General features: G+C 40.8%; 4 protein-coding genes across 6 annotated transcripts; 2 read left to right on the top strand and 2 right to left on the bottom strand.

Moving 5' to 3' along the window:
- Positions 1-11,387: 11,387 nt before the first annotated feature.
- On the bottom strand, positions 11,388-15,611 carry CEP20 (centrosomal protein 20; the record flags this gene model as incomplete). 2 transcript variants are annotated; one of them, XM_079542900.1, is made up of 5 exons in its annotated part: positions 11,388-11,464; positions 13,184-13,326; positions 14,170-14,254; positions 15,004-15,201; positions 15,584-15,611. In XM_079542900.1, the coding sequence occupies 5 exons, from the start codon at positions 15,609-15,611 to the stop codon at positions 11,388-11,390; spliced, it is 531 nt and encodes a 176-aa protein (XP_079399026.1). The 2 variants fall into 2 exon arrangements, with proteins under 2 accessions (XP_079399026.1, XP_079399027.1); XM_079542901.1 differs by having other exon boundaries at positions 13,184-13,323.
- Positions 15,612-19,322: 3,711 nt separating this feature from the next.
- LOC306952074 (multidrug resistance-associated protein 1) lies at positions 19,323-65,654 on the top strand (the record flags this gene model as incomplete). Of its 2 annotated transcripts, XM_079542713.1 has the most annotated exons (32): positions 19,323-19,370; positions 30,140-30,316; positions 30,849-30,974; positions 31,895-32,032; positions 33,144-33,269; positions 34,839-34,900; positions 37,321-37,452; positions 38,847-39,074; positions 39,757-39,934; positions 40,663-40,824; positions 41,024-41,116; positions 41,822-42,025; positions 44,377-44,523; positions 44,890-44,977; positions 46,624-46,693; positions 47,389-47,515; positions 48,546-48,722; positions 49,745-49,912; positions 50,315-50,492; positions 53,884-53,928; positions 55,296-55,380; positions 55,886-56,024; positions 56,896-57,103; positions 57,666-57,976; positions 58,842-59,041; positions 59,523-59,649; positions 59,791-59,892; positions 61,162-61,308; positions 62,243-62,401; positions 63,210-63,376; positions 64,138-64,332; positions 65,546-65,654. In XM_079542713.1, 32 exons carry the CDS (start codon positions 19,323-19,325, stop codon positions 65,652-65,654), a joined length of 4,623 nt encoding a protein of 1,540 aa, XP_079398839.1. The 2 variants fall into 2 exon arrangements, with proteins under 2 accessions (XP_079398839.1, XP_079398840.1); XM_079542714.1 differs by lacking the exon at positions 53,884-53,928.
- A 5,527-nt stretch (positions 65,655-71,181) lies between these two features.
- Positions 71,182-94,891, bottom strand: ABCC6 (ATP binding cassette subfamily C member 6; the record flags this gene model as incomplete). The annotated part of the gene is made up of 31 exons (XM_079542831.1): positions 71,182-71,290; positions 71,621-71,815; positions 72,244-72,410; positions 72,645-72,803; positions 73,329-73,475; positions 74,194-74,295; positions 74,831-74,957; positions 75,616-75,815; positions 76,546-76,856; positions 77,400-77,607; positions 78,690-78,810; positions 79,479-79,542; positions 79,983-80,166; positions 81,327-81,494; positions 81,923-82,099; positions 82,566-82,692; positions 83,343-83,402; positions 83,678-83,775; positions 84,613-84,759; positions 85,377-85,580; positions 86,130-86,222; positions 87,823-87,984; positions 88,384-88,561; positions 89,417-89,626; positions 90,370-90,501; positions 91,303-91,364; positions 91,908-92,033; positions 92,811-92,948; positions 93,564-93,689; positions 94,047-94,223; positions 94,850-94,891. The coding sequence occupies 31 exons, from the start codon at positions 94,889-94,891 to the stop codon at positions 71,182-71,184; spliced, it is 4,521 nt and encodes a 1,506-aa protein (XP_079398957.1).
- Positions 94,892-95,320: 429 nt separating this feature from the next.
- LOC306952211 (BOS complex subunit NOMO1) lies at positions 95,321-118,117 on the top strand (the record flags this gene model as incomplete). The annotated part of the gene is made up of 31 exons (XM_079542873.1): positions 95,321-95,449; positions 95,848-95,937; positions 97,044-97,089; positions 97,508-97,608; positions 97,721-97,827; positions 98,007-98,079; positions 98,604-98,756; positions 99,888-100,025; positions 100,782-100,871; positions 101,485-101,590; positions 102,034-102,184; positions 102,717-102,894; positions 103,645-103,786; positions 104,445-104,576; positions 104,898-105,034; positions 105,310-105,397; positions 106,167-106,230; positions 107,342-107,437; positions 109,683-109,892; positions 110,179-110,261; positions 111,031-111,190; positions 111,318-111,444; positions 111,987-112,100; positions 112,744-112,871; positions 113,461-113,602; positions 114,180-114,263; positions 115,167-115,277; positions 115,858-115,959; positions 116,180-116,299; positions 117,251-117,343; positions 117,986-118,117. The coding sequence occupies 31 exons, from the start codon at positions 95,321-95,323 to the stop codon at positions 118,115-118,117; spliced, it is 3,627 nt and encodes a 1,208-aa protein (XP_079398999.1).
- Positions 118,118-124,098: the final 5,981 nt, after the last annotated feature.

Below are 124,098 nucleotides of genomic sequence, written 5' to 3'. Positions count from 1 at the left end.
CATTTGGAGAAGAAACAAGATCAAGAGAAGATCAAAAGAAAAAACTTGAAAGCAAACTCAAGAAAAAAATGCCACTGTAATCAGTAGTGCTGGTGAAAGAGAAGTAAGTTAGAGTTATTCTCTTTCTGTAGCTCATACAGTGAGAGCTGATCATTTATGAAGGGTTAATATCCACAACTTAAGAAATGGAGAAAATAAAACAAGTTCTGAAGTTACGTCAATTATTAGATACCCTGAACTGTGATGCTCAGATTGGAAGGATGATGCATCTGTGTCGTGCAGTTGCATGTAGCATTGTGCACATGGATAAGTTGCTGGATGTGTCTGCTCTGAAGGTGGGAGCAATGGGAGGGTTTTGGCTGTTTTGCACTGTGTTCGGGAGGGAGGAGGCAGCAGCTTTTTTCTTTTTTTTTTTTCCCATTGGAAATCAAGATGTAGCTGCAGCAGCTGGGCTGATTAATGCTGGAGCATTCCTAAGTACTCAATGAGAAAAGGAGTAAACAGAAGTCTTGTAGTTTGCTACAGAGTAGGAAAAAAGTGGTGCTAGTCAGGAAACCTGCTGTGCAGCAGAGCAGGGAAGGCAGCTCTAGGGAGTGGGGAAGAGCGTGGCTGAGAAAAACATCTCCAGGAGACGGAGGCTGTTTCATTTCCTTATTGAGAGTGAATTTAACATTTACAATATTCAAACAAACACAAGTCTTGAGGGACTTTGGAGAACTGACTGCTAAAGATGTCAGCAATGAGCCCATAAGCAGAATATTTGCAAAGCTCTGTGTACGAGGCCAAATGGACGCCCTGTACTCTGGGAGTATCAGAGAGTGGTTTCCAAATATTTGTCCCCAAAACCTTCCCACAGATTAAAATTGTTTTGCAAGGCCAAAGTGTGTGAGAGGTCTGAGAGAGAAGTATGGATCATGCAGAAGGTGGCCTAAAGCCTTAAAAACAAATCTAGGATTCTAGAAGTGCTGAAATAATTTAGGTGATACCTCAGTGAAATGCAGTGGAAATAAGATGCCCTGCCTCTTTAAACTCCCTTGAAAAGGCTCACATCTAAAGAAAAAACAGCTTTCCTCTAAATGTACACGTTCTAGTGACACCTAACCTGGAAAAACTCCAGCAGGAAAGTTCACCCAAATCACTTGTGAGCGCTCAATGCACGCGGTGAGGTGGGTAAGTGGGATGAGAACTGAACAGGCTTGGTTCTGTGCATCGCCACTCGCCATGCATGGTGTTCCTTGCCCTGAGTCCCTGCGAGGAAGCTCTGTAGGATGTAGCCCTTTGCTGGCTCCCAGGGGATTTTTGGAAGAGAGCTGCAAGAGGAAACTATTTGACCTCTGTGCGGATTAAAGCAGAAAATGTTCCCTTGCTGCCAAGAGGGCTGGTAGAGCTGCACAGTTCCAATAATGGAGATGGTATTCTCTCCAGCAGAGCTTTCCAGCTGGCATCTGCAGGGTGAAGGCAGCTGGATGGAGGAACCATCCTCAGGGCTGCAGAAGCAGGGTTAGGGGAGCAGCAGAGGTGCCGTAGCCTCTGTTCCTGCTGCAGTAGCAGAGACACCCTATTGCCCCAGTAGCATGGAAGGAGATGCTGTGGAGAGGTGAGAGGATTTTGGTTAGACCCAGAGAAGAGAGCTAGGGAATTGCCCCAAAAGGTTGGATTGAGATGTCCTTGGGTAAGCTCCAAGTAGCAGCACATCCATATTGAATTTGATATTGCCATCAGAAACACCAGAAAATTACACTGAATTGCAGAGCTGAGTTTCATGGGATCAAATCCTGCTACTTGGAGGCTGCCCAAAAGTGATGATGGTGGAAACTGTCCTGACCATTCACCTAAAAAACTCAACCAAAGACAAAACAGCCGGCCTGCTACAAAGCATGCCATCAGTGGGGATGACTCAACTGCTCTTTGCTTTTCTTCTTGCTCAGGGACCAAGGGAAGCTCTTTCCTGGTAACACAGAGTTTTCTGTGACAAAAACGTTTTGTACCTTGCATTTAAATTTCATCTTTCTGAAAATTAGGTGAGGTTGTAAGGTCTAAGAGATGGAATGAACTGCAAATCTTGGGAATATGAGTTTTTGTTCAGATCTAAGTACTATACTTGACTGTTCATAGTCAAGATATTAGTCAAGGATATTAGTTTAAACACGGTGAGAATAAACTCTCTACAAGAAATAGGGAATATTTAGTCTGAACCAAGGAAGAAACACTGATTTGACTAAAAAGATTTCATGAATGATGATCTGGAATCTGAGAATGAAGCTTGAGTAGTTGCTGAGTACAGCTGCAGTATAAAGGAAATTCTGTTATAGATTAATAAGCATAGTAACGACGTAAAGTTTTCTAAATAGAAAGTGCATAAGATGAGCACCACTGGCAGATTTGTCCTAATGAGGTGCTGAAGCTTTCTGAATCAAAACTGGCAGTAAGCCTGCAGGTCCATCTTTGATCCATACTGTACTGCACTGGTCCAGCATGACTGATGCTGGGAAACTGGGTAACAGAGGAAGACTGGCTATTGAGAATGCTCCCTGAGAAGGCAAAACTGAGCCGGCCCCTTTGGCCAGCCCCTGAGTTTCATCCATAGAGCTGGCTAAGAGAAAAGGAAATTAAACATCAGTGCAAACTCGGCATGAGGTTCTCATCTGTTCTTTCAGGAGGATGATAGCACAGATCTTCAGGGCAAGAGCAAAGCCTGTTCTGTACCCAGAAGTGAGCTATCCTGAGGAAAGGAGAAGGAAAAGCAGTGATAAAAAATATTACTTACATAAAGGTTTTTTGCCTCAGAAAAATGCCAAATTACACCAAGAGCTGGATGAATCTGCTATGCTTGTTCAAACTCCTAACATGCACGAACACAGGGGCATGCACGCTTCCATAACTTATTTTCTATTCCTCCTTCTTCTGCCCTGCTGCTGATTTTCAGTGTTCTTTCCCTTATGATGTCGGTGATGGAATTTGAATGCTGTTTTTACAATTAGTTTATCCTGAGTATATTATTCCAAGGACAAAGTATAAATATTTCCAGGAAGTGCTCTTTAATTAAAAGGTTATTGGCTAAGCAGAATTGCCTCCTGGGTCAGAGCTTAAAGGGACTGCTGTTATCCTAATGAGATGATAAGGGGCACTTCTCCCTTCCTCTGCAGGACGTGAATGTCAGTATAAAAGCTTATCATGGCTGTTCAGGGAAAAATGATCCAAACAGTGGATTCACACATGTGAATTATTTTCAGAAAACAAGTCGTGCTCTCATAGTGGTTTCTGATGGAAGGATGTAGCCATAACCTGCTTCTTGACTCACAATGCACCTCCTGCGGTACAGTCACTCTGTGGAAGTCTTTTCAGGTTGCCTTTCATTTTTCCAGTACTTGACTGAATCACCCAGCTGAGCATAGCTAAGCTATGGGGAGAAATAATGAAAAAATAAAAATAATCCAGGGGTGAATCCTGATCAACTGATGTTCATTTTGGACCGGCGCCCCAGAGTTTAGCTTTATGGCAGGCACTGTGAGGCATCCCTCCTCTGGATGGCCTTCTGCCTTTCCTTGGTCACTGGGGCCATCCCTCAAATGCTCACTCTCATCACAGACAATTTGATCTAACACGGGGTTATCATCAGTACATTTAAAGTTACTCAACAGCAGAAGTCTGTATTTTTAAGGGAGAGCATTTTCAGTAATTTCACAGGACTGGTTTTAATGCACTATGCATGTCTGAAAGTGACTTGCCCTCCTGTCAGGTGTGCTCGCCTCCCTTAATGCAAGTCAATACATAACTGATGGGACACTTGACAGCTCTTCTGCTGCTCTGGAGAAATTGGGCCAGGTTATTTGTGTTATAAACTGGAGAGAAGGGGGGCAGAAAGGAAAAAAGACTTGAATTCCAGTATGTGGGGATAGATTCCCTCATAGGGAAAATACCAGCGACTTCCAGTAGCCCCAGATATCACTCTATGAAGTAAATCAGATTCTGCATCAGAGTTCATAAATAATCGCTATGTTAACCAGGCTGTGCACAAGTTGGAAAGCTACCTCTCATTCTTTGCTTCTTCTAAAATTAACATACGAAAAGAAAAGCCAACAGATTTGCAACTATTAATTCTGAGTGAGTTATAAAGAGTTTGGATCCCTGCATACGTCCATGCACGCTACCATATAAGGCGATGTTCTCCTCAATACTCACTGTTCCACAAAAATGTAATGATAACAAATTCAAAACAAATACCTTTTAGGGACTAGCATGTCAATTGCAAATGAGATAATAAAAATCATTGTTTACATCTAAGCGAATATAGCCAGAGGAGTACCATGCAGTAATGAAGTGATTGCTTAGGCAAGTGCTCTGCCCTCTGAGGCTTTGTCCTTTTGGTTTCTGTGTTAGTGGGAAACGAGAGCTTTGGGGGCTTGGGAAGCCAGACCAGGCTCTGCATCATCCTGCAAGCTGCCTGCCAGGGCCAAACCTTGAGGGGAAGAGCTGGGCTTGCCTTCATACAATTGTACTTTAGGAAAGGTTTCGTTGAGAGATATATACTAGATAATAATGGAAAACTTCTGATTTTCCTTATATTTAAAATATCTCAAATTGCTTCTTCCTTATAAACACATGTACACCTCTCCCATATCTACACAAATATATATATTTATATGCATACACACGTATATATATGTATGTGAAAGAAGCCAGATAACTTCTCAGATGACAGTGATGCCATCTACTGTCGTCTTAACTTACTGACAGTATTTTGTTGAAGTTTGTTTCTTTATTATTCCTTTAAAAAAAAAAAAAGGTGTGAAAGTTGCATTTGAAATTACTTAAATTAGTCTATCAGATAAGCTTCACTTCACGTTGATTTCCAGCATATTAAAAATGCACATATTCAATAGCAAGGTACTTCTGCAAAAATGTTTTGATTTCCTCTCCTAGTCTTTAAGTGTTTTTTTCTTGTTTAAAGAACCAGCTGACAGGTGAATGATACTATCTGGTAATATGTTCATTGAGCAGCTTAGGAATTGCACTGCAAAAGTTTATCTGGTGGGTGTCTTCCATACCCAGTGCTCCACTGCAGTATAACAAGGTGCAACCCGGCACCTTGCTGCAGGCTCAGTGCAGCCAGTGCTCGGTTTGGCAGTGGCAGTGCTAGAAGTAACTAAGGACCAAGCTTGGTCTGTGCACGCTTACAAACCGTCATTGCTCTAGCATATTTTAAGCAGAACCCAATTAGCAGCACTCAGCTCAGGAGCAGCCATTTGAGCATAGGTAGGTCTGCTTCTCTTTCTGCTTTGTGTGCTACCTGCAGGGTTATTCACTGCAACTCGTGTCAAAGTAGCACCGTGCTCAGCTCAGCGCCCCGCTCCATTCCAGCGTGGCAGCACCCAGCCCCGACCCAGCAGGGTGTGCTGCCCCCTCCTCCCCCCCTCCCCATACTCACAGTTGTCCGAGTAGGGCAGCAGGGAGGGAACTGGAGAGTCAGGAACCTGTACAGCCACCAGCCGGGACAGTCCGAGTCCTCGCAGCCTTCACTGCCTCCCTATATAGAGGAGGAGAATCTTGTCAGTGGGGAGGGGCCCTGCAAACCACGTCCTGCTGGAAAATCCTCCCAGTACCTGGGTTAAAACACCCGGTCTCAGACAAGGAGCTCATTGCCAACAGGGCCCAGCCCAGGACCACTACCCTTGCCCCCATCTGCCCTTCAGCAAAGCAAACTGGGTCTGAAATCCCTTGCTTTTGGGAAGGCCTCGAGGGGTGCCTCAGGTTCAGAGCTTTTGCTTGTTCTTGGAGGTGCAACTCTTTGGCCAAGCAAATGGACCTTTTAACTCCTTCCTGCCTTGGCAGCATGCTTACCTCTCCACCCTGCTGAGGGTAAAGGACAGGCCCTGGTCTTGTGGGGCACAGGGAATTCCTACCTACCTCAGTGCCTTTTCTTGGAGCTGAGTGGAGGGGCAGCTTGGTGTGTATGGGGGGGACATTCCTGATGTGGCAAGGGTGGCTCTGGGGTCTCCACGTGTTTGCGTGACACTGGGCACCAGGGGCTGGTGTCAGCCTCCCTGGCCCCTGGGGTATACAAGAGATGTTTCCCAGTTTCCCAGCAGATTTGCCAAAGTTTCTTTTGCCAGCCAGCATGCAGCAAAGTTTCCGAGAAAGCACCGTAAATACATTTTCATATATGAGGAATACCTCCCTCTGTCCATAAATGGAAGAAGAGAAGTGATAAATAGCTGAGGGGGAACAGCCATGGGGATGTGGTGGAAAGAGTGGGCAGCAGCACTGTGTGAGGGGGGAGAGGAGGACAGGGAGTGTGAAACCAGCCTTGGGGCTGGGGAGGGATCTGCTCCTCGTCAAACCTCCCTCACAACCCTGAAACTTTCAGTCCCTGGCTGTCCCCCCTCCTCCTGCCACGAGTAGCCAACAGCCTTGTGCAGAGAGACCTGGGGATGGAGACATCCCAAAAAGGGAAAGTAGGATCCTCTAGGAATTCCCATCAACATGCCAAACACAAAATACCGAAACATCCCCCTCTCAGCAACAGACTAAATATGGTGTATACCCAAAGGATCAGAGCACGGTCCTGGCTGAAATAATTTCTCTTGACAACAGTCGTGTCTAAAAAATATGCTCTGCTGGGGAAAATGGATGAGACTCATATTGGTCTTGGCATCCTAGGAAAATACCTACGTGGGGAGGCTGGGCTGAAAACTCCAGTGTAAGCACCAGTGCCTGCAGGTGTGATGGACCATATGCACCATCAGACCCTGTTTCCAACACTGGACAGTGATGAGCAAATCTGGGCAAACAGGAGAGAGTGGAAGAGTATCAGGGCTCCTTCCCCACCACGTCGCAGAAATTCCAGCTGTATTGTAAGAAGCGGGTGAACGCTCCATTTGCTCATGCAGTTACATGGTTTCAGCCTTTGCATAAAACCGGAGGGTCTGCCTCAGGAGGTGGGGTCTGCACTGCACTGCAGTCCAGCAAAGCCGTGTCCAGATGAGACTCATGTGTGTTTGACTGGGTTGGAATGAAGCCAGGAGAAATGATATCCAGATGTCAATCGAAGAAGCTCGCCCTTCTTAGCAGAAAGCTCCTCACTGTGAGTTTACCCTATTCATTTTGCAGTTTCTCTGTTGCAAGCATAGCTTTTACATAGGAACGTAATGAACAGAAAATACTGAAATGCAAGGGCATCCTCTGAAAAGCATGATCTTTTTGGCATTCATCACAGTTATCCTAAGAAGCTCCTTGTAAACCTACCCAGCTGTTTCACAAAACCAGATGCATTTTAATAGTAGCTTAAAAAGGAGTGGAAATTATTCCTGCTGGTTCGCAAACCACTGCATGTGCACATGCAGGCTTGGTGCCCAAGTAGTGTGTTTAAAGAGGCAGCGGTGGAGGGTGATGTATGATGTGACATTAAACCGAGCTGGAAAGTTTAAAAAAATATTCCTGCTGTGCCTGGAACAGTTGCACTTTTGAGCTGTGTGGGGTAGGAAGTGATAAGTGTAAGCCTGGTTTCAACCTTCTTTTACAAGTCAGCATAAGAATACACACACTAATAAAATACCCCGGTTGGAGTTTCCCTGTCGCTGCGGTACTTCTTAAACTGAAGGTGCATCAGACTGAATGCTGTGGAGTCCCAGTGGACAGTGTCTTTGTCATACAAAGACAAGCTTTCTAAAAAAACAAAGCTTTTTAAAATTTACTTTTCTAGAAATAATAAAGCCCATCCTTTAACTGTCTCCTGAATCTGCACAGTAAATGTTGTGCTTGGAAAAAAAGAGGGCCTCAGAGGGAAATAAATGAGCTTTCAGCTGCCTCACCATGTGTAACCTGAATCGCAGACAGGAGGAATACATCATGGTGATAAGTTAGGTTCTTAACTAATGTTAATAAAGCAAATTGTTTGTTTAGAAATGATTTCACTTAAAAATCGACTATATTTCTTTGAGCTGGCGTGCAGTGGGAAGCAGAGTGGTGGTTTTGCAGCAGGAGAGGCAGTCTGCATCCAAACCAGAACAGTTAATGACATGAGGAGTCTGACATGGCAAAGGAGTCAGGAACTGCTCAGGGTAAACGTGCTTAGTACTGGACTCAGGTCAAGTGAAGTGTGTGAGGCAGAGATGTCAGTTCTTCATCGGCTGCTACTGAAAGGGCATCTTTTCAAGAGTGAGCAAATATTTTTGGGTTTTTTTCTTCCTAAACATGATCACCAACTGGTAATCACTCCTCCGGAAAACCATTCTACTAATACCAAAATTCAGCTTGATACAGAGCGTGCTCAGGAAGGAAAGTGCAACTGAATCCTTGGGGCTTGTTGATAAAGCTTACAGAAAAAGTTCTGCCATGCACAACAGAAACAAATCCCTCCAAAACAGCACTGTGGAGTATGCACACAGTTTCCTCTAAATTTAGGGGAGAGCAAATATTTGGTATTAAAGAATCTTTTTGAAACTCATGGATCAAGTTCTTCCAAAGTGCTTTCCAGATCTGATATTCACACCAAACCATGCTGGCTCCTTGTCACCTCCACTTTTGATATCACATGCAGACGAAGAACAGCCTCTTTTGATGTAACCCCCACGCATAACAGTCTCACTTACATTGTTCTAACTCTGATAAAATTCAGAAATGCATTCAGCTCACCAAAAACGTGGAACTTCTAAATCCTTGTACCTTTTTCTCATTTTCTGGTATCAGTAGAAAGAATTAGGGCACTCAGTGCAAGATGTTACAGTCTGTAATTTAGCAAGACAGAACTTCTTAAGTTGTTTGAGAAATTTTTTTTCCTTGCTCACCTAGAAGTAAATTGCGTCTAAAATCTGAAGTTGCAACTGTGAATTACTTTCATCTAAATACTGGCCTCGCTTACTTGAAACTTCTAAGGAATGTTTTGTACATTTTGTACAGAATCCATTTTGTACAGAATTTGCACCTCCTCTTCTAAGCAAGTAAAGGCAGTCCAGCACTCATAGAACTCACTGCATGTCCACATCTTGAAAGATCAGATTCCAGGTTCTCTCAGGACAAGTGATAGACATTAATATTAATAATTAGGCCAGTATATTTTCACAGACATATTTCAAAGCTTTGTTATACAAATAAATGCCATGGACAATACACTTTAATTTGATTTTAATTTGCTTGTACAATTACTGTACTTTCAAATAAGATTATTCTCCAAAACTCCAAATCTGCAATGTGTTGGTATTAAGGCAATTAGGTGAAATGCACGTTGCACAACAAAGCAGACGTACCAACTCCAGCTCCTGTACCAGCACAGCATCTTGACAAGGACAGAAGCTGCAGTTCCTGAAGAAAATGGTTTTCAGTTTTCTGTTTTAAACAAATTTCTACTCTGATTTCAGATATACACCTTTACCTCAAAGCTTACTGAAGCACACCCTTGTAACAACCTCTGCTTTCATGGCTGTGGAGACAAGGAGGACGCTGAGCTGTGTTACTGGGGAAGGTCAAGTACCAAACTTCCCCTTATCTTCTTTCACGAGAACAAAGATTGTATCTAATTTCAGCAGCTAAAATTCCAGGCAGCTCCATGGCACCTGAGCAGCTTCTGTACAATCTATGGTGGGAAGATAGAAAGCAGACACAATGGCTTTGGTTGCCCTGGCAGATTTGCATAGCATAGAAGGTTGTGGCTTCTGTTTTTCAGCAGAGCCTTTTCCTTGCCCTTGAAAAGACAATTCAAATTCCAAATACACTTCGACCCACTATGTTATGAGAAACAGAAAAATAGGTTATGGACAAACAACCTCTGGAAAACCAAAGTTCAAAATTCAGGAGTTTCTGTGGCTAGAGCAATCATATCCATGCTCTTTAAAAGTTCATTTCCGCAAGTCTCCACAGAGGCACTTCCAGCTTATTCCAAAATGAAAGTCATTCATAAATAACTTAAAAGACTATTTTTCTGCTGTAATATTAAACACAAGAATGAAGACAGAAAACTGATTTGTACCAGTGTGGCAGGAAAGAGCCCCAGCAGCAAGGCAGCACACCATGTAGGTTTTATACAGATGGCTCTCCATCTAAGTGGTTGGATGTGTTAGTGGTGGTGGTGGTAACATAGCAAACATTGAGGGCATACATGAATTTGCTGGTTTCACCCAAGTGTCAGTTATAATTGATGCAAAGCTACCAAAGATTGAAAGATTTGATCAAGATAAATTTGCACACGTCTTCTCCTCTTGGAAACAGTCCTGAGAGACGTACTTATAAATAAGCAAATGTGGAGCCATCAGCATTGCCAGTCACACACAGGGGAGCAGCTCACTCCCGAGCCTTGAAACGGATGAAAGTAGCTTCTCCTTTAAAGCTGTAGCTGTTCTCTGCAGTTTCACATTAAAGTAGAGCCTAGGCTACTTATCAAAATAAAAAAATACCTACAATGCTAATTGGGTGAAATAAAGACTAAGGGAAAACATAAAGACTGCACAACTCCGGGTCCTTTCAGTAACATTTGCAAACTTACGTTAACTTCCTTCTTTTTTCCCCCAAATGTTTGCTGTACCATTTATTTAACAATTACACAAAACTACTCTCAGTACCACTGGAAACACTAACATGCATGAATTTGTTAAAAAATAGATTACGTGGTATTTTTATGTACCACTACAAGGTCTACTTCTATCAGAAAAAGCATCCAAATATCTCAGCTAAAAAAAACTCCTGGGAATCAGTAATTAACCATCAACTTCATTTTTAACTCTTCCTGCCTTCACTTTCATGTCATTTGGGAAAAAAACAAAAGTTCCTCCCCCGTCCCATGTATTTAGTGTTACACTGTACAATTTATAGCAACTCCAGATGGAAAAGAGTTACCCTTGTTTGTTTGCTGGCATAAAGATAAATATAGTCCTTGTTTCCAGAGAACTTCAAACAACTATTCCTCCATAGGACTGCAATTTTCTTTTCAAACTTATTTTCCCATACTTATCTAAGAGTAGCAGGTGCTTCTTCTTACAGAAAAATCATTCCAAAATTATTTCAAATACCAACACAATAAAACTGACCAAAAATATTCAGACACCAGAAAAGGTACATGAAGACATAAAAATAAAAGGGCAGAAATTATAAATATCTAGTAAATTTTTATTTTAAAATATAAGAGAAATATTTTTTAGGCCTAATTCTAGACACAGGCTTGACTAATCTGATTTTATATACAGTTTTCCTTGTATCTTCTGGAGGAAGAATGCCTTTTAGCTAATATTTTTTCACTGGCAGGAATAATGACTTGGTCTTCCTGTCTCGTGGGGAGCTCTAACAAATGCAAATGGTCCCACTGGACACAATGGAAAAATTTACATAATGAAGAATTTCATAAATTAACTCTCCAAGAGCTTTGCAGGGTAAGTGAACATATAAAAGACATCATCACATCATCTCTTCATGCTTTGCAGAACAAGAGGCTCTTCACTGCTCGTGCCAGCCATCCTTCCTGGTTCTGGAATTCCACCTGAAAATGAAAAATAAGCACACATGTTTTCACACGTTTGGAGAGCCAGAGATGCAACTGTTAATAAGAACTTTGATGAGGAATATCATCATAGCAAGCTCAATTTTACAACTGTGTTTTTTCATCCAACTGCAAGACCAAAGACTGGATCTCAGATTGCTTCAACCCAGCTCTAATGAAGTCAGCTGACAGGAAGGTCTGACTGCAACTTGTATCGACATCCCCGTTCTGTGTACCAGTTTATTTGAATATTCATTCAACAACATAAGCAAGAAGGACAATTTCTAATAGGAAAAGCAAGACAGATGTTAAATATGAGACTGTGAAGGCTGAGTATATGAATGCACTTGATTACCTTGATTTCTGATAGGAATAAGAATCTTCTAACAAGAAAGATTAGTTATAGCAGCTTTGGCACTGACATTTTATGTCTTCAGCCCCCTCTACTGGCAGAAGAGCAACTACATCATCTTCATCAATTCAGTATTAAGGAAAGGTGCTTATTCAGTTCTTCCCTTATGCTTTTTAGATACTGCAATAATATCTTAGACTTCAAAATTTTTCAAATTTCTGGATACAAAAGGAACAGGTGGTAGTACTATGCTGATAATATTAAATAGTGCAAAATCCCACAGAGCAGAAGGTGAAGCAATATGTCAAACAGGCTCCTTGAAAGGGAAAATAAAAGACCAACAATCCCTTTCGTTTTGTAGCTTAGGCAGTATTAACAGCAACCAGGCAGAGAGCACGAAGGGAAATAAGATTCAGCAGTGCCCTATGGATCAGTGAAGTTGGAGCTTAAGTTTCTGCAGTCGGTGGGATGCGAATTAGATCCTCAGAAAGATTTATTCCTGTACACAGAACTGGCAGCTCAAATATTATGAATGTTCTATAGAAATTATTAGGAGAGATGAGAATATTCCACTATTTAATTTATCTTACTAAGAATTTGTGTCAAAATTTCTGTTTTAAATCACCAGTGTACCAAGACTGCCTCTAGCTGACCCATTCCAGATCTGTAGTTGTGTAAGGAAGTACAGTTTGGCCAGTTTAATGAAAATGGGAAAACAATTTGTTAGGTCCAAATTTAAATGAGTTTTCAGTTTTTCACAGTCCAAAAGAATTAAAAGAATAAAGCTAAACAATTTGGATTTCTCTGCTTCCCTTCACTATAATAGACAGCTGCAGCTACCACACAGTAACAAGAGCTTCGCAGTACCTTTTATGCTGCAAAAAATTATACACATTTTGCTATCCCTGATTTTTAAGAATGCCTGCTTTCTAAATAAAATAGCCATTCCAATAAAATATCTTTCCATTTGTGAGGGCAATCAGATTTGTACACATTACATAGCATTAACATACAAACAGAAGAGAAGCAGACTTGAGAAGCTGTCTAAGTTGGGCACTTATTTAAATAAAGGAACATAAAGAGGTCATTTTAGAAATCAGAAGTTAGATCTAGTAGAGCTATTCTTAAATGAATATATGGGCAAGAGGGATGGACAGGTCAGATGGCTTAATGGTATTCTGGCACACGAACGATGTCCTACTGAAGAATTTTTTCTATAAAAAAGGTTTCTGTACAAAACATTCCTTGTACAGAGAAGGAAGTACCCTGTGTCCACTCGTGTTTATGCAGTTATCAGCAAATCTAGCTCACAGAAAACCCAGTCGCAAATAAAACTTCTGTGAAGATGACCCTATACTCAGACCCACCTGTTTGATTCCTCTCAGTAGATGGTTTGGCAAGGTTCTGCCTTGGATAACTCAGCAAAGACACCTTTGGAAGAGTACTCTGGGTACTTTCTTCTTCACCATGGTGTAAGAAATGCGATATAATTCCATATAAGAGAGGTCTGCTCAAGGCAAAAATCACAAAAGCCATCTATGAAACATATTAACTACTGAGCACTTAAACAATCAAACAGCTTCTCCTCAGAAGTTCTTACACCTTAATGTTCACTTCTAAGAATGTTCACATGTCTTCAGAGTAATTATTTAAAATTCATTATGGTAAGTGCAATTATATAAGAACAGGCATACGCCATCCCTGAAGACAACCCCTCTCCCATAGCTTGCACTAAAGGATGTTCTCAACTGAACTCTAGATCACTTGTAAGCAAAGAATCAGAGTACAAAGCACAAGTACAGAGCCATGTTGCCATACAAATTAAACGTGTGACCAGTGGGCTACTGGCTTGAGCACCACCATGTATCCCAAACTAGATTTTCACTAAGCATGAGTCAGATTCTGTGGGCCCAAGCTACAGGGCACCACTAAACATGTTTAAATGTGCTTCTGTACCCTTGTTATCAAACCTAGTTGCATCAGAACGCTGTGAATTTATATCTTATCTCACAGTGCAATAATCTTTTTACTGCTTTGAGTATCAACTCGGTAATGTGTAAAGAATATGTTTTCTTCTTCTGACTAAAAAGAAGACTGAAGTGGTAAGAGACTCAGGCATGAGATTAAACAGCTTGTGAACATATTCTGTAGGATTCACAGAATTTAATGCTAGCTGAGAGTATGATTGAAAATGGCTCCATGTTTGACGCTGTGCACTTGAATCCCACATGTTTAGAGCAGTTGTGTGATCTAGTGGTATTGGGCTGGTGACAGAACGTTTATATGTGATTTATACAAACATTGTGAAGACATACTTGCAGAGTATATTGTGCGTTCCAAAATCAATGCTTACACTGATTTTCCATTTGCATCTTCAATGATGTTCAGCTCCTTGACAAGAAACTGTCTATCCAAGGGCACTTCAGGCTGGCCAGCTTCTGGAAAATAGATCATACACTCATACAGCAAACGTAATTACCACATCTAAGGACAATTACAGAACTTTAGATTTTAAATACAGATTAGAGCTACCAGTTAAATGCTTTAGCTCTCAAATATCAGCATTTTAGCACATCCAATGACGATTAATTGCAGTTGTTAAAAAATGCGGGCCTTCTTCATGTCCTTGTTTGTATCTAAGCTGAGGACTGATAATCACACCTCTGACAGCTGACGTGCCTGAACTGCTGTAAATCAGACTATCAACTACTTTAATACATTAGTTTAAATTATTCCTCAAATTTGTTGATTTGTGTGATTTCCATTTTTTAAAATTTTGCTCAAAAGCCAATCAGAAATTGCAACATACGTTTTATATGTAAATTATTATTATTTTTATGTACATTTTTAAAATACACATTTTTCAAAACAAAAGCACGTGTCTGGCAAGGTGTTTTGGTTGAGTAGGCTGCCAGCAAACTTATTTGCTCTTGCATTAACTGATCTGTCAATGTAAATGCTGTTTACTTCAAGGATAAGCAACAAAGAACACATTTTCTTAAAAACTAATGGTATAATTTGGCGTAACGCTGCAAATAATGAGGAGGGTGTTTGTATCTTATTTGTTTCCAGGGTCAGCCAAGATTGCACGGATTGCACACTTTGTTCCCACTGTTTCAGGAGTTACTCAACCAGGCAGTGAATACCAATTACAGCGGCAGTGACACCACAAACTCGGCCCCAGTACCTGCAGTGAGCACAGACGCTGCGTATTTGTACTTGTTGAATTCCAGGTATTCACGGATCAGCTCATTGATCAGGAGGTTCTCGTGAGACAGCGGCGGCCGCGGTTCGCTCTGGTCATCCAACGCATTGAACACCTCAGCTCTGATCCTCGCTTTTATTTGCCCCAAGGCTCCTCTTTTTTCCAGTGTGTCCTTTAAAACTGTTACCATAAAAACTCAGTTAATATAAACCCAAACGTGCTCGAGCAGCATTCATCGCCCGCAATACAAGCACAATTCCCGGACAGTCGTGGTGAAATTAAGACATCCACACCCGTGGATGATCACAGGGTGACACAGCGGCACTCTTAGGTATGACAGGTACCGCCTACAGATGGAGGCGTTAAGGAAACGTGGGGGAATGTTTCCAAACGAACGACGGAGCGCGTGAGGCTCAGGGCGGTCCCTTACTCCCAACGCCCGGCGTGAGGCGAGCAGCCAGCAGCCCCGTTAGCGCTCGGGGCGATCGGCGGCCGCCCGCAGCCCAAGGAGCGTCCGCAGCCCCTCAGCGCTCCCGCCCGCTCGGCGTCCCGCGGCCGCCACCTGCTTTCAGCTCTGCTATCGTCGCCATCGCACAACCGCCGCGACGCTGACCCGGATACGACAAACGGCCGCTGCCCGTCGGACACTGCGCAGGCGCAGAGGGCAACGACGGGCGCCCGCTGTCCCCGCCTCTCAGCGCCCACCGACCAATCGCGCTGCGCGGCGGGCGCTGAGTGACGTGAGAGGGGAGACGGAGTGCTGGGGCGCGGTGCTTGAGGAGCTGCCGCCGAGGCAGCTGAGGGCACGGGAGGGCTGAGGGCGGGGCGCTGCTGCACGGGGAGCGGCTCCCAGCGCCGGGCGGCGCCCTGTGCTGCCGGGATGTCCGCCGGCAAGGGCAAACCGGGATAAACAGTACGCGGTGCACACGTGTGCGCGGAATTACTCTCAGGTATTTTGTGCGTGCGAGCGGAGGCTGAGGAAGGACGTTCTGGCATTGCTGTAGTGTTTTCCGCTCTAATTTAAAGGGCGTTAGTCTGAAAAAAGAGTGAAGAAAGTCCCTCCCTGGAGAGTTTTGCTCGAGGTCTCTCAAAGATGAACTTTCCATGCATCAAAAACCAGATTCTGGTTAGAAGGACTTGGCTGCAGCCATGCAGTAGGGTTTGTGAGGCTCTGGTGTGGGTTTGGTGCCGGCCTCGCCTTGCTCTGATGAGCTGACAGTGTTTGCTTTTGGATGATGAAGTGTTTTCCAGAGGAAGTGCAGTCAGTACGGATGAACAAGTGGATGTGTCATGGTCTGGAAGGAGCACAGCAGCCCGCTGGCCTGGAGTAACGTGGGCGTCCTCTCAAGCATGGAGCCACTTAGTAACCTAGCAAAAGTGGTTGTTGCTTTTTTTTTTCCCCCAAACATTCCTCTCAAAGCAAACATTTATATTCAGAGTTTTCAAGGAATAGCTAAAAGGGAGCAATGCATACAATTCAGAGAGGAGAAAAAAGAATTCTCCAGAAGCGTGGCTGCAGTGTCCGCTCCTCTCACGCAGTGTGACTCAGCAGCACAGCACTGCCTGCTCCCTGCATTCCCCTCAGTGCGATCGCTGACCTTCTGCATGTGCCATCCATCCCCACAGGCAAACGTTTCTCTCCACATCCTCCCAAATTTCTCCATGACCTCATGGGTCATGGCTTTCTTACACGTAATTTCCAATTGATAAGCAGATGTTGTTTTCCATCCCGTATTTCCTGCCCCAGGCTTAATTTCAAGGCAAAGTTCAGGATCTGGAACAGAATTTCAGGTGCATTATTTTTGAGATTACAAGGAAAACAGCTTTAAAACAAGACTTTAATGTTTATGTAAGCATTAATCTCTGTTTCAGAAGATGCAGTTATAACAATGGTTTGTGAAACCCATGTTCAGAGGCTTTATGGCAACGTGGGATCTTACCCCTGTAATACTTCAATGGTTTGTCTTTGTGTCAGCTCTATTTTTTTCTTCACAACAAATATTTTGAGTCTTACTTTTTCTGAACTCTTCTGCTCCAGTTTCTTCTCAGGAGCACTGTTTGGGCACTGGCACTGCTGCCCTGGGAAGTGGTGCTGTCATCATCCCTGGAGGTGTTCAAGAGCTGTGGAGATGTGGCTCTGAGGGACGTGGTCAGGGATGAGCTGACATTTGGAGTAGATGTTCGTAGAGATCTTTTCCAACCTTAATGATTCTTTGACCCTATGATTCTTTGCATTAAATTATTTCGTCTGCATTTTGGTGGCACTTCAGTTAAAATCTTGGCTGTTGATTTTGTTGGAATTTCTAATAGAGATGGAACTAATTGGAAGATAATTTATTTGAGGTGCAAATCCAGGTATTTTTAGATATAAGAACCATCATTCACCTGGTGCATGAACCATACAGGGTCTTCCCATGGCTGAAAAACATTTTGGAGTCCTTGGAAAGCTGAAATCCTAAAAGTGTAACTTAAATGTTATTGCTCTGTCAGCATGCAGTAGTATCTAGAGAAAAACAAGTGGGTAGAAATGTGTTCTTCTTGGCCCTCCTTTCATTTCATGCTTACTTTTCTACATATGTTCTCCATATTCTAAATATTTTTCTGCTGTATCATTTCAAGTACAGGCTTGTATTCTGTTAACTCACACACAGTATGCATAGAAGAGTAAGCTCTTAGAGGCTGTGTTATCTATTCAGCAGTTTTTTTCCTGGCTTCTCTTATCAACAGTGCTATAAAAAATTATTCCACCTTACCTACTGGAACTGGTAACTTTTAGTGATAGTGAGAGCTATCAACTTTATATGCGCTGCAGGTTAAACTGGAGGAAAAGGCAGTGCTTAGAGCCACGGGGCAGCAGGATAACACCACTGGAGCTACGTCAACTTTTTCAACAGGTGTTGTAGTGAGCATCAAGTAACAAAAGCCAACCCACCGTGTCTCTAGCAGGATTTTAAGATGAATTTAGAGAGTGTACAAAACAGGGCAGAAACTCAATAAAAATAAATCTGGGGAATCAACAGGAGGGCAGCACCGTGAAGATTTTAACAAGGTATCGCTTAGGCTGACGCACTAAGTGTAACTTCTGAAACCCAAATAGTTTTGGCTTTCCTATGATAATTCCGTTCTGTTCATCAAGGAATGCACGCACGCAGTGCAGGCTGAGCGCTGCTGCTTGGCTGTTGCACCGGGCTTCCCGGGAACGCTGTGCCGCCCTGCCCAGACACGCCGCAGTGGGACGGGCTGCTGGCTGCAGCTGGCTATGAGCAGCGCGGCCGTGAGACCTCCGGCAAGCTGTGCGCCTGAGTCAAGAGGCAATTTGTGACATGCTTGTTTTGTACGCGCGTTGCTTTTTACTTGAGTGTTCAGCAAACGAGACCCGGTGTTTGTTCGAACAACCTTTTCATTTCAGCAGGCGCTCTGGATGCAAAAGAACATTTTATAAGCGGGGTTCTGTCTCTAACTTCCAAGTCGAAGCCTTGACATGCTGCTGCAGCTCAGGGCAGCACGTGAGCAGCCGCCGCTTCCCGCAGCCGTTCGTACCGCCCGCACCGCCGCGGGGCCGCTCCGCCGTTTCGAGTCAGCTCGGCGCGCCGCTGCCCTGCAGGTTGAACTGATGCACTGAAATTCGGAGCGAGAGACAATCGAGTACCACCGCGGGGCGGCGAGTTACTTCACTAGCACGTATTTTACTGCAAACTGCGAGTGAAGCTATTTTGGTTCAGTTTCTGTTCCCGCTAGCAACAATTAGAATTAGTTCAGGGTTTTGAAACCAGTTTAACTGGTTCACGCTGGGAAGTGAAACACATGAAAGCGAGACGAGACTCTTTCCCCGGACGGCGCCGGGGCTCTCCGGCTCGGTGTCGACGCGGCCTCCCGAGGGGCAGCGCGGATCCCGGGGCCGCGGGGCGTTCGGAGCGGCGCGCCTTCGGCGCCGCGGGAGCCGGGGCGGGCGGCGCGATCCGCAGGTGCGCGGGCGGAAGACGAGGCGGGGGCGCCGGTTTCGCCGAGCGGGAGCCGAGGCCGTTCCTACTCCGACCGCCCACCGCCCCAGAGCGCGGAGGCGCCGGGCGGCCCCAGGCCGACTCCGGGCGGCCCCGCGTGCCACACCGCCTGCCTCCGCCCACGCCGAGGCGGGGCCGCGCGGCGCGGGCGGCGGCGCCGTCGGGGCCCGCATCCCCGTGACCGCGGAGCCAATCAGGGCGCTGCGCCGGCGCCGCCGGCCGCCGCCGCCCGGGCACGGAGAGGTGCGGAGGGGGAAGCGCAGCGCTGCCGCGGCGGTCCGCGGGTCGCCTCGACGCCACATGGGGATCGAAAGCCTCTGTAGCGCGGACGCCTCCGAGCCCTTTTGGGTGAGCGCGGGACGGAGCCGCGGGGCGCGGTGGCTCCGGTGGGGCGGTCGGCAAGTCCGTGCCGGGGAAAGCGAGGGGAGAGGTGCGGCCTGAGGGCGGGAAGCGAGGGGCGAGCTCCGTGTGCTGCGGCAACAATAACGGCGGCTGGCTGCCTCCGCGCTGGCGGCACGAAGCGGAACGGCGTGCTGCCCGTGAGGAGGCCGAAGACCCGCCGCCGCAGGGTAGCGGTCGTGTCACGTTTGCGTAGCGCCGCTTTGGCTCTTCCTTAACGATCGGCAGTGAGTTTGCGGCCCGCTGTGGGTGAACGGCCGTCCTACGGCACACCGAGCTGGGCTGAGGGATGTGGCGGCGATGCAGCGCGGTGCCGTTCGGTCCGGGGAGGCTCCCGAGTGCCGGAGCAGCGGGGGGCAGGATGGTGGTGGATTTGCTTTGTGGAGTGGAGCGGTCGTTGAGTGAGGTGATGCGGGGATAGGAGGAAAACACGTGGGTGTTCATTGGCTGTTAAAAGAACTTGCCGCTGTTCCTCGGATGTTTGCCGAATAGTTCTGAGCTAATGAGCTGCCTTCACCAGTTCAGAAAAGATGAGATAATCTCGGCAGATACCATTGTGCACTTATCTCAAGAACCGTTGAAATATTACTTAGCAAATACTATAAAACCATTAGCACTTGGAGGTGTTTGCCTTTTCTGGCTGATTGAAAGCAACCTGCTCTTACATTGCTGATGTTAATATCTTTTTCCAGTTGATTTTCAGGTTTCTCAAAACTGGCTGAACTGTGAGCACCCATCAGCTGTTCTGGTTTTTCTGTTTTCCCTGGAACCAGGCCTTTGTACATGAAGAGTTTTAGATGCTACGTTTCAAATTTCTGTCTATGGAAGAACTTAACTGAGAGTAACAGATTCGTGAATAACTGAGGCCTCAGTGCGTGGAACTGGGGAGCTGAAACATCAGGTAGCAGCAGGAACTGGGCTGCCGTGTTTGCAACAGCTCTTTTGCGTAGGCTTTCTGATGACACTGTCTCTTACATAAATAGGTTTTTTTTTTGTGCGTGTAATATGGTTATTTATGAAGCTTTTGTCATGTTGTAATTAGTAAATGTTTTGGGTTTTTTTTTTCACTAGCTGCTCTGGTTCCCAAAAATTTAGACAGTTTTGTGATTTGTTATCCTTCTCCAAGCCACGTGGTGATGGCCTTTAATTTATTGAGTAAAAGTTCCTCTGGGTGTGGTTGTTTGGTTTCTGGATTCTCCTAATCCTGCAGAAGAACAATTATGAATTGCCACTGATGCAAGATGTGTCTGGGAAAGTATTCTCCTTTACTGAACTTATCCTATGTATCTGCCTTGGTATGTTGTTCCCAGTGGTAGGAAGGGTAGAAATGCTGGCATTGTTGGCTTTGGCTACTCGGGGTACATTTTATGATATTTCCATAGTTGCTACAGTTGTTTGAAGCTGAAGCTGTAATGGATTTCCAGAAAATGCCCACGTGTAAGCTGCGTTTTACTGGCCTTCCAGATACTGCTTGTATGCGTGCTGCGGACTTTCCTGTCTTGTGCAGTGCGTGCTTCCTCTTCCCAGGACTGGTTTGCATTTACAATACGGGTGTATTTGCATTCTTGTGGTAAGCTGTGGTCACATCAGATGTTCTGGTTGGTGCTGGCAAACCCCGCTGCAGTGAGATGTGCTTTCTTTCAAGCCTGGTGTTGAATTTGGGACAACTCAGTTTTAAATTCTAGGGGAAGCTTTATTGGTTGGAAGGACCCAGTGCACCTTTAGAAACTGTGTGCTAATCTTCTTAAACCTTGCTGGCCAAGTTGTACACTGAAGGAATGTTATTGTTGAAAGTCCTTGTTTGAGAATTAACAGATTGATTTTATTTAATACCCGCTCTGAGAAGCCAGCAGCCCCATTTGCTATCTTCTTCACCCTTTTCTTCCTCTCCCTGTTCAACCTGTCTCTGGTGCCCAGCATGAGAACTTTCACTGCAGTCAGATCTGTATGTGGAACTTAACTGTTTCTTGTCATTCTTTGAATCACAGTTCCTTTTTGGAAGGGTGCTTTGTCATACTTGTTCTCCTTCTATCATCATAAAGTATCTCACTGAGTGTTTCATCCATAATATCAGGTTGCAGCTGTATAAGATGTTGATAATACTAAGAGCTTTTTTTAAAAAAAGAGAAGATGAAAACTTATGGGTCAGGGGAAACATTCTGCAGTACCTGCATTTCAATTTATTGTCTGTTTGAATTGAAAAAGTAGTCTGTGATCTGAAGTGCTGAGGTAGTTTTGCCTTGAATATCACAACAATGCGAATGCAGAGTCTGCTATGAAAAAGGAGTGCGAGATGTGAAAAAGCAGACTCAAGCAGTTTCATTCGGTCCCTTTCTAGCAGCTCTGCCAGCCTTATGTGCAATCTGTTATTCATTAGAAGATGTTTGTTAGTCAGGTAGAATCTGAAATGTTGGGGTTTTTGCTTATACCTGCAGATAACTTCCTGAGAGTTTTGAAGGAAAAAACAGCTTTTTAATGTAAGGGATGGTTTCACAATCTGAGTTCTGTGTCTCATGCTGTCATGTATTAGCTAAATGGTAAATCTCTTTATCTCTTGAATCCCAGAGCTTTTTGCAGTGCCTTTGGAGCATATACCGAAGCATAAAATAATTTAGGAAATAACTCTGGGCAGGTAAGATGATTATTTTGTAATGTATCAGTAAGATATTTTTGTAAGCAGCGGCAGCTCACAGTAACAGCAAGTGTGCCATAGGAGGGTGCTGGTGGGGCTATTGAAAGTGAGATGGCTGCGTTTTGAATGTAAAGCTGGGCAGATAGACAGAGATGGTAGGGAGCCCGGATGCAGGTGTGTGTGAGATTCATACTTAACAGGTTTCATTCGCTTTTAATTTGTGTGTTTGTTCTCTTCTTCCAGGCTTATCTGAGCGGGAGGTCTGCGATATCTAAGTGGTAAACAAAAGACAGAAGAATAAGGAAGCTCAGTACAAATAATAGATAACATAAAGCAGTATGATAGATGCATATCACACACACAAGTCTTAAATTATTCACAAAGACAATCAATGTGTGATTTGGAAAAATAGGGAGAAGAAAAAGTGATGTTCTTGCAGAGATATGTAGTCTTAAGTTTTAGAAGATGGGAGGTTGGTGCTTGACTGGAGGCTGAGGTTTTACCTAGTTTAGGTTAGTAATAAGACTTGGTTTTCAGATCCCTCTTCACATTGGCAATTTCTACATGGGTTTCCCTAGTGACTTTGGAAGGCACAGTTGTATCTTGTAGTAATGACTGTCTGGATGTTGCTGTAGTTGGATTGTTCTTCTTCAGAGTGTTTGTGGCAGAGCGAGGAAGGCAGCTGAGGGTGGTGCTGGTGTGTGCTTGGTACAAAGTTGTGAGTTTAAGTTTTCCTTTAAATATTGGTTTACAAGCAATCAATTTTATGGATGTGTTTCTGAAAACCTCGGTGTGAGGAATTTACATGAGTACTTGCATTTCCTAACCTGGAAAGGTCATGTGTGGGCAGGATTTGCGACAGAGGAGGAGCAGAAGGTTAAAGCCTTTACACAAGATGGTGCCTTTATTATAATTAGCAGCTAATTGTCAGGCTCTCACTGCTCGGTTGTGGTTTCATTCAGCGATGAAAGCCAGATGCAGTTTCTCAGCTCTCACGTTTAAGCCTGTAAAAATGAATCTTGCTGGTGGTTGCTTTCACAGAATTAATATGACCTCTGTTGATTCGGGGTTGGTTGGCTTAGGGCAGGTACAGCAAAATGAAGCCTGATGCTGTATTTTAGATAGAAATTTCCTTAACAGATTGTCATTTTATGGCTGTCATTTAGTGCGACTGTTTCAAGGTTGCTCAAAGCATTTAAACCCCAGGGTAAGTTATGCCATTCCCTGCAGTTACGGTGCAGTTTGCAGGGAAGCACTGTGCTATACTCAGACTGAGGGGAGGTTAACTGGGGCTGCACTGAAGTCATTCTGGGTCACATCTCTAAAAAGCTGTCTGCAGGGGACTGACCTTTCCCTTACTTCTAATAGAGTTAGAATTCCTTGCATTACTTTTTTTCTCACTGTTTACATCTGTGGGAGCTTCAGATGCAGCTTATTCAACAGCAACAAAAGGGGATAATAACAGGATTTTTTCCTGTTCCTATTAACTGATTTCATTTTGGAAATTTATGGATAGATAAATGCTGTCCTTTTGATTCTGAAACTGTCAATGGTAAACAATATTTTATTGTCATGTGGTCGAATGCTGTTTAATGGCACACAAGCAGCACTACATCTAGAGAAGTATTTTAAATTTCCAGCTGCTGCTGCTGAAATTTGTGATATGTTTGTCCAACCCACAGAAATAATGCCATGTTCCAGAGGCTTTTTTGGCTTGAAAATTCCACAAGTGCAGTTGCTCCCTTTTCTAGCAAGTTGTTGGCACCAGCTGCTTTTAGCCAAAAGAGAAACAAAGGGAAAACATGCTGTTTTTCTGCCATTGTATATGGAGTTTCAGCGGATGCAGTGCTATATATTACAAAGGATTTCAACTCATTGTTAACAATAGGAAATGCTATTTTTTGAGATTTGGAGAAAGAGCTGCAGGCACCAGGACTGGAAGGTAGAAGCTTTTTCTTGACCACATTGGTAAATCGGATCTGTGTGATGCGAGCCATTGCTGCTGAGAACTTATTCCTGCTAAAATCTTTTGTAATAGATAATGTTATGAGAAACTGAGGGAATGAGTGAATGAAGGTGGAGATCTGGAATTGATTTTAGAACCACGGGATCCACTAGTGCAAGCAGTACTTTGTACAGAATAATTTGGTTGTACATAGTATTTTTAAAGGACTTGTAAATAGAAGGAAGTTTGTGATGGTTTCTTGTAGTGTCATGTTAGTGTTGTTATTTTTTTTTTGTTGCTGTTAAGACCATTCCTGTGAATTTTGCTGGGCATACAGGAGAGCTGCAGCTGCAATGTCACTGACACTTGTGGGTCTATCTGCTGCTTTTTGTGGGAGTTCTGGAGTAAATTTTTTTTGTATCAATAATCGTTGCTTGTTTTTTTACCAATCTGTCACCTTGTTCACCTCCTGTGAGTTAATCTGAGCAGTTAGCACAGGACAGTGAATGTTATGCTGGTGAAGGTCACGTGTACTTATTTGTGCTTGTAGGCTCTAGTCTAAATATGCTGACTTAAAGAAGTGTTGAGGTTTGGTCCGCACTTCGTTATCTGACAGTGGAATGTAAATGACAGAATAAAGATAATGCATTTAGAGTACATTTAGAGAACATTCTTTCAGTGCTTTGTAACTTCCAAGGCTGAAATTAGTGGAAGTTACTTGACAAACTGAATAACTTCAAAGAGCTTTTTAGTTTGTGACTAGAGAACAGACCTTGTAATTTATTGCAAAATCTGGATCACTTCAGTTGTTGGTTTTCCTTATTTTTTTTAGCATAGCCAAGTGTTGCCACGTTTGCTGTTTGTTTTGATGAAGAATGGTCATATCAGATACCTTCAGAACAAGTTCAGGGTTCCTTCTAAAGCTGCTTGAAAGGCAGATATCCTTTTTTTTCCACCATTGGTCTGCTCCTGGTGGCTCTTCTGATGCTTCTGCATGCTTAGTCAGGTCAAGAAACCCTTCAATGTGGGAAGAGGCAGGCAGGGAATCTGCTGTTTGATATTAAGATTCCAGTGTAGTTTTGTAATCTTGTTTTTTACATATGTGCATAGAAAAGTTTATTTTTCAGTTGCTGCTGGTTGGTACAGGTGATATTAAGTGTGGCTGGCAGCCTGCACCTGTGCACAGCAGGCATGAAACTGAGCAATTTTGGTCTCTGTATTTCTGCTAATGAGAATTTTAAAATGTGCTGGGGGTCAAACAGGATTATTGATGTGAGAACAGGTGGGTGGCTGCTCAGTTAGCAGCCTTTCCTGGCTGCCAGGAGGGAGACTGCCAGGCACAAGGTCCTGGCAAGCGTCAAACTTTCACTCTTGAGTCTGGGCATGCTGGGGGCACAGCTCTCCTCCTCCCCCAGCAGCAGAATAACTGATCCTTTGTGTTACAGCTTGATCCTACAGTCCTACCGGCAATGTTTCTAACTGGCCTGATCCTGACATTTTAGATGGGAATTAATATAACATGTACTTTATTTTCCTTGGGATTATGCAACATTAGATAAGCGTTTTACCTCTGAATAGATCCATGTGATTGCAGGAAACGTGAGATAGAGGATTTCACTTGAAATATAATATGAAACCATTCTGTGCTATAGGAGAAAATGCATTTTTTGGCACAAAAAAAAAAAAGGCCATGGCCTGGTATTTTTTTTCAGCCACGGTGCTCATGATGGAAATGACAACTTTCTAAAATGAAAACTGAGAAATAGGTCAGAGGATTTAAAAAATACCCATTTGCTCCTCTGGTAAACTTTAAATTTGCTAAGGGACTTTAAACAGAAAAGAACCAATGAAACTACAACACCTGGGATGTGGGTTTCATGGAGCAGACTGAAAGTGAGCCCATAGCTGATGTTCTCTCACAGCATCCACCAAGAAACTAGCAGGAACAGCTCTGTGACTTCTGTGAGAGCCCGAGGTCATGGTTCAATGGAAAGTAGCTTCCAAATTATACAACATAGTAACTGTAGAACTAAACAGCTTTTTTTCTTCTTCCTACTGCATTATAGGAGGCTGCTGGTTTGTGTAGAGTTTTCAGTGCATGCTTGGATCCCTGTCATTTGCTCTCTTCAAAACAGAAGTGTTAAATCATTGATCAGAGTGAAAAATAGTAAGAAATGAAAATGGACAACTTATTGCTTGAATAGGACCTGCTAAAATCGCTTCTAATAGTTCAGTCACAGAAAAACATCAATTTTAGCTAATTCAGTTCTCTTAAGTGCTACAAAGGTCTGCATCATTGTATTTTACTACCTAGATTTTTCACAGAATTTTGTCTTGTGCTGAAAGGAAAACAGCTTGTAAACTTGGCTTCTGTAAAACAAAAGAGAATCAGCAGTGTGAAGTAGCAGGACCAGTTGAGGCTTGTGTACCCGTAACTGATTGCTGTAATTTGTGTACCTCATGTACATGTGGGCCTCATGATGGGAGGCAGTGTGCCTTCCAGCTTGGATTGAATGTCCCAGCTCTGTGGTATCCTCCATGCAGAATTTACAATATGCTTTTCTTTTGACAGGAAAGGCGGGAGAAGCCTGTGGGTATATATATATAAGGGCAGGGAGATCACTCACTCATTGCCATCATGGGCAAAACATTCTCAGTGTAAAGGATATTAATATAATGTACCACCAATTGCTAATAGGCTGAAGTGAATTAAAACTGCCTCCCTGTCCATCCCATCCCACCTCCTCCCTGAGCGGTACAGGGGAATGGAGGTCAGTCTGTAACACTTTCTGTGCTGCTTCTCCATGGTCGCTCAGGCCCTGCTCTGCGTGGGTCCTTCTCCCCTTCCAATAGAAGCTGTCCTTCCCGAGCTGATCCCATGTGGGCTTCTAGAACTGCCCCAACATGGGTCTGTACCATGGGGAGCCCATCTTTCAGAAGCTGCTCCAACAGTTTCCCATGGGCGGCAGTTCCTCCAGACGTCCTGCTCCATCTTGGGCTCCTCCATCACTGCACGTGGAGACCTGCTCAGTGCAGCGCCCGCGGGCTGTGTGGGGACAGCCTGCTCCACTGTAGGCCTCTCCTATGCTGCAGGGAGCTTCTGCTTCAGGCCTGGAGTATCTCTTGTCCTCCTGCTCTGACCCTGGGGGCTGCAGGGATGCTTCTCTCACTGCTCTCACCCAGCTGCTGGTCCACAATAGATTTCCCTTTCTTAAATCTGCTCTTTCAGAGGCACAACCAGCCTGTCTTGTGGCTGGGCTGTGGACAGTGGTGTGTCTCCAGACAAGAGTTGATTGCAGCTGGCTCTTATCTGCCTTGCTGCAGCTTGTGGGCTTTTCTCACAGAGGCCGCACCTTCAGCTTCCCAGCTGCCAGAACCTTGCTATGTAAACCCAAACAAATGGACTCTCAAATACAAATCGAGAAATCCTTCAGAGCATCTCAGTTCAGCCTTGGAAGTCTGTTTCAGGAATGGTCTCCTGACGGTCTCCATTCTGGAGGTGGGCAGTGCAGTCTGCCTTCGGAGAAGCCCTCAGCTTGTCTTGGTGAATCTGTATGGTATTTGATGTGCGTAGTAGGTCCTCAGGAGAAAGTGTTTGACGTATAGGTCTTTTCCTGTTTGTGCGACTACATTGTAAGAGAGTTGCTTCTAGAGAACCAGCAGAGGAAGATAGTTCTGTGCGTCTCTTCCTGAATGATTTCCTCACCTTTTGTTAGCTGAAATGTGTGTTGAATTGAAGGAGTTCTGTACCTCACCTGTGTATAGACAGCTCAAGTATGCTATAGCATACAAAAGAGTATAGTGTATTTAAGCTAAGCAAGCTCCCATTGGATATCCACAGCCTCTGGATAAAATCTTGAAAGAGTGTAAAGAATTTACATTGAAGTTGCCGTAGCTGTTAAGTTCTAGCAGTATTCTTAGCCCAGTCTGCTTAGTCATCCCAACTTTGTGTTAATCCTGAGATACCATTGCATCTCACCCTCTTGTCTGTCAGACAGAAATGCTTCAATTGCAAACATAAATGTCCAATGAACTGAAGACTGACTGGAGGATATTTAAAAATATAAATATCCAACATGCGTGGTAGTTATGTGTACACGTCTTTCTTTCGCTTAGCCAAATGGCAGAGATGTGTTGCACTCACTGCTCTGTCCTTTCTGGTAGATGTCTGGTAGATGTCTCATTACAGCAGGAATTAGAAAGCACAAGAAAAAGAAGTAGTTGCTTTTTAAAAGAGCACGTAGATCTTAAAAATAACAACAACAATATTAATAAAATAAAGAATATGTCAAGTGTCTTTTTTTTGTTGTTGTAAAGCTGATCAGTGTTCTTGTATAATCTTATTAAGTGTGTTAATTTGTGAGTTGTAAACTGTCCTTGCAGAGTCACGAGACGTTTTTTTCTTGCCTATTAAGCTGAGCAGACAGGATTTAGGAAGCTGAAAAACGGTTTGTGCCGTGGCTAAAAGTAAGGATGACTCAGCTGAAATTTCTAATGATGGTTTGCAGCTGGGGGACTTAATAAGCCTGTGACTCAGCCACAGCCTTTACAGCTGCAGCCCTTGTATGAATGGCTTACGTGACCACAAACTAAAACATAGTTGGGTGTTTTTATGTTGTACCAGTGTTAATTTCTGAGAACTGCCTGTATTTAGGTTGGACGTGGTTCGTTCGTTTTTTTGTTTGTTTGTTTGTTTGTTTGTTTTAAACTGAAAGGAGCGATAAGAAATGAAAAGATTGCAGGGAAAAAATAGCAGCTGTGTATGTTGTGTGTTGTATCCAGCCAAGGAAGGAGTCCTAGATTCTGACAGAAATAGGAGGAAGATAGAGAAGGAAAATATTTTTGTTTCAATGTTTTTGGAATATGTTTATGAAGGGGGGAAAAAAGGGTAGAAAATATCACTACATAGAAAATGGTTGCAGTTAAGGGAAAACCTACTTGAAAATTTTACATTTTATATCTTCTTTTTCTCTTTAGTTCTGTTTTCCTCTATTTTTAATTGTTTAACCAGCTAGGGACAGATAAAGGTGGGTGATTCTGAGCAGTGGGATGTTCTCAGCTTTGACGTTGGAGCAGAGTGGGCAGGCACCACAGCTCCTTTTGGCTCTGTTTCTTATCTGTAAACTGTAGACGGTAGCATTTGTTTTTGTGACGTGCTCAGGCTTTTACAGATGAGATTACTGCTGTTAGGTCCCAGCAGTGGTGCTTGGTGCAGTTGCAAGGCATGCAGTGGTCGGAAAAAATGCTGAGGAGGAGACTTTTGTTAAGGAGCCTTTGGACACTCGCCTACTTGTCCAGGATGTGTTGCTTTCAAACAGGGGCCTGTAAGGTGTGCTTTGCCTGCTGAATACTGCACTGCTGGAAGATGCCAATAATAAACACACTGTCAAAGGTGAATTTGCTGCCTTCATAAATAGCCCTTGTGTCAATAATGGAACAGTGGTCACATTCTCATTAATTTAGTTTTGCTTTGATCATATGGAGGTTTTTCTTGTTTTCAAGAATCACGTTGAGAGAAGTAGGGAAGTGGTGAATTATACTGATGTACATCTTGTTGTTGCTGGATGGTAAATATGCTCCAAGGTGAGCCTGCTGCTTCTCTCTACATGCTGTTCTTATGAATCACCAGAAACTCGCAAGTGGATTTGCTGCATACAACTTTGAATTTGTGAGGCTGTTCTGCAAATAGTGATGTTATCTCATTCTATTTATTCCTACTTTGTGCCAGATAATACTTCCACAACTACATTTGGTCATTTGTGCATAATGGTTACAGTGGGAGACGGCTAGCATTGTCACCTTATTTTTCTGCAATCATAATGTGGAAATCCTGGTAAATGCTGTTAAAGATCCTAGTTACTACATTTGAGTGTTGTCTGTTATAGTAGCTTTGTATAGCCAACAAAAATGAAACTGGTGTTATCTTGTAAAGATTTTAAATTTCTGAGCTGTGAGAGGTTCAATAAAATTGGATGTGTCTCAGTACAGAGCTAGTCTATTACAGGTATAAATAAGCATGCAATAAGTTACAGAATAAGACAGCTGTATACATTTTTTTTCTCATGCTTTTTTTTTAATAAAGGAGTTCTGTGATTGCTTTTTCTTAACTGTTTCCTTTTTTTTTTTTTTTTTCCTCCTCAGGATTGGAATCTGACATGGCACACAGAAAATCCAGACTTCACCCAGTGCTTTCAGAACACAGTCTTGATCTGGGTCCCTTGTATTTACTTGTGGGTCTGCTTCCCAGTGTACTTTCTATATCTTCGTTGTCATGACAGGGGTTACATCCAAATGTCAATTCTCAACAAAGCCAAAACGGTATGTGACTTCTTAAAATCATTACTTATCAGGCTGGGTGGGTTGAATCGAATGACCTCCAGAGATCCCTTCCAATCTTAACCATTCTGTGATTCTGTTTCTCTTGATTCAGTTTTGATTATTTATTTTTAGATGTAGCACAACCGGTTTTGTTGGACGTCAGTCTCTGCCTGTGTGTGCAATTCAACTGTAATTTACTTCTACTTAGGCTTGATTTCCAAGTGTTGTGTTTTTCTATTGCTTTCTGAAACTGATGTATTAAAAAAGCTGTTTAAATAGTTTGTAAGGCCAGTTAAAGCAAACTATTTTGAGGCAACTCAAATATATGGTACTGAAAGTTAATGAACTCCTTTCTTGTTAGAGGGATTCAGTAGGTAAAACCAAATTATTCTTTCATGCGTGTTGTTGCTTAGAAGGATTGTCCAAAAGAGGTGATCTCATAGTGGCTCCTCTTCCATTAGCCCATTGCGTGCAGCGTTCGTGCTACCTGATCTGTGTGACCTCGTGTGTAAAACACACTTCTATATTGCAGGCTTTGGGCTTAATACTGTGGATAGTCTGCTGGGCAGACCTTTTCTACTCTTTCTGGGAAAGAAGTCAAAATATTTTTCGAGCTCCGTTTTTTCTCATTAGCCCTACTGTTCTGGGTATAACTATGGTAAGTTCTTCTGTTACATCCTTTGGTGGCACAGAGGCTTAATCACTAATGTGCATCTTACTCTTCTGCAGTGTTTTAACTCTTTAAGTTACAGTTTTATATGTATATATACATATATCTATATATGTATATATATATATATGTTTTATATATATATATAATATATTAAGCAATTAAGCTGTCAATTAAGTCTGTATATATATATATAATATATTTAATATTTAATAATAATATATATATATATATATACAGACTTAATTGACAGCTTAATTGTGAAGTGTTGAACCTGAAGTGTGTGCTTTCTTCTGGGGTGGGGGGAAACAACAAAACAAAACCAAAAACTATCCTAGCTTTGTTTGGTGTGTTACCTGTTGACATGCAAGCCAGTGCTAGTTATCCTGCTTTATTTTAGTAGGCTTGAGCTACTCTTCATTTAATAACTTGATTCAGGTGTAGGGTGAAAGAATCAAATTATGAGGAAATCTAGATAACACAATTTTCAATGCACTTCAAAAAAGATTGTTGAAGATGTTACAAACTTTCTTTGTGTGGCATTTAGTGCCTCTTAGGTTTGATGGTGTGGTCCGAAGTCTTAAAATGCCACGCAAGGCATGCAGGTGTCATCTTCAACCTCTTTCTATCCTTGCTAAGTATTGTCTTCTTTCACTGCAGTATCTCTACAATGTCAGTTTCAAGGGAAATGCCCTGCTATTTGTTTATTAGCGGTTGTCTGACGTTTATCACAGGCATAGAATGGTAGTGATTACACCTGCTATTTTTGGGGAGAGAACAATAAAAACCTGGAAGAGATTGGACATGAAATGTTAAATGAATACATTCTAGCATTCTACTTTGCATATGTGTGTAATGTGTTGTTTTAAAACCTCTCTTACAAATACATGTATCTTGTTTGTCGACAGTTGCTTGCCACGTTTTTGATACAACATGAAAGAATGAAAGGAGTACAGTCTTCAGGCGTGATGATGATTTTCTGGCTCATCTCATTGCTATGTGCCACAGTAATTTTTAGATCCAAAATTATGCTTGCCTTAAATACAGTAAGTGATTGCTAGCCTCGTTCAGTTGAAAATAATCTTGAAAACTGCAGTAGTAGAGTAGTTGCTTGCTAGTTATGCCAGTCAAGTAGTTAATGATCCATTCAGTGTGCTTTCATTCCTCGGGTTATGAAAATAAAACAAGCAAGACTTAATGGCCTTGCTTTTCTGGTTTTGAAATGTTAGAGAAATTCACTGATCTTACTACAGTGACAGTTGTTAAGAACATTCTGCTAGCTGCTCCAGAGAGGGGTCCTCTATGCTTGAATGCAGTAAGTGTGTGTAACGTTTGATTTGAAAGTGCTGAGAGTTTACATCTTCCTGTTGATTATACAGCAGATTTCCTGAAACACTTAGTTTGGTTGTAATGTGCTCTCATGGCTGTGGAGACAAAATAAGATTGTTCAAGTGAAACACTTTTCTGTCAGTCTGCTTCTCAGCTAAACCACTTCAAATGGCAGATGAATTGTGGAGCTGCCTGCAAACAGCATTATCACTTTTCTTTCTTGAAACCCTTAAGCCATATTTTGTGAATTTTGAGAACTTTCAGCTAATTTTTTCTAGTTTTTTGTGAATGGGTTTTGTCTTTATCTATGTGTCCCTCCCTCCTTATTCTTTGTTTTCTTGGTTGTGTACTCTAGGTATCAGTCCCATCACAAACTGTGATGTAAATAGTGCTGCTCTGATTATTATTGTTGTTATTAATCATTATTTGATTTATGCTCACCATTTTTCTTTGGAAACTCTGCTCTATCCAATGCATAAGTGCCTTGCTCTTCTGCAAATACTTTGGTGTCAAATTGGGGCATGTTGTGTTGATACAACACAAGTGTTAAGGAGCACTTCTCTACAGAAGTTTGTGCTGGTGTATTTATGGCACTGACTGAGTGAAAACAGAAAGCTTGTGAGGTTTCTGTATATGATAACCTTCGTCTTCTCCTCTGTTTTTACCTTCCCTTTACCAAAACAGATGTTGACTTTAATTTGCAGGGGTGGGTTCTAGTATAACATTTATGTGGTTAGCAGAGTTTACTGTAATGATGTAATTTATGTTGAAATGTTGTTTTAAGGAAATCCCTCAGCCTTTTAATTACAGAATTACCTTCCTTTGTAGGACATTGAAGTGGATGCGTTTCGTTACGTCACTTTCTGCACCTACTTCATCCTGTTACTTGTACAGCTCATACTGTCTTGTTTCCCAGAAAAACCACCTTTGTTTTCCGAGGCAGTAAATGATCCTGTAAGTGTTAAGTCTATGCTGACTATTCTAAGAGAAATTGTAAGTGATGCTGTATGTTGCCACTGGTGGGCAATGCAGTCTGCGTAACTATGCCTGGAGAAAAGGGTGTGCTATTGAGTCTTTGGATCTGCTTCATCTTTGAGTTCTTTTCATCTCAACTAGGGGTAAAAAGTAATTGACTAGATTTATTATCAAAATATTCAAGCCTTCTTTGCTTTGATCATGATTACAGTAATTACAGGGTGCTTTGAAAACAGTTATTTGTTTTTGTTTTCTGATTTGTTTTTGTTTTCTGAGTACTTCTGAGAGTATCTCTGTGGAAGTAGCTCAGGCTGAGTATCTCCTCATTTCCTTTGATTTCTTAACTTGTCTGAGTTACAACAAAATTTTGAGTTGCTATAAATTTAGATTTTTACAAAGTTCTATAAAATATTTACTGACTTGTAGGGTGTTGGATTTGCTTGGAGTCATTTTGCTGCAAGTACATAAGAATTCAATATTTCTATAGTACTTATCTACTTTCAAGAATAATTAACTGTCTTGTAGTATCACTTTTCCCTACAAGGTTGAAAAACAAATTGTCACGTGAGGAGGAGAGGAAATGCAGAAGTCTGTTTTGCATTGCAATCAGGCAGTACACTTTAATATAGAGCTTAATGGAGAAACCAAGTTGTACAAACTTAAGTTGAAAAGTGCAAATCTTGGGGAAAAACTTGGCTCTCCTGTTTTAATTGTAGCTTTGTAATGATGTCTGGTGAGTTTATAGATGGATACACTATAGTTGCTCCAATTATTGCTGATTAAAACTGTAGTGGATTGTGTGCCAAAGGAATGGCTGTTTTTAGCATCGTGTAGGCAGTGTTCAGGGTAGTGAAGAAGGGTCTCCACTGGAATTTGTGTAGTAAATCACTTTGTGCTTTTTGAGATTCTTCTGGATTCTCTATTATTTTAATCCAACCAGATTAAGAGAGGATATTAACCAGAAGAGTTTAAAGGCAGCCATTGATCTGGATGCAGGACATGAGCTGGCTGTGTGCACCTGTAGGTCTGGATATGTTGTTTCCCATATGTGTTGGTGAATGAGATGCAGGGCTTTTGGGGGTTTGTTTTGGGATGTTTGATTACTCTTTGTTTTGCTTTTCAGTTATTACTTGTGTGTTTGTTTTGATGGAATCTTAGCCCTTATGTACCAGAACAGTGCAGTTGAGCTCTTCTTTAGTGACACTAATTGTAACCAAATAACACATTCATGCTTTCATGATAACATTCCCTGCATTAATATAGATAAACTTACGCTGTTTTATAACATTCCATCAACTATTTATGGCTTATCGATAGGGTGCACTCCTATTTTTGTGAAATCCACAAAGCTAGACTTCCCTGTTTGGTTTTTTTTTTCTTTTTTTTTTTTTTTTTTAATTAAACAAGTTCTAAACAGCATAAATGACAAATTTAATACTTTTGGAAGGAAAGCAGTAATTCAGAAGTATCTTTTCTGGTTGATTTGTTTCTGATGTCTCTGTATCAGTTACGTTTATATGTGGATTGGTTTCTTTTTCTCTCCTTTAGAAACCATGTCCAGAGTTCAGTGCATCTTTCCTGTCAAGAATCACCTTCTGGTGGATCACTGGGTAAGTCCAACATAGTACACAAAGCATCAGTTAGAATTATATGATATCTTAGAATTCTGCTTTCTCAGTTAATTTGACAATAGTCATGTAATGCTTATTTTGGCTATTTTGTCTGGCTGTTTTGTAAACAGATTAAATTGATATGTTTTTCAAACTTTTTTTTTCTTCCAAATCATGCTGTAGAATGCCTTGTTACTTTTTGCATCTTTTGCCAGGTTCAGTTCCATCTGTGCCTTTGCTTTCCTGATCTCAGTTTTACATGTCTGAGCTGCATCCCAGGCCACATTGCCTGTGCATTTCCTTCTTTTCCCTCAGTTTGACCATTAGGCTGTGATCACTACAGCCCAGGCTGTCTCCAGTCTTAACCTCTTTCATGATCTTCACTGGTGAGCACCAAGGCCAGTCATCCTTCTCCTCTGGCTGATCTTATCCTTAACAATCTCCTGGATTGTTTATAGCCCACTGTGTTGTATTCCCAGAGCCATCCAGGTGGTTTAAATTCTCCCATCAGGAAGAAAACCTGCAAGTGTAATTCTTCTTGTAGCTAAAACAGGAAGGCATCATCAACAGGCTTCTCCTTGATTAGGAGTTCTCTAGTAGACCCTTACCACCAGATGTCCTGTATTGATCTGATCCCTAATTTTTACTCATGAGCTCTCAACCTGATCATGGCTGTTTTTCAGTGGCAGCTCTTTGCAATCTCTCTACTTAATAACATAGAGGACAACTCTCCCATCCCTCTTTCTCTGCCCATTTCTTCTAAAAAGCTTTCCTGTTGTGTGATTTGTTCCATGGTGTTTTCATGATAGCAATTAAGTCCTAGTTCTCAAATTGCATTGTGGTTTCCAACTCCTCCTACTTATTTCCCCTTCTGTATGCATTGGTGTAGAGGCGCTTCAGCTGGGCTATCAGCTGTGTTACCTTCCTAGAGGTGGCATCCTTAATTCCTTTGGAACAGTTCGGAGGTTTTCCCCTAATATTTCCTAAAGTGTCAGTGTTCTCTGGCTCTTTTCAGTCACTCAGAACTACATCCTTCTCCCCAATCACACCTAGTTTAAAGCTCTGCTGATGAGTCCAGCCAGCTTGCTGCCCAGAGTATTCTTGACTCGCCTGGTCAACTGTGTCCCATCCAATGTCCCCATCTTCAGTTTCTTGAAGGTGTGACAGAGAACTCAAACCACTGAGCATGGCACCTTCCACACAGCCAGTCATTTACTTCATTTGTTCTCCTCCTTCTACCTGGGTCTCGGTCTCCAACTGAGGGGATAGAGAAGAGTATTGCCCATGCTCCAGATTCCTTCAGCATCTTTCCAAGGGACATAAAGTCTCTTCTGATGTTTCGTAGTCTCCTCATTACAGCCTCATGTGACCTGACTTGAAACAGCAGGAATGGTATTAGTTTTCTGGCTTTATTAGACGTGCTAGAAGTTCTTCATGTAACAAATGCAGGCTCCCTGTAGTCGGCAGAACTCTCTAAAGAGATTGTGACAAATGGATGCCTCAGTGCCTCTGATTGAGGAGTCCTCAATTACTAATAACTCTCCACCTGTTTTTGGTGGTTCTAATACGGATGCTTCATTGGATCAGCTTAATGTCATCGTCCCTTCTTGAGTCTTGACTGTTACCCATGCCCTCTCCTTTTTCCAGACCCAGAGCCTCACATCTGTTGCTTAGGAACTCTTTATAAGTTAGGGGGAGACTCCTCCAGCTTTGAGCTGAAATGAGAGTCCGGTCTCCTGCATTTTATTGTGGTATGAATGCTTAGGATTGAAAACTAGCTTAGCTCCTTCTCCTTGCAAGGACTTCCACTGGGGTTGTTGGTCAGCTCGTGTCAATTCACAACACCATGCAGCAGCCTCTCAAATTTCCAGGTACTATGCTGTGCGCTGCTGGTGGTTTCTTGCAGCCCGGTTACTTGCTCAGAAATTTAATTGAGCTGGAAACAATTGAACCCACAACATCCACCTCTGCCCTAATGTTTTTGTGTGTTTAAACACAGAAAGATGGTAAATATTATTTGTGTATATTTGTGGTTGGCTCTTGGCCAGAGTTGAAAATAATTTGGCCAGATGAAAATAATTGCTTCATAAAATGAAAAGCTAATAAAGATTTTGCAACTTAGTAGGCATGAGAATATTAGTCAGTGGCTGATTTTCAAGATACCACTTAATCCTTTTATTTTCTTTTCCCTGAAATTTGTATTTGACATATCCTGAATCCTTAGCTCTTTTGGTGCCTATTTCTCAGTAAAGATCAGAAGATTGTATGCAACTAAATTCCTTCTTAACATCAGGACCTGTGTTGCTGCAGATAACAATTCTTACAAACAGAGCTGGCTTTGTTTTTGGGCAGAATCTTGTCTTGTGATATGTATGACACTAATATTCTCAAATATATAGTGTTAATTCTTTCTCCTGCAGATTGATGATTCAGGGTTATCGGAGACCTCTGGAAGCTAAGGATTTGTGGTCATTAAACAAAGAGGATACGTCTGAGCAGATAGTGCCAGGTTTGGCAAGAAACTGGGCAAAAGAATGGGCAAAGACCAAGAGGTGAGTTAACTATCCTATTACTGATAGAGCTCTCATTAAGAAATGAAAACTAATTGGTTGAGAACCACTTTGTTAAAATATTTGTGGATTCTCTGTGCATTTCTAAAATGCTAAGAAGGAGGAAATAACTGTGTGGATGTACCTGCTGGAGAATACTAGGGAAGGTAAGGCATACTGGTGCTCAAACCATGCTGGAAGGATCTGAGTGTTGCTGTAGTAGGGAGGCCATCCAGGGTCTAGGATAGATGAGTGTTATGAAGGATATGATAGTTCCTCTGAGATGTAAGGGTTCAGAAACTCAAGTTACTTGGCACTTGCTTAGAAGTGTTTGTCACGTATTACTGAATCTGCTTCGGCAAGGCTCAAAGTGACAACTCCGTATTTGTCCTTAAATGCATGTAGGATAGAAAACAAATTGGATTGTGTTTCTTTTTCAAGAGGAGTTGCACCAAGTTTTGCATGAGATCTTCATGTTCTAAAGCTGATTACTGTAAGTTTTAATGTATAGGAGTTTTTCATCCCCCTGGGAGGGAATGTTTTCTCACAAACTTCAACCATGTAATACAGGAGCTTGAGCTCCCTCTATAGTTAGTGAAGCCTCAGGAGTTCAGGGTGTAAACTGAGAAGCTGCTTTCTTTCCTTTGACCATATAGGGAGCTTGAGCACCTAAACAAGATGTCTAAAATTAGAAAGACTGCATGCCTGTAGTTTCCATTCTACTTTCATCATCTCTTACTTCATCAAATAGAAGTACCTTTTCATTGAAGGAAGAATACTTGCTTGTTTCCATAGTGTATTTGTACATATAGCTTGTCCTCAGAAGTTCGGAAGTATGTAGTTTAACATAAGCCAGGTGTTTGGAATGGGTGTATTCAGCTCACTGGGGATGACGACATAAATCTGACTGCAGAATTTTAACCCCTGTGGTACAATGAGGCCTTGATTTTGATGAAAGTTCAGTATACTGAATTCTAGAATAATAATAACACTTTTTTTTTTAATGAGTTTAATGCAGATTACAGCCCTGTTCCTCATATATAGTACTATAGGAAAGATTGACCAGGAATGTTATCTACCCATATGAGGAATATCATTTCTGAATGCCTGTTCATCTAGCTATGGCAATGTAATTAAAAAGGTGGTTGATTGGCAATAAAACCTGGTTACACTATTAAGAACTGTGGTATATGGCTGTGTGTGTTGCTGGACACTTGCTGTTGCTAAAATGAAGAATGATGCAAGAGGCACAGGCCTGTGAGTTGGCTAGGATCAGAAGCTAAACAGCCTAGCTGAAATAAATGTCTCATTTGTATACTGTGTGTTTTTCCATTTGGCTTTATACTTGTATAAAGGTTGCATTGTGTACCTTCAATATGTTATAACTCTTATTTCAGGCAACCTTTGAACATGCTATACTCATCCAAAAAGCAACAAAAATCAAGTGATTCCAATGGTGAAGTGACGGAGGAGGCTGAAGCTTTGATTATAAAACCATCTCAAAGGAGCTCTGAGGCATCTTTATCCAAGGTGTTATATAAAACTTTTGGACCATATTTTCTCATGAGCTTCCTGTTTAAAGCAGCGCATGATCTCTTGATGTTTGCAGGCCCAGAGATTTTGAAGTAAGACCTGTTTACTTTATTATTGAATTAAAAGTAAGCAGACAGGTTTCTGAGTACGCTGATATTTCAGTCAGTTACCAAACTGTTTTGCCTGTAGCTGGATCAGTCGGGTGCAGCTATCATCCAAATTATCATGCACACAGATTACTTTGATCCATTGGTTTTCAAATTATAACATCACGTATCAAATGTTTGATGTTATTTGATTCCACCATGAAGAAAGTGTGGCAAAAGCATAACCAGCAATTACAGGAGATTGTATTTGTTTCTTACCAGTGATGACTGTGGAAGTCAGAAGTCTAAAGGTTTTTATAACCACAAGTCACAAAATGTGTTGCAACACTGGGCAAAAGCAGTAGGAGAGATTGTATTACTTTGAGGTGAGAAGTAGTAAAACAACTTTAGGTAGCTGCATGTTTGCTGGAGGAAATATAAAACTTTTCACTCAGGGAACGCTGTACATGTAAGATGTGAAGTTTTAGTTTTAAAGGAGTACATTGTTAGCAGTGAGTACTAGTATAAAATTGTGTCCTGTTGCTGAGAAGTTAGCTTAAGTGTTTTATTTAAGTTTTGCACTTTGGGTACTTGCATGGCCCACAGAATGTTTGGAATAATTGTATTGTAACCTTGAAACTTCCTTTTGAGTTGCATAAGTCAAGAATGCTAATTCCTCTCTCCACAGATTGCTAATCAATTTCGTAAATAACAAAAGCGCCCCAAACTGGCAAGGCTACTTTTATACAGGGCTGCTGTTTGTTTGTTCGTGTCTTCAGACATTGATTCTTCATCAGTATTTTCATATTTGTTTTGTAACTGGAATGAGGCTGAAAACAGCTATTGTTGGGGTAATCTATCGAAAGGTAGGTGCTTCCTCTCAGTATCTATCTCCAGTGACTTTGTGAGTGCACTGTTTAAGTCTGAGTAACTCAAGTAGTTTGGAATCAGCCCAGCAGAATCTCCTAACTCTTAATAGAAGTAAAAGAGTATCTGACTTGCAAATACAAAGATTGGAAATGAAATAATTTTGAGAATAATTAGTTGAAGTTCTGGTGCCCTTTTCTTCCCACCGGCAAAGAAGAAACTTTGTCACATTTAAATTGGGGGTGAAACTGCTTCAGCTTGTGCAAAAATTAAGATACATCCACATTCTATGATTTTGTGATTTACACTTTCATCTGTGAATTAACAGACAGCACTACCTCATCTTGGAGTAAGCTGGAACGTTTTAGAAGGCTCTGGATTGGTTGCTCTATGTGAGAAAAATGTGTGACAAGAAGCGAGGGTTCCACTTTTTAGAGTTAAAAAGGGAAGCAAGCAACCTTCCTGCCCCTACAAGCAATAAAAACACCAACCAACCCTAACCACAAATACCTGCTTGCTATTTTTAATTTAACCCAAATGCTTCCATCAACTTGCATTGGACGTACAAAGTAGAATATTGAAGCATGAAAAGAATTGCTTGTAATTATACAGTTAGTTGCTTTGTAAAGCAGTTACGTTTTAGAGGACAAAAAGCAAATAAGTAGACCTTTTTTCATGATGTATGATTTTTATTTTTATTTTCTTTATTTTAAAAATCTGCACCCAGGCTCTTGTTATCACAAATTCTGCCAGAAAGACTTCTACTGTGGGTGAAATTGTGAATCTAATGTCTGTGGATGCTCAGAGATTCATGGACTTGGCTACATATATAAACATGATCTGGTCTGCACCTCTTCAGGTGATACTAGCACTGTACTTACTGTGGCAGGTGAGCATTGTGTTTCTTGTTTCCTGCATGACTGCAGAGAGCTGTTGCTCAGGCCAGTGGAGCATTTAAAGCAAAATAGAGCAAATGCTGTTCAGAAAACTTTCAGAGCTAGATTTGTCACTGTCAATAAGTGTTTGACTCAAGATCTTAAATACTTATTGAAAACTCTTTTGTTACAATCAGATGTTTTTCTCTTCAGAATTTAGGTCCTTCTGTACTGGCAGGTGTTGCTGTCATGATTCTTCTGGTTCCCGTGAATGCTGTGATGGCAATGAAAACAAAAACGTATCAGGTAAGAAACTTCTGTGTATGTGACAATGATTTTAAGAAACATGTACTACTGTGACTTGTTTCTACAAATCTACTATGTTCTTTCTGATAAAAACTTCATTATTGAGTTAAATACATTTCCCTCAACTGTTGGTAATTTATTTGAATGAAACCTTTTAGCTCTGGGTGTCCAATGAAATATCCTGCAGCATTTGGTTCCTGCATGGGACAAGTAGGAGTACACAGCCATGCTGTCACGGGTAATAGCTGTCTAGGATAACAGTCTTGGTGGAAGCCTGCAAACTGCGCTGGGTGCTGAGTCAGAACATTGGTTCAGGTTTCGCTCAGCCCTTGTTAAAATGTTTTCTTTGCAGATCTTATTCTCCTAATGTTCTGTCGTCTTACTGCTGAATAGAAAGCTTTTTGACTTAGTACGCCATGAGAAAGTCACTGATAGTGCTGCAAATAAAGCAAAAACAAGTTTGGGCTGAGGTTAGATGCAAAGTAGACTTTCAGTTGTGTGAAGAATTCTTTTAATTGGTGTAAAACATTGCGGTGATTCTGCATACTTGCTTGTTAAGATCGTGTCTCAGATTTCTTGCTTGGAAGTTCGTAAGCTTTTGATGATAATGAGGCAAATTTCATCATTGCAAAATAGAAGTTAAAACCTTTGTGGTTCTGCCAAGTACTGTGCTTTGCTAATTATTCATTGCACTGTTGTTTTCAGGTGGCACAGATGAAGAGCAAAGACAACAGAATTAAGCTGATGAATGAAATTCTTAATGGGATTAAAGTTCTAAAACTTTATGCTTGGGAATTAGCCTTTAGAGAAAAGGTACTGGAGATCAGACAGAAGGAGCTCAAGGTCCTAAAAAAATCTGCTTACCTTGCTGCAGTGGGTACCTTCACTTGGGTTTGTGCTCCTTTTTTGGTAAGTGAAACAAATTTGTAGGCCTGTTCTTCTCTTTTGGGTCATATTTTCCAAAACAGTGTTTGAGAACTTTTTTTTTTTTATGAATGGAAAAGTGGGAATTACCTCTGCAGCAGTGGGAAACTGGACACTTTTGTCTTCAGTTCCCTGGGAAAAGGCGTTCTGTTTTACGTGGGTCTTAATAACGTGCATGTTGAACGCATCTAGAAGTTGATGACGGTTATTTAAAAATAAAAACCTCTTGTCTTCCCTTACCGTTTTTAATGCTATAGTCAAGGGACCTAAGACTAAAAGTACTGTCAGATTAAGAAGATTACTGTGTGCACAGCACCCTCCAGCTGGTAGTTGTGGCTGACAGCAGAGAGAAACTTCCTTATTTCAGTATGTTTCTGGAAGCAGCAGGTCCTTGGTCAATTGGAACAATGCACAAGAAGCATGCCTCTGGCCTGGGTTCTCCCCACATCTATTTAAGAGCAATGTGGAGAGGTAAAGCTATTGCAAAGCCTAGGACTGCATTGAATTCTTATTATTAAAAATATTCTCGGTATGTGAAACATCTCTGCTGTGTCTGTGGTTAGCTTACATTCAAACTAATGAACGGGAGAGAGGAGTGAGATCACATCAAAATTGCTTCAGACCCTATTAGAACAATGGGGCATTGCTCTTCTGCATAGAGGCAAATAGAAGCCATTACTACATTAGGATAAAATATGTGCTGTTCCAGTTGAAGGTGTTTAAATGTACTTTCCAGTCTCAAATTCCTTCCCTTCAAGCATTTAGTGTTTATATTATTTTCTGGGCATGATGAAAGGCAGAAGAAGCAGTGCCCTGGATAGGAAACATAAGCTGCATTCTTTAGCAAATGCTTTCCTATAACAAGTCTGAGATGGTTTTAATATAAATATATTATTAAATGAAGTTTCTAAATAAAACTATGCAGGTGGACTCCTTCATGCTGCTCTGCAGAATCTGGGAAAACAAATTCCCCTGATGAGCAGCTTTGTTTCAGTACATGTTGTGTTTGTGGCAATAGGCCTGAACCTCAAGGGTTTGCCACTGTTGCAAGGCTGCTGTTTAGTGTGCTGTTTCCTAGATCTTTATTGGTGGTAAATGTTCTTCTGTGAACTTCTGATTAAAGAATTACGCGCATGCCTACTTGAAAGCACTTCTGAAATGCAAAATACTTTCTCTTCTACTTCTCCTGTTTCAATGGCTGGGGCTCTTCACCACATTGTTTAATAATGCTGTCAGGAAGCTATTCATTGTGCAGTATCTCCCATACTGCTGTCTGTGCTGATAAAGTTCTATTTCAGACTAGTTGCTGACAACACAGGAGTGCAGACATGCTGCTTCTGAAGTTATTCTTTGGGTCCTGTCATGTTTTTGTTCTCTGTGGGAGGGCTTTCTTGCTGGGATATGATTGTCCAAACTTAGGACTGTACAAACAAACTACTGGACCAGGCACAGCTGAGTCAGCCACTGTAAGATGGACAAGGCTTGTCTTCACAGCAGTCAGATTTTAAACATAAATTAGCTAATTAGTTCACGCCTTGTAGGAGAGAGGTTATCAGTGGTTAAACAACCTTGTTTTGCTGTGTCAGTTTCTTGTTATATACAGAGGTGTGAGTGTTGTCGTCATGAAAGGAAACAGAGTAAGAGGAATAGGCATATTGTGATTGGGAAGGACTGTGCTGTTTTTCTTTGGCTTAACTTGGTTTGCTTTAGTTTTATTATAATTTAATCAACATAATTTTGAAGAATGTAGATAAGTATGGCTTTTATTTGTATATCTTGATGATAATGGTTTATTGTCATTTTCTTGTTCTGAATAAAAGTTAAGTTTTTCTATTGTGAACTGTTTAGGTAATTCTTGCAACGCAGTAACATTTAAAATTTCTTAGAAAATCTACCCTTGTTAAAGAGGGCTGTGCTTTGATACCTAGGGTTGTGGTGGTCCCTATGGAATATAAAATAGGCCAGCACTGGGATATTTCCAACTTTTCAGTCTATGTACATTACTCATCTAGGGTCCGTGATCGATTTAGAAGTGAAGGGGAGCAGGGACAAAGGCTAGCAATCATTCCTTTCCTTCCCTTCTCAGGTAGAGCAACCACAGGTAGCCTGGGACGTCGGTGGCTTCCCCCTCACTGTGTGCAGAAAGTGAACACTGGACTCCTTCTCAGAAGTTTTCCAAGAGGCACCATCAATTTTTTTTTTTTTTTTTTCCCAACGAAATTTAAATCAAGTGTTTGTTTTGGGAGGTGCTTGCCGGAGTACAGGGTTTACCAGAATGTTGCTCTTTGATTTTAGACCTCTGGCTCTAATCGTAACCATCACGCTTTGTGTTTCAGGTTGCCTTGTCCACATTTGCTGTGTATGTCAAAATAGACGAGAACAATGTCCTGGATGCTCAGAAGGCATTTGTATCCCTAGCTTTATTCAACATTCTCAGGTTTCCGTTGAACATACTTCCTATGGTTATCAGCAGCATAGTAGAAGTAAGATTTCATTCATTAACAGGCTTTTCTGTGTCACTGGTTGGAAAGAGTACAGTTGTGTGCTCAAATAACATTTGCTGGTTATGATGAAATTCAGTCATCTCAAAATAAAGTTTGCATTTCCTCTGTATTGAATGCTGTACAGGCAAAATTATCAATCTTGGGTGTGGTGGATGAGCGTACCTGAAATCACTCGTATTTCTTGTGCTGGGAAATGCAAGCTTGACTACTCAGGAAGCTACGGGATGTTTTTAAGAAGAGGGATTAGGGGTGTCTAGTAATAATGTAATATATGCATAGTGTAAAATATTGTTCTTAAATATAATAGCAGAATATAAGGTAGTTTTGTATCTCTTCCTAATGTAGGCTAGTGTCTCCTTGAAGCGCCTTCGGGTGTTCCTGTCTCATGAAGAGTTAGATCCAGACAGCATAATCAGGGGTCCCATTACAAATGGTGAGTTTCTTTTGCTATTGAAAAAGAACTTGTGCAAATTTCTGGTGGCTTTGCAGTTTCTCTTTTGTTTTCTGTAACAAAAACACTGCACTTTGCTGGATTTCACCAGTTAATTTCAGACAGTAAGCAGAGAAGGGATGTTGTAAAAATGGAAGTTGTATTGAGTTTCTATCACTTTCTCAGGTGTTATTTCTTTCCCCAGCTTTTGTGTCCAAGATACAGAATGATTGCATCCAGACACAGTGATCACTTTAAAAGTGACTTGTTAGACAGTTCATTAGACAGGTGTATTCATTTGAAAGTTAAGAGGTTGATAATGAGCTGTCCCAGAACCGAGTGTTTTGGAGAAAAGGAATTGTAAATCACTTCAGTGCCTTTAAAAGAGGATGCATAAGTCCCACTTCTGGCATGTGCCTCCATTTCATTCTGTGCAAGAAGCATCACTGTGAGCTTTGCTGTATCTAGCACGTATATTTGACTGCTCTGGTTATATACAGCTGTTCAGGAGGTAAATGAGCTTGAAGGGAGATTTACTGAATAGCCATTGCCCTTCATCTTGCAAGCAAAGCTTGACTTAACTATATCAGTTATTCCTAAATGATTTTCTACTTCCTTTTTTCAAAGACAATGAAGTCTTTGTCACTTCCTTTCATGTGGATAGCTGAGCTCTGTATCAATTCAGTCACTTGATTATCCTGTATAGATTCATCTACTTGGTTTCTTTTTTTTTTTTTTCTTTCTTCTTCCATCTTCCCTTGGGGAATATCTCCTCCCCTTTCTCAGATGATGACCGTGAATATTTCACTCACAAGTCTTTAGTGGATTTTTAAAGCAATTTTGTCCATAACGGTTTGTAATTGTGTTCACTCAGATGTATATTTAGGCTAAGTATTTATTGTCTATTTGATTGTATTAGATGTAATGTATTTGCAGTTGTTACTGTAAGAACTGATAGGTACCACTACCAGGCAACATTCGGACCCTCTGGACCTGATCTAAAGAGAAGGGAAGGAAAAAGAAAAATGTTTCTCAGAGGTGTTGTGGATGAGAAGTCAGTCTCAAGAAGGCCAGGCTGAACCTGTCTGAGCAAGCTGTTCTAGTGGAAGCAGTTGCTGCCCGTGGTACAGAGGTTTAAACTAGATGATCATTGAAGTTCCATCCAACCCAAATCATTCTGGGATTCTCGCAACGCTGCTTTTGGTCAGAATTAGTTGGTATTTCATCTCCCCTGTTATTTTTGTGGTAACTTAGCCTTCTATGCAGAAGGATTGGTTCAGCTGATGTTTTTCCTTAAGGCTCAGCTCAGATTGAGGCTGCTAGCTTCTTGAACTGACTTTGCAGTGGGGTTGCTGGGTAAAGAGGGAGATGGTTGAATCTCTTACAGTTGATGTTCACGTACCTCCTGGTTACTGAAGAAATGTAACTTCAGAACTTCTGACAAGGTTATGCTAATTATTCTTATGTTTATTATCCTGCTTTGAACGGAACACGAGGTTTTGGTAGGCAGTGGGTTTTTGTTCTGCTACAGAAGTAGCTATATACATTTACTTCGGTGTGCTTAAATTTTCTTCTCTGGCTTAATCCAAAACATACAGGTTAGCTGCTTGCATTCACATTTGTGTAAAATCATATTTTCTGTTCATCAGCTGAAGGAAGCATTGTTGTAAAGAACGCAACATTTAGCTGGTCCAAAACAGATCCTCCTTCACTGAATAGGTAAGCATTGCTACCCTTTGTTCTACTTGGTTGTTTTTCTGCATCATAAATTACCTGTATTTAGATTAGAAAGTCTATATGAAAAAGATTTTGTTTCCTTAAAGTAACAGGAAAACAAATATATGTTTATTTTTATTTACTGTTTATTTTGTACATTTATTTTTACATATACTTATATAAATAAAAAAAAGAGACAGTAGCAAAAGGTTTAATGGAAGGGGGGAAGCCTCAGAGATGTTAAGCTCTTGCTACAGGCTGCAGGTGGGGATGAGCTCCATCTAGAGGATGCAGTTAGGTTGTTTCCTCATCCCATGTCCCTTATGTTTGCACTATGTGCCATGCCTTCCCTGTGCTCTGTATCCTTCCTTAATTTTGGCTGCTCTTTCTTGGATCTTAAATTGCATTGTCCTTTGGGACAAGGATGCTGTTTGAGGAGCAATGATTTGCATTACATTTCTGCTAACAGAACATTTAAGAGAAAAATTGGAAGTGTTTTTTTTTTCTTTCTGGCTGATTACACGTGAAGATGCTATTTCCTATCTAAAAGAAAAGCTGTGTGCTTTCTGAAAGAAAGGTTGTATTTTCAAATGGTTTAAGTTCTTGTGCTGTGTCAGAATTTATAGGCTGTTCAGTAGATTGTTTAACTACTGGGATATGCCAGCAAGTGAGGCTGAATTGCATGCACTTCATTTCAGCATTAACTTCACCGTGCCCGAAGGTTCCCTGATAGCTGTTGTTGGTCAAGTTGGCTGTGGAAAGTCTTCATTGCTGTCTGCATTACTGGGGGAGATGGACAAAAAGGAAGGCTACGTGGTTGTCAAGGTGTGTGATGTTCTGACAAATTGCTCAGCTGTTTGTGGGTATTGCCTGAGTGATTCCAGATTTGCAAGTAAAATGAAGAAGACAGCCTTTCAAATGAGCACACATGTGGCCCAATTTCCTGGCAAGCCATATTTAACACTCTGTTAAGGATTAACTTTAGCCAAATAGACAGAGTAGTGGAAGTCTCAAAGGTAAATTCTGTTGAATCTTGTTGGCAGCCAGGTATGGGGGAAAGAGCCCCTATTACATGTACTCCAGGATGAGGAGGAGCAACATTAAGTCATACCTTCTTAGACATCGAAAAGTTGCAAGGGGAAAGGGTATGCCTGTCCCCCTACACAGAGATTCCGAAACATGGGAGAAGCTACAGTTTAATTTAAGAGCAAAACAAATCTGTTGCGTTTGAAAAAAAATAAAAAAAAATCGTGTTTGATTGCCTCCAAAATTGTTCTGGAAAAACCAAAGAAAGAGCTGAGCAAATGATTATTAGTGCCAAGTGAAGGTAGAACTGTGCTTCAATGTGAGTTATTTTGTAGCAGCCAAGTCTTTTCCTTTGAAGTGACATTCTTACATAAGAGCAACTTCCCTTCTTTTAGCAGAAATCTCTTGGCAGGAATGCATTTGTTAAACACTCTTACATTCCCTATTAAACTGTTTTATGGTGAACATAATTTATGGCTAGATGAAAGAGCAAAGCTGTAATGACTTTTAACATCCAGTAATTGTGTAAATATTCTCTAAACAAATGTTTCTTCTGAGTTTATGTTAGGGAGTCATGTTTTGTTTGAAGTCTTTTATTTTCCACCAATGCACTTTGTTACATTCACTTGCAGAGAGGATTAAAAAAACCAGCATATTTTAGAAGGTGCTGCCCCAAGTGCACACATTTGTCTGTGTCATTCCGAAGTGACCATAGGCAGTTTGTGAAATACAGAGCACTGCCAGCCTCACAAGGCCCTGCTGTGCTTTGACTTTGTGAGCACTCTTTTTGTCTTAACTACTGAATAAGGAACTTGAATTTTTTTTGCAGGGCTCTATTGCTTACGTTCCTCAGCAAGCCTGGATCCAAAATGCAACTTTAGAAGATAATATTATCTTTGGAAGAGAGATGAATGAGAGCCGGTACAAGCGTGTTATTGAGGCTTGTGCACTTCTGCCTGATTTAGAGATTCTTCCTATGGGAGACAGAACAGAAATAGGAGAAAAGGTATTTAAATGCCCACTCTAAGGCTGCTATTACTTGTAGATAAGGCCATATGACTTTGTAGTAAAGTTATACTGAGTTGAAAACATTCAGAGTAGAAATCCTCTAGAATAAGAGGCAAATTTGAACACTATGTATTTCTTTAACACTCAAAGGGGGGGAAATGTTTTCTCAATTACAAGTGCAAAAGCATCTTATAAAAGCCTGTTTTTTAAAAACAGCTCTGAGTTGCCATGATCATAGAGCATAAACATTTATGGCAATTGGAAGAGAAACTTCTAAATAACTTCAGGGGGAGTGTGTGTAGGAGAATTTGTTCAGGTTTTCATTTTGGCTTTTGGTTGCAAAAATATATGCAGTGTGATATTTAGAAACTTGCCTAACTGTTAGAGTGCTCTGGTTTACAAGCAGCACCAAGTGTTCCTTAAACACATGGCCAGCTGTGTGGGTAGGTAACCTGCTTGGCATTTGCTAAGCTGATGCCCTCCAGAGGAGAGGAAGGGATATGCAGAGACATATGCTCTGCCTGATGGCTAGATTTAGATGGGGTATAGCTGCCAACTGTCAGCTTCTGGTCTGGATTCAGGTAAGTGTGCGGCTTTATTTTCCTTACAAGAAGTTTGGCTTGTCAGAATGCCAACCAAACTGTAGGGTGTGCCTGCTCAGAGTTTGTTTATAAGATAGGGGAAGCATTGTAGAAATAAGGCTGAGAGGAAAATTAGCTTCTGAATCCACGGCCTGTGTTTATTCCTTGCAAGATTAGTAAACAATACTTTTTTGTTTACCAGCTCCTCGTTGACAGATATAAGTTAATAGACTTCCTTCTAAGGGGATTTTGGCTGTAGTTGTTCATATTGTAGTAGTGAATAACTTGTAATAAGTATCTTGTTTATTCAGTGCTGAAACTTCTGTGGTTTGCATAAATCTACTACGGCTTTTCTAGTTTACAAGCACTATGCTTCTTTCACTACTGCAAGGAATCAACTTTCAGCTGTAAATAAAGGATATTTTCTTATTTTCTCCAGGGTGTGAATTTGTCTGGAGGACAGAAGCAGCGAGTCAGTCTTGCTCGAGCAGTCTACTGTAATGCAGATATCTATTTATTTGATGATCCTTTATCAGCTGTTGATGCTCACGTTGGGAAGCATATTTTTGAAAAAGTTATTGGACCAAAAGGAATCTTAAAAAATAAAGTATGTAATGATGTAATAACTTGTCTTTGGGGAGCAATTTGTTTTTCTTTGCTGAGTTCAAATGATTCCAAGTTGCACAAATTTCACCTTCAGACTTGTGCTTTAAACATGAAAAAAATAGAAGGATCCTTCTGAGATGTTTTTTTTTTTGTTTGTTTGTTTTTTTTTAGAAATTTTAAACTACTTAGTTTTTGTAATAAGAAATACTTTGGTTTCTCTAATTCAAAAATCTGGGAAGGAAAAGTCAAAAGACAAGGACAGTTGTTTTCTTTGAAATGTTGCATGCCTGTCCATAATTTTTACTGTATTATACGCAGAATTAAGGCTGTGAGAACAGAAGCTTAATCATCGTATTTGCTAGTTTGAGATGTTAGAATAATTTTTTTTTCTTTTTCTGTCTAGACACGGGTTTTAGTAACCCACGCAGTGAACTATCTGCCTCAAATGGATACAATTCTGGTAATGACTGATGGAGAAATTTCTGAGATGGGCTCCTACCAGGAGCTGCTGAAGCAAGATGGAGCTTTTGCGGAATTCCTTCGTACTTACGCTAATGCTGAACAAAACATGGAGAGCAGTGGTAAGCTTCCAAGTAAATCCTCTTTTCAATTAACTGATACGTGACATGTTAAGGGATTCCTGTTGAAGGAAAAATACTAGTTGTATTGGTTATAACTGCTATTTCTCTTGCTATAGCTGTAGGTAGAAACGGTTTTTGAGGGCACTGGAGATTGTGAGGTTAAACGCACGTTCTTTTTCTTAAAACTTAGCAAAATATGAAACAGTCCTGTAGTGGAGTAGCTGTCACTGAGAGCAAAATTAAAATGGTTATGAGATCCAGTAAGAGTCAACTGGGGTTTTTACATCTTTCCCTCTGCTTCTTTATGCAGGTAGCTTCTTTGGAAAGCTGCATCTAAAATTAAACTACCACTTTGCATTAAAAAAGTACCTACGTTTGTCTTGCTTTTGGTAGTTGTTCCATTCTCTGACTTTTAGTATGGCTGATTTGCTGATGATGCTAGTAGTCTGGCCAGTTGGGTTTGTGTGGATTCATGGCTGTGCTCTGGTCACACCTTCCCCTTCCAGACTGGGAACTGTAACTGCAAAACCTCTTGTTTTGGATGTTGTAAGTGGTTACTTTGCAACTACCTGTCTTACCACTGTTTTCCCTGTATTTCTCATACAAACTGTTTACAGTAGCAGATGCAGATTTTTGTTTTAAAGGGCTTGGAGCCAGGAGTTTTACTGTTGGGTTTTCTGTTGTTGTTCCCAAGTGGCTTCTTCATAACTTCAGTTTGTCCTTGCAAAGCCTGGAGCTATTTTTAGTGTGTTTGTGAGGAGGAAAAGTAAAACTTACAGAAGTACATTGTAAGGTTTAAATAAGTAGGTAGCTCTGAAAGTAGTGCTTCTTAATTAATCCATCTGTTGCATGGAAACAACAAGAGATACGAAGAGCACGTTAACATTATTTGATAGAGCACATTCTCAGCTGCAAAATGCTAGTTTTCAACTTAGTCATCATCATAGTCATTAATGGTTCATCACTGGCAAAAATGTACAAGAACTGTGTGCTGTGCTTCTAAAAGTCTGTATGAGCAGAGGTGCCCCCCTTGTCACTGTTGCCACTGCTGAAATGCACTACTGGTGCCTCACTGTGCTACACCCACTGTTTGGACTCCATCAGTGTTCAGCAAGCGTCCATGAATGTCAGTGGGTGTCCCCTTTTCCATGTGGAGGAATTCAGTTCCACCCCTTTGCTTTATCCACCCTTCCACGTCAGATGCCGTTGTGTCAGAGTGCCCCTCTGCTGCTGTCACACAGCAACAACATGCGATGGGATGTTGGTGGGAAGGTTCAACCTCTGCTGCCATCCCACCAACATCTACTTCTGATGTCATGGGCTGACATAATAAAACAGGAGGCATTACTTCTGGAGCAACCCTCCTAATTTTTTTAACTGTTTGGTTTATCTTTAATCTTGACTGCAGTGTCTGAAAGATAAAGTATACAGTACAGCACAAGTAACAATTCTAAATCTTTTCTACATTATCTGGACTTTACTTGAGGTGGAGCAATATGGGTAGGCTGTCCCCCAACATTCAGGTCTGTGACTCTGGTGCCGTTAAAACTGGAAGGTGTTTCAACTCAGATTTTGTGAGGATTGTCTGCACAACTTGTCTTTGGTGTGGGGAATAATGGGAGTAAAATTACTCTGAAAACTGTTGAGTCTGGATTGTTGTAGTTTTTGTTGTTGTTGTTGTTGTTTTTTTCTTCTTACGTAATTCTGTGGACTTAATTCCCCAAATTCTGCTTCTTGTCCTGCAGAGCTGAAATTTGCTTTATGGAAAACATATGATGTTAGCAGTATTCACATCACCATGCTTGATCTTTGTAAAAACAAGTAATATTTTGTCCTTCCTTCTACAGCTGGGAAGCAATTTATTGAATCCTGAGTTTGAAAATAAGGTAGCTTACCAGCTCAGTGTCTGTGCATCATACACTAAGTAGTAGAGTGTGTGTTTGATAATAAAAATACATGCTTCTGCTGTAGGGGCTGAGGTTTCATATCTACAAGAAAAAGCACGGTACCTTCACAGTCACTGCTGTCTCTGAGCACAGAGCACACCCATGTTTTATGGCTGTGCTTCTTTCTAACAGTATGAAGCTGAGTTGGGCTCAAGAGCACTGCATTTGATAGATAGGATGGCTTGTACAGTGCCCGTACAATGGAATGTACAATGGAATGGATGGGTGCTTCCCTCCTTTGGCTTCTGGAAAGTGAAGAGGTAAATAGTGAGATCTGTTGGCTCTGATCTAAATGTCCTTGTGGAATCTAGATGTGAGTGTTAGTTCAGGAAGCACCTGTCTGGGTCAGGAAGTAATCTGACTTCCTCTTAAATTCATTTACCTTTTAGCAAAATTCAGCTTTTCTGTTCTCTCTGGTAAGGTAAAATCCAGCTGTATTCTCTGCCTCAAATGGCCTAAGTAAATAACTGACTCAGTGTGAGGTACACAAGGTGCCAAGATGCTTAGAATCTCGTGGTTTTCACTAATCTAGCCATGCTGGGTGATCATAGAATCATTAAGGTTGGAAAAGACCACTGAAAGCATCTAGTCCAACTGTCAACCCATCACCTCTGCCCTCAAACCACGTCCCTCAGTGCTACATCTAAGCTTTTCTTGAACACCTCCAGGGACAGTGACTCTACCACCTCCCTGTGCAGCCTGTGCCAACGTATCACCACTCCTTCCGAAAGTAAATTTCCTGGTATCCAACCTGAACCTCCCCTGGTGCAACTTAAGGCCATTCCCTCTTGTCCTGTCAGTGTTACTTGGGAGAAGAGGCTGACCCCCAACTCACCATAACCTCCTTTGAGGGAATGGCAGAGAGCTGTAAGGTCTCCCCTGAGCCTCTTCTCCAGACTGAATGATCCCAGGTCCTTCAGCTCCTCCCAACAGGGCTGTGCTCCAGTCCCTGCACAGCTTCATTGCACTTCTTGGAGGTGCACCTATGTGGTCAAAAGTTGTCACTCTTAAAACATGATGATACGCACCTTCATTGCTAAGAATAGGCAGTCTCTAAGCTTCTTAAATGATATCTCTTCCATGCCATTGAGGAAGACTCATATCGTAGTTGCTTGTATGTTCTAGGATTTTTCTGTGGTAATTTGAGATTGCCTTGGAGCTGCCTTTTTATTTCTGCTCCCCCGCCCTCATTAGTGCATATGTAGAAGGAAAATTACTGATCTGTTGCTTACAGCCATATGGTTTGGATTTTTTTTTCCCCTTAAGGCTGCCTTTTTTGTTTTAATCCAAGGACCGGGATTAAAAAGATCCGTTTCAATGAATTTGATTCTGCCTTGAGCGTCTGCTTGTATTTATGGTTTAGGTTGTGCTGCTTTAATGCCTTTATGCTTGTGAAGGTTGAAAATGGTTGTGTTCTGGAAAAAGTTAATTATATATGCTTTTAGACTCGGATCCTTCTTTAGAAAGAACAATTCAACTTCTGGAAACAGGTAACTGCTATTTTGCCTTGTGGCTTTTACTAGTGCTTGTGGTGGAGCAATACTAGTGACTACTTCACTGACAAAAGAGATCGAGTCATGGTTAGAAGAATTTCATGTACATAACAAGATATTTGCTTGGTTTGTACGTAACCTCTGTGTACGGTAATTCACACGCTGACTTGTAGGTAACTAATTCACCAGCAGTGATTCTGTATCTCAAACATTTTCATAGGGAAGCTTCAAATGAACTTGAAAGGTGCATCTCCCACCCCTGATTAAGGAGTGTAACGAAAGAGGCATGAAGGTCTCTTTTGTTTTTGTGTATTTAATATTTTATATTCTGGACTTACTATGACAATCTTCAGTACATTTCTCTCTCAAAAGGTGAATGTAGTTTATGTATGAAATCTTTGCAGCCTATAACAATGCATCAAATTAAGAGCTGTTAAAGAAGGCTGGTTTACTTGTGGTTTTCTTATGTTCCTGTGGGTTTAGAGCTTCAGTGATGCTCTACAGCAATGTGGTGTTTTTCATATGGGACCCCTATAAAAGATAACACATCAAGTGCTTAAAATAACCAATGGTCTCAGATTTCTTTTAAAAATGTGAACTGAATAATTGAAGCTTTCACTTTTGCCATTGTTTCTGCTCTTTTTTTTTTCTTCCTCCTTTTGGACCACACTGAACTGTTTAGCTTTGGGTTTTTAAAGTTTTGCAGAACAGTTTTAAGTTCAAGCAGCCCATCCTTAGGGTACTGATGATCTTATTTATACATGTTTTGCTTTCTTATAAAAACGTGAAGATTTCTCATGTTTTTATTTCAGATTCTAAAATCTACACTGTTCTGCAGATCTCTTTAATAGATGCAGTTGAGCTTTTTTCTGTTTGCATAGACTCTATAAAATGCAAAATATTTTGTAACAAATTCTGAATTAACTTTGAACTTAACTGTACTGAAGTTAACTGACTTAACTGTATTGAACACATGGTTTGAGAAGCAGAAGTTGGTTGGAGTGTTGGTTTTTTTTTTTTTTTTTTTTTTTTTTCCCAGAGTGAGTCATAGTGCAACTTGGTATTTTGTGCTTTAACATCAAGTATGTTCTCACAATTATATTAAATTATTATTACTGACCTATAATTGTAGGAAAACAAAAAAATAAATCTTCTCTATGTTGTCAACTAATCCTTTTGGGGTGGGACTAAACTGATATGTTCATCTGATCAATTATCTGTTAGCACATGCAAATACTTTGTGTTTTACTGTTTATTTGCACACCAGGACTGCACCTAGCATTTATTACTGCGATTCAACCACTGTATCTCATCACTATCACTTTCATATTTTCTTTTTTGCTTCATATTTTTTTCTCCCTCAGATGCAAATAGTCCATCTGGAAAGGAAGGAAGGCCTGTAGAAAATGGAGTCCTTGTGAATGAAGCCCCTGGAAAGCTGATGCATCGGTTTGTTTTTTGCTTCTTCCTTTTTTTTCCCTTTTTTTTTTTTTTGCTTCCCAATTTCCTGTCCTTACAGTCAGCTGTGATAAGCAGTAACTTGGTATTTATGGCATTTGTTGGAAGAAAATGTATTGTGCCAGGTGCAGAAGCCTGAAGGAGGCAAGTCTGTTGGTGCTCCATGTCTTCAGGTACTCTAGAGGTGCTGTATTTTTGGAAGCTAAGTCTGATCACTCAACCAAAATTTGGTTGACTACCTAACCTGTTAGCTTGTATCTGAAGGTGGGTACTAGAGAACTGAATGCTCCCAGGGAGGGTTAGAAGTGCACTGTGCAGAGGGGAGAGGACCAGTGGTAATCACTTGGAAGGTGATGGCTGATTAGGAGATTGATTATTATGAGTAATGCAAACGAGTCACTTGTAGCTGTAGGCCCTTTGAGTCTTTCTGTGAAGTAAACACCTGGCCTGTATTTTCCAAGTAAAAAAAAAAAAAAAAAAATGTATTTTTAAACAGGCAGCTCAGTAACTCCTCCACATACAGCAGAGAAACTGGGAAGTCACAGCACCAGAGCAGCACAGCAGAGCTACAGAAGCCTCTTGCAGAGAAGAATTCCTGGAAACTGACAGAGGCTGACACAGCAAAGACTGGGAGGGTAAGATCTCCTGCTCCCACTTTCTGTGCTCTATTTCAGTTTCAGAAAAATCAACATGACTCGGAAAAAATGGCTTCTAAACACACAGCTGGAGTGAGAAAGGGCTGAGTAGATTGCCTCCTGTTCCATAGAACTTCATTGAAGTATTATTGTGTCCTTTGTTCCCAGAGATGGACCCCACATTTGCTCGCAGAAAGGATGATAAGGCTGACCTCATCCAAACTTAAAGAAAAAGCTTGCAGCAGCTTGGTTTTTTACTGTTTTTTCTTTTTTTTCTTTTTTTGAAAAAGGTTGCAGAATTGTGACAAATTAAGTCACCTAGTGAAATCTGTCCTTCAGCATTGAATTTTAAGCCAGGTTTCCACAGTAGGCATAAGTATCTGATCCCAGGATACTCAGGTCTTTCTGAGAAACCTAAGAGTGAGGTTCCTGGGAGAATAGTAGTTGCACCTAGTGCTGTTGCTCCTGTCCTCTGTTTTATAATAAATAGATCATAGAATACAAAACTTGTGGAGCAAGGGTTTAATTAAATTATATTTATTGTATAATCTTGTGGTAAAAAGAAAGAGACAAAAACTGAAACTCCACAGTGAAGTTTTTGGCTCTGCCACTGATGGTGTTTTACATCTGACGGTGCTCTCCCCTTCTGTTGTAATGCAATGGAAAGATGATATCTGCCTGCCCTCATGGGATATTGGGTTTGGCACAACTCCCTAGAATGTCTTACAGCTTGTGCTTCTGGGGAATGGCTTTGTATGGTGGAATTGTCATGTTTTTATGGCTTGGTGAAGGAATATTAACTTCTATTTAAAGTTGAACTGTTGTCTTTGAAACAAAATGAAAACTTTTTTTTTTTCTTCTCCCTCTACAGGTGAAGGCAACAGTATACTGGGAATACATGAAAGCTATTGGACTCTATATCTCTTTTCTGAGCATTTTCCTCTTTATGTGTAACCATATAGCCTCCCTGGCTTCCAACTATTGGCTAAGTTTATGGACAGATGATCCTGTTGTCAATGGGACACAGCAGTACACAAATGTCAGACTGGGAGTATATGGAGCACTGGGAATTTCTCAAGGTTTGCCTGATTTTTACCTTTTTTAAGAGTAGCTCACTTAGAATGTTTCTGATGCTCTTGTTGACCTTATATTCCCAAAACTGCAGCAGCAGTTTGCTGAGACCAAGTGGGTTGTGGGTTGTTGGTTTGTTGGTTTTTTTGGTCATATAAAGACAAAGGCACCATGGAGAGGCCAGCTCAGTGGGCTTTTTTGTGTCCTTTTTGTGGTCAAATTTTTTTTAGCATGAATTATAATACCCAAAGTAAGGTGTGCAACAGCCCTCTTTACAGTTGTCATAAAAATCCTAATAAAAATTATATGCACCTTAAAATCAAGTGCCGTTTACTCAGGGAAGGTGCTCAAATATTACTGTTTTGGTAGTGGAGAAACAAATTCTCCCATGAGAGTAAAGTGCTGTTTTCACTGAAAAAGCTTTTGAATAATCACCGAATCTAGCTGTAATGAACTCCAAATCCCAGGATTATTGTACTGGAGCTGTCCCAATTCTAAGTGATGACAAAATGGAGGGAAGTTTTTTGTGTGGGAGTTGAGAGCAGTTAAGAACCAAATCTTCTTTTCCAGGTATTGCTGTGTTTGGCTACTCAATGGCTGTGTCAATAGGAGGAATATTTGCTTCACAGCACCTGCACCTTGACCTGCTGCACAATGTCCTCAGGTCTCCAATGAGTTTCTTTGAACGTACACCCAGTGGAAATTTGGTGAACCGTTTCTCTAAGGAGATCGATACCATTGACTCTACCATTCCACCAATCATCAAGATGTTCATGGGCTCAACATTTAATGTGATTGGGGCTTGTATCATCATTTTGCTGGCCACCCCTATAGCTGCTGTCATTATTCCACCTCTGGGACTTGTCTACTTGCTTGTGCAGGTAGGAGGTGCTGGCCATTGTCAGCTGGACCAAAAATTACTTATCCTCTATGTAAGATGGTGGGCTAGGATGGATTTGAATGTTTACCTGGCGTCATTCTTAGCTGATGGTGCTTTGCATGATTTATGGAATTAGCTGACTTTACCAGATCATCTCCTTATGTTTTCAAGTGTAAAATGACTTCTGTGTGCAAAAGTTAATCCTTTATTACCTAAGCGGCCATTACAAAAATGCCATCAAATTTTGTGGCAAACTGTGTAGCTTGTTGCTTAGAGCCCATATATGTAAAATGTGTGGGCTTTTCTAAACTTTATTTCAAATGGAAGAGTAGCTTTTAGAGGCTTGTGTATGCATTTCTGCTGACATGCCCATTTTGTTAGAACACTGTTTATGGATAAAGAGAAACTATGACAGCCTTTCACTCCTGTCTTGTTTAGGCAAGATATACTTGCTTCAGTTTGCTTTACTGTTAGGTATTTGGTAGAGCTAGTACACACAAAAGGAGCTGATTTCTCGCTTTGGCTGTTGATTTAGTATATCTATAAAGCTTTGCTAGTAAGTCTTAAGGGCAGTGAGGCATGACTTAGAGGCTCAGGATTTTGTAATGTTGAAGTAAGTTTGCAGAGAAGAGTGAGTGGTAGTGGTTATTAGGTGAGATAGTTTGATTGGTATTTGTTTAAAGATGTATGTAGCAATTGTTTCAGGCTCAGAAGTTTTGGATAAGGCTTGTATTTCTCTGTGTAAGTTGAATGTTTGTTACTGACAGTCCAGAGAGCTGGGAGCTCTCATGTGATTCCCTTAGTTGTGTCAAATGCAATCTGGATATAACCTCAATTTTCATATTTTCAAATTTTCTGATTTGCAGAGATTTTATGTGGCCACTTCTCGCCAGCTCAAACGCCTTGAATCTGTCAGTCGCTCTCCTGTGTATTCTCACTTCAATGAGACCCTTCTGGGAGTCAGTGTAATTCGAGCCTTTGAAGAGCAGAAACGTTTTATAAAGCAGAATGACATGAAAGTGGATGGAAATCAGAAAGCTTATTATCCAAGCATTGTTGCAAACAGGTAATGGTGGGATTGTAATATTGAGAGATGTTTATGAAGAGAGAGGGTATGGTTTTGTTGCCTCTGTGCCTTGTCAATCACCTGTCAGTGTATTTGTCCCAGGTAAGGCAATCTTTGTGAATATACCTGTTTTTTAAACTTGTTTGATGGAATTAAGGTTAATTCTTGTTTATAGTTCCTGCCTTACATCTGGGTAGTATTTTTAAAAGTCGTGCTTCATCTGTTCCGATGTAACCACATGTGCTTTCTGAACTTAAACAGGAATTAATGTCTCTGAATGGTTCGTTTAATTCTGTATGCCTTTTGCATGCTGCTGGAGCAGAACATCAGGTGCCTTACAGTGCCTGTGTCACTGGCAGTACTCAGATGCCATGTTACTAATCTTCTTAAAAACAAGATATGTGACAGAACAATAGCTCACTGGATTTATAATTGTCTTTGGATGTTACTGAAAGATGTGTGATGTCTTCCTGTGTTGCAGATGGTTGGCGGTACGTCTGGAGTTTGTGGGGAACTGTATTGTTCTCTTTGCAGCACTGTTTGCAGTGATTGCACGCAACAAGCTCAGTCCAGGACTGGTTGGTCTTTCAGTGTCCTACTCACTGCAGGTAATTACACCTTAATTAAAATAAACAACCGTGGCTGCATCAGAAAGCTAAATCTTGTTCAGACTTCAGAGAGAAAGTAATGTACATAGAATTTTTAAAAATTGTTTGGTGTAATCTGTTTTTTAAATTTTTTTCTTGCAGATTACAGCATACTTAAACTGGCTAGTTCGTATGACTTCTGATCTGGAAACTAACATTGTTGCTGTAGAAAGAGTCAAAGAATATGCTGAAATGGAGAAGGAGGTACAGTGAGTTGTTCACCACAGTTAACGTTTGATGTTTCCCAGGACTTGCAGTTGTGTCATTTGACATGGTTACATGCAGCCTAACTGGGTAGCTTGAACAAGACTGTAAGGGAACTACAGTTACCTTAAGGCTTTATTCCTTTTCATCTAGAACATCTTCAGCTGTTACTGAAATGTTTCAATTGTACTCATTAGACAGGCTTGGTGTATGTTACATAAACACCATCCCAATGAAGCGATCAACCCTGCATTATCTCTGGAGCAGTATTTATTTGAAGATGATGCCCTGAGGCAGGACTCCTGTGCTCTGGATTACCTCCAGTTTTCACATTCACCATAACTCGCCTACAGAGGTTGAGACTGCAAGTCCTTGCCTCGCTTTGAGCTCATCTATGGAAGACAGCAAAAATGGCAGACTCCTGGGTGTCAGGACATTGATGTTCCATTTTGATGCTCTGTGAGTCCAAGTTGCCAGGTCTCATGTACCATGGTCAGCAGGAAAACTCGCTTGGTTGAGGTGATGTCCTGTTGAAAAGTGTCTTCTTCCTTGTCAGACCTTTCAGTTCGCCCTCCCTCGTGCCTTTGGACCAGTGTTTTGGACTAAAGCTGCCACTTAGTTCTGTTTAGAAAGCAGCACCGTCTTCTGAGTTCTCACCCACAACTTGGTAAATGGGTTGCAGAGTGCAACTGGACATGACCTCTGAGCTGAGGAAGTTGATGTTGCTTAGAGCTCTCATTGCCCTGTAAGAGCAGGATGTATCTTAGTGCTCCACAGAGAACACTTAGTGTACCACAGCATAGTTCCTGTGGGTGTTTCTGGAGTGTATGCAGCAAAATTTATACCTTCCTATTCAGGAAACTTGCTGTTCTGCCTTGGGTTAACCAGAGAGTCTGTGCAAATGTGGTTTAGTTTTTAAGTGCTTCACAGTTTTTTTTTAATTTGCATGTTTCCATTTTTGCACTCAGTGAGGCAGAGTGAAGAGGAGCTACCTTTGTGTTTTGATTCATATTGCCTGTGAAGTCATCACATCTGTAGTTGTGTCCCTTTTGGCTACAGTGCACAGTTCCCCAGGCTCCTCTTTGGCTGCGTACACCGTTTCGTCTGTCTTCAGGCATCTTTTTCCTTTTTTTTCCATTATCATCATCATCACAGTTCCTTTTGCAAGTTACACAGTAACAAGGATTTTTCTTAATTGCTTTTAAGTCCTCTGAGCCTGTGCCCAGTTAAGAGAAGAGGTGATTAGAAATGCTTGTGTGGTTGTTTCAGGCTGAGTGGAGTATTGAAGAAGCTGCCCCAGCAAACACCTGGCCTGAGGAGGGGAAGGTCGAGTTTCGAGGCTTTGGTTTACGTTACCGGGAAGACTTGGATTTGGTTCTGAAAAATATAAACATCACCATAAATGGGGGTGAGAAGGTAATGACTTTGAATTAATAGCAGACTATTACTGTATTGTAAATATGCACATGTAAGCCAAAGAGGGGCCTCGCTCCTTCCTGTGCTAATAGTCTTAGGTCCTTTAGAACAAGAAGTGCTTCTTTAGATCAGTCTTAATGTAACTGGCAGCTGCAGGGAGCTCTTGCCAGATTGTCTGGATTTGGCAAAATTCTGATGGAGATAGATTTGTGTGCCTATCTGCTGAATACTCTCACATATGCCCACATACACCTCGGACCTGAGTGGATTGTTTGATGTCTAATAATGTAGTGTGGCCTGATAGCATGCAGCGTACCTGAGAGACGCATCTACTGTCAGGCCTCTTTAGTTGTGGTATCCAACTATGTATTTGCATTTTTATTTTTATTTTTCTCATGAGTGCATGCTTTCTACATACAAATGTGGGCAGAATACTACAAAAGGGCTAAATAGAAAATGCAGATGGTGAGAGATACATCAACAAAAAAATCACATTTTAATAAAAAGAGAAAAGAATCAAAGACTTCAGCCTGACTGGGAAGCAGAACATATAGTATGAAACTGAGTGCTTTTGCTATGAATTTGCTTTCTTTCAATTCAAAGAAGAGAAAATAAAGGCCAAATCAGAAATTTGACCGTGAAGCATGAGAGAAAAATAGAATGGTTAGGACATCTTCTACCTTCTCTTCCTGATTGCATCTGCCTTTCTGTAAAATTGAATAATTCTGTGAGTGGATTGCAGACTTTTATTTCCATAGCCTGTGATTTATTTATTTTTGTTCCTGTTAGATTAGCTTCTGCTAGTTGCACTATTTTTGGGGATTGATAGCCCAAGAAATACAGCAAGCTTTCAACAAAGTTTACTTTGGATGGAGTCTTGGAAATGCTTTAACTCTGTCCTAGTGTAAGATCTTTCTGTATTTCTTTCTACCAGATAGGAATAGTTGGAAGAACAGGAGCTGGAAAATCCTCGCTTACTTTAGGCTTATTTCGGATCAACGAAGCAGCTGAAGGAGAAATTATTATTGATGGAATTAATATTGCAAAGATAGGGCTCCATGACTTGCGGTTCAAGATAACCATAATTCCTCAGGTAGGTATAAAATTCTGACGCTACCAGAGCTCATACTGTAACAGTGTGCTTTCTGCAGTGGACTGGAGGGAATATACTTATTCCTTTTCTGATCTGTAGCTGTGAAATTGAGTCATTTTACTATTTACTTAAGTGCTCTTTCATGCACTTAAAAACATTTTTTTACCCAGACTGTCTTTGGTTGCTTGTGCTGGGTAACATTTAGGATCTTGGCTATGACTGAGTTATGGGGTGGAAGTAAAACCATGGTCTTTAGGCACTTGGGCATTGTCAGCACCCCATGCTAACGATGTAAACGCTGTAGCCAGCTTAGCCTGAGTAGAAAGTCTCATCCCAGCTGAACAGCTGCTCGGGGTCCCATGGTAACCTACAAATTGTTTTTCTCTTGACCAGTAGGGGAGAAATAATGTCTTGAGTGTTGCCAGTTGTGGAGGGCCTGCTGGAGTTTATCTAAACTCAGTGTTGACTGATGCTAGTTCTGTACTTCTTAGAAATAGAATTAAGTTATTGTGTAGTCCAGTTATAAAGGCCTGGGATTTTGTGTTGCTATTTCAGGCTTTATGTGCACTATTGGGATTTTGACCTTGAAGCATCATGAGATATGCAGCACTCCTCACTCACAGAGGTCTGCATATAACCATCCAGTCTAGCCCAGTGCCTGAAAAAGTGAATCTAACTCCTTAATTCAGTAGATTGGCTTGCTTGCAACTGCAGCTGCACAAGTTGTTTTCCTTTCACTATTTAAGAAAAAATTTTGGAGCACTGCTGTGTTCTGCATGGATTGTCAATTATGTCTTTCTATGAGTAGGATCCAATATTATTTTCTGGTTCTCTGCGTATGAATCTTGATCCTTTTGACCAACACTCTGATGAAGACATTTGGAGATCTTTGGAATTGGCTCACTTGAAAAATTTTGTGTCATCCCTTCCTGATAAACTCCATCATGAATGTTCTGAAGGTGGAGAAAACCTCAGGTAAGCTTAAAAGAGAAAGTGGTGCTTGCCTTAAGAGTTAAGTATGAACTGAGAAGTGTGTGTGTGGTCTCTAATCTGCAGCTAGACTTCAGCTGTACTGCAGCTGCACTTACAGAACACTTAAAGCTCACTTTGAGCAAAAGGTACCTGGAATCTAGCAATAGCAGTGTTGGTTGGTTTTTTTGTGGGGGGTGGTTGTTGTTGGTAGTTGTTTATTTTAATTGTTAATGAGAATCTGGGGAGGAATTCTTAATGCATGACCAGGCAGCCAGCCAGTTAGGTTTTATTGAACAGGCTTTAAACTCTGAAGTTTGGGAATTAAATTTAAGGAATACTCAGAACTCTGTGATATTTGACTTCCCAGCTTGCAGAGTCTTGGAAAGGATTTTGGTAGCAGCCTGCTATTTATAGTAGGTTCTGAACTAATGATGGCTTGTGCTCAAGTGACGTGGCTTTTCTATGGGGAGTAGTTAGCTTGCTTTTAGCACTGTAACAGAGTTATGCATTCAGTCTGTAAAAACCATTTGAAGTGCAGTTTTTAACAATACACTCATTCTAGTGATCTAGACCATTTGTAATGTACTCTTACTACATTGCCTATACTTTATTATGAGAAGGATGTTGTGGTTAAGTTGCTGTTATATACTTCATAGTGAAGCAGTAAGACTGATGTTACCTGCTTTGCTGCGCTTTGGAAAAGAGCACTGAACTTACTGTGACTTTTTTGTGGCTGCTCTCTCTCGTTTCTCCCATCTGTGCAGTGTGGGACAGCGCCAGCTGGTGTGCCTGGCGCGAGCTCTGCTCAGGAAGTCCAAAATCCTGGTTCTAGATGAAGCCACAGCTGCTGTTGATCTTGAGACAGATAACCTCATACAGTCAACAATAAAATCTCAATTTGAAGAATGTACTGTTTTAACTATAGCACATCGTCTGAACACAATCATGGACTATACAAGGTAAAGTAATACTTTTTACTGTTTCTGTCCTGAGGAATGGTGTGTGTGATGTACAGTGTGTTCTACTTTCACCTAGCACAGTGATGCTTATCTGTGTTGACCAGCATATTTTTAGCTCTCTCTCCACGTTGCTGCTGAAATTGTGGTATAGATGGGTTGTCTGTATTCTGGCTTACAGACACTGTGCTTGGCTTGTGAAGCTCCTCGGTTTCCTCTGTCATGCTGCTGTTGACCCATTTGTGTAGGGGAAAGGAGGCAAGAAGGGCAACAGGAATCTATTCCTGGGTCTTGCCTTAATTTAGGCACAGATAGAAGAGGCATCAGAATTTTAGGGAGCGCATAACCTAAACTGGACACAGACAGCATAAGGAATCAGAGGGAAAGTTGCTGCCTTTGTCTGAAGTTGATTTGATGTTTCTTTATCACTCGATTCTGCCTTTTTGACCTCCATCATCTTCAGCAACCTTGTGAAGATGTGGTTGAGCATAGATTTTTCTCTCAAATTCAACTGTAAGCTCTCTTGTCCTTTTTATCACAATATGTCAGAGAGCAGAGTGACCTCTGATAAAATTGTTTGCTCTTGTACACCTTTGCACTGTCAATACTGAAAGATAAGAGAAAGCCATTACGTGTGCCACTGTCACCAGATTAACACCCAGTTTGGTTGTGGCAGCCAGTAACGCCATGCAGCAACAGCACTTGCCTAAGGGCCTAGCCAGCATCTGCAGTGCCTGGCGCATTGGTGGAGGTAGGTGAAGGACACTTTGAACTGCACTGATTTTGAATGTACTGACTTGCTTTGTGAATTTCCTAGTTACAGTTGTATGTTTGCATTCCCTGAGCTGTATGTTCATGTTTATATTTTGTCAGCAGAAGCTGCATCGCAGCAGTTATGTGGTAGTGTTAGGGGAATATTAAAATCTCCTAAAATGTTTCAGTGGCTCTTAATTTGAGAGAGAGAGTGCTGCCACCTATTTTCTGGTTGGCTCGGAGCATACTTGAAGTCTCATGTCTGCCTGCTATATAAGAAGTAGACCAGACATGTCTTCTGCAGTGAGGATGGAAGGATGGAGGTGAAAATCTCTCTTCACTCATTCAGTCTGGACTGTCTTCCCTTGCATAGAGTAGCTATGTTATGGTTAATTTCTCTGTCTAGATATATTACATATTCACTGACATTTTGACCTTCTTGTGACTTTTTCTTGTTTTACAGAGTTTTAGTCCTGGACAGAGGTGAAGTGGTGGAGTGTGATAGCCCAGACAACCTACTTCAGGCAAAAGGCCTTTTCTATAGCATGGCCAAAGATTCAGGATTGGCATAGGATTTGAATGGAGAAGGGGGAGGTGATGCACTCAAACAAATGTAATTTCCCCTGAGCTGGTGTGAATTCGGTTACAGACCTAATGAAGTCAGCCACAGCACAGCAGTGGAAGTAACATGAAAATGCAATATTTTTTTCTTCTCCTGGTTATTGATTTTTAGCCAGCTTTAGGAGAAGCGTATAGACTCTGCGAAACACTTTGTAGTCTTTTAGTTCTTGCCTGACATCTGTCATTATATGCTCAAATGTAAGGTGGAGTGATTCATCAGAGAAATTCTTGAAAGCTTTTTCTTTTCATCTGTTCTTATGTCCTCAAACCCATTTTTGTTTTAAGTATTTTTGCAAATGCTAGTTATTTACTTTGCTGATTCCTCATTTGATGAGCCATCTATTGTGATACGCACTTGGAACATTTTGTGGCATATAGTCCTAACGTCCAAAGATTTTCTTCTTGTGAAGTAATGCTCGTGCCAGGTTTTCTCATTATGGCATTTACTGTACATGGTTAATGCTTCTATGCATTCTCCTAAAGATTTTACATGTGTTTACGTTGTATAGCAGCAAGTTCACTATGTCAGTAGTGCTGATGTGGAAAAAGCACCTCAACGTCAACTTCAAAGCAGTATTCAAGCATATTTGGAATGATGATCACTCCAAAACCCAACTCTAGCATCAGTTGGTCTGTTGCAGAATGCAGTACATGATTTTACACCCAGTTCACTCAGGAATTCTGACTTAGGTGGAGAATTCTGGTTATGTCTGTGGGGCTGGGCTGAGAAGTGAGGACTGACCTGAGCAGAGGTTGCAGGCTCAACGTAATGCTGTGATACCCCTGGCTTTGGCAGTTTTGTGCTTTAATAGAAGTTCTGCTACATCAAGGACCGTTAGCCTTACGTTGAAGAAACTCGCCCTTCATGCTGCTCCTGTTGACTCTTAAATCTTCTGGGAGGCTATTCTGTAACAGTAGTTAAAATCAACAACAACCAGCCAAAAAATACCCCAGCACCAAAAAAACCCAAAAGAAAAGAACTGTTTTTCTGTTTTTCAAGTTGTGTGTCAGAGCTCTAACAATTCGATTAGCAGTGGAGTCTGGTTTTTGAAGTCTTTGTTGAATGTTCAGTTTTCTGTGCAAAGAAAAAAGTTTTATTTCTCATATTTTAATTTGTCTCATTTTAGAGGAAAATGCTGGAAAAAGGCAAAGTAAGCCAGATGGATCCAAATATTCAGTACTCTGAGAATGTGGACTTCTGTGAATGTTGTTGACCTTAATACTAGGCAGTTGTCTTCTTTAGAGTAAAGCTATTTATTTTTTTGTAAATTATTATGACTCTCCAAAATTGAATAGACTGAAATTTTCTTTGGTATTTTTTGTAATTACTATTTGAATATTTACAAAGAACTTGCAGTAAAAAAAAATGTTTGAAAGATAACATGGTGTGTCGTTCCTTGCTTTGTTTTTGACAAAGGCTTAACTTTGGTTGGTTGTGGGGTTTGGTTTTGTTTTTTTTTTTCCCCCTTGAAAACAGGAATTACTGGTACTGCAGAGACTGACTAGACTTGTTACAACTGATGCTTGGAGGTCGTTAGGGTGGCTAAGAAACTTTCAGTAACGCAGTTTGCTGTGCAGATGAGTAATAATGATGGGTCAGTACAGGAAGTGCTGTAGAGAAGATTCTTTGTGTCTGTGTCCTTTGCCTGGGCGCACCACGTGTGTGCTGTTAACACCACAGTTTGCTATTAACTTCCTCCAGCCTTGTGATGGAAGGGAAAACTGGAGCAGATGGGAACAGAGTGGTGTCTTTACTCTTCCTGAATAACTGAGATTTACAACCTTACTATCTGAGTAAGTCCTGTACAGTGGAACTGCACTTGGAATAAATGTGTCTTTGAAATACAGAGATTGCAGAATTAAGTTTCTGCTATACCATGTGCTCACAGTAGAATTGTGCATGTGAGAATGACTTAAACTGCGTTTGCTGTGTCAGACTGGATGCACTAGAAAGTAATATTGGTTATTCTCAGCCCTGTTTATATGCTGTGCATGATTGTTGAGGGTGTACTGCGCTTCTCAAAGGCAGGCTGCATTTTGTGGATAACTTTTTATAAATAATGCAACAGGGGTCAGAATACTGGTCTTTGTGTGTCTTGTTCTTTTTCAATTAAGTAGTTGCTACTAAGTGTCAGTGTTTTCCCAGTTTTACATATTTATACACTTGCAAGCACAAATCGTTCTGTCCCAGCTCTGGAGCACAGTCACTTTTGCTTGGTCAGAACACCCGCCGGTGCTTTGTGCTATTGTTCTATTGATTAATGATCCTGATTCCATGTAGTCCTCATAAAAATTATTAATATCTGAATGCAGCTTGAACGACATTGCATTATGCATGATGGGGATCTGTCTATATTAACCTTTACTGTGTGCAAAGATAACAAATGCAGTTTTCTTTCCACAGAATGTGTGTGCATGAGTGTCGTGTAGTCTTCAGGGTGCCTTAAGGTAGCAGTGCAGCTGAGAGAGATCTGCTTTCAGGGAGGAAGGAGAGGTCCATGTAGTGGCCTGTGCAGGCATCGCTGTTGGGAGCAATTGCAGAAAGTGATAGAAGTTGCTGCAAGGTAAGATACAGTGTGTTTTCCTTAGTTAATCTGTTTTCATTGTTGTGCTTGTGTTTGCATCTAATGCTCTTCTAGTTCCTGGACGGTTTCAAGACCAGGGTAAGTGAAATCTAGCATGGCAGCTTGTGACATTGTGCCACTGACTGAAGCCTTTCTGTGATCCAGTGCAAAAGAGTTTGATGCCATCCAGCAGCGATCAGTGGTGTTACAGCTCAGGGCAATGAGCTCTAGAGGTTAGTAGAGAGAAAGGGGAAAAACAAAAGAAAAAAGGTCGCTATGAAATTCATGGATGTGGTGATGAACTCCAGCAGCTGAGCACAGTCATGTAGCAAACGTCTGTTTCATCTACTTACTTTGCCTTGATGGCCTTGATGTTGATGTGTGTGTTTTTATATTTCCCTTTGTGCTGTGAAGACTTAAGGGGGAGGGGTTACTAACTGTACTGGGAGCTGATATTACAATGAACAGTTCTTGTGAAATATGTGAGGTGGGCACCCTCAGCCAGCTGCTGTAGAACAGGAATTCCCTGCTGTGTATTGCTGGGGAATGGACTGAGTTCATCCTGTCCTCATCCTCCAGGCCTTTTCCAGGTGAAGAGGGAATCATTTGCCATGGTTGGTCATCTTGTGATTCTATAGATAGGGGAACTTCCTCCTTGCTCCCTCCCCCCAGACCCAACTTCGTGTTTCTTTCTGTAAAAGCAATGAAATTGATTTTATTCAGATCAGCAGAAAAACTGGAAATGTTATTTGGCTACATTACTGGCAGTTTATGTGTATTCTGTGTAAAATCTGCCAAATACCTATCAGACCCAAAAATAAGTGGCCGAACTTAACATCCTTGCTCTTCTGTAGAGAAAGGCTGTTTGCTTTTCTGTTTCATTCCATGCTTTGCCCTATGGATCACTTCTACCAGGAACACAATTTACATCTAGAAGAGCTTGTTTTCTTTAAAGGGGAAAAAAAAAAAGCCCTTTTCTGTGAGACTCGAATTCCTCATTTGTCACTTAAAATACCACGTGGACAAAAAACTGGGGATTCTTACTCATTTTAAATACAGATTGTTGGGTTTTTTTGGTCACATGTTGTTTGGGAATTCGTTTTCTGTGCTGTTTCAGCACAGCTTTCTGTGTGAAAGCTGATGGTATTTTTGCTTTCTGCCGATAGCTAAACAGCACCTGCTCAAAGATTATCAAAGTATGTTTTGATTATTTTCTCCTTCTGTTGCCTTCTTTCTTCATTACCAACTTAGCATTGGAAAGCAAGCATTTAAAAATGTTTCTACCATCACCACCCAGATTATAGTATGTTAAGATGTCTCCTTCAGAACTGCCCAGAACACCAGTGGTTCAACTTCTCCTTGACCCCAGTTGAACAAAACACCTACCTTACATTCTTACATCCCACTTAGAGCTTTAAATGTTTTTGCTTTGAGATCCACTGATAAATCTCAAGGGTTCTCATTACTTATCTGGTGTTTGAGTCATTTTGGCTCTGCTCTTGTGATACTCTATTTAACCACAAATATTGGTTTGGAGAAAGTAGGAAAAAAGAAATGAACAACTTTTTTTTTTTTTTTTTTTTTTTTTTGCTAGTATTTTAATAGCAGTAAGGCAGCAGGCATTTGACTTTTCTCACTCTCCATCCTTACTTGTGACCTGAGCCATTTTAATACCTGCTTCTGTCTTTATTGCAGCTTTCTGGCAAATGAAATGCGTTCATGAAGGTGATAGTAAACAGCAGTATTTCACAGTGTGATTTGCTCACCATGTTGTCCTGTTGCAGTCCCTGAAGAAAGACTCGGGGGCAGCTCTGACAGCAGCTCGGTGCTGTGGGAAGCCCAGGAAGGCTTTGCTTCAGGCAGCCATTTTGGTTTGTTAAAGTAATACCTGAGAGATGTGGTGCCAGCGTGGTACGCACAGGAGGTAAGCTTGCACTCCAGGAGAAAGCCAGGAATGAACCACGTAAAACATGAACCTTTGCCCATCTGCCAGATTGTCACACTGCAGGACACTGCCACAGAAATTCATCATGACGAAATTCAATTTGGAAATACTGGTGTCCGAGTTTGGATGCACTGTGCTGTGACTGGGACTTCAAATACGATGAATGATGTTCTGCTGCCCTCTAACAGCTCAGTTACTACTTTCTTTGTCTAAGTTGGCTTTCCTTCAGGCGAGTTGTCAGCCTTCCACACAGCATGATTCAGTCAGATCCCATCCAAAGCAGACGAGGGAGATGGAATGGATCTGATCACTGGCTGTGACAACAGGCAGCACAGAGGCAGCTGTGTGCTGTCATGCTTAGTGGCCTCCTACTTTCTCTTCCCTATTCCCCTGAGTTTTTGCACTTTGGATGACTTCATCCAGTTGCTGCTGGGGAGTCTACCACATTTGTGTAAGAACAGTGCTTAGGTGATCAGTTCTTAAGACTTTGGCAAAAGGCTCAATTTTTTCTGCCTGGAGCTTTGGATAAAATGTAAACATAGTTTGCTTGCTATCAATTCAAATCTTACTCTCCATGAAATCTTGGCTTTTAAAAATAACCTATGTAGTCCTTAAGTATGTCAGTGTATTCAGGCTCAATTTATAGCATAATTGGGAAATGCTGTGGTTCTTTGGTTAGTTTTCATACCATAAAAGCAGTAAGGTGTTTAAGTTGAAGATTCTGACACTTATTTTCAAGGTAAGAGTGAGGCTTTGGTATCTGGAATCATAATAAAAACAGAATGGCTCAGTTTCCTAAGGAAATAACGTGTATCTCAGGTCTTCCCTTTTCATCTACTCACTGCAGTTATAGCTCAAACAAGGTGTAGTTGAATGTCAGGCATTTTATAATAAAACCAAGATGTTAACTCAATTAGCAGATCAGTAACTTATGATAGTGGAGGCATGCTGGTGTACTCCATCAGTCAGTCAAGCAAGACCCGATTCTTCCATTAGCTTGTAGAATAGTCCCTTCTGAGCTATTAATTGTTTCGGAGTATCAAATTCGGCTATCTGACCTTCTTCCAAGACTAAAATCCTGTGAACAATAAAACGGAAGTATAAAGTTGGGAGGATACCAGCAACTGCAAGAAACTGAGCTATAGGTACTTGTTTCTGAAATAAACTGTAGCACTATGTGGAAAAAAAGGGTATGATAGGGCTTGAAATGCATCATATAGGCATAAACAATCTTTTAGTTAACCTACTGTTGCCTTGTTGATGTAAGATAGCTCATAAGATCTATAGCAAAGCTTTGAGGGTTAAGCAAGGAAAGGACAGAAATGGAATTGTTCTCTCGAATACTGTCTAGTTCATACAGGCTGCCTGAATTTTCTTTCCTCCTTAGGAAAGCAGCTGAAAACATTACCTGTCACAGTCCATGATGGTGTTTATCCGGTGAGCTATTGTTAACACTGTGCTCTCTTTGAATTGAGTTCTCAGGGCAGACTGAATCTGAAGATCAGTTTCTATATCTATTGCTGCTGTGGCCTCATCTAGAATGAGGACTTTGGCTTTCTGAAGAAGTGCTCTGGCCAGGCAAACCAGCTGCTTCTGACCAGTGCTGCAAGTAAGAAGAGAGATGGTAAATTAAAAGCAGCAGTCATTTTTTCCTGGGGTCAGAGGACATGATTAATTTGAAATCAATAATGAGAGGGTGATTGAGGCTGGTGGCACTGCAGGTAACAGCATGAAACATGAAGCTAAGAAAACGAAAGCTGGGTATTACTGTGGCACTCAGAAGACCTGCAGGTATTTCAGCACATAAAGCACTGCACAAACACAGGTTGCAGTGATTCAGAGGTTCTCCACTCTCAGTTATTTAATGCTATCAGTTATGCCAGTCATGCAATAATTTGCTGTATGGGTATTGCCCCATCCCCCCTTATTTATTTACTTATTATAAATTAGACTACTTGTTCTGCTAGTTGCATGTCCTCCTAGCCCACAAGCTGGTACGGCCCCACCACTGTCTTTCTGAAGATAAGGTACCTTAGGTTTTCCCCTTGGTCAGTGCACTCATATTCCAACTGCTCTGGTAAATCTGCAACAAAGTTCTTGAGCTGAGTCAGTTCCAAAGCTGTCCAGATGTCTGCATCAGTGTATTGGTTTAATGGGTCAAGATTCATTCTTAGAGTGCCAGAAAACAAAACTGGATCCTGAACACAGAGACAGACAACTGCTGAAATGAATGATATTAAAGGGCACTTCAGTTTTCTGAGCTGAGTATAAGTCTGTGGCTGATTTTATGTGGGATGGGAGACTGGAATGGTCTAGAGGTTGTTTCCAACAGAAATTTCAGAAGGTTTTCCTTCTCACAGACTCTTTCTAAACCCCTTCTATGTGTTAAGATGTATAGCTCTGCTGAAAAATTCTGTAAATTAGTATAATACCTGGGGGATGACAGTTATCTTCATTCTAAGGTCATGGAGACCTAGCTGAGCAATGTCTTGTCCATCAATTAGAATTGCTCCTTCTGCAGCTTCCACTAATCGCAGCAATCCTGCAGCAAGAGTAGACTTTCCAGCTCCTGTTCTTCCAGTTATGCCAATCTGTGAAGGGCAGTATAAATCTTCAGTGTTTATCATTTTTCACAGTTGGAAAGACCTGTCTGTTGTTAGTTGTTCTTGGCTGGTGTATGGCTTTTGAAATGGATGGTCTTGCACAGATCAGTTTTGTAGGGCTGTTAAGACATTCTTAAATCATTTCAGATTTCTGAGTGTTTTGTATGAAAGCCAACCTTAAAGGCCTCTAATGGAAACTATCAGCTAGAAGGCTTACCATGTAGAACAGGGCCTTGATGTAGAAATTTCTTTGAAAGTGAAGTTTCTTTGCTGTAACTCTGCTAATCCTCTGTGAAATGAAATTTCACTCAAGAAACGTACAGTGCATGGAGCAATCCCAGAAACACTCCTTTTTACTAGAAGGGATATACAGTGTGATTGACAGGAAAGGCTCATACCTCGCCAGTTCTCACGCTTACAAGGTACTGATGCAGAGCAGGGACTGCATCTGTCCAGATCTAATCACTGCAAAGCACTGTTCACACTTCAGCTCTTCTGGAAGTTCTTACTTACCTTCTCTTTTCCATTGATGGTTAGGTTGATGTGCTTCAGAGCTAACTCCAAATTTGGCCTGTATCGTAAACTATAGTTTCTAAATTCAATTCTTCCTTCAGTAAGCCAAACTTGACCTTGAATTTTGTCATTTAGAGTCCAGGGTGCCTAGACAGATGAAAAACATGAGCAGTGTATAAAGCTGATTCAAATAACAAAGTGAATTAGCCTTACTGAAATAGGAATCTTATGAAGATGTGTATGCTGTATTCTTCCTGATCAATTTACTGCTTCCAGAAGAGAAAAAGGTCTCTAACTTTCATATTGCAAATATGGCCTTTTACTTTGTGCAGAGATCCCAGTCACCTTAACAGAAAATGGGGATAAACATTTGCATATCAGAATTCTGATATTTAAGTGTTTCAATGAAAAGGTTTGTGTCTCTATACACAAGGCTATGAAAGAAGTCTCATTTTGTCTGATATCAGGTCAGCATATGGAGAAATAATGATTATAGAACAAAAACGATTGCACTAGAGATTCTTAGTGGCTAAAAGGCTATCTAGTAGCCATCAGTTATCAGAACTGCATCTGAACTTGCACAGTAAATACATACTCCAGATATGGGCAGAAAACATGGCTCATTCATTCCAGGACTGTTAACAGCTGAAGCTATTTTAATGACAAATCTAATGCTTAAGTGTTGTAAGGAAATACAGGGATCTGAGGTTATAAAACGACCACGTCAGTTGGATTAAAAAGGCTGCAGTGTCTTAAAGGGAATACAGCATCTTTCAGAAGAGCAAAAATGGGGAACAGTACAATTGCTAATTTGATTGGCAGTGATGTTGACCTGACTAGCACAAGATAACAACTGGCTGGCTACCTCCTTAGGAGTCCTGGAGTATTCGCTCACTCTCTCCACAGAAACAATGTTGTTTTCAATTTCTGTCCAAGAGCGCACCATCCAGTTCAGAACACCAGTTATCTAGCAGAAAGGAGCAGAAACACTAAGGCAAATGAAAGAACTTTGATGTGTGCTCACAGGTACCCGTTATGTTGTTTAGTATGTACAAAGACATTCTCATCAGCTAATTATGTGAGAAATTATCCCTTCAGAGGCTAAAAAATAAACATTGACAAGTCTCTGTGGGTAGAAGGCTTTGTTAAAGAGCTTCACCAGCTCCTTCTGAAATGCTACTGTTTGGCTATTTAAAAGGTAGTGTGACTATTCCATAGGTTGTTCTGTAGCTAGTCTACAAGCAAATAAGAACATGCTTCAGGTGCTTGGAGCATACTGTGCCTTAAGTGTGAGGTCAGATGCAGGAGGAAAAAGACAGCTGCTGCATATGTTTTATGGTCCCTTGTATCAAAAGGGCTGTGTGCTCTGGTTGGTCTGGGTCAGCAATGACAGCAAGGTTTGAGAAGGCATTTAGAAAATTACAGAAAGACTTTTTAGAGAGAGAAATGGCAGAAATTAAAATTTGATTTTTGGTGCCACGTAAGCATGGTATTACTATCACCTGAAGAGCATATGAAATGGAGAAGCCTGCAGTTCCTGGATTAAGATGTGTTCTGCCAGTTGCTGCAAATAGTGCTGCAAACAATACAACGCCATTGCCTAGGAACTCTAGGTTTGTTGCAAGCCACCTGCAAGAGAAGATTACAGAGCTGTTGTTGGGTGCCCTGCTACTTTTTACCCCACAGTATCTTGTTTGTATCCCCAGCAGCTCCACAATTATTTTGCAGTGTACAACAAAGACCTTACCATGCCCTGGTTGCTGTTATCATCTGCCTTGTAGCTCATGAGTGACTCCAATCTCTCCAAACTGGTTGGCCTGTGGTCTCTGTTAGGATTTTATCCAAGGGCAGCTGGATGAACAGCTAGCACAATTTATTCTATTAATTGATCTAACCTTTCTTACTCCGCTACTTCTCACCTGCTCATGACAGGTGGTTGATGGATTCTGCATATACCACATGTCCTATGCACTGTCATGTATGTACCCAGATAGGCCAGTTATTACTTTAGCTTCTTGCGTTTAGGACGTTGAATGGTACCTCCAGCCACGTGTGAGCACGTGTCCCCAGTCATACAACAGAGAAGGAGCACACTGGTTGTATGAGGAGCACATTGCCAGAGAGGGGTGTATTATGAGTGATAAATATAAGAGACTGTCTTACCCTCAGATCACTGCATCAACGTCTCATCTTCTGTGTGCCTCCACCCCTGCCCCAAGAGCAGCCCTCTCCACTCACAAGGGCCGTGGCAGTAAACTGTAATTTCTTCTACTGTGAAGATTTGTACCTGTCAGCAACAGCTCCAGGGAAGCATATTCTCACATTCTCATCCACTAGGCAGTTGCTTTTCAAAATAAACCTCTCCTGGTCCTTGTAAGCACGGATCACGCTACTCCCCTGGAAGGTTTCTGAAATATGGGAGTAGATTGGTGATCTGCTGGCAGCCTCCATGCGTCTCAGCTGGCAGGAGGTGATGACATAGAAATGCTGGTACAAAGGGAAATGGAAAGAGAAGTGACTAGATGGTTAACATCTCTGTTGAGATGATCTATAGAAAATTTGGAAAGGACTCAGCAAGTGCAAGAGTACATACTATCCTACTGTTATAAAACCTAATGGGCAGGCAGGAGATGCCCTTAAAAGGTGAGGTGGTGTTTCTGCCTGTGTTATGTCCTGTTGTCATTAAGAATAACCCCACAGTTGGGTAATGCAGGAAAGCAAAGGCGCTGTAACTCACAGAGCCTCTAAACTTATTCTTGCTTTCTACTGTAGACCAGCCCTTTGCCTGACTGAGAATAGAGGCATACTTGCACTTTTACATCCTTTCCTTCTATTTAGTCTTACCTGGCAGAGCATTGAGCTCAATACGGGAGCTGCTTGGTGTACATGGCTGAATTAAAAGCAGCACAGGAATGCTGAAGGAAAGGAAAAATGCCTTTGGTCTTAATATCATTTCATGTACGCTAATGGAGATGAGGAATGTAGCCCCAGGGCAGATTTGATTTGGACAACAGAAACTTAGAAGTCTTCATTCCAGAGACCTCGTGCTTTGGAAAGTTGAGGTGATGTGGGAAGAGTTGGTGTTATTCTTGTTCAGATGCAATCGGAGATTATGAAACTAGTTTCTGCATGTCTCTGCCCCTAAGAAGTGGGAGCAGGCTCTCCACAGAGATGTGGCTATGCTGTTTTCTTCTTTATGTATACTATGAGCTCCTACCTGGAATACAGCGTAAAGAGCAGTCAAGGGCACTATGGCCATAGCTGCCTTTGGTGTAGCCACTATAATCACAAGGTAGATCTCAAGCAAGTTGAACAAGAATCCCAGTAAGGACTTCAGCTTGTCAGGGATGATAGAATCAATGGCATCCATCTCTTTGGAGAAGCGGTTCAGCAAGTTTCCAATGGGTGTCTCCTCAAAGAAGACTGCTGGGGATCTAGCAACGTTCCTCAGCAACTGCACAAACAGCTTGTGTGAAGCTAACACGCCGCCTAGAAAGATTGCTGCTGTGGACACAAATCTGACAACAGCTGTAATTTAAAAAATAATTATAATTACTGGATCTGAACAAAGTTACCTTTGAGATCCCTTTTGTGACATCATGACTTTCATTTAGTGTGAATGCTATATTAGTGAAAGGAACTGGCTATCTGGTAATAATTAAGCCAAACCTCAGGATCTGATGTTAGATACAAGGGTATTTGATAGAAAAATGTAGCTGGTTTTTGTCTTTTTTTTTTTTTTTTTTTTTTTTTGCTTAGGGTCCAGGTCGTACATTTCCATCAGGAAGTGAAGACATTTTATCGTGGTCTGCTAAAAGACACAGAACACATTTAGCATACTACGAGGTGGGATTTTCAGGCAGTAACACTGGAAATATTGTTTAGATCCCTTAAAAATCCTCTTTGTGTATCAGGGCCCATAGTTGTAGGTCCCATGCCAAACTTTTTGGGCTGGTGCCAAGAACCCAGGAGATGAAAAGCTCGTGGGTATGCACTTGTTTGTACTGTGAGAAAAACATCTTGAATATGGGAAATGGAGATGGAAACAACTGGGTAAGAAGTTAAACGAACCTTGAATGACTCCTAGTGCACCAAAGACTCCAACTCTTAGTTCTGTGTACTGCTGTGTACCATTGTGTACAGGGTCTTCTGTCCACATGCTGAGCCAATAACCACGAAAAAATGATAGACCTTGCTGACATGTGAACAACAAAATGATGGAGGCACACAGTGGTAAGCCTGTTGCCCTCAGGTAGGCTGCATAAACTGAAGCATTAACCTAGAGTGAACCAATAAGGAGGGGAAAAAAAAAAAAGAAAAAGTTGGAAGGCTTAAGCTTGTTAAAGAGGAAAAACAGCTCTGAGGCAAGGAATGATTATTAGGGCATATCTACTCAATTATATGTTTTGAACCATAGCAAAAAATTATTTTATTTTCCAGGAGGATGAATAATGAAGTCATACTTAAATCTGTGGTGTTAACCAGTAATTGTAGGCAACTGATGAATTGCGTTACGCTGGTGTTACTGCTGGAATAAAGATGAGACTTTCCTTATGCTGGGCAGAGATTTATGTTTGTTGTGGGTTTCAGTGAGAGCTGGTATGTACCCTACTGACTGCCCACAGGACTAACTGCTGAGTGGCAGAGGTGAGGAGATCCCAATCTGCTTAACACTGTGCTCAGTGCAGCTCCTTTTTCAGATGTCTGACATCTTCCTCATCTCTAACAGTAGCAGTGTGTAGTTTCAGTTATTCTTTTTCTCACATTTTACAACTACAGTGTGTCCTGATTACACATCCTATCCGTGACTGATTCCTCCTAGCTGGAGTCCCACATCTGCTGCTTTTCTAATACAGTACCCTCTTTGCCTTGGCATTTTGGAATGTCCCTCACAGGCAAGATGAGAACACCCCTTCTCACCAGCCTCAAGAGTCTGCAGGCAGACACAAGCTCAAAAGTCCCTTGTAATCTGTCCTTTACACCAATTCACCCTGACTGCGTCTGTTATATTCTCCCTTCAGGTTAATTTTCAGATCAGGATCATCATCAGGATCCTCAGGGATCATAAATTACTTTTTCTTCTCTCATTCCCATCTGTGTTTTCTGCAATGTACTTGTTACTACTTTTATTTTTAAAAAGGTGCTTAGATTGGGGTAAGTGGGGAGATACAGTTTGCACAGAAGGTATTATATAAAATAATGCTGAAATGACTTTGTCTCAATTATAGGGCAGATTTATACAGCTCAGATGACATTCCTGGACCTGAACTTTGGAAGAGAACTGACCCACCTGCCATGAGTGGGTCAGTGACAAAGCTGCAATACTTCCCTTCACCCATAGAGGAAAAGTGCTGTGCTTACCCTGCCTTGCTGAGTTTTCTCTCCCCTGGTTAATCTTCCTTCAGTGACTTCAGCAGTAGTACAGTCTTGACTTACAGGAATGGTCTTCCTTCCCATAGCAGGAGATTTGACTGAATTGTCACTTTATAAAGAAAACAAAAATCCTTTCAATTTTTTGCTAAGGCAGTGAGCCTTTTGGAAGGCATTTATATCCAGGAAATTTTACTACCATATGTGTTTATTTGTAGAGAATAAAGTTGAACTGCTCATCTTCCCTAGAGTGCATTTTTAATATTTCTTACAGTGGCAGTGCACTCTTCCCAGAGTCAAATGGGATGTGAAAGTTGGAGAAGTTTACTCATCCTTATTCATCTCCTTTGTAGTCATTCTTTTTTCAAAGGCTGTTGTTTTTGGGGTCCTCCAGAGTGACCTCAGAAATTGTCCATATGTATCACAAGCACTAAGCTCTGTTAAATGTAGCTATTAACAGGCAGAAGCGTGAGTGTTCACTGGCTGTAGCTGGTGTGAAACAAGCCAGACCTTGCAGCCCTACTGGGAAGAGAGAGCAGAGGATCTCCATGGCTAGTACTGAGCTCCAGGACAGATTCTAGCTTCAAGTGAAATATGGAAAAAATGTTTGTAAACAGCCATATTCAGAAGTTGTTCCTTATTTGTTCTTTAGTTTTGCCAGTTTGCTGTTATTAGTGAAGACCAATCCCAAACCATTTTCATACTCATTAAGAAACTCTTGTATGTTTGTGTGGACTTCCAGAGCAAGTTCTTTGGTATTTGAGACAGCTTTAAGCTTACCTAAAGAGCTTGTCCTCTGACAGATTGTTTCTAGAGGTGATGGTATCTCCCATGTCCCCTGTAGCTATAAAATAAACGCACTATTTAAGTGCTTTTTAATACTACTTTATCCTGTTACAGTCTTTGAGAAACTGGTAAAAGAAAAGATTACAGAGAATTGTTCATAAGGATAGAAATATCAAAGTGAGGCTTGAAGAACTGCATGTAAAGTGGGTAATTATGTTAAGTGCGTGATTGTTGTTTGCTAAGAAAGAAATTCAAAAACCAGTTTTGAGGTGATGACTCAGCTCATTTGACTGGCATTTTTCCCACTAAAAGCGACAGCTTACTGTCATGGAATTCCTGCTCAGAATGTCCTTCACAGAACAAAACTTAAGACTGGCTTTTCCAGTTCTGTTCTCTTTTCCGTCTTCCTAGCAGCAAGACCCCCAGTTCATTAAGTATAACATTAAGGAAACAAGAATGGCATGTCTGGGAAAAACAATTCCAATTAACATGCATTACCTGGAAAACCAGAGCATGCCTTCTCTTCTGCAGTGTTGTGTGACTGAAGAAACTCTGCAAAAGCCCCATTTCTCTGTGAAAGTTCTTGGTAGGAACCAATTTCTGCGATCATTCCATCCACCAACACAACAATGTTGTCCACTTGGTGCAAAATGCTGATCATGTGAGTCACAAGAACACGAGTCTGAATAAAGAGGGAACAGTTACAATTGTTCTGGTGTTCCCCTGTTTACGTGAGTTGTTGCAATTAACTGTCTTCTAAGAAGACATCCTCAGAGCTGTAACTTTCACTTATGTGAGAATATTTTTGCTTTTTGTTCCTGTCACTTCTGAGTGTCTCTTTGTCAAAGTTTATCTTTGCAGCATGGCTTTGTAAGTGGAAAACTAAGGAGAAAATCATGGGGAAAAAAAACAAACAAACAACTAAGCGGAAAATCACGAGTGGAGAGGTGAACCAGCTTGCTCTGTGTCATGCATGGCATAAAAAAGCAAAGATCGGAACTGATGCCTAACTTTTCAGATCAGCACCATGTAGGAGGACCCTCTGAAGGGTTCACTGACCAGTCCAATGTTGTTGATTCTACTCAGGCTGAAGCTCCAAAGGAGTATGATGGTAATGGGAGAGTCTGTCACGTTCATTGTCATTGATGCCAGTATACCAGAAAAGAATTTGTCTGAAAACTTTTTCAGACTGAACAAAACTACAGTGTCAAATTATAAGATGGAGAAAAAAAAAACAGAGGTGCCCTGTCATCCCTTCTTATGTATCCACATTTATCATCTGTATTGTCTGACAGCAGAGAAATACTAAGGTATACCAGTGCAACCAAATGCAAAGAAGAAAGGAGGTTTAAGATGGATCTTAAGACTGAAATTTAAGTAATGAACAGTTGGGTGATGAGAACTAGAAAGGTGCTGCCATCAAAATTGACTGGATGAGGGATTATGATAAAGTGAATAGAATAGACACTTTTTCCAAACTATACTAGAAATAAATCCCAAAGCAGGAAAAATCTAATACTGACAGAAGACCTTAGAACAACAGCTTTGCTGTGGAAGTAAGGCTGGAATTAGGCATGTGGTTTGAGTGAAGATAAAGGCAGCCTTTCTGAAGAACCTAACCTTTCAGTCTTCCTCCTCCTAGCTAAAATTTACTGCAAGACTTCTCTGCAATCTATGCAGCATATTGGTTACCCATGCCACTAACTAGTTTTGCTACTAACATAAACAAATAAATAAAAAGGGAACCTTTGGTAAAGTGACTTACATGACTGGAAATGTTTGTGAGGTCTTTATGACTGGAAACATTATGATGTCTTTTACAGTTCAGGATTTATAACAAACCTTGTCCTTCAGTAAACCATTGGGTCCAAGAACATGTTCAAAAATGTGCTGTCCAACGTGGGCATCAACGGCAGAGAGGGGGTCATCTAGTAGGTAAATGGAAGACCTTCGGTACACAGCACGAGCGAGGCTTATTCTTTGTTTCTGTCCTCCAGATATATTTATTCCCTGTAAAAATGCATTGATACTGTTTATTAGTGTGCTTTGGCATAACTGTCAACTCTTGACTCCTTTATGAGGTTTTATGAGTTGCTTATTATTAAATGACGGTCTCTTTCTTTCCTCTCCCTCCCTCCCACCAAATTGGGCTCCTGAGATGCTGAAGCAGGGGCGTCTTCTCTTGAGAAACTCCACTCTCCTGCAAAAGAGGACCCATAAATGACCTGGATTTGTTTACTACGTCTGATGCATCTCTCATATCTCTAGTTAACTATTAAGAGATGGGCTTGAGACCCCTTTAAATTATAGCCCAACTTTTCAGAAATTCCTGAGTACTTGCCCTTCCAAATTTAACTCCTTCCTTGGTGTTTAAGCAGGACATCCAAAGTTGAATTTACTCATGTTTTGGTAACTTTTCCATAAAACTGGTCCAGTACCTTCTCGCCTATTTCACTCTTCTGCCCTGCAGGGAAGCTCTCCAAATCAGGTTGCAGTGCACAAGCATCAACCACTCTGTTAAACCACGTTTCATCCATCTCCTTCCCAAAGAGAATATTATCTTCCACTGAAGCATTCTGTATCCAAGCTTGCTGGGGGACATAAGCTGCTGTGCCCTACAAAAACAGAAATAGAATGTTATCAATCTCTTTTTTGTAAGTACAACTTGGCACTGTGTGAATCTGTCTTTGAAGAAACAACTTTCCAGTTAGCTTTATGGAAATACGCAATGACCATCACTACTGAGAGGCCTCAGAGTGCTTTGCAAAATAAAGGGGTCCTCACCCTGCTCTGTTACAGAGGAAGAAACAAGTGTAAGTGATGTGACTAACCACAGTGCCACTACAGCTCACTGTCAGCATGGGAAATGGAACTGGATCTCCAAAGTCCTGTTGCTAGTCCTAAGAGTCAGGCTCATTAGAGGGGTCTTAAGTGCTCCTCAGTGATTAAATGTAGGTTGCTATGCTATAGCCTTTGTAACATTCAGCAGTGAGTTTTCATCAAGTACGTGATGCCTTAGTTTATGCCTCACTGTTCTTAAATATAGCCTAATTAAAAGCAAATGCTCAAGGAAAGATTTACCTTCATAGTCACACAGCCATCCATCTTTTCCAGGTCACCGAGTAATGCTGACAGCAAGGAGGACTTTCCAGCACCCACTTGGCCAACTACAGCAAGCAAGGAGCCTTGTGGTACAGTAAGATCTATCCTATAGAGAGAAGAGACCACCCCCCCCCCCCAATCACTCTGACCACCTTTTAAATACACTTTCTAAAAGAAAACAAGCAAAATTATTGCTGTTGTGATGCAACAGTAAAAAAATGCATGCTTCTAATTTCATATAATTTCACAAGGTTACTCTTTGAGTTATGCTAACATTTTTCAGTAGCACAGGATTCATCCCTTCAGAGGCATGTTCAGCCAGAAAGTCTCTGTCCATATCTGCATTTAGATTTCAAACCAAGATTGAAGACACAGAATCCCACTCTGGATACAGACTAGCCCAAAGTACTGGATAGTATTTCTTCTCTAAAACTGCAGCACCTTTTGAAATAAGCACCAATTCCACTTCTTTTACTTAATCTAATTCCACATTTCAGTGAATAATTGGGTAAGTACAGTCTCTATGTATTGAGGCAATATCTAGATACCGAAACCTTCCCGTTTCTGTACTCCTATTAGAACAGGAATAGAAGAAAGAATCCATTTTATCTGACTTAATTGTTGGGATTCAATGTGAAATATGAAGCAGAAACCTCTATGTATTCTACACTACTTGCACTCTGGGCTCTGAGCAATTCATTCTTTCAGCTCCCACTCTGAGCTACGGAACTGAGCAGACTAAGCTTAAGACTGTACCTTCTAAGACAGGGAGAAGCGTCTTTGCTCCAGCAGAAAGTTCCATTTCTTACAATGATACTTGCCTGTACTAAAATAGGAGAAATAGAACATTTGTAAATTCAAAAGTAACTACAGAAAACATCCCTATGTTTCACTATGTACTTACATAAAATCAACCTTAAGTATCAAAAGAAGAGGCTGATTACCAGACTAAATTTCATTGTTAGAAATTACTAGGCCTCAGAAACAAAATGATGGTGAGGGGCAAATAATTTTCTCTCTTGACTATGGCAGACATCATAGTAGAAGCTGAACAATGAACTATTCCTCTTGTAAGACAACAGTACTAACACAAAAGCTCACCACAGTCAGAAGTGTTTCTGTTTGAGCTTTCAGGATTCAGTTCTTCCAGATTCAGAAAAGCTGCTAAGCGTTTTAAAGAAATTTTGGCCTGAAATGAAGAAGCACACAAACACTAAGATTCAGAATAGAAAGGGAACTACAACTAAAAGACTTAACCTGAAAACCCACTGAAGACTGTTGACTGGGTGCTGCGTTGCAGATGCTGTAGGCATAGATGGACAAATGCAACTCTTCCCTAAGTTAATTGCCTTTACTTTCACTTAGCTCATCAAAAAGGTTTGTTCTTCCATGTGTTTTTTTCTTCTGTTCACATCTCTGAATATTGGTGCTTTTTCCTCCAAATTCATCTTGCAATTTTTTTAGCAATTGCTCCTGAGTATGAAGAGTCTTCTTCATACTTCAGCCTTCTTGTGGTGCAAAAGAGAAGAGCAATTTCCCAATTCTCACTGAAAAATGACTTGCTTTTATCTCTGGCTTGGCCTAGCAAGGTTTCCCTGGTCTGCCATGGAGATTTTTGCCCCACTGCTCTGGTATCTTGTGATTAATAGCAGAACTAGAAGCCCATCTCATGTCTACTGCTGCTTGTGATATAAGACTAACAATGCTTCCAGGGGCAGTGAAGCACAGATACTGCCCAATGGAAAAAACATTAGAATCCTGCCTTGCACAGCATGATGCTTATAAGGCCCTGAAAGATTTAAGAACTACTCCTGGGGACTATTTTGTCATATGGAGTCTTTCTGAAAAACAGTACTTAAAAAATACTCGTAGCTACAAGTCCTTGCACTTCACTGTTTCAAAATAGCAATTAAATAGCTGACCCTGAGTCTCAAAGCCATTAAGACATTCCCATCTTTACCTTTTAATGGTGATACGTAAAAAAACAATTTTGGTCGAAGAAAAAGAAACATAGCCTGCAATTAACCTGGACAGCAGCATTTATGGAGAATGGCAGGAATGTGTGCGCGGTGTTGAGAATGTTGATCAGTGTTAAAGATACAAAGGCCTTCTGAGCATCCAGGACGTGTGTGTTATCCACCAGGGTATAGACAGCAAACATGACAAATGCAATCTGGAAGAGAGCAAAGCAAAACCAAACCATTTGCTTCAGACACGGAAAAGAGAATGATTCATAGTTGGCAGATCCCTTTCTAAATACTCTGGAATTCACTTAGTTAAATCTAGGTTATCATTCACATACATTACATTGCTGTTCTGCAAATATCACAGGTGTGGTCTTGCGTGTTGGTGATAAACCAAGTCTGATCATTTGATGTTTGGTCTGCTTTAAGGAAGGTTTGGTGCTGCAATTGCAGTAAGATGAAAACGTGGCCATCTTCCATTAAAAGCATATATGGCTGACCTGCAACAGTACAGCAAAAGTGGCTTGTGCTGTTACTGACTGTGTTCTGAACTCTGTGTAGCTGGAGGTCTCCTGGTGGTTTTTACAAAGCAGACTTCATCTGCTTGGAGCACATCATGAGACAAGGTAAAGCGTTAACAGAACTGTTAGGACAGTAAAAGTATGTGTGGCTGATTCACTGGGGCTCAGCTCCTCCTGTGAGACCACCAGCTGCTCCACACAGATATTATCTTTAGCTGTCCAACAGGAAGAATCTGTCCAGACAGTACCACGAAGAGAAGTGGAAGTAACAGTGCATGTTTTGTGTAGGAGGATGAACCACTCACCAGGAAAGTTGATGAATGGAAAGAAGCTAGAGATGCTGAAAAGAGAATCTGAGATCTTTTTAGAGCCTGAAGTTCTTGCTCCCGGATAGCATGCACTTTTTCCATGAAGGTTTTTTCCCAACCATAGAGCTTGATTACTTTAATGTCACTAAGAATGGCATTGGTAAGTTTGGCCCTCTCGTCTTTATGCTTCATCTGGGCCTCCTGTAATAAATGTTTGAGTTTGTCATTTAATAGGTTGAATATATAACTGAGCAATTATTCTGAAAAACCACTTTAATCCTGCCCATGAGCTCTGAATAAATTTCCCTGCAGTTCAGCTGTGTATGCTCTTTTGCTTGTAAATCTTTGAGATTGGGGACATTTTGCTTTTCTTTTTTAGAGCACTGTTTTTACTGGCAATAAATACAAAAGCAGAAAAGTTCAGCAAACACAAAGTAAAAGAAGGCAGACGAGCTTACCCTAAACCTCAAGTAACTTTGTAGGCTTTGAATTCTTCTAGGTTCAGAGAGTCGTAGTCATCGTGAATAATATATATTAACCCATCACTTAAAGCCAAATGATAGTGATACCAATACAAAACTTAACAACTCGCCTATTATAACCATCAGCCTTCAATTTTTTTTCTGTAGCATTGGGTTACATGTAATCCTTCCCCAGGAGAGCATGGCAGCCTTTAACTTAGATTTTAAAGTTGAATCCTAGCATAATTCATGTTAGTAAAAAACTTCATTTTTATGAAGCAAAATGTACCTGGAAATGACTCCTCTTCTTGGTGATCATAAAATTCAGAGGCAAAAGAAAAAGGAATACAGCAATTGAAGCCAAGGCTGATGGCCCAAGGAGCTGCCAGGAGAAAAAAGGAAAGTGGAGGAACTTTTGGTTTTACTATACATGACAGTCTTCTGCTCCCTCTTGCTCACATTCCTTCTTTGAAACCTATGATTAGCATCCCTGAAGTCTAAGGTTTTTCTCTAGTCCAGCCTTTGCCTTTCTTGGGAGTTGAGCTGTGTAAACACTGTGGGTTGCTCATTCTCCAAGCAGGGTAACTCCTGTCATCGTACTCTGCTGAATTTATTTGCTTTCCTTTTAGGAACTAGATTCGTGCTGAGAGAGATCCAGAAGCAGGCTTGGTGGTTCAAGTCATTTGCTTCCCACCTGCTCTTGGATTTATCAAGGAGGACATCTTGTGGCTGGCATATGGAAGTGACACCAAACAAAAACAGACTTTGTTTAGAAAACAAGCTATTCTTGCAACATAAATAACCAAGTTTGCCTGAATTTACATCAATTAGTGAGATGAAATGACAGCCATCAAGTACAGTGCCACATACTCTTGGAGAGCTCTTGAGTTCTTAACTTCCACACCAAAACAGGGAGTTTGTTTCTTGTGGTTTAGTCACATCTCTGCAAACAGCATTTGCTAGAAATGTGAGTGCTGATATACAAGCAGACAAATGTATTCCTTACACAAATGGTTTATAAACTAGCAAACAAAGTGTTAATCTTTAAAAGTTAGAAAAACTTACAGCAATCTGCAAGTTGCCACTGAAAACTCTCATGTAACTCAGTACACGCGAGTACATTCAGCTTGGCAACAGCAATAGAAAGGGCTGATGGACTTTAAACTGTTCATACCACGGCTACCAATTTACTTTCCAGGGTCATGGCACACCGCAGGCACCTGGCACTAGTCCATCCTGCCTAGTGGAGGAAGGTCTCAAAGGCCTCTGGAAAGCTCTTAGAAATTGTCTCTGCTGTGCTCATACTTCCACTTTGCATGCTGTCAAGAACAGGCAAAGAAATACAACCTTATTCTACTGAGAAAATGCCATACATTGCATTAGGGGAAAAAGGGATCTTTCAGATTAGCATCTTTGATTCACATTTGGGTTTTGCTCTCTCCTTGCAGAACTCCTTGATATCTATGCAATTCAGTATATCCAATACTCCTTTTGAATATCATATAACTTTGCTTCTGTTTCTTTTGCTGATCTTATGGTAACAAACCTTCAGGATGAAGCAGATCAAGTTGTTACTACAAGCATTTTTCTTTACGTTCTGTTACTATGCAGAAGAGCTGCGACTGGACCTAGAGCCTGCAGTGGGCCACTACATTTTGACTGGAACGAGAGCAGGCAGAGGAAAATTGCAGGTAGAAGTTTATCAGTCAGCTCAGAACAATTATAATCACACTTTTTTCCCTAAAAGAGACTGAATACTGAATATACAGGTAAGAAGATAGTCAAGGATCAGGAAAAGACTCTATACTAATAAAAATAACTTCTGACAATAGAAGTGAATTTTCCATGCTACACAGCTAAAAAAACCATGGCAATTTCAGGTTGCTCAGACCAGCAAAACTCTAAGATGAATTTTGAAAAGTCCTTTTTCCTTTGATACCCAGAACGGAAATTGATTGCTATGTACTGTCATCATATTTTACCTGCCACAAGAAGACAAAGCAGATGATAATCCGAATAGGAGCAAGCCAGGTTCCATTAAAATAGATAATGAGATCCATTAGCTTTTGGACATCAACGGATACCAGATTAACAATTTCACCTACTGTTACTGCTTTCCTTGATGCATTTGACATGATTAGGATCTAAACAGGGTAGAGAAAGAAGTATAAATCAACACACAGCTTTGATCCAAAAATCAAGAACTTTCTTTTCCTTATGGAGGAAAAAAAAAAAAGATCAAATCGTAGGTAGTGAAAATGTGCTGATGCCTGAAATATGTGACTTCACTTGAGAATGAAAAATTTACTCCCTTTCCCAACTATCTTTCCTTTTCTTGTCTTTCTCTTCAGAGGTAAGATCTGAAAGACAAACAGTAAAATACCTCACACACTATTCAGAGATGAATACAGCACAGAATTACATGCTAGAAGTAGATCTCTAATAGCATATTCCCTCAATGTTGAGAACAATGTAACAATGTCACAATAACTAATGTTAGGCTAGAAAAAAAATGAAGTTGAAAAGGAAGCTCACAGACTCACCTTCCTGTATACAAGCCCTGTTACTGCAGTTTTCAATCTCAGACCCAGAACGAGACACATGTACATATATCGTTGTTCAAATAGAGTCTGGAGGCAAGCTAAAAGAACCAGAATGAAGGCATAGAAATAACCATGCCAGCTAGGGGCCTCTTGATCTTCAATGAACTCAAGGAAAAGGCTGCAAGACAGGAGCACAATATTGGTTAATCTGTGTAGAACTGATGCAGTGTCGGAAATGAAATTCCAGCGATTTTTCTCTATTCTCTAGCTGACCTTTGTCAGTAAAATAGTAGAAGAGATGGGAAAACTGCTAGGTTTCCTGTGTCTGCAGTATCTCATTTTTGACATTTGACACTCTTGGTTTTGAAGTAATCTCTGATCTATCTCAGCATCTTCTGAGATGTGATTTTTAATGTGAAAGATGGCACCTGAATTCTGTGAATTTGTCAGAAATATGCAAATAAGAAGTGAGAATCTGAGGAAGTCGCTGATTTCCACATTTCTATAGCTGCTTCTAATGACTGAGAAGTGTTTTTGCCTTTGAAAACAAATTGCAGTGCAGGTTTGTGTTGTACCAACATAATCCACAAAGTGTAACGATCCACTAACTAAAGATGCTACTGAAGATGTGTAGGATGCTCAGCTGTATGCTTTATGATTAGTAAAGGAACATAGAGCCAGGAGTCTACTGCAAACTGCTGACAGCCTGTGCAATGCATGCAGTACACAGAACCACCAAATAATGCTTACTCTGGTTCTTGCAAAGTTGCCACAAAGCTTAGGGCAACTGGTCCTTTCCACATAGTGGTAAAGAAATGTACACAGCTGTAGAAAGTGACAGAGGTGACTGTGGGCTTAGAATGAATGGTAATCCTGCTCCTTTCAACAGCAATCGGAGATTGCAGAAGCTAAAAGTCTGTTTATCTACTTCTGTGAGTGCTGACATATATTTCTCTGGGTGAGCTCATGCATGCAGCAGTCTTATGATACATGTGGTGTTTCTTTGGGAAATAAATTCCAAATAGGCACATACCTCAGTATCTTTGGGATGGAGAACAAGAAGACATCACATATAACTAAGCAGAGGGTGCTGAGCAGGAAATAGATTCCAAACATGCTCCAAAATGCTTGCAGCAATGGCCCACTCTGACTGTGCTCTGACTGCAGTAGAACCTCTGTCTCTTCAGCTTCTCCAATGTCAGTTTCATTCTGACTCTTTTTAAAAGTAGCAGACTCCATTTTTCTAAAGAAAGAAATAGTGGAAAAGCTAACTGTAACTGAAAAAAATTGCATCTTGTGTTTTCAAAAAATCATGAAATAGCTCAGGCTGGATCTTGTGCCCTGTCCAATATAAATACAGGTCAAAAAATGATCCCTCTCATCAGAACCAAGCTTCTAGGAATTAAGAGTTGTTGTTCAGCATATTTCATCACTTAGGTGTTGCACAAAAATACTCTCACTGTTTACCCACTGAACAGAGGAGACTCCCACGTTTTTCTAACAGACAGTCAACATAAAATCTGAGTAACTATATTTTTCTTCTTGTTTAATAGCCAGATAATTCAGTAGGATTGAATCTTTCAAATCTTCCTTTGTCTAGCTGGACAGGATGCTTCCATCTGTGTTGTAAGCACCAGCAAAGCTCACACTGAGAGCCTGAATATGTACTGAAGCTGTCTGGATACTGTGGTGAATGTTTCATACCTGGAGATGTTCAAGTTCAGGCTGGACTGGGCTCTGTGCAACCTGATCTAACTGGAGATGTCCCTTTTTGTTCCAGGGGAGTTGGAATAAATGACCTTTAAAGGTCCCTTTCAACTAAAACGATTCTATGATTTTGATGTCTGTCCCTCTGTGGGGAATGGAGGAGCTTCAAGTCTGTTCAGAGATGGCATACCAGTCCCTGCAGGCATATTTGTTTGTAGCATCTGAAGGAGAGAGAAACTGCCAGCTGCATCCATGACACACTCTAGATTAAGTACTCACTGCTTCGTTCTGTTGTTATACTTCTTCCACTCCCTCTCAGCCCAGGCAACAATTTCTTCAGAGGAGTCCTCTTTCCTCACTGACCACAGGTCATCCACCCCCAAAGACTGCCGACAGCCTTTCCAGACAAGCCTGGAAAACACAGACAGCCAATAAGTAAGCACAAAAGTATTTGTTGCGCATGTAATATTTTCAAAACAGATGGGCCTTAATTCAGTGCTACACAGTGAATTCTGTAAATACTACTTAGGAATATCCTTTCCCTGAATACATATGAATATTTAGGAACAGCTGTTTTGCTTCAAATCCTTATGCTATCTTCTGTCAGTATAATTATTATTTGCAAGTAAGCCCTAATTCTAAGTTTAGTTGATAGTGACAGCTGGGTCTCGGGCAGAGGGGGACAAAGTTCATTTTAACTTAATCTGTGGCTAAGTGAAACAGAGGAGGCATTACCATTGCTGACATAAGGTCCAAGGTATGTAATCATTTTACTTCTGACTGCTGAGCAGAAGGCTGAGGCAAAATCATCTTTCAGTATTTTCTCTCTGCCCAGCATTTGTTACAAGAAGGTCTGGCAGGCAGGGCTGTGGCTGGTGTACAGCAATCTCTTGAGACTGCTGATGTCTATTTGAAGACTGAAAAGGTCCTGGGCAGGTAGCTAGGAGTGAGGAATTATCTGGAATCACAAATTTGTGTTTTAAACTATTTTGAGAAAAATAAGCTACATTTTACAATTAGATCTTGAGAGAATACCTCAAGTCCCCAGAGAAGGAATTTAAAACCTCACTACATAAGTTAACCTGGGAGCAGAGCAGAGATGCTTCAACTGCTTCTCATCTACACCCTCTCTTATGCTGGTTTTTTTTTCTTTTTTTTTTTTTTTCTTCCCTGATATTATAGCAAACCCTTGTCTCTTCTGTGTTTTCTTACCCAGAGAACCACCAGTATGTGATTTTGGACAGAAAAGAGCTGCTGGCTTCTGGACACTGATTCTGATGGGAAGAAAAACATGGATGATATTTATATGGAGAAAAGGGAACGTGTCATATGATATCCCTCTAGCACTTTTCCAAGAAAAAACAAACAAAAGGCTACCCAGCCCCCACTCCTTGCCTCTGGCAATGTATTGTGAGGGATCTATGGGACTTTGGAGAATTAGACTTCAAATAACGTCTCAGAATACCATCCTTCATATCCAACGATACTCCCTTTCTGAAGCACTTAGTTCTGCCATGCATGTACCACAGATAGAGGAATGTACTGGTTTACTGAAGACCAGGCAGAAGCAAAATAAGCCCTATATGCTGATTTCAATGAAAAGAAGCAAGAGTGTGGAGAGGTCACTAGTTTTTCAAAACACACAAAAGATGGAGTTGTTATCCCCAGTTCTGCTGGTTACCTTTTAATACCATTGGCCTTTATACAGAATGATGTATTTTGCACCTCTCAGATAATCATGTTCCTGTGTATCCCCAGAAGTTTAAACTTGCTTGAGCAACGAAGCAAAGCATTATGAAAAGCTACATTATACTTACAGAACTGTTGACAGCTTTAGTAAAGAAAGGAGGGTGATCCACTAAGCAGAATAACACAAGTTCACCAAGCACCAGGCTAGCATAAAGGTAAGTGGCAACATGGTGGAAAAAGTCTTCCAAGAACCCCTAAGAAACAGAATACTGCTGAGAATGAAATCAATGGGGAAAGATGGCTTCTTCATACTCTGCAAGCCATAGGCTGAGTTTTTGTTTGATGCTTGGGTTTATTTTTTGTACTTACATTTATTTAAATTACAGCTGTGTAACTATTGAAATAGGTAATTCCTAGAACTGGAACACCAGAAACTACTGAATAATGGATTCATTCATCATTTACAGTAATGCTTTATCGTGACACTTCACAACATACTTAACGTCTACACTGCATAATTGTTCAGAGAACTTGAAGTGCTTTGACATTGTGCTCACATAGATTGTGCTCACAGAGTGGGATAAGTCACTGACAGAATGAAACAGCTGCTGGGGTTTATTAAGTAGGGTGTATGGGGCTCCATAAAGGGCTCACTAATTAATTTTGTGACCAAGAAAGACAAAAACAAAAACACCCAACAAGGTAGAAGTCTGAATATTTTTTTCAGAGCAAGAATTGGTGAATTGTTAATTGTGGAAGAGGCCTGGAGCCTGAGCATAAGGCTACATTTGGTGTTTACATTAATTTGCTTTTTTTTTCATATGTGAAATCTGATGAACACTCAGAAAACCATGCTCTCTCTGTATTGAAAGGGATAACATGAGTAGAGATCAGACTCATTAATCATTTTTCTTAGCACAGACATTAAGAAAGGAATTCAGTTCTTCTCCTCACTATCAATGAGGCAAAAAGAACCATATTGTTCAGAGCCTTCATACCCTTTCAGGTTAAAGATACATGATTTCACTTACTCTTTCCAGGCCATGTTGGATTTTGGAACTAAACATCACAAGTGCAGACAAGAATGTGAGCAGCCAGTAAATCAACATGATGCCTGAAGACTGGATGCCCATCATTCTTTCTGCTTGGGTAAGGAACATGGCAAGGATCTGTGAGGAAGCAGAAATACCTCCAGGTAAATAGCTGGTAGTGAAATGCCAAACATTACTATCAAGTTAATGGACACAATAAAGCAAAATCAGTTTCTTGCCCGAACATTTCAAGGTACTTAGAGCTGAACTATTGTAAGGCTAAAACGGAATGTATTACGAGCAGTTTGCGCTGCAGAATGTCACTACTGAAAGAGCAAGTAATAAAACCACAACTGGGCCAACAGGCTGGAAGGCTCTAGGCTGTGAAGGTGCCGTAACTGAAGGGGAGGCATTTAGTCAAAAAGAAATCCCATTTCATTCATTAAGATCCAGCCATACTAACTAACATACTGCGGTTGTGGGAAACTGGATCTTGTCCTGTTATAAAACCTCCTTCTAAATATTGCTGCTTTGGCTCTTGTGAGGTATACGCATCTCACAGAGCTATATAATGTAGCTGCCTCAACTCTTGTCCCCTACTGCTTCATAGAGCAGAAACTCAAAGAGCAAAGCTCCGGTGTTATATTCCCCATCAGCTATCTTTGTGCTCAGAGACACTCAAAAACATGGGAAATACCAGAAGTGCCCCCAGAAGGCTAAGCTGGGCCACACACAGGACAAAAGAAGAATTACCATTGTGATCCCCAACACTGCCGGGCTAATGAAGAATGCTGGAGTCCGAGGGATTCCTTGGCTTATTTCCCACAGTACAAAGAAGACATTAGAAAAACACAGTATGACCAAGAGGAATCCAAGGACCTGGGGCAGAGACAGCAAAAACATATTGGAATGAAGTAAAAAGATGCTGGGCCAGCCTACTGAACTGGCTGCTCCAAGAAGGCCGGGCTAGAAGACTGAAGAAGTAACAGAGCAGGTTTGAGACAGAGCATTGTGGAAAGTAGCAGGAAACTACATGGAGCTACAGGGGAAAAGATCTCGCAATAGTTATTCCTGAAGATTTGCTTGATTTGTACTGATGTGACTTTTACCTGAGTGAATAAATGTCAATACAAGCACAGAGATAGATCATCAGAAAAGAGTTAATGATTTATAAAAATTAAACTGTGCATCAAAATTGCAATAGTGTTAGGATCAAATCCCATCCTCCACTTTTACCATTTTGATTTTGAAGATGTGGGACATCCTGATATAGCCTTTGTTTTTGCGTCGAAGGTACAAGTAGTAGAAAGGAAAACAGATCCACAGATAGGCACAGGGGACCCAAGCAAGGACTGTGTTCTTGAAGCACCAGGTAAATCTTGGGCTGTTGGTGTACCACGTCTGGTTCCAGTCCTGTCACAGAACCAACAGAGAAGTGAAACAGTAATCTAATATATGCAGAATTTCACCAGCCAATGCAAATTGCTCATAGTTCAAATGAGATGATGTTAAAGAAACTTGATGTGGAGTTTCAAACGTGAAGAGCATTTGGCAACAGAGAGCTGCTGGAGACAACGCAGCAGCATTCTGCAGGGAATGGAAATGGAAAGAGGAAAAAAGGGTTTGAAAAGCGCCAGAGAAAATCAATCATCTATCAGAACTAAGGAGGAAAGAGAGAGAAAGAGGAAATTTAAGTGGAATGTAGAATGAGAAATAACGATTTTGGAATCAAAAAGATTATTAGTGCTTGGGAATGGTCAGTAGAGAAACCCGGTGCAACAGAGATAAGGAGAAGTATCCTGGAGCATAAATGCATCACAACTGCATTTCCCCAGCTGTCTTTAACAACTTCTCTGACCGGGGACGATCAGTTCGATGCCAAAGCTTGAGCAGCCCGTGGGGAAAGCTCGGCCGGCAGCAATTCTGGCAGAGAAGGCTGGGCGGTTGAGTCGGATCGCCGTTGTCACTTTGAGCAAAACGAGTCCGCGCTTCAGCTCGAGCCGGCGCTGCCCCGGGCCGCCGGCGGGGCCCGCACTCACCCACAGCCCGGTCGAGGAGCCGCACAGCCGGCCCGCCGCCATGGTGCCCGTCCACCGCGGCGCCACGGGGTGCCTCAGCACGGGCGGGAAAGTCGCGTCCTCGACGGACGGACAGCCCCGCGCCGCCAGGAGCGAGGTGAGCCAGGCGCCGGGGCGGCGAGCAAAGTCCGGCCGGGCGCTGCAGGAGGGCAAAGGGGGCGGCGCCGGCCGCGGGGGAGGGAGGCGGAGGTGCGGCTCCGGCCCGAGGGGCTGCGGCCGGGACTTTCCGGCTCGGCGCTCTGGGTCGCGGGCTTCACCGCCACGGCGCCGCATGGGAACCGCCCGCCACTCGTCACGGCCCGGCTGCGGGATGGGGACGGAGGTGTCGGCTAGCAGCGGGGCCGCCGAGCCGGTAGAGGGCGGCATCGGTACCACCGCGCCCCGCCCGGCCCTTCCGGCAGCGCGGCGCTGAGTCAGGTCCGTGGCGGCGGCATGCGGGTCTGGGCGGCCGCGCTGTGCTGCGCCCTGTGCTGCGTCCTGGCGCGGGGCTCCGAGGACATCGTGGTGGGCTGCGGCGGCTTCGTCAAGTCCGACGTGGAGATCAACTACTCCCTCATCGAGGTGGGCGCCCTCGCCGCCCCTTCGCAGCGCCGCACCGCGGGACCCCTTGCAGCGCCGGGTGCAGCGCCGGCTCCCGCCACCCCTTTCCCTCCCGAGTTGCGGCCGTGCGGCCCGGCGGGCTGACGGCAGGATGGGCCCCGTGCTCCGGCTGCTGCTTGCTGGGACTCGGCTTGCTCCGGGCGGTTCTCGTTTAAGCGCTTGCTGATTTCCCCCGAGCCCGGAGCTGAGCTCTGTGCCGCGGTTCCCCTGGCAGCCCTGCAGTAAACCTTTGCCCCGTTACCTCTGTTGCCGCTGGGGGATGTGCACCCTCTGCTGTGTGTAAAAGCACTTGCTTGGAGAATTCCCGGTTCTGCTTCTGGTTGCGTTTCTTAAAATATCTTTTTTTTTTTTTCTTATAGATTAAGTTGTACACAAAGCATGGTACTCTCAAATACCAGACAGATTGTGCTCCAAACAATGGGTATTTTATGATTCCCCTCTATGATAAGGTAAGAAACCAAAATACTGCAGTGTCTTCTCTGCAGCAGAGGCACGAGCTGCTGCCATCACAACAGCATTTGGATCAGCACATAATTTTGTTACGCTTGGATCCAACTTCTCTTCCTTTGGTTTTCTGTTTGTAATACAGTTATTCTATTTCTCAGTGGTGTTACAGTGAGGAAGCCAGGTAGCTTCAGCTGTGCGGTGCTCATAGCTGTAGGAATGCTGAAAGAAAAGTGTAGGTCCTGGCAGTGTGAGTATGGATAAAGCTTTTCAGTTATCTGCCAGTAGCAACAGCAGTAGCTCTGCTATATCTGTTTTGATATGATTGAATTGAAAATAATTTGAATGGCTAGTTGCTGATATTAGATATGACTTAAGCATTGAAATAAAGAAATCGAAAGCTTAGAATGTAGCAATATTTTGGTGTTTATTTAAACTGGAAAAATATTTACTTTCAAATTAGATACAAGCTGCCCTCAAGTGATCTGAGTGTTTTGCTCTGGTAAAGAATTGGTTAGCTTGTGGTTTGGAAATAAATCTGCTTCAAATCTGAGGACATTAGACACATCTTATCCCATTTGTTTCATTCTTAGGTCTCAGGGCCTTTTAATGGCCGAACTTCAGAACCCATGTGGTGTCTGCTGATTTAAAGAGGATCTCTGTAGATTGGTGCCTTTTTGGCACAGAACTTTTAGTAGGATTGGAATTTTATTATCTCATGTTTGGGCAGAATGTATGAGTAGAACCACCCAGTGGAAACACTAAAGGCGGTTTTAGAGCACATCTGTTGAAGCAGGTAGAGAGATTTGAATACTTTCTAACACTGAACTGCTTGTGCATGAGCCAGCTTTGATGTAGATGCATTATAAACATGATGCTGCTTAACTCTTGCTCTTAGCTGTCAGGATACAAGCTCAGCATTGCAGACTGTCTGGGTAGGTTCTGCAGCTTTTTGAACACAGCATAATAGTAGTTAGAAGGAGAGGAGAATGGGGTTCTTGTGTCTTGTATTACTCTATGCAGCATTGTGCTTGTATTCTGACTTTTTTTTTCATTCTTCAATTAAATTGAATCAGTGAAGACTGTTATTGCTTTTTAAAATTATTTTTAGGGGGATTTCATTCTTAAAATTGAGCCTCCTCTGGGATGGAGTTTTGGTGAGTGTTCATATCTCTTCTTATAATAGGGCACTGTATTTGCAGTGTGGGACTTCAACTACTGCTAGCTTGCAGTTGGCAGGGAAAATCACGTGCTGTGTAAAAGGCAGAAACCCTGTTTGGTTTTAATAAATAATATACTGACTGTACAGTAGAAAAATAGAGCTGTAAGGCAGACACTGACAAAGTAACACGTGAACTAATGAGAAATAATGTGGATTTTTCATAAAAATGTCTTTAATGAGCAGGGAAGGATTTTCAATATCAGAATTTGTGGGTGGGTAACTTGGCTTCCAGAGCACAACTGGTGCACTTGAGCTAGTGCGTTTCTGGAAGAGTTTTGTAAAGCTGAAGCACAGTGTCTCTGTGGTTCCTTTGTCACTAACTGCCGTGCTGTTTCATTGTTCTTCCCCTCCAGAACCGACCAGTGTAGACATCCATGTAGATGGCATTAATGACATTTGCACGAAGGGAGGCGATATTAACTTTGTATTCACAGGGTTTTCTGTGAACGGAAAGGTTAGATTCCTTTATGTTTATTTATTCCATCTTATGCTAATTCTATCTTCAGAAAAACATTTACCTCTGCTAGTTATTTTTATCCACTTGTGCAATGTTTTCATTTTGACAGGTTCTCAGCAAAGGTCAGTCATTGGGTCCTGCTGGAGTCCAGGTTGTACTGAGGAACGCTGGCAGTGATGTAAACTTACAAGCAACTATTACCCAACCTGGAGGAAAGTGAGTGTGGGAATATGCATGCGTGCATGCCTCATCTGTTTGTTCACACAAGATTCTTTCTGTTCTGCCATATTGACTGGGATTATAGAAGTTCTGAAACACATGAAGAATATGAATTGCTTTTCTGTGAACAGGTGTTAATGACTCTTCAGCAGCATCAGCTTTTTCTTGCTTTACAGGTTTGCTTTCTTCAAAGTGCTTCCTGGCGAATATGAAATCTTTGCATCTCATCCCACCTGGATGTTGAAAGAGGTTAGAGCCTAAAAAAGTTCTGATGGACATGTTTAATGAGAGTGTGTTGTCTAGACTTTGTCTTGATCAGCTCTGTGAGCACGTTTGTGTGAGTGGACCAGGTTAATGCAGTTTTCCTAAATTTAGCAGAGGCTGGTAAGAAATTGCCTTGTGCAAGCCTCATCTGGAGCTAGAGGAGCCAACTGGGGGAAGACTGGCTATGAGCTCCTGCTTTATGTTTTCTAACCCTATACATTCGGTTTGAAATTCGGTGTCATAGCAGATGCTGCAATCCTTTCCTCTCAGATTGTTTGCTTTCTGAGCTCTGAAGTCCTGACCGATTCCTAAATCAGTGAAACAGTAAAAGCACTCAAAACAGCTTTAGCATCCTTCTGTTTTGAATAGCTGGTGGATTCTCTTTGAGTACTGCTATTCTTGGTTCTTCTATTTCTGTATTGAATACTCAGCTTCTGTTTGTTATATAGTGCTGTGAACAAGATTTGATATCTAGTTCTGATGCAAGTGTACATGCTTTGGTATTTCAGTCAAACACAGTGGTACGGGTGACCAGTTCTAATGCTTATGCTGCTAGCCCTCTGATTGTTGCTGGCTACAACGTGTCTGGGTCAGTAAGGAGTGATGGAGAACCAATGAAAGGGGTCATGTTCCTGCTTTTCTCCTCCTCAGTGACCAAAGAGGTAATGGTGTTTCAGAAACTTTTTCAGTACAAGTATGGAGATAAGTGGAAAGCTAAGTAGCTTTGTGTACTCATAGTGCCCTGGCACTTACCTCTGTTCATCTTGAGCTTGGCTTATAAAAGACAAACTGCACAACCTTTCCAGCTGTGTTTTTGTATGTATTTGTTTTCATTTTGTAACAAGGCCATTGTAATACAATGTCTGTGTGTGTGCTCGCTTTTCATCTGACTTGAATGGAATACTCAGACATGTAACACAACAGCTTTCTGTTTGATAGTTGGCAACCTTGAAGCTTGAGGTCTTTGCATTTTTCAGACCCAAGAAATTAAAAGTTTATTTTAACTTCAACTCTTCTGTTCCCTTTCCATTATTGTTTTCAAATGAATTTCCCAATGCTCAGGTTGTTCAGGGGCATTGAAAACTAAGACTTGAGCTGAAGCAGGCAACAAATGCAAAATATAATGGATGTTATAGCTCTGTGTATTCACTGTGGGTCAGCAAGGTAAAGGGCTACAGTTCTAAGACAGTATTTTTCCACTGGCATCTTTTTGCACATTGAATGTTGTTTGATAAGTATGTTCCCTCATGAGGATTATAATCTACTATTTGAAAGATCTGTTTCTGAAAAAAGACTGAAATTATTACCAAACAAACTTTGAATTTCACTGTGCAGGGGCTGTAATGCTGTAATTTTCCTTCAACAGAAGATCTCAGTCACTTTTTGCCCTTGTGATATGGAATCAAAGATCAGTAGCTTCTGTTGCCACCTTAAAAGTGTTATTTATGAAAAGACTCTGGAACATTTGGTGGTGTATTGTGGTTTAATATACAGAGTAGAGATCTGTTCTGTAATGTTAACTTTATCCTCAGAGCTGAAGTCAGTTAATGTTAAGACATGTAGTGCAGTCCTAGGGTTCTGGGGGCTGCTGAGTTTCCCAGTTTTCTGTCCTTGTTACCATGAAGTTAGTTATTGGTTGATTTTTTCCTTTTACCTAGACAAGAATTGTGAGCTGTGCTGTCAAACTGTCTTTAAAATGGCTTTTGTATTTCCCATCCTTCATTCTCAGAATACCATTTTGAGTCGTACATGTCCCCAAATTATTTTCTGTGTTCTCTCATTCATTGTCCCAGGATGTTGTGGGCTGCAATATTTCTCCTGTGGATGGATTCCAATCACGAGATGAGTCTCTCTCCTATTTGTGTAACGTTGTATCAAAAGAAGATGGATCTTTCAGCTTTCTTTCCCTTCCAAGTGGAAAATACACTGTGGTAGGTTTGTTTGTCCATTGAGTTGTTAACTTTTGCTTTCTAAGCTAGCTCATGTATAATTTTATAGCTACTAAAACAGAATTAGTTGGAAGTACTTCTAACTGGTTCAAATAATTGGAAAAGGAGAATCCAGCCTAAAGCATTTGGCAGTGAAGTAAATTGCTGTGTTAAAACTCTGTGGTGTGATTTCTGGGAAAGAAACTTGGTTACAAATCACCTGAATACACCGACCACTCCCAGAACCACCCCTAGGGACTGATGGAAGGCCAAAAGCTTCAGCAGGCTTTGGTTACCCCACATCGTTTAAGATCCCTGTTTTCTTTTTGTCCATTCTCTTCATTTATGTCCAGGAAGCACGAGAGTGTTGTTGTATGTCTGATGCCTACAGCGATGGTCTTGCAATCTCAACCTGTTTGATCCCGAAAAGGGATCCAAGCTTGTCTCTTTCCTTTAATTCTCCAGTGATCACGTATTCTCTTAGATTAAACTCTCCGTGAGCTCTCACACAAGTACCAATTACCTTCTGAATGGAGGGTTATTCTTCTGGTTTTTCATAGTTTTATATGTATCCATCAGACAGTCTTGAAATATTGCCTTTATTTCTGTCTCTGTTACTCTGAGTTATTTTTCCAACAGGTTTGCAGCTCATTTGGCCATAGAGGTGTCTGTTAGTGATAAGGGTGTGGAAAATGGTGAAGGAAAGGAGTTCTGATATCATGGCTTCTTAGGAGTCAGAGCGATGTGTTCTCCTTTCAGATACCATTCTACAGAGGAGAAAGAATTACCTTTGATGTTGCGCCATCTAGATTGGACTTCTTTGTAGAACATGACAGCTTACAAATTGAGGTAAGAGAAGTGAGAGGTTTGTGCCGTTCATTCCTGTAAAAGTGTAACTGATGTTAACAGAAAGCAGATGAGCTGTGGAAAAACTTCTTTGTAAGAAGCTTAAAGAGATTTGTTACGTGCAGCCTCGTGCCAAGCGGGTAGGCAACAATATCTGGCATTATGCTTTATTTCCTGTGCTCGTTCCCTTTCACTAGGAAGAAACAAAATAGGGAAGAGCTGTCTACTGTGTTCACTTTGCTGTCTGTGTTACAAACAGGCAATAATCTTTCCAGTTGAATAAGTTTGCTCATTCACATTTTCTTCTCTTCAAGAAGGACTTGGAAATTTGTGTGGTTTGCAGAATTTCTTGAGTAATATCATTATGATGTATGATTTGAGCCTTCTGAATGGTACTGATACAGTTGACTTGAGAATTGGTTCCTTCTCTTAGTGGGACAGTAAGCCTCGAGTTACTTTCATTGTGATTGTCCTGGTGATTTATTTTTTTTTCCCTAAATCTGGAAATTAATTTCTCTTATGTGTGTGAGATGAATAGCAGTGCATGTTGATTGCTGTAGAAATGTGAATGCTTCTGCTGGCTAAAGATTAATGTTAACTTTCTTTCCCATTTCAGCCTGTTTTCCATGTGATGGGTTTCTCTGTCACAGGCAGAGTGCTGAATGGTCCTGAAGGAGAAGGAGTTGCTGATGCCACTGTGACACTAAACAATCAGATTAAAGGTATGCAGTGATCTCGGTGTGTGTTGCTACAGGGAAGTCTTTAATAAGCTCAAGTACAGGAGTAGTAGGGTATGCTACTACTGAATTAAATCTTCACAATAATACATTACTTTTTTCATAATTTATTTGTAATATTACAGTGATTTTCATACAGTTGAGTAATTTTGTATATTTTCTGGCTTAGATGAGAGTATTAGCTGTTCATTTGTTCTGTAGTAGAGAATTTCTTATGATTTCCTTTGAACATTTGCCAAATTAGAAGTGTTGCTTTGCAATACAGAAATGAAGATTTGTCTCCTAAGAAACATAATATTGTTTCATTGTTGTGCAATTTAAATTAAAAGTAATCTAAAGCAGTGAATGCCCTTTGGTGCTTTTGACGCACAAAGATAGGCAGTGAAAACGTGCTGTGCTTTTTTAACTCTCCACTTTATTTGTTCCAGTAAAAACAAAAGCTGATGGATCTTTCCGTCTTGAGAACATAACAACAGGAACATACACAATTCATGCCAGAAAGGAGCACCTCTTCTTTGATACAATCACAGTGAAGATTGCACCAAATACGCCTCAGCTAGCAGACATCATTGCAACAGGGTAAGTGCCAGTGTCATGAAGATGTAAATTGCTGCATGCACAGTGTCTTCAGAGGGGGTAGTCCTTGCTCGTGCCATGCCTCATCTGGTGTACTGTTACTTGTTAGGAGTTAAATGTTACTCAAGAAACTTAAGAGAAATAGAACAGCGTAAGTGCAAAATTATGTTTTATCCACAGTGCTTTGCTCAGTACTGCTTAAGCCTTGGAGATTCCCTTTTTATAATCCCTTCTTTGCAGGCAAAGGCTCTACGACATGAGGGTATTGAGCAATTGTAGAACTGTGCATGAACCAAAAAAAGGAGAGTTTGCTGTCACTGGCACTGCACTTCAGATACTTTCCTCTTGTTTGGGAGTTGTGTAACTGTCTAATACAGTATTGTGCCAAACCTCTTTAGGAGGAATTGACGCCCATTCATGTAGTAGTTCCTCAAGATAACAAAGTTTGCTTATCAAGGAAATTTTCAAACAAGTGTTTTCTACGAGTTTTGTCGGATTGTGATATGTATTCTGGTGGTTGGCATTTATTTTAAAGGTTCAGTGTGTGTGGCCAGATCTCAGTAACTCGCTTACCTGATGCAGTCAAACAGATCAGTAAATATAAGGTAACCATGGTGCCTCAAGACAAGGACAGAGCATCAACGGTTACAACAGAAACAGACCCTCATGGAGCATTTTGTTTTAAAGCAAAGTCTGGTGCATACAGTGTTAAGGTAAGAGTGAACTTCTGTTTCTTCACTGTAGGACTGTTAAGTGGTTTTAGAAGATTTAAATCACGTAATTTCTAAAATTTGAGAAGCTAATTGTAGATTTTGCTACATTTTAAATGTTTGCACTATTTAAACTATGACAGGCTTGTTTTTTTTTAGTAAGCAGAAATTCTCATGCAGCTTTCCCTTTATACTTGTGAAAAGGACTTCAGCCCATTAAGACTGAGCAGTTTTCTCTTCCTCCTCTATTCTTCTTCAGTTTTTCTTCTTTCCTCCTCTGTAATGTCCCTCAGAGAGCTTCTTATCTTCATATATTTTCCTGTAAAAGAAAAGTGATGTGTGCCTTTTTCAGGTGTGCTGATGGCTCCTGAGGTTACTAGTCACTGCAGAGCCATGGCACAACCACAGTGAACCTTGCATTGTAGAGGACTGTGCAGGCTGAGAGATAGGAAGTGCACAGTTATGAGGTCTCTGACTGTCCTAGATAAATAAAATAGCCATGTGGAAACTGGAGAAGAGAGATCTCAGAGTAGAAACTCATCCGGACTTTTGAAACTTTTGTATCATTTTCAGCTCAGATTTGCTGCAATTCTTTGGAGGAATTTTAAAAAGCATATTTTGAAAGGCTGGTTTTGCTGCAACTTATGGTTAAATATCCATTTTCTGATTTCTGATAAGTCATTTGAACTCAGCAGAGTTGGACGTATTTGGCATTTAAAAGCTGGTGATGTGCTGATGATCTGTGTTCAACAGGTAATTATTCCGGAGGCTGAGACCAGAGCAGGATTGGCTTTGAAACCCAGAGTGTTCCCTGTTACTGTTACAGACAGACCGGTCATGGATGTGACCTTCTCTCAGTTTTTGGCATCAGTTTCGGGGAAGATCTCTTGTTTAGGTAAGGTGGTTTTGAAAGTGAAATGGAAATGGAGAACTTCAGCACTGCACGTGTGTGAATCAGTACTGTTTAAATCCACTTGCTTTAAAACCACTTGTTGTGGTCAAGCCCCATCGACAGATAAGTAAGTTGACTTCTAGTACATAGATGGAAACAGGTCTTTCATCAAGAGACCTTACAGCCTAGTAAGTAGTATGTTTGGGATGAAGTTGTGAACCTGTTTTTAATACTTGCTAGCAATAAGTTCTGACTTATTTCCCCCAGAAGGCAGTAAGTTCTGGCAGGAAGTGCTGCTGGCTGATGTGTGGCATTTTGTCCAACAGCGTCAGACGTATCAGAAGTGAAAAATGCATGCAGAGAAAATACATTGCCTGTAAAATGGAGGATAGGGGTGTCACCAGAAACTAGCAATCTCTGTCCTGTTAATGTTTTCTCCTTACTTGAATCAAATGTTGCTCTCTTCTCTTGTCCTTGAGTACCCACTGATTCCAGCAGATGATGATTAGAATTTAACTCCTTTTTTACCTCTTCCTTTTTCTCTGAGTCCTCTCAGATGTTTCTTTTGTCCTCTGCTGTGTGAGGTGGGCCCACAAATTTAGTGCTGGAGGAAAGCCGGCAAGGCAGGGTGTGCTCATGTTCTGATGTCCTTTCTGTGCAGATGCTTGTGGTGATTTGGTGGTGGTGTTACAGTCTGTGAGCCGCCAGGGTGAGAAACGTAACCTCCAGCTCTCTGCAAGTACAGACTCAGTAGCCTTCACGTTTGAAAATGTGCTACCTGGCAAATACAAAGGTAGGATCATAGGGAATTGCTGGAAGTCTTACCTTGCTCTCTAAATCTGTGTTAGTCTGTATACTTTGGGCATGTGGCATGTGATACCCAGCGTGGAGTTAGTCTCAAACTTGAAAAAGTTGGGAAAATTGCTGTGTGCCTGTGCATCAGGTTTTCTTAGTATTGTCTGTTTAGGCATTTTTTCAGTGCTGATATTTATTTTTTTATCTGACTTTGAAGATTTTTGCCTGGGAAGTCAGTGTGGTAGGGGCTTTTTACACCACGAAAACAGTTTTTATTCAATTTGACATTACTAAAAACTTTCTGTGATGTGTATTCCAGTAAGCATTATACATGAAGACTGGTGCTGGAAGAATAAATCACTGGAGGTGGAAATCATGGAAGAAGATGTTTCAGGAGTAGAATTCAGGCAGACTGGATATATGCTGAGGTGTTCCCTTTCTCATGCAATTACACTGGTATGTGTATAACAAACGTCCTCGTGTTTTTTCATTAACGTGTGTACGTAGGTTGGATTGCACTTGGAATCAAAGCTTTCTCATGCCTGTAGGTGGTCTTGTAGCACAGGAGCTCTAATGCTGAATGTGCTCTGAGATTTGTCTCTTAGATTTGGTGAAATGGTCTTCTGCTGTTCTTTGCTGTAAGAGAGAAGCATTAATGTACCATTAGGCAAGAGCTATTTTCATTTTGTTGTTCAGTAGTTGCTAATAGTAATTGTGTTGTGGCTTCACAGGAATTTTACCAGGATGGAAATGGGCCAGAGAACGTTGGTGTTTATAACTTGTCTAAAGGAGTTAATAGATTCTGTCTTTCAAAGCCAGGTAACAGCTATAAAATATTACTTGGATAAAGAAAAAGAGTCATTCAATCAAAGCTACTGGTAATTCCAACAGTCTCTTGTGGCTTCTGAGGTTTCAGCATATAAATTCTCTATTTTTTTTTTCTTTTTTAGTAGATGAATGGCATTGGTCTGGCATGTTAGAATAATCTTGTTTGATTCTGTAATTGGAATGTAACTGATCAATAGAAGTTTCATTTCAATACAGGATTCCTGAAGGATAGCTATTAATGGTACCACAGGGTTATTTATAACAAGAAAAAGTAATGTTTTAATGTTTTGCATTTTTTTCACTTTGAATTTTTTAGAGCTAATTACTTGTTACTGCCCATTAACAGGACAGTTAACCAATGCATTTGATTTTGGTTCTATTTTTAGCTTTGCATAGCTCATCCTTAGAGTCTTTGGTTTCATTCACAGTTCACTAATGGATTAAAGAGCCACCACTGAAACTCCAAGGCCATCAGCTGTGAAATTACAATAGATTGCTTCTGACTTTGGTCTGTTATATTTGTAACTGTTTTTATGTGCCTCTGTTGAGGTGCCACATTTTGTATCAGTGTACATTAGAAAGTCAACACAGCTTCCAGTAGTGATCTGTGACTGAAGAGACAAATTAACTTACTATAGTCAAACTTGGCAATTCTTTCTGTACCTCAGGTCATAAGTAGTCTTCAGAATTCAGGCAACTCAGTAAGCTTTATTTCTTTGTTTGTGTATCAGTGGATCATTCTTTGGCTTAATGCTTGCAGGTGTGTACGAAGTAACCCCACGTTCCTGCCACCAGTTTGAACACGAGTATTACACTTATGACACGTAAGAGCAGAATCTGCTTTCAATTGTACACCTCTCTGTGCTTTCATAAAGCTTCCTTCTGCTGCAGCTACTTTCTTTCAGGAATTCAGGATGAGTTGTTATGACTGGCTCTAACCAATAGAAGAAAGCCTTTGCAAAATGTATCAGGCGTGTTTTCTTGCCCTTTAAAAAAGAAAAATGTGACTAAAGATAGGCTTTAAAGATGCTTTTGCTGCTTCAGATGGATGTTTCAGTCTGCCTGCTGTCTGTCTTTAATGCTTTTTTGCTTTGTAACAAAGGAGAGACTTTTCAGTGAAAAATGTTGATGGCTTGTAAGGGTTGAAATGCAAAAAGTGGTATATTATGTTTACTAGAGAGCACGTAGCACTTGTACATTCCTGGTATCAGCAACTGTCTGTGGTGATGCTGCTCACCTCTGTTTTGCAGGCTGAATAGATATTCACCCTAATTACCAGTGGGCAGTGCGGATCCTCCCCAGTCAGCCATGTTTTGTCGTGTCCAGGTTATATCCAGGTCATGATTTGGCAATGTGCTTAATGGCTTTGCTCCTATAAAGAGGCTTTCTGCTCCCTGACTGCTTCTAATTCCTGAACAGCAAACAAATCCAGCATTAAAATATTTTTTTTCCCCGCTACTGAATTCTGTTATTGAATCAAAAGTACTTCAAAGAGGGATCCACTAAATATCAGCCAGCACAAACTGAATACATGAACTGAAAGAGGAACACCTTTCTGCAGCAAAGTACCATTAGATCTGGGGCATCTTTGTGAACCACTCCCAGTATTGTTAACTTGTGAATGTTCCTCTGATGTGTATAGAGATTGTACATATGAATTCAATCAAATCAACATCAGCTTGAGAGGAGATGGGAAGCACAAAGGAAGGAAGAAATTTGGCCAATGCCATGCAGTAGTTGGGGTTTCACGTCTGCAAAATGCCACCTTTGCAATTTACATCCCATTAGCACTACAGCTTTGTTGTGTAGTTTATGTACTGTGTTTTATAAAGATCTTTCTGCTTATGGTGGGAGTACAAAATCAGCTGAATAACATCCGATTATTTTCTTTAGGAGGGAACCTTAAGTTCATCTCTTTGTTGCTTTGATTTACAGGTCCTCTCCTAGTATACTGACGCTCACTGCTGTTCGACACCATGTCCTTGGCACAATTGTAACAGATAAACTGATGGATGTGACTATTACCATTAAGTAAGAACAAAGAAATGTGGCTGTAAAAAGAGGAGGAAAGACATCCCTCTCATAAAGTTTTATTCTGGTTTTAATACCCCAGTGGCTACTTTTAAGGGAATGGCATCCTACACTGGACTGCAGGAGGTTTTTAAGCTGTTCTTTGAGTTCTTTGTAGACAGAGAAATAATTCTCAGCCCTCGTTTTGTACATAGTCACTTGATTTCAATATAGCTTCTTCCTGCTTGTATGACATGGTAAAAAGAAATGATTTTCTGAGTGATTATGCATTTTAATGAACCAAAATTTCTGAATTCAGAAGGTATTATTTTTGTTTTCTCTGCGCTGTTTAGCACCAGGACTATTTTTTTCTTAGTTTATTACCTCAGAATAAGAATCTGCTGCTTTAGAGCATTGTTATTGATGTGGGGAGAGCTATAAGAGGAAAAGTATGCTGAGTGATTACACACTAATGTGCCAGTTTATGTTTAGCTGAACAGACAGCTCATTGGGAAGCACTGATTTGTGAATAGCTTTAATTGTGTGAGGTGCCAGATCTGCCTGAAAGTGGGTGATAACAATGAGTGTTTTAATGCTTTCCTGATGTTCAGTTACTCTGAACTAGAGGGTCTCAAACTTAGAGTGTAGAAAACATCTTTGTGGAGAAACAGATTTCCTCAATAGCCCTTCCTTGAGTCCCTGAGTTTAATGAGCCCACAACTGCAACTGCTGGGCAACAACAGCAGCCAGAAAAGAAGCACTGAGACAGAAGAGAGCCATTAGAATTTTAAAAGCAGTTTAGCAAGAGGGTGGATTTTATACTAATAGTCCTGGCTGGTGGGGTTTTTTTGAGACTACTGGGGACTGTGGAGGCAGCTCAGTTGCCATTGGCTGTTCCAGCCTGTATGAAGGCTGAAGTCTGTTTTGTGAAATGCTGTCAATGTAAAGGGAGCAGTTCTGGATTTCAAAGCAAGGCACGTGCTTTTAAAAGTCTGTGCTTGCATACCACATTTAGAGCAGTGATGTCTTTAATTTCAGTTAATCAGAAGCTGCAGAGAAATGGTTTAAAGTCTTAATGAAACTCAATGTGTTAAAGCAGTTGTTTATATTTACCTCAAAAAAGAAAAACTAGGATATAGGTCAGTACTGAAGCAGGAGACGGAATTATCCTGATAATCTAAAGTGGTCTTAGGAAAAAATTTTGGTAATCATTTCATTTCACAACTTGTAGAGAATTTCGCAATATTTGGAATCAGTTTTTCAGTCTATTGTGGACAAGACAGGAGATAAGGTACAAAGAGTGGTTGGAGACTAGAAGAAATTGCTGGGAAAGACAATGTAACAATATCCGTTGTTCTGAGTTGGTTTAAAGAATGGGGATGAGATGAGCTTATCTAGCCATCTGTTTGGTAGACAGTGGTAAGACAGCTGGATGGTTGGAAGGTGTAGGGCAGATAGGTTGGAACTCAGCACTTTTTCTGGGAATTGCCAACTGTTGGAAGTATTTGCTTGTGACAGAAGTTTTTTTCTTCTTATGTACTCTATATTTAAGAGGTATGTTCTGAGGGAAGGTTCCTAGTACTGAAAAATAGAGATGCCAGTCTTCTTGTTGATTTTGTATAACTCTTTTCTGCCTTTATCCTGTTCTCAGTTTTGAAATTCCGGCCTCTCATGATGGCTTTGTTAAAGGCACTCTTGCAAACTGTTCCTTTGGCTTAAGAATTTGCTGCTTGCTCTGACTTGTCACTGCTTCTGTGGGAGGTCATTCCACTGCAGCAGGGCTGGACTATGTTCCTTGTTGCAAAACTGAGATTCTATTATGGAAACTAAGTGAAGCTTAAGTTAGGGTGCTGGATTCTGCAGCATGGTTGAGTTGTAGCTGCATGTTATTTAGTTAGTTATTTTATGCTGGCTACGCATTTGGGTGCTTAGATGTGGCTGGGAAGGAGGAGACAGCAGGGCTATAACTTCTTGAATGGTTATAGCATGATGTGGCAGAATATGTGAATATAATGTGTTACAAATAGGTCCTTTCCAACTGGACCTGCTATGTTACCAGTAGCCCCTATGGTCAAGCAGTAACTGATTGTTAGGAGTATGAAAGTTTTATTTATGCTTGGAATAAAGAGCAAGATTGAAAGGAATACCTTTAAAAAAATATCTGGGATGTGTCTGCTGTGTTGTAAAGACTCTAATTAACATATAAAACAGTATCTTTTCCTTTGTATGAAATGAGCTTATTTTGTTATCTTTGCTATGTTTTCAGGTCATCTATTGACAGTGAACCTGCCTTAGTTTTAGGGCCATTGAAATCTGTGCAGGAGTTACGCAGGGAGCAGCAGCTGGCAGAAATTGAGACCCGCCGACAGGAGAGAGAAAAGAAGGGCCAAGAAGAGGAGGGAACAAAGCCACCAGTGCAGGAGATGGTGGAGGAACTTCAAGGACCATTTTTATATGAATTTTCATACTGGGCAAGGTACTACCAAGCTCTGATGGGAAGGATGTTTTCTTTGGACTGCTGTCTCGGTTTTCCAACAAACAAAATACTGATCTATTCCACATAGGAAGGAGCTGTGGGTATCTGTTCTGGCTGACTGTTAGCAAAATGAAAACTAATACCACACTGTAAGAATTTTGCTTATATTATTGCTGGTGTTTTCCCCTTAGTGTATTTAGAAATGTTCTGAGGTCAATACGCAGTGCTTTGTCCTATGTGAGAGACACTGATTTCATTTTCTTCTAATGCTGTCTTGTTTTTGTAGGTCTGGAGAGAAAATTACCGTGACACCGTCTTCAAAAGAGCTTCTTTTCTACCCACCTTATGTGGAAACAGTTGTTAGTGGAGGTAAATATAAATACAGTTTCTGGATATTACAGCAGATTCTCAGCTACTTATATTACACTTATTGAGAAAAACAGCTGTGCAGGTGCTAGGTGTATTTTGAGTATGATAATCAGTTGAAGTTCCTATCAGTTTTTCCTTTGTATTACATTAGACCAATAAAAGTAGCTAGAAACAAACAAACAACAACAACAAACCCATAACAAACAAACAAACAAAAACCCTCACACTTCCAAAATTGTGAGGGCTACCAGCAGTCAGTTATGCTGCCTGTTGTATCAGTGTCCATCTTGCCCTAGGATTCCTAAATGAACATCCTGTATTTGAAGCGTCTGAGAAACATGCGGTACCTTTTATGTGCTTCTTTGTTGTGCACAGTCTAAGTACATAATGTAAAAAAAAAAAAAATTTACCTGTCACTAAACATGGCATACGTTGACTTCTGTTTGATGTCAGAAAATTTTGTTGCTGTTGGAATGCTTTCCACGTGGCTGCAGTGCATGGTACGTTATGAACCTACGAAGCACTTAGCAAATCCAGATTTTTTATGCTAACCACGTGCTTACAGCTTTGGAACTCAGTTTCTGAATTGGGTGAATGTTTGGATGTTTTAAGGTGTGACAAGGAGCCATATATTGTGTAGGTTGATCTCTGACTCCAAGGCAAAAGAACTTCGACTGTTTCTTTAGAAGTAGTAAAACTCTTGCTGTAAGATGTAATATTGAGTGTATTCTTGACTTGTTTGTTTTGAATCCCCTTTGCAACGACCAAGAGAGCTGTCCTGGAAAGCTGATAGAGATTCATGGGAAAGCAGGCTTATTTATGGAAGGGCGGATTCATCCTGAATTGGAAGGTGTTGAGATTGTCATTGGTGAAAAGGGAGCGCCTTCTCCTCTCATCACAGTTTTCACTGATGACAAAGGTGCTTACAGGTAATTAGCAGATCTGTTTTGATGTTTTGGATTCTTTCGTTTAAGTGCCATAGTGACTTGACAACACACCTGTGTGATATTCAAATACTTCTTCTGAAGTGAATGTTTCTTTCCTTGTATTTTGAAGTGTTGGGCCTCTCCACAGTGACTTGGAATATACAGTTACTGCCCAGAAAGAAGGATTTGTTTTGACTGCAGTAGAAGGAACAGTTGGTGACTTCAAAGCTTTTGCTCTTGCTGGTGTGACATTTGAGGTAAGCACATCTAAGCGCTTAAGTTTCTGAATGGTGTTTTGTTAAAGCTAGACAGGCAAAAATGTTAACCCACGTGTCCCAGGGAAACACAAACAAGTATGGAAATGGGAACCAGGTAACTTTATCATAATGGAAACAAATCTCAGTGATTTAGTTGTGACTTGCTGCACATTTTTTATGGAGTAAAAATAAGAGCTTGTAATCCAAAAGACTGGATTTATTTGCTTTTGCAGAACTTGACAACCTTCTCTTGTATCTGAAGGGGATTTTTTCTTGTACAACCTGGTCCAGCTGGAACCTGGCTTTAGTCTTGGGATACTTTGTTCTGGTCCCTACCATGTCCTGTGAATTGGAGAGTGGCTGTTCTGGTGTGTTTGGTACATGTGCCTGTGTCTGCTCAGATCCTGAGAGCAGAAGGTTCTGTAGCCCTGCAGCGTGACAATGCACATGTGGCTGGCATACTCTTAGAGGCTTCTGAGTTGAGCATCTTTTCATGAGAGAATGTTCTCTTACAATTATAGCTATGGCTTTTGTTAAAACAGATTAAATCTGAGGATGACCAGGCTCTTGCTGGAGTACTCCTGTCTCTCAGTGGAGGGGTGTTCCGATCCAACCTCCTTACGCAGGATAATGGCATGCTGACCTTTTCCAATCTGGTAAGTTAAAATTGATTGTTCTGAAAGTGATTGTGTGTGTAGTGCTGTGTAACTTTGCCCTCCGAAAGAGAGATGTAATCAGTGCTCCTCAGTGACAGGAAGATGTATGAAGTCATAACTCATACTGGGAGATGTAGGTTCTACTAGCACTTAAAATGTTAGCTAGTGGAAGATGTGAAATATAAGCTGGAGGAAGTTTTGTCCCCAACATGCAATAGATGATGTTGATTGATCTCATTTAGGAACTTGCAGTCTATAAACATGATCACCAGCAAACAGGCTTGGTTCATTTTAGTCTTTAGAGGAAACAAATTTAATAACATTATTGATATGTACATTTGTGTAGACATGACTGAATAGTTTCCTTCCAAACTTCCTTCTCTCCTGGTCACTTTCCTTTCCTTGCAGCTGTGATGAAGTATTAGAGTCATAGTTCTTTCCCTTTTCAGGCTTTATTTTCTGGTAGAGCTCCACCAGTTCACTGTCTGATGTGTTCCCTGTTTATGTTTTCCAGACAGTTTAAACTATAGCTAGAACAGAGAAGGGTAGGTCTTCAGGGAGCTCTAAGAGAAAAATATTTGTTTGGAGCTGGTGAATTGTTTATTGATAGTGACACAACAGCTTGTTTTATGCATCTTTGCAGAGTCCAGGGCAGTATTATTTTAAACCCATGATGAAAGAATTTCGCTTTGAACCATCATCGCAAATGATTGAAGTGCAGGAAGGACAAAATCTTAAAATTCGGATAACTGGTTACAGAACAGCTTACAGGTCAGTGGAGATGATAAACTGTGCAAAATGCTGTGTACTGTATCAGGATGCATTATGCAAAATATGGGTTTTCTTCTGATATAAGTTTGTTCTGAAGGCTTGGAGGTACTTTTGAAGGCACAATTTAAATACTGTGGTGCTTGAGAGTACTGTTTGTAGCCTTTTTTTCATGCGTGTGGATATACTAGCTAAGCCCACGACACAACTGTAAGGAAAAACATTGCTGAGAAGGTACCGTGTCAGTGGCACTGCGAGTGGCTTATGCTGTGTTCAGTGGGAGAGGAGAGATTTATTCTGGGGACTGTGTAGCACTCTGGGTGTCTGACTTAAGGGTCCTCCCTTTCCCTGTCCTCTGGGGTAAGTCTTACTTTTCTTGAAGGGTTGGGAACTTGGATTCCTTAAGCTGTCCTCTGAACTGCAGCTAATTTAAATGCTTTGAAACAGTTCTAGGTGTATATGTTACAAATTCTGCTTTTGCATGCTATGCTAAATATATGAAGTACTTTTCTCATGAGTTATAACAATCATGTCTTAAAAATACACATTAGAACAGCATTTGCACATAATTATCGATTGTTTCTCCCTCTAGCTGTTACGGCACGGTTTCTTCATTAAATGGAGAGCCTGAGCAAGGAGTCTCAGTAGAAGCTGTGGGGCAGGAAGGGTGTAGCATCTATGGAGAAGATACAGTAACTGATGAAGAGGGCAAGTTCCGACTGCGTGGCCTCCTGGTAAGGATGAGAAGCTTTCTCTCATTTAAGTTTGTGTTAGTGTGGTAATGGAACAATACAGTGTGTTTTATGAATTAGCTACAGATTTTTGTCTTTTCATCACACAAAGATCTTTGAGACTCTTTTTGTTAGGACAGGCTGTGAGTGATGATTCCTTCTTGCAGAGGGGGAACATTTTTATAGTGCAAATCTGGGCAACTTTCTGACTGCCTTCACAAGAACTGAACAGCTCCCATGGTGTGACACATGAATGTGTCTCACCAGTGCTACAGGTGCTGTAGCAGGGAAATCTCATCTTTAGCTTCTAGAATGTGAAAATTCTGCAGCAAGTGTATCTTAGAAGTCTGTTGGGTGTGTGTATCTTGTTGACTGTATAGCATATGTGTGAAGTGAGCTGTTCTGTGGGAAAAGCAGCAACTGAATTTCTGGAAATGAACGCACTTAAAGGAGTTAGTGAGTTAAATTATCTATTTAGGATAAGAAAACTTGTGGAATGTTGGAAAATTCACTACTGTCTTCTAAAATTAAAGTACATGCTATTTAGTGTTAAGACTTATTATCTGAATGTTGCTTGTAGCCAGGCTGTGTGTATCACGTACAACTCAAAGCTGAAGGCAATGATCATATTGAAAGAGCTTTACCACAGCACCGGGCAATTGAGGTAATTTTTTTTTTTTTTTTTTTAATTTTGTGGTATCCATTACATTTAAAATGCATCTGTGTAGGCATTAAATTGACAGCAGTGTATTTGAATGCATTCTGTTTAGTCAAGTGGCTTTCAGCAGGTTAGCTCCTATTGTGTCAGCACCATAGCTTAGAATTGCAATATGGCCCAACAAGTAAGCAAGTGAAAAGGATTCTTTTGCAGCACAAAAGCTATGTGTCAAGAAATAAGAGAATAAATATGCAGCTTACTTTTCAGTGTTCTTTTATGATGTGGGACAGAGAAATGATGATTTGAAATTGTCATAAATTGTTGTATTATTTCTCTTCATATTCAATTACAGATCAATAAATACCACTTACTGTGGTTTCTTTGGTCCAAATCTTGCAGTCTCGATGCAGATGAAGTTGTCATCCAGACTAGGAAATCTTTGTAAAATGTAACAATAACTTTGAATTTAGGACTGATGAGATCTTGTTAAATAGTCCATCCTTACAGACTCAAACTACTCACCTATCTCTTGACACCTGGCAGAGGTTAATTAACCTTAGTTAATTAGTTAGTTGCCTAGAGCTTTTCAGTGGAAGATGGTCATTATTTGAACTCAGACTCATGCCTGACCAAGATGCTCTCCTTTGCAGCAAAACAGGTAGAATTCTTTCATGTCCTTACCGTCTCTTGCTGAGAGTGGTTGCTGGTTGGAAAGGGAAGTGAATGGCAACACAAGTTTCAGAAAATCAAGTGAAACTTATGTACTGCAACTGAGAGCTGTAGGCAGTAGATTGTACTAATAGTATCGAAACTGGCTTGCCTTTTTTTTAAGGACAGAAAAGCACTTGAAAGAAACCTGCTTTAGTTCTTTCTTTGTCTGCAAAAACATGACTGTGTCGTATGTTGCAGGTTGGGAACAGCGACATTGATGATGTTAATATTATTGCGTTCCGGCAAATCAATCAGTTTGATTTAAGTGGAAATGTGATTACGTCTCCTGAGTATTTGTCCACGTTATGTGTAAGTTCAAGCCTGTGATCTCTGTCAACTGCTTTTGCCATTGATTTCCCAGTGTTTTTTTGCAGGGTCACTGGAAAGCATTCTGTAGTCTTATCTGAGTATGATGCAGTCCTCTTTTAATTACGCTCATTTCTGAGCAGACAGTGTTTTCTCGGTATTTCAGGCTTACTTTGTACCTTGGGATGTCTAATTTGTGAAGTAAGGACAGAGAAATTGAAACTCGACAAAATGAGCTTACCAGAGAAATTAGAAACAAACTCCAGCTCCAAATTCCTGTGAAACTGTTGGGATTATTTAAAAGAATTACTGTATTCTCTTTATTGCACAGCACAGACTATGTCTAATACATCTAGATATGGGAAAATATCATTCTTCCCTAATGGTATTTTAATTGTATTTTAAAAGTCTCTTTCTGTGATTTTTCACATAGCATCTTAGGACAAACCCAGATGTTCGTACTTGATATGTTTCTGTTTATACAGCCTGTGATGAATTTTGAAGTACTTTAATCATATAGTTGTATGGGCTGTTCTAGTGCAGACTCAGAAATACCTCTTGTGATCTCTTCTTTCCCTCACAGGTGAAGCTTTATAAAAGTGAAAATCTTGACAACCCAATTCATACAGTCAACTTAGGCCAATCCCTTTTCTTCCACTTCCCTCCACTGCTCCGAGATGGAGAGGTAAGAATATTTCTGAATAATTGGCCTAATTAGCTTTATTATTTTTCCCCTAAGCACACTGAAGTATTACTTCTGGTTTGCCTGCAGTACTGTATTCATGCTGATGGTGACTTGTGTCTCAGAGCATGCGAAGTCTATTAAACTGACCTTTGCCTTTGAATCTAATTTTGCCTCAGACTGCTACTGGTGCTGTAGCCTAGAGTTTGTTTTATACCCACAGAATTACGTGGTGCTGCTGGATTCTACGTTGTCTAAGTCACAGTATGACTACATCCTGCCTCAAGTTTCCTTCACTTCCATTGGATATCATAAGCACATTACATTGGTCTTCAGTCCCACTGTAAGTACAAAATAGGTAGATGTTCATTTCAGATGTTGAGCTTGAGAGCAATGTCTGGGCAGTGTAGCCTGCATATACCTTGTGATCTTGGCCTAACTTTCTATTAACGTAAATATAAAGAGCTTTATGAGAGACATTAATGTGGCAGTAAACTTGGTAATTTGGTTTTGGCCATGTTGAAGGCATCGAACAGTGATGTAATGACCTGTTATATTATGGGAGGCAAATGGGGAGTTCAGAATGGAGTTGTAGCCTTGACAGTAACTGAAAGGATGCAGTAACTGGGGGCTGAAGATAAGATTGTGGCTGGGATTCCCTTTAAAAACTTTTATAGAGGAAAAAAGTGTCAGCAAGCCCAAATGAAAGTTTTCAGTTCTTGGAGCCCAAAGCAGATGGATTCTCAGACTAATGTCAGGAGAAATCTCCTCTCCTGTAAGAGAGAGAGATGTCTTTTGCACCCTTGGAGCTGAATAGTGCAGTCAGTGTAGGGAAGTGTTTGTCCTGTAATACTTAAATGATCTATTTCTTTTCTGCATCACTGCATGTTCAGTGAAACATGAGGTGAAACAGCAGTTAATAATGAAGGACGCAAATATGCCTGAAAGATGTTGTGCTAGTTTGGCTGCTGTGGTGTTATCAATGGGGTCAGAGAGTTTTAGGCAGCTTGTGATATAGGCAAGATGCACAACAGGTTGACTGTAAAGTGGAGACTGACCATTGGTGAATTAGCTTTAAAAAACAACAAACCCCAAGAAGAAATTAGCAGATGAATGGGTCTGATCTGATTGAAAATTGAAAGTTGAATAAATTTTAGGTGCTTGAAAGGAAACCAGATGGGAAGGACTGGATGTTCTACATGGTTCTTTTGCTACAATTAGTTAAAGTTGAGAGAATTCCCAGTCAAAATAATTGTTAAAAAATAATAAAATGCATTATATACACTATTTTCAGAGAAAGCTACCTGAGCAAGATATTGCCCAAGGATCTTACATTGCATTGCCACTGACGCTGCTTCTGTTGTTGGCTGGCTACAACCACGATAAGGTAGGGCATATGTTTTGTTCTATCCAGGTATATGACAGGAACAAAATAAATTTTATTGACTTCAGGAATAGTCAGAGTAAAAAAACTCTTGCAAGTCATTGAGCCTGATCTCTTTGGCGTTATGCCCTCAGTGTAAAACTCTCAGGAGGAATATAAGGAACTACCATGTTACCCTCCTTTATTTGTTGACAAACTGTGTTCTTTCAAGCTTTATCTGATAGGCCTGGATTGTTGTTTTGATGGTAAGAGGGGAAGAAAAACTGTGCAATGCGATTTCTTTTCAAACTTGAGTATACTGCACAGAACATGAGTTTCTCCAGGGTTTTTCAGTGGCATTGAAAATGCCTTGCAAATCAGTGGGCTGTCCAGACTCAGAATTCAAATCCTAATCGTAGATGAATGACTGCAAGAAAAAAAACTAGGGATGATTTTTGGTTTTGATTATCAGAAGTTTCAGTAAGTTCAGCTTACTTTCTTTCCAAAGAATTGCTGCCGTTTTCTGACATCTTTTTAGATGTTGTAGATGTTCTGTTTATGCAATGGATTCTATTTGTTTGGGAGTCTACCATTCTGAAGAACACTACTGTGCAGACCTTACAAGCCATCATAATCACAAACTATTTCCTCTTTTTGTTGGCCCAGCTTATTCCTTTATTGCTGCAGCTGACGACTCGACTGCAAGGGGTCCGCGCTCTTGGACAGGCAGGTTCTGACACAGGTGGCCCAGAGGATGCAAAGAGACAGACAAAAAAACAGAAGACAAGACGGACGTGAGGTGAAAGGGGTGATTGCATAAAGTGACACTCCATCAAACTGAATTCTAGGGAAGCAAAACTAAAATGCATTTTTGATAATCATGTGTGATCTTCACATTTTTGTCGTTGCTATCTGAGCGTGATTTGTCACACTAGCTCCATTTTGGTTGTAAATTTTTTATGAAGTTTACGGGTTTACTTATTATAAAGTTAATGAAACGAAGCATCTGTTGTTACAGCGAGTACATCTCCCATACTTGAAGACAGTTCATGAATTCTTTTTCTCTTTGGTGGAATGGGACGTGTTGTTTCATTAATGATTTGTAAAAGCAGTGGTAATAAACTGCCGATTTCGCTTGCCTCCATATTTTGACAATGTTTTTCCTTGCCTTTCAAAATACCCACTTCACTCCAGAGAAGCAGCACAGAGAGATTTTGCTAAATCAGTGCTACTTGAAGCAACAGTTTTAGGAGACATGCATGAACTGGTGAATAATATCCTTGGCACTTCCAATTCAGCAGCTTGATTGAAGACTCTGTTATCTACACAGCTGTGATTTCAGTTCTTATCCAATAAATACTTGATTTTAATCAAAGATAACATTTGCCCAATGAAGACAAATCGTTAATGTCATGTAAGATTGGTTGATAATATCAGGTAAGTTCTGCTGATCCTAGTGCAAAAGCAGTGTGTAAATTTCAAGTTCATGTACAGTGTGATCTCTTTAGACCTGCAGCATTCCTGAAGTGGCTACAGCTAGTTAGCTAGTTGCACTGCTCTTTCCAAAATTGGATCGTGTTGCAATACTTGTCTGTGTGTCTGTCTCATCCCGTGCTCAGGCAGTGTGTAACATATTTGCCAGTTGCTGATGGATTATTTTCTTTTTTTCCCCAATTATTTTAAGAAGTGTTAGCTTTTGGAAACCTTCAACATGCACAGTCCCAGTAATGTAGACTGAAATAAATAACAGCCTGCTTCTTATAGGCCATCTTTTGATTCTTGTTTGAAGCAGACAGTTAGACATACACAGTTTAAATGTTAATGGGGCTTTTTATTGACAAATAGTATAAAGGTTAATAGAGCTTTTGAAAGATGAACATAAATGCCTACAAATGCTGCAAAGACATTGGTACTGCCAGTGAGTGGCAATGTTTCTCTTTTATAGTACTTGAAATAAAGTCCCTTTATGTTTAAATATTGAAGCTTACAAATGCTACTTTAGAAATCTGGATACAAAAATTGTTTTAGTTTGGTCCTAAATATTAAAACTTCATTTACTGATTCTTCTACTTGAACTGGCATTTATACAGCATAATCTGCCTGAGGGAAACTTTACCAAGATCATAATAAAAATGAAGAATATCAAAAAAAAGCATGTGTGTATAAAGCTTGAGATGAAGCTTTAACAGACTGTCATGCTCTCAGCTTCATGACCTCAAATTTTGTGGTTTGCTGTGATGAAATATGTAGGGAAAAAAAACATAATATTGGAGGCCTTGTATTAAAAATGTACAATTTTTATATCTTTATTTTAGGTTGGTGAGCGTTGAAGGGAATTGCTGCTTGGGGGAGTTGTGAGGAATGAATGATCATGTAATGTGACTTAAAGGACTACCAGATATTCAGACCTCTGAACTGTGGGACTTGATTGACATTAAACATTGGAAATGCTGTTAATAAAAAGGCACTGATGCTTGCTAATTTGTTGACAGAAGTTATTTGGCTTGTGACATCCATTTTCCCCTTGCTAGTTAAGGATCTCAGGATAAGATTGGGTAAATAGCTCTTACAGCCTCTGACAGCAGTAGTGAGTTGGAGGAAACAAAATGTGTCTGAGTGTTGAATACAGAAAATGGGTTTGCGTCAGACTTCTTTATGAGGCAGGATTCCTATTAATTTTATCCTGATACTGGTCTAGCCAGAAAAAACTGTATATGCCCATCTTCCACATTGGCCATAAAGGTCAAGGGCAGCTCGAGTTGAGGACTGCCTGCTACACTCTTCTCAGGTGAGTGTTGGGGTATTTATATTAATACAGAGCCTATGTGTAAAATGGGGCTAGCATTTCGATGTTGACTCCTAGTGAGGCACTGGGTTTGCATACTTTTCTGGAGGCCCAGTAGTAAAAGAATGGTGAATTCATTTGCATGGTGTGCTGAATGTGGACAAATGCCTGATTCTTTTGGAAATGAGAGTAAGGCCTTCTGGATAAAGGTGATATCTCATGTTACCTGTTTTTGTTTTGAAATCAACAAATGTTATTGGCTGACTTATCAGTGATGCACAGAACGCTGTTTCTTAAGAACGAAATGGACTATCGGTACAAATTTTTTACAGTTTCTGAGCTTAATTTCTAATGCATTATTTTCTTTATGCCTGTCAGATGAAGTCAGATTTTGAGAACAAATATTTTTGCTGCATAAGTAACAGTGTTGTTAAGTAAAGGTGCAACCATTAAAAAAACAAATGAGTAGGAGAATGAATACAAAAAAATGAGGAAATGACCCATTTCAGCAAGGGTAGGGAAGCACAGATTTCTTCACTTTACTTCTTGGTGCATTTACTTTAAAAGTTTCACTACGTGTTGAGTGGCTCTTCTTAATAAACACCTTTGTCAGTGGACTGTTTCTTGGGGCTAAACATTTGCTTTTCTTCATTAAGGACACATTGGAGCAAATTGACAATGCTCAGTGAGACTGAGAGCCTGTATGTCTCTTTGGAACAGAACTTAGCGTGACATGATGTGCTGACCAGCTCAGTGCTCCTCATCCTGCAGAGGGTGGGATTCCAGAAGGAAATCTCTGAAATCTGTGTTGCTGCTTTGTGCATCAGTGTGCTCTGGGAGCTCCCCACCTCTTCCCAGGTTGCTTTCTACACAGCAGGTAGGTTTGATCCTTGCAAACTTCTCTAACTTACTAAAGAAAGAAAATGAGGTCAATAGAGGCTTGACAGCTGGTTCCAATGGGTGAACCTGTGGTCTGGCAGTTGAACACCATGGCCCTTAGATATTTTGATTTCTATCAGCAAATGTGTCTATACTATGAAAATAGGAAGGCAACGCTGTGGACCTTCAAGCATCCCCCATCCTGCCCCTGTTAGCTCAGAGCACAACTTGATTGCTTCCATGTGAATATTGTTCTTTAGATAGAAACAGCTGCTGTAATAAGTAGGGATCACTCTTTTCAGCCCTGTGCTTAAGAAAACGCACAACAGGCACTGAGAATGCTGAAGGTAAGGTGCCTTTGAAAATCCTACTAGAAATGTAAGTGACTCCAGGAGGAATGTAAGCACTCTTGGAGAGCTGGGGCTGAACGTGGAATTGAATTCTAAGATGATTTTGCCTCCTGATCTGTATTCCCATCTTTGCATGGTGTCTGTATTTTTTTTTTTTTCCTAGTCCGAAAGTAATTTAAACTGAGCTTGTTGGAAACGTGGAGGCAATAAAACAGGTGTGGTAGACAGAGCCCAAAGGTGGTCATATTTGCTGAGTTGTGCACAGAAGAGTGGGCTCAAATCCTGCTGAGAGCTGGGTGCGTTTACGTGTGGTGAGTCATGTTTTCCTTACAGATAGATCGGTGGCTTTAGAAAAAATCTCCAGAAGTCCACTAAATCTGTTTCTGGGATGAATTCTGGATGCCAGAATTCTGTGATTTTATTTATTTTTTTTTTTTTTTTTAAACTTTTAAAAGAACACCAATGAGTTTAATCTTCATCGTTCAGTTGTTTAAACCTGGAACATGCTGTATGTCCTTGTACACATGAAGAGCAGCTCTACGCTAATTAGCATTGCCTGAGCCCTTGTGGATTATTATTAGCAAGTGCAACTTTTTCCCCTTGAATGTTTTACAGAGCTTTTGTGAGCTTCTTACATCAGCTAGCTTGTCCTTTCAGTTTTTTATTATACCTTTTGTAATTGCTTTCTGTCTTCACTTGATATGTTGGTGCTTTACTCCAGTAACTTCTACTATTACTTTTAACTGTTTGCTATTACTAATATTAACATGATTACATTATTTACTCTGCTTGCTTTAAACATCACCTCTTCTTCCTTGTTTTCTCCCTTCCTTTCCCACTGCCTTTCTGGGAATATTTGAGCTTAACAACCTGATGCTGTCTGAAGTTTTATTTGTTACCTTCATAGCCTAAGACCATGATTACTTTAAGCCCTGTGATATATTGTCATAAAGCAGTAATACCCACCAGACCATTATTGAATTTATTATATCTAAGTGCTCAATAAACAGTGAAAGATAAACCTGTTTTTTACTGCCTGTAGAAGTCAGCCTGTTGATTCCTCCCTTAATTCTCATTCTTGTCGATACTAGAATAATTAAATCCCCACCACAAAAACTCCAATTTCTTCACAGGTCTCTTATCACACAGACTCTGGCTACTTATATTTATTTATTATTTTGCTGCATAGCATTTTGTCAAACCAGCAACATATTCTCACTCCAAGCTTCCCTTCTCTCAGGCAGAAGAGAAAATAATAGGCGCTTATGTAAAACACAGGAAAACAAACTGCTTTGTTTTTACGATGTCCAATATTTGCTTCATTAAAGTATTTTCTTCAGCTCTCACTAGGAAGCACATTGATAGTCTGTTCTGTACTGTAAAACTCGCTCCTTCTGAAGGAGATGCTGCCCATCTTCCCTTTCTTGTTGTGGACTTCTTCTCTCCTTTCTTCACCTGTCAGGTGATGCACCTGGATGATTCCTTTTGTCAGACATGATCAACATGTTGATCAAATAACACATCTGGAGGCTTGGGGTCTGGTGGTTTGCACTCTGCCATCAAGACACCTCTGACAAAGTTTAAGTATTACCTGTGATTCTCAGCCTGGCTGAAACAGCCCTCTGCATCACTAGAGGAGCAAAGCTGTTTGTGTGCAGAGAGAAACACATTATTTTGTTTTTGTAAGCATGGAAATTGGATGCAAATTTCATTATGCATTTAAATCAGGAACAGTATTTTACTTCTATTCTTCATTCCAGCTGCACTATTATCTTTTGGTGGCTCTGAGCAGTTGTGAAGTACAACTACAAGAGTCCGTCATTCTTTCTGCGTAAGGAAAGGAAAGTCCAACCTTACATAGTAAATGTCAGCTTCAGAACAAGCTCTGTAAGGAGCTCTGTGGTATCAGTAAGCATTCATGTGACAATGTATACTTGTACAAAGCTTGGTCCGGCAGTGATATCTTAAGCTATGTGGAGCAGATGTGGAACTAGTAACATATAATTAAGTCAGAACTTCACAAAGGGAAAAAAAAATTGAATTGTTTCTTTTCATGTTTATAAAAGTCTCATGAGATCGTGTAAGGCGTTCTGTAATGTTGCCATCAGCTGTCTTGTTGCTTATTCCTGCCATCTTTCTAAAAAGTCAGCATGCCTGCAGACACTGATGTGTCACACTATTTCGCCTGCCTTTCCACTAGCTGGAAATATTACAGATTTGTATCATTTTGCACTTGATGTTATTTTGGTTCTCTTCTGCTGAAGCCCAGTCTTGATTTATGCTATGCAGAAGTTTTCAACCCTTTGGTCATTATGCATGCCCAAGGACTTCTCAGTCGTTCCTGTGTTGCCTGGGACATGGTAAGACTTCATCGTGTCTTGGTGAATCCTGAACGTAGCACTGAATTTCCTAAGGAAATAGAGAGATGCCCAAAATTTGTCTTTAAAAACCGTGTGGTAGTGGAGTAACTGATATGTCAGTGGTGCTATCGATAAGCACTGAACAAAGGATGCAAAATAAGATGGTGAATTACAATTTTGGTGGTGTGGATGGACTTTGTGAGGTGACAATTTTGTTTTCAGTGCTTTTGTTTCCAGTGAGCACCAGAGTAAAAGATAGAAAGAGTCTTTGGTGCTTTGGGAAGTAACTGATTTCTCTGTGTCTAACTTCCAGTTCTACAAGTTGGAACTTTGGCTCATGTAGATTCAGATCCTGCACTGGGACTTGTGTACAGAGCAGTTCAGTACTGTGGAATAGACAAAACA

Source organism: Tetrao urogallus (assembly GCF_951394365.1).
Source record: "Tetrao urogallus genome assembly, chromosome: 15".
Lineage (NCBI taxonomy): Eukaryota > Metazoa > Chordata > Aves > Galliformes > Phasianidae > Tetrao > Tetrao urogallus.
Note: the sequence above shows the minus strand (reverse complement) of the source record. Positions and strands in the feature narration are given on the sequence as shown.